The following is a 104,443-nucleotide window of genomic DNA, read 5'->3' as shown; positions in this document are numbered from 1 at the left end:
TATATCCCAACCCTGACTCTGTCCAATCTCTAAATCCACTTCCAATCCACAGTGGGTTGTCATCAGCCAAAATTAGGGTGAGTGGGATATAAATGTATATTCTGAGTTTTAGGTTTTTTTAAGATTTTTTTTTTTTTTTTTTTTTTTTAATTTTTCACCCACAGACAGGAGAGAGGGAAAAAGGAGGGTGGGTGGGAAATATGAGGGAAAGTGTTTACAGGGCTAACTGTATTTTACTAAAAAATGTGGAAATTATTTGACTTTGTTGGGGGGTGAGGCGGGAGAGGGAAGCCCAAAGCTGATCTTAATGTTTTAAAGGAGTTGTAGCCCTGCACAGGTGTTAGATTTGAGGGCACTGTTCTGTCTGGTGTTACAGCCATCTCAAGAACAAATCAACAGCAACAAAACAAACAAAAAAAAAAAAAAAAGAAAAGAAATAAATTTTTAAAATTTAATCAGTGTTTGTTTTTCCTTCCTTTTACTGCCTCAGAGCTCTGAAATGACACAGCTAGACGACACGAGTGAGCAGTCTTAGCCACTACCTGGTAGACGGCTGCCTATGGAGTTTAAACAGCAGGCCCCTGCTCTTGGTGCCACGGACCCTTCATATTTCAGGGGAGTGGCTCATTCTGCATCTTTTATTCTTCTAGTTCACCCTAAAGCTCATGCTACATTTGTGGTACGTATATTCTTTCTCCTGTGGCCACCCAAGTAGATGGATTAATTCCTAACCTACTGAGTACAATATTTGGTCTTTGAAAAAAAGAAACCTGTATTGCAGTATGCTTGACATAGAATAAGCTGCACATATTGAAGTTATACAGCTGATAAGCTTTGACATAGGATACACCCATGAAACCATTAACACAAGATAGTGAACATACCTTTACTCCCAAAAGTTTCCTCATGCCTCTTACCATCCACCCCATGCTCAAGTAGGCACTGATCTGCTTTCTGTCACTGTAGATTAGTTTGCATTTTCTTTAGTTTTATATCAATAGGATCATTCAGTATGTTAAAGTAATTGGGTTTTAAGCTAATAAGCTTGACTGCAGAGCTCTATCTAATATTGAAACCAACGAAACAAACCTTCCTGCATAACATCGGTTGTACTCAGAGTTTGACTTGGACAGGATCTTAGGCTGCATACATTTAAAAATCCACACCCTTACTTCAGCTAGCTTCCTCCTGGAAAGCAAAGCCAGCCAGTTCAGTGCTCCTGGCGCCCTACTGACTCATCAGCCTAGAAGGCAGACCCGCCCTGTGTCATGGCCCCAGAGATGGAGGGCAGGTGCTAGGGGAAATAGAGCCAGCTGATATCAGAAATCGGGTCTGGTAGAACAGCATGGAAGCGACTGGATCTTTTCAATATTTATTAACTGAAAAATACATAAAATTCCACTTCTATTCCATGTTCTTTCAAGGAGGTAGCTGCCAGCCTTAAGCATCTGGTATAATACCTATGTGCATATCTGTCTCAGATATGAGGGTGTGAGGCTCAAACTAGGGAACCCCCAAATCAGATCAGGCCCATGCCCTGTTGAGAGAGCATGGCCCACAGCACTTGACTGTTTTTGCCTGAGGACTTGGGGGGCAACCACAAGGGTGGGCCACTCTGGGACAGATCCCTCTCAGCTAGGCCCCTAGGATTGGGGGAGTTCTCTGCTCACCGGGGCTGATGGCGGAGTTCCTCCAGAGTGAGCAGAGGCGAGGCACATCCAGGAAGACTGAGCCCTGAAAGCAAAAGTGGCTTCTAGCTTCCCTCAGATGCTGCGAGGAGAGCCTGGAACACAGAGCTCTCTTGCCTCTCCTTAGCACAAATCCACTTCCAGAAGACCCAGAAAGAGGACCTGCAAGCCAGTCAGGTGCCAACTGGGGCCATTGCACCTCCACATGAATCCACACAGACACCTGGGAAGCCCATGCCAGTCACTATCCGCAGTCTCATTGTTGCATGCCGACTGGGTGCATGGGCCAGGCCCCCTGGCCAGCACCAAGACCTGCCACAGGAGGGGCCTGGGCCACAGGCTGCAACTGCTGCTGGGACTGCCAGATGTGATGGAGCTCCTTGAACTGTTCCACCATGTGGTCTTTGAGGTCTGGGTTTGAGATCTGTAGCCGGATACTATCAGCTGACCAAGAAAGCTCCCCTGAGAACATTTCCAGCAACAGCCGAGCTGCTACAGGCACCACCTGGGAGGCAAAGAGGGACAGGAGAACCTTGGCGGGACTGTCAAATCTAGTTGTGCCTGAGGCATCCATCAGGAAGAAGGGCTACCAATTTCTCCTTCATACAAAGGCTAGTTACGTGTGGACAGCCCTGGGCGGGCCTTGATTATCTTTGGCCGCCAAGTTCACACTGCTCAGAGAGCCCTGAGCCTCCACCCTGGGGCAAGAGCTGAGCCCCAGGATTTCCCAATATTCAAGCCAAAGCAGAGTGGGGGCTTGAGAGAGGAGATGGTGGTATACCTGTACAGTGATGAGCTTCTTCTCTCGGGGTTTGAGGTCAGGCCACTCCTCCCCAAAGCAGAAGAAGATCTCAAATGGTGGCGGGGTGTTGGTCTGGCCCTTCTGGAACAGGATGAGCTCTGCAGCAAGATCAAGACCCTTAGAGGCTAGAACCATGCTCCCGGGCGACAGGAAGCCAGGAGGAACATAATGTGGGTCCCTCACCATTGAGAAAATGCTCCAGGCTGAAGAGCTTGGTTTTGACCTCCCGCTGGATGGGGTTGGGCTGTGAGCCGTGGGCTGAGGCACAGGGCCCGCTCCAGAACACCTTGCACTGGCACAGGCGGATGGCATACAGATCTTGGCCTTGCAGCTGGAGTATAAGCCCGCGGTCCAGGACATCCAGCAACTGGTTTGTGTAGAAGCGTTGCTTGTCGCTGGGGATGTCCTCAGGGCTGGGGAAGCGCACTTGCTCCAGGCTCACGGGGCCAAAGAGCTCTACCTGCTCTTGGGTGGCCTCCAGCTGGCTGTAGAAGAGCCGGCAGCCCTGTGGGTTGCTGATGGTGAGGGCACGGGGTGGCCGCCCCCGGTACTGGAACTTGATCTCCAGGTCAGTCACTGTGGGGCAGAGGGCAGGCCCACCCAGTCTGTGAGCCCTGTGCCGCCTCATTCTGCAGCCCACTGACTTGCTCTCTGCCCAGCAGCCAGGCCATCTCGTCAGCTCTCCCACTTAGATCTACCCCCCACCCAAGGAGGGACTGGCTTGAGCATCTTTGCTCTTCATCCTCCACCCTTCTTGCAAACCAACCCCCCCCCCCCAGCACTGTTTTTGGACACAGCAACCACCACCCCCCCCCCCCCCCCCCCCCCGCTCTCCTGTGGGTCCTTACAAGGCAGCATGTGGGGGCTGATCAGCAGGTCGGGCAGGAGTTGTTCGCCTGTGGGGGGCAGGCTGGCAGCCAGGGACCCAGGCTGCAGGCTCGGCAGGACCGCAGGGAGAAGCTCCCCAAAGCCAGCAGGGTTGCCAGGGGTGGGGCCCAGGAGGCTGGGGTCTGGTGCAGGAGGGCCCAGCACCACAGGTGGCTGGAGAGTGGGTGGCCACTTGACATCCTCTTTGGGTAAGGAATAGGGTGCCATGGGGGGGCCAGGTTGCACTGCTTCTACAGAGGGTGGGGGCAAACAGAGCTTTAATGCCACTTCTGGTAACTGCCCCCTAGGCCCACCTACTCTTGGCCCTGGGCCTCCCTTCAGCCCCCTCCCAGGTGCCTGTGGTACCTGCAGCTTCTCCTTACTCTAGGCCCCCAACCACACCACCTCCCAGCCCCACCTGTGAGGCTCAGGCTTGGTAACATCCTCTGGAGCTGAAGAGAAGACAGGCAAAGGAGAAGGGAAGAGGCCAGAGAGAGAGAGAAGGGAGGCCAGGTTAATGAATTGATCTGATGCTAAAGAAATAACACATGAGCACCACAAAAGGCAATTCCCCAGTGTTCAGCTTAGCAAGGCCAGACCCTGCCTCCAGTCCCAGCTCTGCCCTCCCAGGCAGGTCAGTGAGCTCTCAGGGCCTCCGTTTCCTCATCTGCCTTCTACAGGTAGTAATACCTACTCAGCCCCAACTCCTGAGGGTGTGTCAGATGACATCTGGTCATGTTTTGTACCAACAAAACCCTAAGGAGATTCAGGGTGCTGACTGTGTTCCTATCAGAACTCCCAAGAAGAAGCTCCAGAGAAGAGCTACAGAAAGGGCAGTAGGGCCCCGGAGGAAAGGGGCCGCTTAATCCTAAAGCAGAGCAGGACAGCAGAAAGGCCATAACAAGGCCCAGCATGTCAGTGCAGGCAGACACTGCCAAGAGTGGCCCGGAGCTCACCTCTTCCTCTTCCTCCTCCTCCTCCTCTCCTGCACCAAAAGCGTAATCCTCACTGGGCTGTGACTCTGCAGAGCAGGGAGAGAAAACAAAAACAGAAACGCAGTCAGTGGAGGAGGAGGAGGAGATGGGAGAAGGCCATCAGGGCTCCATGGGGCAGCTCCTGCTGTGGCTTCTTCCCTGCCGAGAGCTGCCCAAACAGGAAGGTGGAAGGCCACACAGCCACCAGGAATCACTAAGGACCTCTCCGACCCCATGGCACTAAGCTCCTTAGGCCACTAGACCTACACTCACTGGAGCCAAGAACAAGGGCAAGGTGAGCAAGATAGACACAAAGCCTGGTCTGTGCCAAGCCATCCCGGGCCTCACAAATGGTCCGTCGCAGGCCACTCCTGGAAGCCCGGGGTGTAATGACCTCGCAGGCCCAGGGCCCTGGGCCTTCCCGCACAGTTTCCTTAGGTGGCCCATGGGGTCAGGGGTGATACCTGCAGGAGCGTGGCCATTAGAGCAGACCTCGTAGATCTTGTAGGGCTGAGGTGGCATGTCCCGGGGTCCATCATAGATGAGGCGGAAGTCACGGCTCTTGTTAAGGGCACAGCGCAGGTTGGCCTTCCACTTGGCCGGGTCTGCCTCATCCACCCCTTCGGTGTACTTTCCTGTCTCCTTGGCCCAGGCCTGGGCAGGAAGAAAAGATAAGGCAACCACAGAGAACCTCGACCCTCACCAAAGCCCCAGCTCCTCCTGGCCTCTGGGAGTCACTGCTGAGCCAGTGAGACCTTCAGGGACACACAGCCTGACCTGAGTGTCCCTCTGCAAGGTAGGGATACGACTCTAGGCCTTCCCAGCCCTTAGGGCTCCAAGAAACTAAAGGAAACCTAAGTGCTTTGAAAGGCATCTTATCCACTGCTCCTGCAAGGGTAAATAAGGTAAAATCTCTAAGGAGAATGGTGGATGAGAACATAGGATCTGGAGTGGGACCGGGTTTGAATCTGGAAACTGCCACCCACCAGCTTTGTGCCAGGGGCATGTCACTTTGCCTCTTTTTGCTGTGATGTCCTCATCAGAGTGCCCACCTCACAGGGTGGTAGCAGAGACTCCAAGGCCCATAAAGCACTCAGAACTGTGCCTGCACTTTGGATGGGCTCCATACACTTTAGCCGTTGGTATTATTTTTGAGGGTCAGTTGGCTAATACCAGGATTACAAAGGTTTCTTCCCTTTAACGTAGCAATTCAACTTCCAGGAATTTATCCTAGGGGTACAGAAGCATCCGCACAAAATTCTGCACATAAACAAGGTTTATTCATTGCAGCACTCTTTGTAAAAGCGGAAGACCCCAAATAAATGTCCCTCAATGGGAACTAGTTAAATTATGGCCAATCCTTAGAACGGAATAGTGGGCAGCAAGAAAAAAAAGGAGGGGGGGGCTTTTGATATCCTAACGTCATAATCTTCAAGAAATACGAGGTACCGGAGGGTATGTATACACCTATGATTTTGTGAAAAGCAGGAGAAAAGATAGGTACATATCTGCACACATGCACAAAAATCTCTCAGGAAGGATAAACAAGACACTGACAATACTAACTGCCTCCAGGGAGGGAATGGGTGGCTGAAGACAGGGGTGGGAGGGAGACTTTGCTGCAAACCATTTTACACTTTTTAAATTTTGAATTGTGTTACCTCATCAAAAATAAGAAACAGATTTGAAAAGAACCTTCAAAGGGTAAATATCAACCTGCAAAGACTAAGGAGACCCTATCCAAATGTTTAAAAATAAGGATTCTCTTCGACGCAGCAATGTTGAACTCTAGGAACTAATCCCAAAGAAAATCATTTAAGATGTACAAAGGGTAAGAGTTTAGAGGGTATCCGTGGCAACGGGTCTTCGACACTGAAACACTAAGCACTAAGCAATGTGAAGTGTCCAAAAACTGGGTTTGGATATCTAAACTGCTAAGCCCCGCACTGGTCACGGAAAGTGATGTGGCATTTAGGGCAGAGGAAAGCTGGTTCCAATGTTGGATGGTGAAAAGTGCAGGATATTCCAGGTTGATTCCATTTTTGAATTTTATAGACACACATGCAGAAAACTGAACATACAAGCAAAAAATATCCATAGTTGTTATGTGCACTCCAAACACGCACACTGCACACATACTCGTGTGATGAGAAAGTGACAAGAAAAGGGAGGAGGAGGAGTTACAGGAAGGTCTCCTGGGGGCCTTTCAGTCCCCACCTTGCTCTGGGCACAAGGTTAAAAAAAGGCACACTGCAGGGGTGCCTGGGTGGCTCAGTCAGTTAAGCGTCCGACTTAGGCTCAGGTCACGATTGCACAGTTCATGGGTTTGAGCCCGGTATCGGGCTCTCTGCTGTCAGCATAGAACCCGCTTCAGATACTCTGTCTCCCTCTCTCTCTCTCTTCCTCCCTTGCTCTCTCTCTCACACACACACACTCTCTCTCTCATAAACAAATAAACATAAAAAAAAAAATTTTTTTTAAAGCACACTTTAGGGGCACCTCTTGGCTCCGTTAGAAAAAAAAAAAGGCACACGGTGGTTATGCCTGCATCCCCTTAGTCCAAGCCTGGGGTCGCCTGCAGCAAGGCAGCTGGGACAGCGGTCAGTTTAAGATGTATGGGGAGGTCCTCTTCTAGGGAGGGGGTGCATCAGAAGTCCAGGAGTACCCCCATCCTGGGCTTACCTTGAAGATGGTATTATCTCCGTCCTGGCTGGGGCCGTGCCGTGTGGCATGGCGCCAGGGGATGTAGAAGAATTTCCTCTCCCCATTGACCCACTGAAGCCCTGGGTACTGGCAGCTGTTCACCTGGGCCACCAGCCAGGGCTTGAGTCGCACACGGCGGGGTGGAGGGGGAGGCCTGGGGGCCGGCTGGTTCATGGCAAAGGGATCTGCAGGAGAAAGCCAGAGGGGGACATCAGAAGCTCTGCAGCTGGCCGCTCCCTGCAGCAGGAAGATGTGCAGGGGGCCAAGCCAGGGATTTGCTGGCTTCCTCTTCCTCTCTGGTCTGCCCAGATGCTCACGGCCAATTCTCTTTTCCAGCTGTCAGCTTTCTGGTCACAGGGTCACTGCATCTGCTTTGTGTTTGGGAGGTGGGAGAGGGGGTGGGGTTCAGATAGAGGGGATGCATGCGTGCCCCGGCCAGGCATGCTTTACCAGGTGGGGCATCAATTCCCCAGCTGCCGTGAGGCCGCAGTGGCCCAAAAGGCACAGGGCGGCCCATTGCTGCCTCACTCCACGGCTAGGCAGCCCACAGCCGGTGAGTGACTGATACACGGGGACAAAAAGCCAGTCCCCTTGCTTCAGATGGGGCAAACCGGTGCAACAGGCGCTCCAGAGCTCGGTGTGGGGTCAAACCGAAGGCCATCTGCAGCGGATGCCACTTCCTTGCTTAGCTTTCTTCCTGCCCCACCCTGCTCCCCTCCTCTCCCCACCCCTTCTGCCCTCCCTGTCCTTATCCGGAGAACTCCCTCACTATGCCCCCTTCTAGGAAACTTGGCCAAAGACCAAGTCCCAGCATGTGAATGGAGGAAGGGTTTTCACACCCACTCTTCAGAGCTTCCTTTCTTCCTCAGTTTCCCTCCAAGGATGAAGCTTCCCCACACCTGGACATCTTGAGAGAAATCCCATCAGCCCACTCAGTCTACCTCCTGCCTCACCAGGGCAGCAGCCTTAAGTGGGACTTGAGAAATACCACCCAACTGATATACCTCAGATGTTGGAAGCTTCTGTCCTCCAGCTACTTCTCCCCGACCAGCCCTGCTCTCTCCTCTGAGGGGGGTTAAGACCAGACATAAGAGGAAGGCCGCTGGGGCTGTGACACAGGCGAGGGTCCAAGGGGGGGCAGGCCTGTCAGGGAAGGAATGGCTGAAGGAACTAGGGCGTCTGGATTAGTGGGTAGGGACAAGACCTATCCTTTGTGGCACCACCATGTGACAAAAGGACTAGGGTTTGAGTCAATACCTGGACAGCCTCCACTGAGGCAGACTAGACCCAGGTTGAAAAAAATGTTAACAGCTAAAGCTATGCAATCAATAGGCTCGGCCTGGGAGCCACTGGTTTCTGGGGGGTACCTACGCCCAGGTGGGCTTCCAGGTGGCCTGCCCTAGGTGGCAGATTGACCAAGATGATCTCTCAGGCCTGGACCCTATCATTCCAGGCCTGCTGGGAGCCCTGACCTCGGTTTCCCTGCCCAGTACCTTTTTGGCTGTGGTTGCTAAGCGCCACCTCCACGCTGCTAAGACGTCTCCATCTGCGGGCCTCTCCTCAGGGCAGTGCCCAGCTCTGGGCTAGGACAGGGAGTTTAGGAGAGCCCCCAGCCCTGCCCCCAGGCCTTAAAAGATTGAGGGTTCAGTTCCCCTTTCTACACCAGCCTCCACCCAGCCCCAGGGGAAATGAAAGTGGCCAGAACAGACAACTCGGAAATCTGACTCACTGTGAACTGGGGGAAAGCTACATGGAAAAATTCACGTTTGGGTCCCCAAGACCAAATTCTCAATCCCTCACCCCGTAGCCCATTCCCCAGTCCCCCGCTGACGGTCACTGTACACTTGGTGTGGTTCACAGCTTTGGGGATGGCCTCACCCATCCCCACCCACATTTGTATTTGTAGCTCCCACCCGCATCCTCAGACGAGAGGCCGTGGTCCTAGAATGACCGGTGATAGCCACCAAGAGCTGCCATTCTGGCTATGTGAAGTGGACAGAGGAAAGCTCTGGTGACCCAGAGGGGAAGACAAGCTTCCCTGACGACCAGCCCCCGACACGGTCAGGCCCGCAGCTGCGCCAGGGGTGATGGAGCTGGGACACCAGACAGGCCTACTCCTCTCTCTGCCCAGGGCAAGGAGGAAGTTAGGGTGACTCCCTCCCCGGCCGCCTAGCCTGGCCCAGCAGTGCTGTTCAGTAGAAAGATGTTGAAATTATTCACGGCAGTAATGCACAATCGCTTCGGGTATTCTAAGGAGGGGAGTATGGAGAAAAGGCTCCCATAACAAGCAGCCAGGGCCAAGGGAGGGTATCCGGCAGGCAGGCCAAAGAAAGATCTTCTGCCTCGGGTGCACCAGGCCCAGGCTCAGTGTGTTTCCCAACGAGGCTTCCTCCTGCCTAGAGGTGGGCTTAGATCTGATTCAGACTATCCTAATGCCAAGAGTTCTGAATTTCAATGCGTTTGGGCCCCGTCCCACTTTCCCTCCAGGTAGAAATAGTGGCCCAGACTTCCCGGGCACCTCAGGAGCTATAGCACAGCTCTCAGAAAGTCCATCCACACTGTGCTCTGCCGGTGGGAGGACTTGATTTTTCAGTAGAGGCGGGGCTTGACCAGGGGGTCTGCCCTGACTCATTGACAGCTGAACACGTGTGCCTTCTGGAGACTTGGGGTGACATTTCTGCGGCCCCCACACCTAGGATTTGAGCCCCGGAGAGTGGGGAAAGCCAGAAGAACCTGCATCAGTTTCCATGGAAATAAGGAAAAGGTGTGGGCTGCTGAGGACCTGAGAAAGCCCTTATGGGTGAATTCTGTAACAGTGAAGCATCGAGAAGGGCAGCCCAGGAACCTCTGCTGGGGTAGGAAAGCCCCACAATTCACACCAAGGCCCTGGAATCCCCGGAGCCAACCACCTGAGGAGCCCGGAACCCTGCGGAAACCAGGGACCCCCTAGGGGAGGAGCTCTGCAGCCCGGTAGTGGGAGGAGCAGCAAGCCCCTTGCTACCTGTCTGATTCACACAGCCTCCCGGTAAATCCCACACGAAGTTCAGGGCTAAGGCAAAGGGTTCCCTGCGCCTGGCGTGACCCTAAATCCCACCGCCTCCAGGTGAGTTGACCACATCCCGAGACAAGCTGAGGCCCAGATGCCTCTCTAGGCTTCCTTCAGGGGAAGGCCAGGGCGCAGGGGGAAACCCCAAAGTAAGGCCTTTAGGCAAAAAAGGGTGGTTTCCCAGTGCCTCCCTGCACTTGACAGAGCCTTAGCGCCCCCACCGGCTAGTTCCAGGGAGGGCGGGACGATGCTTGTGGCCTTGCTGCCCCTCTATTCTCCTCCATCGGCCCCGCCTGCGTCCTGGCAGGTCCTGGTCACTTATCCCCGTTTGGGGCGCGCGGGGAGCCCCGGCCAATCCCGCGGATCCACCCCCGGGGCGCGGGCTCAGCTTCTGCCTCTTGGAACGCTCCGCGGGCTGATGGCGCCCCCTGTCTCTTCCCCCACCCTGCCGTGCCCGCCGCCCATCCCCTGCCCCTGCTCAGAGACTGCCCAGAGAGTACTGCGCGCGGTGGCGGGCACCTTCTACCCGCGTCGGCCACAGTCATCTCACTTTCCCTCTACTTTTAGACTCGTTTTGTTTTTAAGTTCGAGGGAAGTATGTAAGGAAACTAGTCCAAGAAGTGCGCCCCGTGATTCTTCTCTGCTACGAGGGTCAGTGCCTCTTGTTCTCGGCCACTAGTCAAAAGACGGCGCCTCCACCCGACACCATCTTCCCACACACTCTGCCCGAATTCCCGTCATTGGCAGGTGCCCGGGGAAGAGATGCGAAGCGTGCAAAAGGGGGGAATAGGGGCTCACCCCTCTACGACCCAAGCTAGACCGCTGTCGGGCGCCCGGGCGCTCCCCATCCTTGCGGCGGCGAGACAGAGGGAGAGCAGAGTTGACTTGGGGCTCCTGACAGCGGTGACCCCTCCGCCGGTCCCCGGGCTCCCCGGGTGCCTGAGGGACGAAGGCTGCGGGTGTGAGGCACCCCAGACTGATCCGGACGTAGGAAGCACCTTGGAGGCCGCCAGACCGGAGGGGCACGCCCTGCCGTGGGCGCCCCCTCTGCCCCCCGCCACCGCGGGAGCTAGAGCGCCCGGAGGAGCCGGACGCGGACCCCTCCCGCGCGCCCGCCGTACCTCCGTTCCCCGCCCGCCGCCGGCCGGTGCCCGCAGGGCGCGGAGAGGAGCGCGGGCGGCCGAGACCTACCTGTCTCCGATGCACCCGCGTGGCTGCGCCCGGGAGCACGGGCCGGGCGGCGGGGCCGAGCTGCGCTCTCCCGGAGCTGCGCCTCCCGCTCGCCTGGCACTTCCGCATCACCCGCCCCCGCCCCTGGATCGCGGCCGCCGAGCCTCTGCGCGCCGGCGGCGCCCCGCCCTGCCCCTCCGGACCACCCTGGGCGCCCCCGGCTCTGACCCGGCGACTGAGGGCTGCAGAGCGGGCCAGGCCGGGCCCCCCAGGGCTGCCCAAGGCCTCTGGGGGAAACGGCAGGCCGAGCGGTGGCCTGGACCGACTACTGGGCTCCTTCGGCAATCTGGAACCGCAAAATAGTCATTTGACAGCCCCAGACCCCCTCCCCACGAAGCCAAAGTGCTCGGCGGGGCCCGGGAACTTCCCCAGCCCGCGCCCTCCGGGAGTTCAAGTTCGGGTCAGACACAGGCCGTCAACAAAGTACGAACGAGGGCGCGGTAGGGCCGACCGATAGGTAGCTTCTCGGTCCTCTCCCTGCCCGCCCGCGCTCCTTGGAGGGTCGCTCCAGGGCCAAGCTGCTGGCACCTGGATCCGGACACCCCCCTCCTCGACGTGCTGGCAGACAAGGATCCTCAAGCCATTCTGTCCCTTTTTCTGAGTCTCAACCTGCCTGCCCCAGCTCTCCCTCCCTGGTTGCCTTTGGGACCTCTCAGGATCAGTGCGTGGTCTCTTGTCCCACACTTAACTGCTACCTTGACCATCCATCTGTCTTCTGAACGTTCTTTGATTTCACAAGTGGGTCTCACTCACTGGCCCCAAACTTCATCCGTCCTGTTCCTTCTCCTGGAGCGATCTTTGCTTGATAATGACTGTTCTCCGAATTTTGTTTCAGCATGGCCTCCTCTGGAAAGCCTACCTTGACTTCCTCTCCTTCCTCGGGTTTCTGAGCTCTAGAGTTCATCCTCACTGGTTTCCCTTATGAAATTCTTATTTTAAAGTCTGATTCCCACTGGAATCAGCTTACTCGGGGATTACTCTTGTTTTTTCATTGTTTTCTATAGTAATTAAAAAAAAAATTTATAAATGAAGATTTCCGAGTTAACTGACCAAATTTTAGATAGCAACTAAAATATATAAGTTCTAGATAGTATTGTTTGCCCTTTATAGTTTAGAGGCTCCTGTGTTTTTCACAAATCCAGTATTAGTTGATGAATCAGAACTTTGGCCTTCCCCTCCCCTCCCCTTTTCCCTCTAGGAATACCTGGGTTTGTCTTTACTACTAATCTGTGTCATTACTTACTATGTGTTGTCTTTTTTCTTCTTTTCTGCATCTCTCTCCCTCTCCCCCAACCCCCAGCCCTAATGTAAAATGGAAATCTAATTATGTACAAGGGTTTTATTAATAGTATCTGCTGCATATTTCACTATTTCATAGTTTTTAAAATTTAAAGTGTGGATGGGGAAAATGTGGGTAGGTAGATTGTTTTATATTTTTTTTTGTAAAAATGAAACTGCCATTTAATTGAAAGTGGCCATCACAAAATGGGAACCTTTTTTTTTTCTTTTTTTTTTTTTTTTTACCAGAGACCAGTTATGCTTGATAAACAATATTCTATGTCCAGAAAAAATTATCTGGAACAATAGCCATCAAGAGAATTCTTTTATTGTCAGATGCCCCACACAGAGTCTGAGGGACCATGAGACTCTAGGATTCTGCACATTGCCCCCTATACACTGTCCCTCTTGCTCAGGTGAGGACCCGACTTTTAGAGACTCTGACTTTGTTAGGAACCATGCGGGGGCTATGTGTACCTGAAGTTCACCACGCTTGAGCTGGCATCTATCTCTGTTGCTAAGTGACCTTGGGCAGGTCCTGTGAATCTCATTCCCTGTCTGTAAAGGGGAGATGATATTACCAAGCTCATAGCATTGGCGCGAGGTTCCAGCAATAGGGGAGCTCCACTAGGGTCCTGCCTTGTCCAGACCGAGGGAACCTGAACGAAGAACCACTCTGGGACAGAGACATGGCATGGCGAGGAAGGGGCAGGGGCAGAGAGCATCATTCAGGCTCTTCCAAAACAGAAGGGTCCCCTTGCCTCCCAACGCTGTCTGTGGTGAAGAAAAAGCAAAGGGGAAGTGAGGGTGCACCTGACCACCTGCCATGCAATCACTCCCCATCCCCCACCCCACCTCCGCACCCCCCCCACCGGGGCCTGGCCACACGGGAGCAGAGAGACTTGGCCTCCACAGCCCCAGGAGCCTTACTCCCAGCAGTAAGCCAGCCCTTGCCCCCACTTCCCCTGACTGGGGTGGCAGACTGAGGGTGTGGTGAGAGGCTTGATTCCGGTAGAAGCCAGGGTGCATGAGTATGTGGGTGGGGGGAGCTGTGTCACCAAAGGGAACTGAAAGAAGCCTAGTGTGAGCGGTAGGGAGAGAAGATAGAGGTGTAAGGGTAAGTGGGACAAGAACTCCCACCCAACTCTGGACCCGCCCCGTCAATGCAGTTCTGTGCAAATTATAGCTGCCCTCCCCTCCCCTCCAGGAGACCCACCCCCTCAGGCCCAGCCCTTGGGATTCCCCAGGCTGGCCTTCTCCTCGGATATCCCCTGTTTTTGGAAACTTGTTGGCTAAACACCGGGCTCTGGAGTCTAACAGGCGCGAGTCACTCCCCAGTCTACCACTGAGGCATTGTGTGACCTCGAGCAAACCACCAACTCTCCTGGAACCCCCATTTCCCACCTGTAAAGCGAGAATAACAGCACTGTAGCAGGTTGGCTGTGGGGCCTAAATTCAACAAATGCTCAGTGAGCACCTTCTTCAGGCCAGGATAAAACAGAGAACAAAAGTCGATTCTGTCTAATACCCTGCCCTATCTATGGTGAGAGATAGTAAATGCTTAAGTAACAAAATCGGGGGTCCTCGTGGGTCACTGTGCAGGATAACAGAGGCACGACATGACCGGACTTAGGTTTTAACTTGGCCACTCTTGACTTTGTAAACACACAAGTGGTAGCTTTATTATTAGTGACGCCCAGGAGGCCATATCGGGGCTTCTTCTCCATTTCTTTTTTTTAAATTTTTTTTTTTTTAACGTTTATTTATTTTTGAGACAGAGACAGAGCATGAACGGGGGAGGGTCAGAGAGAGAGGGAGACACAGAATCTGAAACAGGCTCCAGGCTCTGAGCGGTCAGCACAGAGCCCGACGCGGGGCTCGAACTCACGGACTGTGAGATCGTGACCTGAGCCGAAGTCGGCCGCTCAACCGACTGAGCCACCCAGGCGCCCCTTCTTCTCCATTTCTTACCAACTGCCACCTCCTCAGAGCTTTCTGGGGCATGACCTGGAAGTCCCCCACTTGGCCAGCACAGTCACATGCACGTCTCTAGACCTCATGTCCCCTCGTCTCCCAATTTGCAGCTCTCTTTACCTCTTCACATGGCCTGAGGCCTAAGACGCCCGCGCTGTCTCCTGCATCCATCATCCCAGGCCCCAGCTCTCTGCTCCCTTGGCCCTTTTAAGAACAAATGTTACTTCCCTTTTCCTTCGTGGTCAGCACCTTTCCTCACCCTGACCCCCTGTAGCCTGGCTTCCACGCCTTTCCCATGGATTCTGCTCTGGACCTTGGTTCCACAGCTCAAGCAGGCCCTGGTACTCCTGGGAACGCCTCAGAAACTCCAGTCTCAGCATCTCTCTCACTTAGACTCTCAGATCCTGCCTGGGATTTCATTAGTGCCAGGAGGTCTCATCAGCTCTTTAAAGAAAGATGGTGGAGACTCTCCTAGCTCAGCTCAGAGCCTTCCTGTCGTCCCCCCTCCTTGGTACTGCCCTGCGTCTCAGTGCATTTGTCACTGGTTCTTCTGCTGACCCCTCCCCCACTCGTATCCTTCTAGACGCCAGAATGCCCCACCCAGACATCCTGATACCCCCACCCCCGCCCCCACTGCAGCACGGGTGCTGATTCTAGCACTCTTAAAATCTGCTGAGCTCAGCATTTCACTCAAACCACTTCCGTCCCCACTGCTGGGCTCTGTCACAGAAGAGATCAGGGCTCCCGTCCTTCCTGCCTGTTGGTAGAGCATGAGGCACCTGGACAAGAAGGAAAAGAAAGAGGAGGAAACCTTCTAGGCTTCTGCAGTGCAAATAGTTGCTTTATGGGGACAGAGGCCACTTGGCCTCATAGGATCCAGCTGTGGACCTTGGTGTTCTCTCTTGTCCCCCAAAAGACCTGACTGGAGCCTAGACTCTTTATATGTCCCCACCAGGGAGAGGGGTCCCATCCAGGTCCATGAGGTCCACCCATCATTGGTTGGCAGGTAGGGGACTCTGTGGTCACAGGCTGCAGTGGGTTTATCAGCCAGACCCATCTCGAGTCCCTGCAGCTTAGAACCAGTCAGTGCATGGGACTGCCTGCCCCCTGCCTGGGGCAGGACTGGTGTCAGTCTGAGGTGAGAAGTGAGGGAGGGAGTCAATTCTGTCTAGGATGTCAGGGTCAGCCCAAAGGCATAGGGGTGCTCCCAACTCACATCTAGCCCTCAGGGTGGTAGGCAGATGACAGAGGACTAGGGTTGGCTCTGGGACTCCGGAAGAGGTGCTCTCTGGCCTGGAGCAGCTGAAGCAGGTCATGGGATGGGGCTGTCAACACTTCGTCGCGGAAGGGAGATGTCCGCTGCCCCTCTTTGGCCTTCTACAAGGCAGGCTGGGTGGGGGGGTGTGGGTTGAGCACCTCCCACTAGAGGTGGGGGGAGGAGTTGGAGCTCTTGGGGGCTGGTGGGAGCCAAACAGAACTGTGGGAACAGGTGCTTGATTCCTGCCAAGCAGACACTTCTGGACTATTTCCTGGGGGTCAGGCCTCTGGGGGGGGTGCTGGGTTGGGGTGTCCCCAGATTACTGCTCTGGTAGCTTCGGATGCCAGCAGTGAAAAGTCAAGAAAGCACAAAGTTCTAGGGGCTAAAGGACCCTGAGAGGCTCCTAGGACAGGCCTACCCTGCTCTCTTGGGTCCCAGAGAAGAGGGGGCTGTCAGGCCTCTCTGAAGGGGAGTCCGGCGGTGGTTCTTACCAGGCCAGTGTTCTGGAACCTCATTGTTTCACAGGTCTCCAAGCCAGGAGCCAACTGGAACTCTGATGCCCGCCCAAGTCCCCATGCCAGGCCGACAGCAGCCACATGGATGCTGGTGGGCATGTGGGATTCAGGAGTCTCCACTGATCTGTGCCAGTCTGGAAGGCCACGTATGTCCTGTTTCTCTCAGCCTATCCTCCTTCTTCTTTGCTGGGGCAGTGCTTCCAGATCTGCAGGGGGACTGACATGACTTGACAGTTATCCGGGGCCCATCACGGAGACAGGAAGAATGAGCTACCTGCTCAAGCAGGAAAGAGCTCCCAGGGGCTTCTTTATCATGCCCACCCCCCACCCCCCAACACACTGCAAAGGCTTGGCTTTGCAAGTAGCAGGTCACAGAGCGTCCAGAAGAACTGGGCAGGGGGACAGTGATCCCAGGGCTCCTGGGTCCCACCTGGGACTTGGCCATCCAGAGAGCAAGCGCTCAATCCTGCATCCTCACTGTGGTTCGGGGCCCGGGGTTCAGGGGAGAGACGGTAGGGCGCAGGCCCCTTGCAGAGGAACAGCCTATCCCAGGCCTTGGAGAAGAGCCAGGAGCGGTCACCGCCCGCCCCACTGCAGCACCAGGGAGGGGGGAATGCTGGGTCAAGGCGGTGTTGGAAATGCATGTGGTGTGGAGGGGGCAGGCCCCATGCTGGGCTGACCTGAGGAGCAGCTACAACCAGACGATCCTAATGAGTCCTTAATACATGCTACACGCTACTAAGCACGTTTCATGTTATTACTGCATTTAATTGCCATGAGCAGCCAACATGAAGTGGGCATTATTAGTATCTCCCTTTACAAAGAGGCAAGCTGAGAGACTTGCTAACCCCATGAACTTGGACAAGTTAATCTATGTACTTCTTTGTAGTCTTAGTATCATCCTCGGCTGATAGAAGCACCGGCCCGATCTCTGCCTCAATCTTCACATGGTGCCTTTCCCCATGTCATATCTCTGTGTCCTGTGTCCAAATTTCCCTTTTCATGAGGATGTTAGTCATAATGGATTAGGGCCCACCCTAATGACTTCATCTTAACCTAAATAATTACATCTGCCACGATCCTATGTACAAATAAGGCCACATTCTGAGGATCTGAGTTAGGACTTTAACGTACGGATTTGAGGGGAAATAATGCACCCCCTACCAATATTTAACATGTAACCTACTTTGCACCAAACACTGGGGTCACATTTGATTTTCACGGCAACCGTAGAAGCCAGGAGAATGTATCGCATTCATTTTACAGACGAAGACCCTGAAGTTCAGCAAGGTTAGGTGGTTCACCCAAAGGCACACGGCAACTAGTCTGGGATTTGAACCACACTAAACCATAAGTGACGTCTGATCATGCCGGAGTCAGATACACCGGGGTTCAGGTCCTAACTGGATGGCCTGGAGAGGTATTCACCCTCTCTAGCCTTCAGTGTCCTCATTTGAAAAATAGGGTCAATATTGTCCCGTCAACAACAAAGTGCTGCTGTTCAAGGGTGACGATGAGGTCTAGCCCGGTGACTGACACAGACTAGAAGAAATGATAATGATATAAATGTAGCAGTAGCTGCTGGGTAGGGCATGTCCTGTGTTCTGTTGGTTCTGGGTAGCTGCCTCCCTACGACCACCTGTCCTTGCTGAGTCCCCAGGGCAGTCAGAGCCAGGGAGGCATGCAGATCAGTCCACCCTGGCCACCCAGAGCTCCCTGGGGAGCTGCACCCCCTAGACATGACTCCAACTCTTCCCCTCCACCGGGCCCGACACAAGTGGGGGGGGGGGGTGGAGGGTGTTGGCAGCTGGGGGCCTCCTTCCCGTGCCCAGGCCCCAGGGTGTTGTCTGTGTAGAAAGGTGGCCCGGGTGTTCAGAGAATGACCACAGCCCCTGAGGGAGGCTGCCTACTGCCCAGCTGCCTCACGCTCTCTTCCTCAGGGGCAAGCCCATGAGAAATTGTAGGATCAGAGAACAGACCAGGGGTTGGGGGTGCAGGGATGGGGCTGACCACAAAGGAGCAGCACGAAGCGGTGGGAAGACTAAAATTAGTGGGTACACTAAAAAGAATGAGTTTTATTGTATGGAAATGACAAAACTTTAAAAAGTGATTCAGAAGGGCCAAATTCTATGGGCGCCTGGCTGGCTCAGGAGAAGCGTGTGAAACTTGATCTTGGGGTTGTGAGTTCGAGCCCCACGTTGGCTGTGGGGGCAGATTACGTGAATTAAGTAAGTAATTAAAAAAAAAGAAGAGCCAAATTCTGAATGTCAAGAAGTTTTAGGAATAGCTTAACAAATTTAGTTTGTAGTTTCCTTTTTATGCAAGCAAAAGACCCAAATATGATAAATATGTCTTAGAGAACTCTTTAAATAAACCTAAAATAAAATTTCTAAGTAATTAAACAAAGAGAAGCAAAGAAAAGGAATACATCCTTCACAGAAAGGCAGGAGTGGCACCTTGTCCCTACCCTTTGTGTCTCCCTCCCTCCAGCCTGGCTTGTCAGGGCCCTGCTGTGCCTCCCTGACTTCCTCCCAGCTCTCTGGAGGCTGACTTCTGTCAAGCTCCCTGACTGTCCCAGGGGCTCAGACAAAGGGCCCACCCTCAGTATGGGTGGCTGCAGGTGACAGGCGGACAAGTTGGGGCCCTGGCAGGACACAGGTGGCGTTAAATGGAGGCAAGTTCGCAGAAGTGTTAAACAGGGTTACGAAAGCCAGTGGGGAATGTCCAGGCACCCAGGGCTTCGCATCATCGGGAACCATTACTACCCTCTGAGGGACAACCTCCAGGACCTGCCACAGCAAGGCGACGGCACTGTCTGTTCTGTATCCCTGTCCCCCTATCTCTTGCCAATGCCTCCCCTTAGCCAAAGCCACCTGGAATCCAGAGACCAAGAGAGCCAGGGGCATGCGGACTGAGGAGGCCAGACTCCTTGGGGCGTGGAGTGAGGCAGAAGAAAGCAGAGGATGGATGGGGGGAGGGGTGGCAAGCAGAGAGAAAGGGAGGAATCTGATGGGGGGGGTGTTGGGGGATATGCCCTAGGGCCCAAGGTTACCTCAGGCTTCTCCCCCAGGGGCAACCAAGCCTCCCAGCTGCTCTTCCAGGCTGGGAGTTCCTGAATGAACGAACGAATGAATGAATGAATGACGAATTTGAGGATGGATGAGTGACGGATATAATGGGAAGAGGCTGGCTCGTGCTGGCACTAAGAACAAGGTGGATTATTTCCCCCAGGATTTCCACCCTTCTAGGCCTTTAAGGACTGTTTCCTAAGTACCCACTTCGAGGCCCTGCAAAGGACCCTGAGCTGGAGAAGCAGAGGCCAAGGCAGGGGTGGGGGTGCCATCAGGCACTGGGGAGCCTGTGTGGCCCTGCCCTGCCCTGCCCGAGAGGCCTTGCTTCTCCTCCCTCTCACTGGAAACACACTCAGGGGCTGCCCACCCCCTAGCTCCACCCCCACCCCTCACCAAGGCCCCACCTTCTCCATCTGGGCCACTCAGGGCTGGGTTCAGTTGGGTGTTGATGCTGCAGGGCAGGGGAGGTGAGGGACAGCAGGGTGGAGACTGGAGACCGAGGGACCTGTCACCCCGATTAGTATAGTGTGCACATCTGCAGAGTAGCACCAGCTCCCCAGCGCAAGCCTCCTGGTGGGAGGAGCAGAGCTTGGCCTCGGGACCTCGAATGTTCTCAGAGTGCCCTGGGAGGTAGGGATGGTGGCGATTGATGGGGAGGGGGAGGCTTTCCCTTCCGCGGCTGGCGGTGCCAGGAGGGGCCTGGCATTGTGCTGGGCGCGTGAACACTTGCACATGTGCATTGTCTGACCTAGATACTTTGTCAGGTTGCAAACCACCCCTCCCGCACCCTGTACCTCTTTCAATTAGGCTGGGTGTTTAGCGAAGGCTATTGTGAGTCCGAGGGTGCAGAGGCAGAGAGGTGCGGAGCCCCAAATCTCATGGGGAAAACCTCATGAAGGCTCAGTTTCTGGAGTCCAAGAACCAGCACTGGGGTTGGGGTGCGGGTCAGGATGGGAGGGTGAGAGGCGTAAGGCAGAGACCTCTTCGGAGAGGTCTCTCTTGGGGGTCCTCAGACATCATATCCCCCACTTCTACCTTGGACTGGAGCTTGGAAGGCAGCAAATCATGGGACTGAGCATCACTTGGGATGAGGGTCAGGGGCCTGGGGTGAGGGTTCAAGGGCAGAGTACCCCTCATTATGCTTCAGCCTTGCCCCGACCCAGTCTTCAGTCGCGGCCTTCATAGAAGTCTGAGTGAGTAGTACGGGGCCCTATCCCCAGTGAGTGAACTGATCCCTGGTGTGTGAGTGACCCCGGTCTTCACCTTGTCCTGTGCTCCACCCGTTCCCTGCTCCCAGGTCTGTTCCCAAAGATTCCCAGATGCACTGACCCACTGATCCAGATGCACTGATGCACTGATCCAGATTCCAGACCCACTGTGGGGTTCCAATAGAGACCGTTTGCTTTCTTAGCAGGGCCGCTGGTTGAATGAGATAGGCGGAAGCCTTCTGCGACTGTCCCCCTCCAAGCTTCCTCATGTTCAAATACCCCCACTCCATGTTTTGCCTACCCTCCAGCCCAGCTTAGCTCAGGCTTCGAATTTTAGGATACTCTAGGGAAAGGGCAGAGGGTAGCTACCATTGCCACTGAGCCCTGCCCCCACAGCCTGTTTGTCTCTGGGGGCAGAAGGGAATGTGGACGAGCTCAGGGGTTATACCGAGAAGTACTTAAGGTGTAGGAAGGAGCAGCAGGGGCAGTTGCCAGGGGAGCCTGACCCCAGGGCTACCAATGAGCTGCTCCCAGACCTTAGGACACTTGCTTTCCTGGACCTGAACATCTGACTCAGGAAATCCGAGGTGATGCCTAGGGCCATGCAGCCCCCCAAATGCTCCATCAAAGCTGCATCCTCCGTATCGCTCACTGGGGCCACCATGTGGCCATCTCAATGCCTCAGTCCTTCTCGGTGGCATCCCTTTTCCAAGGCCATTCTTGCTCAGGCAGCTTTCCTGCCCACACACTCGGCCCAGGACCTTCCCTGGGGACATCTTACCTGGATGGGACAGGAAGACAGTATAGTAAGCTGTCCACAGTTAGCCTAGAGCAACCACTAAGAAAACTACTAAATAAATAGGTATAAAAAAAATCATTTAGGAATAATTTAAATCTTATATTAGAAAATACTCACATTGTAAAAGAAGGCAGTCTGGGAGAAATAGAGGAACAAAAAAGACATGAGATATTTAGAAAACTAGCAAGATGGCAAATACAACTATCAATAATGTGAACGGATTAAAGAATCCAATTAAAAGGCAGAGATCATCAGATCCGACACCAATATCCGACAATATGCTATCTATAGGAGACAGATTTTAGATTTAAAGATATGAGTGCCCTCTCTCTCTCCCTCTTTTTCTCTCTCTCTCAAAATGCATAAACATTTTTAAAAATTAAAAAAAAAATCTATCGGGTCTAGTATAGCACAGGGGAATATAGTCAATAATGTTGTAACAACTTTGAATTTTTTTTTTAACATTTATTTATTTTTGAGAGAGAGAGAGAGACAGAGCGTGAACGGGGGAGGGGCAGAGAGAGAGGGGAGACACAGAATGCAAAGCAGGCTCCAGGCTCTGAGCCATCAGCCCAGAGACCAACGCAGGGCTTGAACTCACAGACCGCAAGATAGTGACCTGAGTTGAAGTCGCATGCTTAACTGACTGAGCCACCCAGGCACCCCACAACTTTGTATGTGATAGATGGCAGCTAGACTTGGTGGTGACCATCCTGTAATGTATATAAATATGGAATCACTATGTTGGGCACCTGAAACTAATACAATACTGTGTTTCAATTTAAAAAGTATTATGATGATGGTATATGTTAGAAATCTAATGGTTAATTTAAATTCACATTTACTGTATATATTAAACATAAACTTTCTGCTTTAAACCTTAAAAAAATTGACTGGGTCTGATATTAGTATAGCCTCTCAAGTTTTCTCATGGTTGCTATTTGCATGATATAGCTTTTTCTGTCCTTTTACTTTACATCTATTTGTATCTGGGTTTTTTTTTTTAATTTTTTTATTTTATTTAAAATTTTTTTAACATTTATTCAGTTTTTGAGAGACAGAGAGAGAGCATGAGCGGAAGAGGGGCAGAGAGAGAGCGAAGACACAGAATCCAAAGCAGGCTCCAGGCTCCAAGCTGTCAGCACAGAGCCCGACGCGGGGCTTGAACTCACGAACCGTGAGATCATGACCTGAGCCAAAATTGGTTGCTTAACCGACTGAGCCACCCAGGTGCCCCGTTTTTTGTTTTGTTTTTTTTTTAATTTTTAATGTTTATTTATTTATTTTGAGAGAGAGGGAGGGAGAGAGAGAGAGAGAGCAAGCCGGGGAGAGGCAGGGAGAGAGGGAGAGAAAGAATCCCATGCAGGGTCCATGCTTCCAGCACAGAGCTGGATGCAGGGCATGAACTCATGAACTGTGAGATCATGACCTGAGCCGAACTCAAGAGTTGGATGCTTAACCTGCTGAGCTACCCAGGCACCCCCAGACCCAATAGATTTTAAAACAAAGGAAGTTACTAAAGATAAAGAGGGACATTTTATCGTGATAGAAGTTTAATTATCTAAGTGGTGACAATTGGAAACAGATATGCACCTAACAAAAGAGCTATAGTTCACAGCACATACAAAAATTAACTCAAAATGGATCAAAGACCTATATGTAAGAGCTAATACCATAAGAAAATATAGGAATAAATTTTCCTAACTTTGGATTAGGTGATGGTTCTCTACATATGACACTTGAAGTAAAGCAACAAAAGAAAAAAAAAACAGATAAATTGAACTTCAACTTCATCAAAATTAAAAGCTTTTGTGCTGCAAAGGACACAGTAAAAAAAGTAAAGAATGGAAGAAAACAGGGGTTAGCCATATACCTGGTAAGTGATTTGTAACTTACAAATCTTTGTTCTTTGTAATATACAAAGAACTCTTACACTGAATAAACAAAAAGACAACTCAGTTAAACTTGGGGAAAGGATTTGAATAGACATTCCTCCAGAGAAGTTATATAAATGACTAATCAGCACATGTAAAGATGTCAACATCATGAGTCATTAGGGAAATGCAAATCGAAACCACACTGGGATACCACTTTACAGCCACGAGGATGGATATTAAAAAAAAAAAAAGTCAGACAATAATGAGTGTTGTAGAGAATGTGGAGAAATCGGAACCCTCATATACTGCCGGTGGGAATGTAAAGTGGTACGGCCACTTAGGAAACCAATTTGGCACTTCCTGAAAAGGTTAAAGATAGAGTTACCACACGATGCAGCGATCCCACCTGGCAGACACCCAAGAGACGTTGATGCATAAATCCACAAAAAAACTTGCACGTGAATATTCATAATAGCCCCAAAGTGGAAACAATCCAAATGCTTATCAACTGATGAGTGAATAAATAAAATATGGAATAAAAAAAATAAAAACTGGAATGTTATTCGGCAGTAGAAAGGAACAAGGTACTGATACATGCCACAACACAGAAGATCCTTGAAAATAAGCTAAGTGAAAGAAGTGGGACACAAAGGACCACATGTTGTAAAATTTACTCAGATGAAATGTCCAGAATAGGCACATGAATCCGTACAGAAGTGAAAATGAGTGGTTGGTTGCCTGGGGCTGGGGAATGGGTTGTGGTAGGAAATAGGGGGTGACTGCAAAGGGTACAGGGATTCCTTGGGGGTGACGAAATGTTCTAACAGTTGATTGTGGTGATAGTTTAGTATATTCACAGCCGTGTGACTATACCCAATTACTGAACTGTATACTTCTCCCCGCCCCCCCCCCCCCATAACAACATCCTTTATTGGGCACCAGCAGTGCTCTGGGAAGCCCGCGTGCGCAGACTGGACGAGGTGCAGGGCTGGCTTTAGTGACCGTGCTGTCGCAGCTGCAGTCCACCTCAGCCACACGTCCCAGTTTTTAGTTTCTTTGTTCAGCTTTATATACACTTTCGGGTGCCCCCTTCCCCGCCCCCGCTGCTGCTGTCACATGCGATCACATGACTTTCAACTTCACTCATGGGCTGCTCAGCTATCAAATCAATGGCAAAGTTTTCATTCGCCTCTTTCTGGTGACCTACAAATCGAATTTTCCTAGCCTTTATTATCATAAACATGACGGATGTGTGTAACCTTCTCCCTGGTGGGCCAGGATCGCACCCCGAAACACCTGGAGCCTCCACACAGCTCATGCCCAGCAGCCCCAGAAGGTCACGCTGCCGCCATCTTGTGGGCTCTGAACTGTGCTCTTTTAACAGGTGGATTTATGGTATGTGAATTATATTTCAATAAAGCCGTTACCAAAACAAAAACCATAAAAAGGGAACCTGAGGTTATTTGTGGGTATTAGGACATCTGGTGCCTCGTGGTAGTCCAGCTGTGGTTTTGATCTGCTGGCCTCTCCTCCTTGTCATCTGATCCCTCTCTTCATATTACCTGGAAGGAAGAGCTGCTATTCCTTTCCCTCAGTCCCTATTCTAGCCCTTGTTTTTCTCTAAAACTGTGGGGTGGGGCTATGGTGCTGGGTGAGACCAGTTGCTTGACCAGAAGAACCCCCTTGACCAGTCTTGGCCCAAACTCCAGTGGCCAGCCTATGTGGGAAGGCAAGTGTGGACCCTGACTGCCAAGGGAGTCCAGAGAGGGGTGCTGAGCTAATCCAAAGCAGAGGGCCTTGGGCAAGTGTAGGCAATGTCCCTTACTGACCAGCCTCCATCTGGCTCCTCAGAGCCACAAATTGAGTTGGGTCAGTTCTGATGCAGGCTGTCAATGATAGCCTTTGCCTCTGTTTGGGATCTGAAGTCTGGGGCCCTGACCCAGGATCGCAGGAATAGGGGCCAAAGGAACTTCTGAGACTCAGTAACCCCAACCCAATCTTTGGATTTTATAATGGGGTTGAGGCAGTGGGAAGAGAGACCCCTGTGTGTGCCCATCCACCGGTACCTGCCAAGCAACCCCCATGGCCATACCCTGGGATTAAAGCAGAAAGGGGCGGAGCTGGCAAAGCGGACCTGCTGGAGGGCCGCTCCCAGCCCATTGTGCAAGGGAGCATAAATCTTGTAAATTTTGCACGCATAAATCTTGTAACTGCATGCATTCCCAGTGCTGTGGGAGAACCGAGGAGAAGCGGAAGTTCCCCGTGTGCAGGAGTCATGGGTGGTGGGTGAAGATCAACAACATCTCCATAGCGGTTAGGCGTCAGAGCTCTGGTGGAGCGCCAGTCCCCCGCTCTCCAGCTGAGTGAGCTTGCCTAGGCTGCTTAAACTCTCCAAGCCCCCGTTTCCTTGCCTGTTGGAGCCATTAAGGATAGCAGGAAGAGAAATGGGTGGGAAGAAGAGGGAACTGCCAGCAGGAAGCTACATGTATGTATCTTGTCTCCTCTTCCCCCAACTTCTTAGCTTGAGAAATGAAAGTCACAAAAGAGATTGAAGACACCCTAGGTTGGAATAAGCACAAGAATGACTGGCAAGCTCCCCTCCAGGCTGGAGAACCTCCAGGCTTGGAGGTCCCTGTATGGGCTCCTGGAAACCTCCCCGCCCCCACTTCCCCCCAGGTCCTTGCTCTGCTGCAGGATTCAGATACGCGATCTGATTGCATCAGTCTCTCTATGCCAAAATCAAATCAAAAAATGTACACACACTCCTAAAATCCCAGCAGGTTCAATCCAACAAGGAAGTATTCGGTTCCAGCTGTGAATATTAATCTGTGCAGTGTCGGTCAAGTGTGGGGACTGGTATTTCGTACTGAGCAGTTGTGCCGCAGCTTGGCACAGAGCCTGGAACATCGTGAGGTGGACCTTGGCGGGCATTTTAAGGACAGGCAAAGGATGACCTTCCCGGAGGGGGACCGGTGGGCTACCTACTCTGAATTTGGGGGAGGGGTAGCCAGGCTGTGGGATACAGTTGTGAAATTCAAATCTCAGATCTCTGATCAACAACACAGCCCCCACCTGCTGTAGCAGCTCAGCTGGTCAGCCAGGGGTAGCCTTCGCCTGGGGTGGACATGATGTTGTGAGTGGGGAGGGAGGGTCCTGGGGGAATCGGGAGGCTGAGAGAGGAGCTGCTGAGATTGTGGACTCAGGGGCAAGTTGACAAGGGTTGTGGGGGTGGGGGGATGGGGGCTGGGATCCTGCACAGTCTGTTGCAAAATGCCATCTCTAAACGAAACCGCATGGTCCACACATGCTTGCATATGGTCGTGTGAGCCAGGTGAAGGGTGTGGAAGAGCATACCCGTGTCACCCTTGGTCACCTGGGGGTGGCAGTACATAGGCAAGGGAAGGGCCTGGGGCAGATGTAAACGATAAGCTTTGTTTTTATACCTTTGTAGTATCTCATTTCGTTTGTCACAACCGGTACGGTCTGAAAGATAACAAGTGAAGTACAAGAAATTAATCATTTACTAATCCTTTCTGTCTCTCCCTCCTCACAACTGCCTTTTGCTCCCAGCCAGCAAATCCAGAGAGAAAACCAACCTGCTGCTATTGGCAGTGCAACCTGAAGCAGGTAAGGAGCGGGAGGCAACTTATGTTGGGGTCTTCTGTGGGCCGGGCACCGTGCATACGTCAGGCGCACACACACATCGACCTGCAGACTCGGCGGTAAGAGAATCAACAAGGGATGTTGAAGACCAGGGACTAGCAAGGGTGGGAAGCCATCACCACTCCTGGGCTGAGAGGACAAGGGGAAGGAATAGCGTCATCACGGGAGCCAAGTGAGCAGGAGGAGGGAAGAAATACCCCTAGCCACTCTCCTCTCCTGCCTTCTAGGCCTCGCCTGTGCCTCTCATTGGCTGCCCCCAGAGGCGGCCAGGGGGATGCGTCTGTAGGGGCAGAGAGGGAGGAGAATGAATGGGAGGAGGGAGAAATGGAGAACCACCAGCACAGACAGCGGGTGCGGAGCAGAAGTTGACCTCAGAACTTCAGCTGCCCTACGTAGCAAAATGTGCTCCTGTGCCCGCCCGTCCCCCCCGGCTCCCACACACCACTCTGTCTGTGGGGCCATCTTGCCAAGTAAAGGCTCAAGCCCGAGTCTTTCCTTCTTTCTCTGGCCAGAATGTCCTCTTCTAAGGGAAGGGCTGGGTTTGGGATCGGGACAGCTGCGTCTGGCAGAGAAACGTGAGTCCTGTATTCCAAGCCCGACACCTATGATCCCGTGCTCACACTCCTCCTCTGCCAGGAACCCCATTTCCCCTTCTCTTGACCTGCATGGGGCATTCCACCAAGGACCATGTTTTGTTTACTGCCACATCCCTGTATCTGGCTTGATGCCCGGCACAAAAGAGGCTCACAGTAATCACTCGTGGTGGAACTCAAACGACTCTCCGGATGCCCTTTCCTCGGGGCCCTGGGCTTTTATGTCATGGATTGGGTTTTCCAGAAGCTTCTTTACCTTCTGTTGCAGATAAAGAATGTACCGAGCCCTCTTTCCAGCCATTAATTTACATAACCTTCACAAAACAGTCAATTGGAGGGGGGGGGGGTTGTTAGAGCTACTGGTCACAGCTAAGAAAAATTCACCACTGAAAGTTAAATGACTTGCCTGGAGTCACCGGTAGAAAGTCCCATCAGACCCAGGGTTTGGTCTAGCAGCTCTCACCACGGTCTGCGCTTAGCCCCTGCTCCACCCAGTCTCCCAGGGGACCTGCACCGCTTTCTTTAACCTTGATGGGACCAGAGCTGCTACTTCCTTGTTTCTCTTCTGGCCTGCTGGCCCTAGCTTTCCTCTGCTCCTGTGAGCCTAGCTCCAGGCCCGCTGAGGCCGGCTCTCAGCATTGGCTCACGGCCTCCCCTCCCCCTACTGCCAATGTCTTAGGCCTCTTTAGGGGTCCACATTCCTGGGGAGAGATGCTGTCCTCTCTTAAGGCGCATGGGGAGTGGGCTGGGAGGACCTGTAGTCCCGGCCTGGGCTAGGGGGAAGGGTGGCTTCTGACTTGCTGGCCTTTACAGCAGGGAGGGAGACTGCTTTGGCAGGATTCATGGCTCCACCCTCAGTGTCCCTTTGCCTGTGAGCTAGGGGCCCATCCCCACCTCCCCCTGCTTCCCAGCTGCACTGAGGAGTTTGTGGCCAGCTTTCTTCACTTCCTCCCTTTGGCCCCCTCTGCCTGCTGAGCCCAGGGCCCAGCCCTGCCCCCAGTCCAGGCTCACCCCCGCCCCTAGGACTGACTTTAGGAACTGGAAAATGGGCAGGGACCAGCCAGCAAAGGGAAGGGAGGGCTTGGCATTTGGGGCCAAGCCTGGGCTTACTGGAGGTGGCTAGGGGTGGGGAGTAGAGCCCAGGAAGGAAATGTATAGGTGGACAAAGGAGGACGCAAGCGGGAGCCCTTGATTCCAGAGGTCTGGAGCAGCACCTATGGCTGTTATTTGTTATTTACGGAGCACTTAGCGTGTGCCAACCACTACCCTAAATTAGTTTTATATTCTCACTGCCAGTCTATAAAGTAGATAGTATAATCCTCAGTTTACAAACAGGGAAAGTGAGGTACAGTTAGGGGTCTGTTCAAGGGCACACGGATTTGGCTAAATAGGGTTTTGAACCCAGCCCAATCCTCTTCCCCTGCAAGCAAGAAAAAAGCTGAACTGGGAACCCAAGGGCAAATGGAATAACCCTAAGGGGGCAGGAAAACCAGCTGTCCCAGGGCCCCAGAGTGACAAATCCGTGTTTATTGTCCGGTCTCCTCCAGGGATCACGTGCAGGAGACGGTCCCAGCTTCCCGCAGGGCTGGGGCTGCTCTCCCGCCGCCTTACCTCTGAGACAGGGCTGGGGTCAGGATGGAGCTGGGGTCCAGGGCGCGAGGTGCCCATCAGGGAGGCAGGCGCCACCGGGCGGGATGACAGACTCCAGAAGCCCTCCCTGAACAAAGACTGGGTGGGAGGCGGCCTGGTGTGTCCCCACCCCGCCTCCCCCAGCGCCTGCTGAGCCGAGACCACAGACAGCAAGGCGGAGCGAGCATGGCGGGGCCCCCGGCCGCTCTGCTGCCCCTCGTCCTCCAGCTCACGAGCGTGGCCGTGGCCTCCGCGACGGACGGAGGTAAGTCGGGGCGCTGAGGGCCTGGGGGTGGCCGGGAAGGACCCCACTTCTTACTCAGCCCAGCCTGAGGGAAGGAGCTGGCGCCAGGCTGCCTCTCCCGACCCCCACCCTCGGGGTGGGGTGCGGGCGCCTCTCGGGAGGCCTCGGTCCTCCCCGTCGGTGGAGGAGCCAGCAAGGGGGCGCGGCCCTGAGGTTGAGGCCCCGGGCCCAGAGGAGAGAGAGGGGGCTCCCTGCAATGGCTGGAGAGGAATTCCTGCAGGCAGCGGTGGGGGAGAGGCTGCCCTGGAATCTGGGAGTCTGAAGTTAATTATTTGTCTTGAGAAAGGGGGAAAAAAGGAGGCCCGCTATGGGAGCCAACTTTGAGGCTGTGTCTGGCCTTCTCCTAGGAGGGCAGGCAGGAAAAGAGGGGTCAGTGCAAGCACTTGGCAGCCGGCTGGGGAGAGGGGAGCCGAGGACAATTCCATGGGGAGCAGTCAGGCTCCGTGAAACAATCAGGAGCTCTTTCTGCTGGTCTCTCCAGGCAAGGGACTGGGCCTGTCTTCCCTGCCGGAGACCCCCCAGCCTCTCCCTGCCTCCCTTAGTGTGACTGCTTAAATAGGTCTGGAGGAGGGGTCATGGGGTGGGGGTGTCAAGCCGGGACGGGAAGGGGGGCGGTTGACGATACTGATCATCTGCAACTGCCCTTCAGGGCGCCAAGAAGAATGCTAGATACTGGAGCCATACCAAGGGAGCATAGTTCCAGGTGACAGGATACCCGGCAAGGGAGGGGGGTGGGAATGTGCACAAGAGGTTTGGGTGCCGGCGTTTGTTGGGGCGTTAGACCCTGGAGGTGGGGAAGAGCAGGGCACGGGGGCATTTGCAAAAGGTCACCTTTGGACTTGCTGCGGGGAACCTTCAGATCTGTGACTTAGAGAGGTGGGTGCCAGAGAGGAGGAGCAGGTGGAGGCAGGAGGTGGGCTTTGGCTTCAGCCTCCTGAGTGGAAAGAGGGGAGAGGAGAAGAGGGAGGAGTGGGTTGGGGACACCTGGGTGAGACCAGAGGCTGGTGGGTTGGGGGGGTACAAAACGGGGAATCTGAGCCCAGATCTCTTAGTAGGCGGGGATAGCATTTCTCAAGCCAAGAAACTCAGGCCAAAGCAGGTTTGGAAGAAAGAAGACAACTTGGGTTTCAGATTAGACTCTCCAACCCCCGCTTAGGGGTGTGGGGACAAGGGAGTGGGTGACACAGTCCCTTACCTCACAGGACTAGTGTCTTCTTCGAGAAACCCAGGCCTGGCCTCATTAATGAGCTGCCTCTGAGGGAAAGACCCTCCTCTCTCCATCCTCCTCTTCCTCCTCCAGCCCCTCCACTGCCCACCCCCCACCCGGAAGAGCGATCTGGTCTGTGGGATGTCAGTGGAGTCAGCCTATCCCCGCCCCACGGTTTTTACTTTCCTGACTGAAGGGGAGGGGTTAAAGTGAGGTGGAAATGGCTGTCCAACCTCAGGCCTGAACTCAGAGAAACCCCCTTCTCTGACACAGTGTCATCAAAAAACCAGGGACAGGCTGTCTTTATTCAGCCTGGTGCCTTGGGAGCTAGTGGGGCCCTCCCAACTCCTTCCCCCAACCCTTCAAGAAATGCAGCCCACGCTGCCCAGTGTGGGGTCCTGTCTTCCAAACCATGCAGGGGAGGAGGGTCACCCTGTGCCCCACCCCTGTCTACCTGCCCACTCACCTGCCAGGGAAGGAGAAATGGTCTGTGAGGGTGCTGGCCTGAAAGCGTGGAAGGAGGAGAAGGCAGCCCTGGGTGGACCAAAGTGACCCAGACCAGCTTTCCCGAGTAGCAAGAACCTCTGTCGGGTACAGAATACAGGGTCCCAATGTGGGGGTCCCCAGGCCCCTCTACCACAGGCCTGGAAATAGTGGCAAGGCTGGACGCGGGGTGGGGGTGGAGCAGAGGGAGCAGTTGCCCCTCCCTGTGCACATTCTCTGGAAGCAGTGCCCTTGCTGACAGGTGAGGACAGGCAGTTGGGGGGCCAGGGCTGCCCACACCAGACCCTGGGCCCCATAAAGCAGCCCCGCCTTTCATATGTCCGTCTCCCTCTCCTGCCCTGCAGCCTGCACTGGCTTCTGGGCCCTCCCAGTCTGACTTGTCAGCTCCCGGGGCTAACCCTGGCCAAGACCCTGACCCATGTCAAGATGGATGACCCTGACACGCTCCCCGTGGCTGGGGACCCCTGCAGCATCAGGGAGGCTACAGGGAGGCCCCGGTCTAGACACTCCCCCTCATATCCCCAGCAGGTCAGGGGCCCTGGGGCTGATACCTGACCGAGGTTCTTGCTACTTGGGAAAGCTGGTCTGGGTCACTTTTATTCACCTTCTCCCTTCTCCTTCCACGCTTCCATGCCAGCACCCTCAGAGACCATATCTCCTTCTCTGGAAGGTAGGTGGGCAGATGGACAGGGGTGGGCCACGGGGCGACCCCTCCTTCCCTGCATGGTTTGTAAGACAGGACCCAGGAAACCTTGCTAGGAAACCTTTCACCCACAGGCCCACCTTGGATTCTTGTGCTCTTCAGGTGGGGTCATCCTCCCGGAGCCCCCTGGGCTTGCTGACATCCAGGACTACCAGCAGCAGGCACCAGCCCGCTCCTCATCCCATGCTGGGGCCCCACAGGAGCAGTGGCGCCCCCTGGAGGAGCGACTGGAAAGGCTGGAGGCCCAGATGATGGAACTCGGAGAACAGGTAGTGCTGGAGGCCGGAGGGCTTGTGTGGGGGGGAAGGGCAGGTCTTGTGTAGTGAGAGGAAAGAAGGATTGGACTTGGGGGAGGGGGCCCGGGAACTCTGAAACAGAGTTTTATTTTATTAGTTTTTTAATGCCAGTTTTTTGCTTTTATTATTTATTTATTTATTTATTTATTTATTTATTTTTTTTTTTTTAAATTTTAGAGGAAGAACAAGAGCAGGGGACAGGGGCAGAGGGAGTGAGAGAGAATCTTAAGCAGGCTCCATGCTCGGTGTGGAGTCTGACTCGAGGCTTGATCCCACGACCCTGGGATCCTGACCTAAGCCCAAATCAAGAGTCTAACGCTTAACCGACTGAGCCATCCAGGCACCCCGAGTTTTATTTTAAACGTACATGGAGAAATTCTTATATGAACAGCTCTTCACATCAATTCTTTCATATAAATGAAGAGCCTCCAGAGTATTTGTTTTTTCCATCTAGACTTTCGTATTCTTTCATGTGTTTGACAAATATTATGGAGGACCTACGATACATAAGGCATCATCAGGAAAGAGTTTGGATGGGTAAAGGACTTAAACTGTTAGAGAGAGGGGATCGGGTCCCCTTCTGCCCAAATGAGAGATCTGGGCGCGCCATGTCCCTCTGGGAGCCTGTCCAGACTCTAGGTCCTGAGAACTGTGTCTAAACTGGACGCTGTGTGGAGGGCACCCACCTCTCCCCTGGAACTGTCAGATTTCCTTCTCGTCCTGCTCGGTCTTCACACCCTACAAATCTGCGGGATGTGTTGGGTAGCGGGGAGCTGAGCCAGTGCCCCCCACTTTCCCCTCTCCCTCTTTCCCCAGAACAAAGAGCTGCAGGCGAGGGTGAGGCAGCTGGAGTCCTGTGAATGCCGCCCAGCGTCTCCCCAGTGCTGGGGGCTGGGGCGGGCCTGGCCCGAGGGTGCTCGTTGGGAGCCTGACACCTGCACCGCCTGTGTCTGCCAGGATGGGGCCGTGCACTGTGATCCCAAGCCCGACCTGCCCCACTGCCACGGTGAGTGCCACCCTGTCTGCCTGCCAGGACCACCTCGGCACCTAGAGATGGCCGCGAGTGCCTGAGTGACAGCTCAGAACTATCTTCTCCCCAGGCTGCAGCCACAATGGTCAGACCTATGGCAACGGGGAGACCTTCTCCCCGGATGCTTGCACCACCTGTCACTGCTTGGTGAGTTCCCGCGACCCACCTGGATATCCCATACTTGGCCCCCTCACCTGCTTCACTTAAGCTACCAGCCACTGCGACCCGGTGTGCTCAATGTCATGTAATGGGGTCTGCCTGCCCCTCCCCCAAAGTTTTGGCCGCCAGTGGCTCCGGCTGATTCCAAGTGGCTATGTTTTCTGGGGCTTAACCCCCCCCCCCCCACCACACGCACATGGTGGGGGCCCCCAAACCTCTCTGATTTGGGCCTGGCAAACAGTGGCATGGAGGGCAGAGAGGATGGAGTTGCTTGTCTTCCTACATGCCCCCTCTCCTGTGGACCCTCAGTGTCCCTGCCCATCCACCTGTCCCTGTCATCTACCTGCCTATTCCCCCTCACTCGGCTCCACATCCACATTCTTCCAGCCTTTCCCTCCTCGCTCCTCCGTTGAGGAAGTTCTCAGTTCCCTTCCTAGGATCTCTCCACTCTGGGAACTTGCTGGCACCTGGAAGAGATGCTTTCTGGGGGCCAAGAGCAGTAGGAGATGATGGGAGTGGGGGTAGGGTGTCTCTTTCCTGCCCTCAGACCGAAGGTAGCCCATGTACCCTGAGCTGCCTCAACTTCGTGCTCCTCTGGTGTGTCACAGCCTGGGGTGAGGTTTCAGTTCTGGAGGCCAGGCCCTCGGGGTTCTGATGGCTGGGCAGCCACTAGTCTGCTTCCCCACAGGAAGGAACCATAACGTGTACCCAGAAGCCATGCCCAAGAGGACCCTGCCCGGAGCCAGGAACATGCTGTCCTCACTGTGAGCCAGGTCAGCCTCCTGCCAGCCTCGCCTCCTGCACTCATTCTGGGGCCCCCAGAGCCATCGTCTGCCCCCTGCCCCCTGCCACATGCCCAGAGAGTGCCTGCCCACCCACTCTGGCAGTAGTTAGGGAATTCAGAACGGAAGCATAGCCAGCAAATACTCACTCCGGCCTGGGACCGATCCAAAAGCTCTGTATGATCTTTTTCCTGCCCCCAGGGAGCTTCTAATCTAGTTGAGAAAATAAACAGCCAACATAACACAAGATTTAAGATCCAATGAATAGAGTAAGAGAACGTAAAGAAGGGCAGTATGTGGTTAGCTGCCAGAGGCTCAGTGGTAACAGACTGCTGTAAGCCTTGCATTTTGGACTTTCTTCTGTGGGCAATGGGGAGCCATTGAAGGCTGCAGAGCCCGAGTGTGGCTTGTTCAAAGGAGTGTTTTAGGACTAACCATCTGGTATGGACTGGATGCAGACAGAACCCGTTAGCGGGCTAGTACAGTGGTTGTCTAGGCATGGAGCCAGGGATGGCAGTGTCTGCAGAGGGCGGGGTGTTTCTAAAACAATGGGCAGGAGCTGGTGGGTTAGACCCCATGCAATAGTGGGGAACTAGGAAGGCAGTGGTGCCAGTGACATGAAGGGAACTGGGAGGAAGTGGAGGCAGGAGGCAGTGGCTCTGCTGGGGGATGTTACTAGCTCCGAGTCAGGGAGATGGGGTTGCCTGCTTTACCCCAAAAAATACAGGATGCCTTGTTAGATTTGAGTTTCACATAAACAACACATACTTTTTTGGTGTAAGTCGGTCTCATGCAATATTTGGGACATACTTATACTAAAAAAAATATGGGTCGTCTACGTGGAATTCAAATTCGACCCGGCATCCTGTACTTTACGTGGCAGAATATCAGCTGATGGGGCACAGGGTGGGTCAGAGGCTCAGGAGACCAACGAGGTCTGGAAATGTAGACTGGGAGTCTTGGCCAGAGATGAGGAATGGAGTCTTGGGAGTTGATGGATCCCAAAGAAAAGGGACACACACATTCTCTCTCTCTCTCTCTCTCTCACACACACACACACACACACACACACACACACGCACACACAGATTTCAGGACACGTGGTGCCTCAAGGCCACTGCTAGCTCATATGATATCTTCCGTGAAATTTTTTAAAAAGCACCCTTTCCTCAACACTTGCATCTATTGTAAAATAGTGGAAATCTGATTATGCTTGAGTCAGACGCTTTACTGCCATCTGCTGGAAAGTTGTAGTAAATACAAAAATCTGTCTCTTGAATGGGGCCCTTTTTTTTTTTTTTCATTTATTTCTGAGACAGAGAGAGACAGAGCATGAACGGGGGAGGGGCAGAGAGAGAGGGAGACACAGAATCGGAAGCAGGTTCCAGGCTCTGAGCCATCAGCCCAGAGACCAACGCGGGGCTCGAACTCACGGACCGCGAGATGGTGACCTGAGCTGAAGTCGGACACTTAACCGACTAAGCCACCCAGGCGCCCCCTGAACGGTGCCCTTTGATGTGGTTCCCTGGTGGGTGCTTTGGTTCCAGTACCCTGGGTCTCTTACTCGGGGGCCTGGCCCTGGTTTTTCAGGCTGCCCTGGAGGCCACAGGGATGGGGAAACATGGCAACCAGAGCCCTGTGTCATCTGCACCTGCCAGGTAAGGGAATCAGAGCCTAGTCCCGGCCACCACGCACATCCCTGATGCTCGGCATGCCGAGCCCAATCTGGGGGCCAGACAGAGCTGCTGCTGCCACCCAGGCCTCGAGGCCTGCAGCCTGCTAGGCCCACCAGGCCTGCGGAGTAACTCAGCTCGGGCAGTGGAGAGGGAGGGAGGGCTCAGTGTCTGCCCTGCAGGCAGGGACCGTGCGCTGCCAGGGGCCCTCATGTGCAGAGCTCAACTGCCTGGAGAGCTACACCCCACCTGGGGAGTGCTGCCCTGTCTGCCGGCCAGGTGACCTCTCGCCCCACCCTGCCCCTCCATCCCCTCAGCCCCGGAGGGTCCGGTACCTACTTGGGGTCATGCCTTCCCTTGGGTGATGTCCACTCACCCTGCTCTCTGCTGACCGGCCTGTCATCCTGACAACCCTCCCCAGGCTGTGAGTATGAGGGGCGGCCTTATGAAGAGGGGGCCAACTTCCTGTCCAGCGCCGACCCTTGTCTCCAATGCTCCTGCCTGGTGAGTCTGCACCCGCCTCGTTCAGGCCTTGCTCCTCCATATACTCTCCCTGCTCCCCCTTGGGTCACACCTGCTGCTCTTTCATATACCTCCCAAGACCTCCTGCCGGTGAGGCTCACCCTCCATCGAGGTCCTGTGCCCCACCCCTCCAAGGATGTCTGACGCTTGTCCACCCTGCCCTGTCTGGGAGCCAGACCGGGTGGCTTTACGGCGACTGGTGTATTACAGAGGAGCCTGGTTCGCTGTGCGCCCATCAAGTGTCCACCCAGCCCCTGCCCTGAGCCAGTCCTGAGGCCTGGCCACTGCTGCCCGACCTGCCAAGGTGAGAGCCCTGACCCTTCCCTGGTAGAGCTCCAGGTGGGGACGTCACAGCATTTCTTCAACTCCAGAGCCCATTCTGCTGGCCCTGACCTGAGGGGTTTGGTCAGTGGGGAAGCGATGCCTGGCCAACGCTGCTCTGGAGCTGAGGTGCCTGGGCTCAAATCCCGCCCTTGCCATTTCGTGGCCGGGTACTCCTGAGGGAGTTACTCTGGGTCTCGATTCCCCATTTGTGAGGTGTGGATAATGCCATTCTATACCTTGATAAATGCTGAGCATTTTCATTTGCTATGTGCACGGAAGACACAAGGGGACCCCCCCTCCAAGAAGACCAGTAGAGGGTGACACTGAATCACACACCAGTACTGTCGCAAAGGCAGTATTAGAAGCAGGTGCCGGGCACTGTGGACACTCAGAGGAAGGAGACCTAATCCAGCCTGGACACAGGAAGGAAAGCGTCCTGGAGGCAGCGCGTCCTGAGTGAACCTTCAGGATAAAGAGCAGTTAGCCAGGGGAAGGGTGGAATAAGGCAGAGGGCATTCCAGGAAGAGAGGAGAGCTTGCACAAAGGCTCGGGACTGACAGTCATGTGAGGTGGGTGTGTGGTAGGCGGGAAGGTGCAAATGTATGCGAATGGCCAACGCTTACAGCGAGAGGTGAGGAGGGGCCAAGAGCTGGGGGGAGGTGGGCGTGGCCACACTGGGTCCCGGGAGGCCTTGCACTGGAAGCCCTCAGGAGTCTAGGCAGAGGCATGGCCTGGTCTGGTCTGGGCTCAGGGCATGTGAAAGAGGGTAGGGGCCGGCTGAAGCTGCTATCCAGGCCGGCTCCTACCAGGCTTCCTCTGTGCCCATCTTTACCTCAACCCCAGGCTGCACGGAAGGTGGCTCTCGCTGGGATCATGGCCAAGAGTGGACTGCCCCTGGGGACCCCTGCCGGATCTGCCGGTGCCTGGTGAGTCCCTCCGCTGCTCCCACACCCCTCACCCCTCCCCATCCCCAGGCCAACCATATTCATCCCTTCATTTCACTGAGCACATCCCCTATGCACTGGGAGGGGACAGAGGTGGAGAAGACCTGATCCTGGGCGCTATGAGGGTGAGGATGGGGCTGTGCCCACCTGTATGCCCAGTTCTGAGCATCGTAGATGTGCAGCGTGGGTTTGCAAATGAACCCAAAGAGCTTGCAAGCTCCGGAAGTGAGGCAGGTCAGGATATGACAGGCAGCAACAGCTCGGGGGAGAGAGAAATGCAGATTACATGGAGACATCTAGAACTGCGCTGTCCCGTCTGTGGCCACCACCGCATGTGGCCACTGAGCCCTTGAAAGTAGCTGTCCAGTTGGAGATGGGCTGAAGTGCAAAATGTGGGATTTTAAAGACTTAGGACAAAAGAAAGGAATATAAAACATCTCATTGCTAGTTTATGTTGAAATCACTTTTGGGGCGTGCCTGAGTGACTCCGTCGGGTAAGCAACCGACGTCAGCTCAGGTCATGATTCCATGGTTGGAGGTTCGTGAGTTCGAGCCCTGAGTTGGGCTCTGCATTGACAATGTGGAGCCTACTTTGGATTCTCTGTCTCCCTTTCTCTCTGTCCCTCCCCTGCTGGTACTCTCTCTTTCAAAAATAAATAGGGGCACCTGGGTGGCTCAGTCGGTTAAGCATCTGACTTTGGGTCTGGTCATGATCTCGTGGTCCGTGAGCTCGAGCGCCGCATCGGGCTCTGTGCTGACAGCTTAGAGGCTGGAGCCTGCTTCGGATTCTGTGTTTCCCTCTCTCCCTGCCCCTCCCCAAATCATGCTCTGTCTCTGTCTCTCCCTCTCTCTCTCTCAAGAATAAACATTAAAAATTTTTTTAAATAAATAAACATATTTTGAAGTTTTTTAAAAAAGAAATAACTTTTAGATATAGTCAGTTGAATGGAATATATATTAATATTCAGTTTCATCTGTTCCTTTTTGAAATTTGACTGCTAGAGTAATTTAACTTATTTTATTTTTTTGAGTGAGAGAGAGCATGTGTGTGCAAGCAGGGGAGAAGCAGAGAGAGGGAGAGAGAGAATCCCAAGCAGGCTCCGTACCCAGCACAGAGCCTGACACAGGGCTCGATCTCACAACCATGAGATCATGACCTGACCCAAAATCAAGAGTTGGACGCTTAACCCACTGAGCCACCCAAGCACCCCTACTAGAGAATTTAAAATGACTTACGACTTGTGTTATGTTTCTACTGGGCAACACAGATCTAGAAAATCTTCATGGAAGGGATGGTGTTTACCTAGGTCTTAAAGGGTGAGTAGCATTTAAGCAGGAAAAAATGGGGGAAGACATTCCAGGTGCTATGAACTGAATGTTTGTGTCTCCCCCAAGTTCATATGTTGAAATCCTAACCCCAAGGTGATCATATTTAGAGGTAAGGCCTTTGGGAGGTGCTTAGGTCATGAGGGTGGAGCCCTCATGAATGGGATTAGTGTCTTTGTAGAAGGGACCCCAAAGAGCTAGCTCCTCTCATCAGCCACGTGAAAACAGTGAAAAAGCAGGTGTCTAGGAACCTGGAAGCCGGCCCTTTTCAGACACTGAATCTCCTGGCACCTTGATCTTGGACTTCCCAACTTCCAGAACTGGGAGAAGTAAATTTCTGTTGTCTATAAGCCCCCCAGCCTATGGGATTTCATTACAGCAACCCAAGTGGACTAAGACACCAGGTGTAGGGAACAGTCAGGGCGAAGACTGGGGGGAAGAAGGTGGGGACGTGGAAACCTCATGTCCAGGCAGGGAGCGTCCTGAGAAGGGTTGTGTTTCAAGCCAGAGCCATACAGCTTCCTGACAGCCTACCAAGGTCTGAAGACTCCACTGCCAAGGCCATGGGGCATCCATCCCCTTTGCAACCACGTGCCTCCCTTCTCTGTTCACATGGACCACCCTCCCGACACCTGTGAGAAGAGTCACTGGCTGCCCACTTACGGGACTGGACATAGTGAGCCCTGATGAAGGTGGGAACTCAAAGGGCAGGGGTCTGTCTGGGAACAGCCGTGGCGAGTAGCAGCAGCTACTGTTGACTCGCCAGCTTCCAGAGGTGGCTGTCACACCGGACGCCATATCTCATTTCATTCCCATAACAAGGCTGTGAGGACAGGACTATTTACTGTCTTTGCCGATGGGTAAACTGAGTCACAGAGAGCTTCAGTAACGTGCTGGGTTATACATCTGTATTACTTTCCTAGGGCCACCATAACAAAGTACCGCAAAGGGGTTTGGCTTAAACAACAGAAATGCATCATCTCGTGGTTCAGGAGATCAGAAGTCCAAGGTCAAGGTGTCCTTCCGAGGGCTGTAAGAGGGAATCTGTTCCAGGCCTCTCTCCTGGCTTTTGGTGGTTTGCTGGCAGTCCTTGGTATCCCTTGGCTTCTGCCTTGATCTTCCTGTGTGTGTGTCTGTGTTCAAATTTCCCCTTTTTTAAGGACGCAGTTTTTGGAGGGGCCACCCCACTCCAGTATGACCTCAGCTTAACTAATTATATATGCAGTGACCCTATTTCCAAATACGTCGTGTTCTGGGGTGCGAGGGGTTAGGACTTCAACATATGAATTTGGAGGGGGGCACAGCTCAACTCATAACAACATCTAGTAAGCGCATCATGGGAACTCGACTGCCATTTCTGCCACTTGACGGAGCTCTAACGGCCCCTTCCCCTGCCCGCTGTGCCCCCTCCCAGGAGGGCCACATTCAGTGCCGCCAGCGAGAATGCTCCAGCCTGTGCCCGTACCCTGCCCGGCCTCGTCCAGGCACCTGCTGCCCGCTGTGCGATGGTGAGTCTGGAGTGGGGGTCCAGAAAGCTCACCTGTGGCCCAGCTCAGTCTCCCATGAAGGCCAGGACTTTAAGGCACCCTATTCCCCAACAGGCTGTTTCCTAAATGGGCGGGAGTACCGCAGCGGAGAGCCCGTGAGCTCTGGGGACCCCTGCTCGCGCTGCCACTGTGCCGTGAGTGTGGCTGGCCTGGCAGGGAGGGCCTGGCTTCTGGGCCTGCCTCTTGAATGCTGATCAGGCCCTGTTGGCAGAACGGGAGTGTCCAGTGTGAGCCTCTGCCCTGCCCGCCCGTGCCCTGCAGACACCCAGGCAGGATGCCTGGCCAGTGCTGCCCAGTCTGTGATGGTGAGCTGGGGACTCAAGTCACCGGGAGAGGGGCAAGCACTGGCCCAAGAGAGGCTCGGGACGGGGGCGGGGGCGGGCGTTTAGACCTACAGGAAGCTCCCTTGAACTAAAAGTACAGGACAAATCCTTGATCGGCCTAGGCTCCCGTCACCACGGGTGAGGGTCACGTTCTCACCTTCTCATGGCACACTGGGCACCATGGCGGGGCCCTTGATCCTGGAGGTAGGGGAGGCTGGCTCATCAGGGTTGGGGAGGGGGGTGGATGCTTTGAGGTGACGTGAGGCTTCCCCATCAGCCTCCAGCCCTGCCCCCGGTCCCCCTGTCCTCCTGACCAGGCTGTGAGTACCAGGGACACCAGTACCAGAGTGAGGAGACCTTCCGACTCCAAGAGAGGGGGCGCTGCATCCGCTGCTCCTGCCAGGTAGCCAGTCGCGCCCTCTCACACCCCAGATCTGTCTCACCCCTTGAGGACCTCTCACCCGGCATCCCTCCTAGGCTGGCGAGGTGTCCTGTGAGGAGCAGGCGTGCCCGGTTGCCCCCTGCACCCTGCCTGACTCTGGCCCCCAGCTCTGCCCAGGTATGTGTGGGGAGGGAGAGAAAGAGGAACAGCTTCAAAGGAGTGCTGCTCGCAGGCGCTGAAGACGGAGGGGTTCCTTCACAATAAGGGGGGCACTGTCCGGTCCACCAGCCACTCCCAGCGTGGGGTTAGAGGCCACCGTAGGCCTGGCAGAGCCAGGGCCCTGTGGTCTGGGAAGGTCAGGGGTGGCAGCAGGTGTCTCGGTTGCCATGGTGACAGCCCCCCTTGCGGCAGCCTGCGTGCTGGATGGAGAGGAGTTTGCTGAGGGGGTCCAGTGGGAGCCTGATGGTCAGCCCTGCACGGCCTGCTCCTGTCATGATGGCGTGCCCATGTGTGGGGCTGTGCTCTGCTCCCCACCCCCCTGCCAGCACCCTACCCAGCTCCCCGGTGAGTGCCCCACCCTGATCTGGCCTTTTCCCCCTGCTTTGTCCAGCCCACCCGGATCAGCTGGGCTCTGAGCAGTCTGCCTCCCCCAGGTGCCTGCTGCCCCAGCTGTGAGAGCTGCACCTACCACGGCCAAGTGTATGCCAATGGGCGGAACTTCACGGACGCGGATAGCCCTTGCCGCGCCTGCCGCTGCGAGGTACCACCCCAGGCTTGCTACTGCCCTGCTGAGCCCCTCCTGGAGCCCACCCCCATTGCCCTCTCCCCTGCTCCCAGGCTGGGACTGTGAGGTGCTCCTTGGTTGACTGCCCTCCCACAACTTGTGCCAGGCCTCAGAGTGGACCCGACCAGTGCTGCCCCAGGTGCCCAGGTATGTGCTTATTACACCTGTCTGGCTTGGGGGCCCCAGAGCCAGCTCTCCCATGGCCCCACGGGCTCAACAGATACCCTAGCAAGCAACAGCCTTCTGAGTTGTTTTCAGACACAGCTTGGACTTTCTGCAACTCACAGGGTATGGGTAGGGGGGAGAGTAGAGAGATGTTTATCCCTTCGTGTTCCTGTATGTCCCTTCCCTCCTGTTCTGTATTTCCTCCTCCAGTACCCTTACCGGTCAGATATATCCCTGTGTCTATATAAAGCAGCTCCATGCCACAAACGTTTGGGTCTGATGCGCAGGAGACTGGGTGCTAGGATGCAGTGTAACCTGGTCCCCGCCCCGCCCTCCCGGAGAGTCTGTACCAGAGCGTGTATCACAAACACAGGCACGTTCATGCACGAGCTCCTTGGCTGTTCACCCTCAGAGGCATACACACATGCATCAGGTAAATGGGCTCAAATATGCCTCCACATGCGAGCGTGTGCTCGGAGAGATACCCATGCCAGCATACACAGACCCTTCTTCCACTCTCTCCGTGGTGCTTCCTGCTGGCATTTCCTCAGTGGCCCTGGACTCCAAGGATAGATGGGCTGCCAGCCCATGCCTAGAACTGTCAGTCCTCGCCCCCACTCCTGCCCCTCTCCCTGCCCCAATGCTCAGACTGCATTCTGGAGGAACAAGTATTTGTGGATGGCGAGAGCTTCTCCCACCCCCGAGACCCCTGCCAGGAGTGCCGGTGTCAGGAAGGCCATGCCCATTGCCGGCCTCGGGCCTGCCCCAGGGCCCCTTGTGCCCATCCACTGCCTGGCACCTGCTGCCAGAACAACTGCAATGGTGAGGTGGATGCCATGGGGAAGGGGGGGGGCCGGTCTCCTGGGATGGCTTGGCCCCATCTGCGGGCTTTTAGGGTCGGAAGGGCAGTCTACCCGGGGAGGAATGGGCCCCTCCCAGGCCTATAGCTGCCCCCCTCCCCCAGGCTGTGCCTTTGGCGGGAAAGAGTACCCTAACGGAGCAGACTTCCCCCACCCGTCTGATCCCTGCCGTCAGTGTCGCTGTCTGGTGAGTCTGCCACCTGGGTGAGAGGAGGAGGCTAGGGGAGTAGGGGTGGGACTTGGGAGACCAGGAGAGGGCCCCCAAGGTGGCAGTCAGAGGGGTGGGGGTCTCCTCAGCCTCCCACCACTAACCGGCCTGGCGTGGGCCCTCTGTTGCAGAGCGGAAGCGTGCAGTGCCTCACCCGCCGCTGCCCGCCGCTGCCGTGTCCAGAGCCGGTCCTGCTGCCCGGAGAGTGCTGCCCGCAGTGCCCCGGTAGGATGCGCACACCCCTCGGGCAGATCCGCATGGGAGGGAGGGGGGAGCCTCCGCGGCCTCTCCTTGGAGCCCTGACGCGCCGCGCGCTCTCTGCAGCCTCCTCCTCCGGCTGCCCGCGGCCAGGGGGCGGGGCCCCGGCCCGCCACCTAGAGCATTTCTCCCAGCCCGACGACCCCTGCCGCCGCTGCCTCTGCCTCGATGGCTCTGTGTCCTGCCAGCGGCTGCCCTGCCCGCCTGCGCCCTGCTCCCACCCGCGCCAAGGGCCCTGCTGCCCGTCCTGCGACGGTAACTGGCGCCCCCTCCCGGCCTAGGCAGCACCCCACCCCCACCTGCTCCCTCCAGCTCTGCCCCCAGCCTCACCCGACTCCGTCCCCTCTTATGACATGTCCCCCTTCCTCCATCCCCTAACACTGTGCGACCCTAGTACCCCCCCCCCCCCCCGCCTCCTCCGGGCCCACCACTCCCACATCGGGGTTCTCACTAAGAATGTGGGGGATACCGCCCGGTTGGCAGGGCCAGCGGAGCCGTGGTCCTGGCAGACGGCCACCACGACCGCCACTGCTCCCACCTTGCTTGCCTGCCCGCCTAGGCTGCCTGTACCAGGGGAAGGACTTTGCCAGCGGGGAGCGTTTCCCTTCGCCCACTGCCTCGTGCCACGTCTGCCTCTGCTGGGAGGGCAACGTCAGCTGCGAGCCCAGGGCCTGCGCACCTGCTCAGTGCCCCTTCCCCGCCAGGGGTGACTGCTGCCCTGCCTGTGATGGTGAGGGGCAGGGGACCGTGGGGATGAGGGGCTGGGAAGGCCGGGTCAGCGTCATCTTTACTGCCCTAGAGTGAGTCCCCAACATCTGTCACTGTAACAGAAAACACTGGACTAAAACCTGGAGTTTCTCCTGCTGCTGATGCTATTTGGCTCTGTGACCCTGGGCAAGTTACATAACCTCTCTGGGCCTAATTTTTCTTAATTGAAAAAATACATTTTAAACTGTGTATTTTTGTAAAACACATATAAAATTTACTGCTTTAACCATTAAAAAAAATTTTTTTTTAACGTTTATTCACCCTTGAGAGACAGAGCACGAACGGGGGAGGGGCAGAGAGCGAGGGAGACACAGAATCTGAAGCAGGCTCCAGGCTTTGAGCTGTCAGCACAGAGTCGACGTTGGGCTCGAACCCACGGACCGTGAGATCATGACCTGAGCTGAAGTCGGACACTCAACCAACTGAGCCACCCAGGCCCCCCTACTTTAACCAGTTTTAAGTGTAACTCTAATTTTAGCTCCTGAAAAAAAGAGAGGGTTGAACAAGGCCCACTCAGTTCCCCAGGCTTCGGTCACTCTTGTACTCTCTTAGCAACATTTGCTACATACCCTCTCGCATCTGTAAGTTTATTTAGTTAACTATTTTTCTTCAAATTAACCTTTTATTCTCTTAAAAAAATTTTTTTTAATGTTTATTTAGGTTTTTTTGAGAGAGAGAGAGAGACAGAGTGTGTCTCTGTGTGCCAGGGAGGGGCACGCAGAGAGAGGGAGACACAGAATCCCAAGCAGGCTCCAGGCTCCGAGCTGTCAGCACGGAGCCTGACGCAGGGCTCGAACTCGTGAACAGCGAGATCACTGCCTGAGCCGAAGCGGGACACTCAACTGATTGAGCCACCCGGGCGCCCCATCCTTTTGTTTTTAAACCTATTTAGAAAGGAGTCTTTATATCATACTGTAAATGAGTTAGATTTTCCAGGAATGAAGATTACCATAATTATTAATACAGTTAAAAATAGAACATTAAATTTGAGTCAGAAAATTTTGCCTGCCAAGGCTTTGAGACGGAGACTTGCCTCTCTCTCTCTCTCTCTCTCTCTCTCTCTCTCTCTCTCTCTCTTTTTTCTGTTAAGACTTTGTTTCTTTACAGCAGTTTTAGGTTCACAGCAAAAGCGAGAGGAAGGTACAGAGATTTCCCAAGTGCCCCCTGCCCCCAACACATGCACAGCTTCCCTCCTTATCAATATCCCCCACCAGGGATCTGTGGTTACTATTGATACCTCATTATCACCCAAAGCGCCCTCTCTTTTTAAAAAAAGAAGGTCAGGGGCGCCTGGGTGGCTCAGTCGGTTAAGCATCCGACTTCGGCTCAGGTCATGATCTCACGGTCCGTGAGTTCGAGCCCCGCGTCAGGCTCTGTGCTGACAGCTCAGAGCCTGGAGCCTGTTTCAGATTCTGTGTCTCCCTCTCTCTCTGCCCCTCCCCTGTTCACGCTCTGTCTCTCTCTGTCTCAAAAATAAATAAACGTTAAAAAAAAAATTAAAAAAAAAAAAGAAGGTCAGCAAGTGTCAGAGAGCTGCTTGCTACAACCCTGGGATCCCGTCCCGGTCCCTGATTAATCAGGGGGCTCGGAAGAATATTGGAAAGACGATACCTTGATCAGTGTCTCCTAAGCCATCTCGGGCTATCTCCAGCTGTCCCCAGGTTAGAGAAATTGGTACCTTCTGGCTGGGTGTGGCCTGTTGAGCATCCAACTCTAGGGACAGATTCCTTGTGGGTCTTTCCAGAGAGATTACAGGCTGAAAGGGGAAAGTGTGCCCTTTGGCCGGTGCCCCATCCCAGACTCCTTTGCTCACCCCCCCACCCCCCCGTCTCCTGCCAGGATTGAGCCTTCTCCTTGCCCCCAGTTGCTGGGTCTTTGAGGCCTCAACTGGGGCCCAAGGTCAGAACTGGATGACTGCTCACCTCTCACCATTTCTGCCCCCTGCCCTGCCCCTCCCTGTCCTCTCTTGAAGGTTGTGAGTATCTAGGGGAGTCCTACCTGAGCGGCCAGGAGTTCCCGGATCCTCGAGAGCCCTGCAATCTGTGTACCTGCCTTGGAGGCTTTGTGACCTGTGGCCGCCAGCCCTGTGAGCCTCTGGGCTGCAGCCACCCGCTCACCCCGGCTGGACACTGCTGCCCAACCTGCCAGGGTAGGACAGCACCTGCCCTTCCTGCCCCTCCTGGAGCCCCCAGGGGCCCAGCTGGTCTTACCACCGTCACCACACAGCAAACCCACGCCCTGTGCTCTCCTCAGACCCCTGAGGATCCACACCCTCCTGGCTGTCCCTGCTGTCTCCTCAAACTGCCTTGCACTTCCAGAACTCCCTGCTCTTAAATTGTCTCGTCGCCTTCCTGAGATGTCACATCGCCAGATTCAAACCCATTCGATGGCTCCCATGCCCCCTGAGTGACCAGTCACAAGGGGGAGCGTCCCTCCCGCCTGGCTTCCCTTTGCCCACGCTCCTGAGCCCAGCCCATCTCTTGCCTTCAATTCCGGGTGTGTGTGCCCACTCGTCACGTGGGCCCCACAGACAGAAACTTCCCAGCGGCCTTTGACCCCACCTCCAGACCTGACTCCCTTCGCGCACTCAGGTCCCGCCGCTCACAGCCTGGCCAAAGCCTCACCTTCCCGGCCACCGTGGGCCACACTTATCTCTCCCTCTCTGACTCCCTAAGCGTTGGTAGGGGTCGTCAGGACCAGCTGCGTGTGTGGCCATGGGGGGGCTGCCCTGATGGCTGCTCTTTCAATGCATTTCCTGCTCTGCCAGGATGCCTCTATCATGGGGTCACCGCAGCCCATGGAGAGACCCTTCCTGACCCACTCGACCCCAGCTGCTCCCTCTGCACCTGCCAGGTGAGGTGGCCTTTGGGGAACGTGGTGACCCTTCATCCCTCGATCCTCCTCTCTGGCCCGGAAGAGCCCGTCTCCTCACCCAGGTCTCACGGGGGACCATCTAGCGGAAGAGGATTGGATTCTGGTCTCCTGGGCCGAGGGAGGGAGGTGGGAGCCCGGCAGGCTCAGTGGGGGCATCCTGCCAGGGGGCAGTGTGTAGCCTGGTTTCAGGTTGTGATGACACGGAGTCGGGAAGTAGCAATTGACCTCTCTCCCCCCAGGAAGGTTCCGTGCGCTGCCAGAAGAAGCCATGTCCTCCAGCTCTCTGCCCCCACCCCTCTCCAGGACCCTGCTTCTGCCCTGTTTGCCACAGTGAGCTGCCTTCCGCGTGCCCCAGCCCCCCATGCTCGTCCCCACCCCTCCCCCCTCTTTCTGTCAGGCCTGAGCGAGGTCGGACAGGGCGAGGTGGCACAGCCCCCCACCCAAGAAAGGTCTTTCCCACAGGCTGCCTCACCCAGGGCCAGGAGCACCAGGATGGGGCAGAGTTTGAGGGGCCCCCAGGCAGCTGCGAGTGGTGTCGTTGTCAGGTATGGTAGGGAGGGCGGGGGGAGGGCGTTGGCGTCAGGGCTGGGTCCCCATGCCTCTGGGGCGCCTGGCCTAGAGGGCAAGTCCCTGAACCTGCATCTCCTGCAGGCCGGCCAGGTCAGCTGTGTCCGGCTGCAGTGCCCCCCTCTGTCCTGCCCACTCCAGGTCATGGAGCAGGGGGGCTGCTGCCCTCGCTGCAGAGGTATGCCCAGCCCTACGTGGCTGCCCCCTGGCCTCTGCCCCCGGGCCCGATGCCCCGTACCGGCCCCCCCCTCCCTCTCCTTAGCTCTCCTCCGGCCTTTCCCCCTCCCTGGCCACCCACCTGGCCCTCCCACACCTTGGCCCTGAAGCTCTCATCCCTGCAGGCCTTTGGTTCCTCCTACCCCTCCGTGCCCCTGGCCTGCCCAGACCACACCCCCTCAAGACTGACACCTTCCTGACCACACTAGTCATCATCAGAATCGTACCGTGTGCCACATTCTGAGCTCAGCACTTGACACACAGCTCACTTAATCCGCACACGGTCAAATAGGTACTATTATCACTCCCATTTTGCAGATGAGAAAACTGAGGCACAAAGAGATAACATCGCTTGCCTATGGGCACGCAGCTGGTAGGTGGCAGTCAGGATGTGCATCTAAGCCATCTGGTTCTAGAATATGAGCCTGTTTTAGGCTGCCTCCTGGCCCTCACCCTCATACGCTGCTCAGCAGGGTGTAGCTTCCACAGAACTGTCACAGCGTCTCACGCGCCCTTGAGGTAGGCAGGACAGATGAAATCCCCATTTAACAGGTGAGGAGACTGAGGCTCGGAGAGATTGTTACCTGGGGCACATGGTTAGTGATAGAGCCTTTCATTCATGTCACATGCATTTATTACATGCCTGTTGCATGCCAGGTGCTGGGCTACCACCAACAGTGGCTGCTGCCTGGCACAAGGTCTAGCAAGCAAGCAGGCACGGAAGGGGATAAGAACCGGGTGTTCCGACCCTAGCCCAGGGTCTTTCCCGTCCGCCACAGGCAGGAGCACTGCCCCAGGCCATCTTTCCACCATATCCCTATAGATCCCCCTCCTGGCACCCGCATGCCCTGCTGGCCACCCAGGGTGGGGGGGACAGGGGCACGCGTGCAGAACCAAGACTCAGAGCTCGTCCCTGCCCACCTGGGACACAGGCTGCCTGGCTCACGGGGAGGAGCACCCGGAAGGCAGTAGCTGGGTGCACCCCCAAAGCCCCTGCTCCTCCTGCATGTGTCATGAGGGCGTCGTCACCTGTGCCCGCGTCCAGTGTGTCAGCTCCTGTGCCCAGCCCCACCGAGGGCTCAGTGACTGCTGCCCTCGATGCTCTGGTACTGGGAGCCTGGGGCCGGGTGAGGGAGGGCGGGGAGGCAGCACTTCTCTCCGGGCTGGGCCGCAGAGACAGGCTGCTCCGGGAGAAGTGACCCCCACTGTTGCACACACCCCAAAATCTGGAGCCGGGGGCATCCCCTAGCATTCTTGCCAGCCTGAAGCCTCCCTGGTCCTGTTCTGCCCCAGACTGTGAACATGAAGGTCGGAAGTACGCGCCAGGGGAAAGCTTCCAGCCTGGGGCAGACCCGTGTGAAGTGTGCATCTGTGAGGTGGGTGAGAGCAACGCCGAGGGGCTGGGCACCACAAAGGGGGCAGCCTGGACACCATGGGGAGCGAGCAGTATGCGGGTCAGAGATAGGAATGTGCCCCCTGGGGCCAGGAAGTGTGGGGCAGGACAGGCGCTGAGCGGGGTGGGGGCAGTGGGCAGCCCTCCTGGCTGGAGTTTAGGGTGGGTGTGTTTGGGAGGTAGGGGGACCCCTTTGGAAGTGGTTGGGGGGCCTGTTAGGGAATAACATTTGAAAGTAATGGTGAGCCGATGGATGATGTCCTATGCCCAGGGATTTGGCAGGGGAGGGGAGGAAATGGCATGAGAGTGCAGGGGCTCAACACTCATAAGAAGGTTCAGGCCCGGGTAACTGGAAAGAGAAGGGGACGTCATCTCCTGGGACTAGGGCATGGGGTGAGGAGCGATCTGGGGAGACATTGAGTCTCTGCAGACTGGAGTTTAACCTGCCCAGGGTGCACCCAGCAGGAGGTGCAGCAGGCAGGTGGAAGGGCTTGGGGTCCAGGGAAAGAGGGTGGCTCTCGGCTTTCAGGGCCCGGGACCCACCCCCTTTGCTCACTCATTTTTGTAGCTGCAGCCTGAGGGGCCCCCGAGCCTTCAGTGTCATCGGCGGCAGTGTCCCAGCCTGGTGGGCTGTCCCGCCAGCCAGCTCCTGCCCCCTGGGCCACAGCACTGCTGCCCCACCTGTGCCCGTGAGTCCCTGGATGTGGGGGTAGACAAGAGGGTAGGACTGCCATCCCCAGAGTGATACTGGAAGTCAGTCGCTCTCCTCTACAGTCCTGGCTCTCACTGGTTTTTTGAGTCCAGTGGACTATTCAGGAAGCCCTGGCTGGTGCGGCCTGCACCTCTCCCCCACCCCCAGAGGGGGACTGGGGAAGCTGGCAGGGAGGGATCCCTGGACTCTGAAGCCAGGCGCAGTGTGGGGAGCATCTTGCCCAGCAGGTGGCGCTGTGGGATGGGGTTTTGCAGGTTGCGGGCTTCTTGAGGGCCGTAATGTGAGGCCAGAGGGGCTACAGAGGTGGGGAGGTATTCTTACCAACACTTGTTAGCATGTGCCTCAGGGAAAGAGAAAAGGACTAACATTTAGTAAGCACCTACTGTATGCCGTACCCTGTACTTGGTGTTTTTAATAAACACTATCTCATTTAATTCTCATTTACCCAGTGAGCAGTGTTATTATTCCTTTTTACAGATGAAAAAACTGAGGTTCAGAGAGATTGATTAGTCTGCCCAAAATGGCCCAGGCACTGAATGCTGGAGCCAGGATTAGAACCTGGAGTATCTACCTGGCTCTCTGTGCTTCCTTGTGCTGTTTTAGCCAGGTAATATAAAAGGAAATAGGAGAGGGAGCAGGCGAGGCCGGCAATCTGAGGGTCCTTAGTGACCTTAGGCTAAGGAAGCCACAACTTGTCCACTCCCAGGCCCTCCACCCTAGTAGTCTGCAAAGTTCTTTTTAAAAAGCCCCAACATGGGGCGCCTGGGTGGCGCAGTCGGTTGAGCGTCCGACCTCAGCCAGGTCACGATCTCGCGGTCCGTGAGTTCGAGCCCCGCGTCAGGCTCTGGGCTGATGGCTCGGAGCCTGGAGCCTGTTTCCGATTCTGTGTCTCCCTCTCTCTCTGCCCCTCCCCCGTTCATGCTCTGTCTCTCTCTGTCCTAAAAAAAAAAAAAAAAAAAAAAAAAAAAACGTTGAAAAAAAATAAATAAATAAAAAGCCCCAACTTTTCTTTGCGGACCCAAGAGGAAGGAGGACTCATCCTCTTGGAATCAAGGTGCTGGGGATATGGGTATGTCCCAGGCCCAAGAAGTCTGGGGACACAGCGGGTAAGTGGGCTTTTGCCCCCTGCTTCCCCTCTCCGTCCCCGACGCTGAACTCTTGTCTTCACAGAGGCGCTGAGCAACTGCACAGAGGGCCTGCTGGGGTCTGAGGTGGCCCCGCCGGACCCTTGCTACACCTGCCAGTGCCAGGTGAGCCCCCCCGCCCTGGGGATTCCCAGAGCTCTCTCTTCTTCCTCCTCTGTGCACTGTGGCAACAACTCCTCTCCTGCCGCTCCAGGCGCCCCGCCCACTCCGCACACCTTGAATATCCTATCCTGCCTCCACCCTGCTCCCTCCCTGTTCTTCTCTGCTGATGGCGTTCACATGCCCTTCCACAGGACCTGACATGGCTCTGCATTCACCAGGCCTGTCCTGAGCTCAGCTGTCCCCCATCGGAGCGCCACACCCCCCCTGGGAGCTGCTGCCCCGAGTGCCGAGGTAAGTGCCGGCCTTGACCTGCATCCTGTGAGCACGAGCCCAGGGGGGAGACAGGAAGGGTGGCATCCAAAGGCCAAGGGGGCAACCTGAGGTCTGTACTTCAAATGTGGGCTTCGTTCTCTTGTCGAAATGAAGGGTCATTCAGTGGGGTGCAGGAGGTAGAGGAAAGCAGAGGATGAAGTCTGGATACTCAAGGCCTGGCCTGAGGCTTGTCACTGGGCTCGGAGGCCCCAGGCCCGTTGGACAGGCATTGCACTGAGCTGGCAGCTGGCTCATGGGAAGCTTCCAGCCTGTGACTCTTTGGGCTTCCAGGACCGTTTCCACTTCCCTCGCACTGGTTGCAGGGCCTGCCATCTGGTAGGTCGTCTGGATACCGGCTGCGGAAATCAGCACCAACGCGGTGCTAGCGGAATGGCGCAGGCCTTCAGGGTGCGCTCCAGGGAGGAGGACGCAGTTGGGAGGACCATGCTCCCCCCTCCTCACTTCTTCCTCCTCAGAATGCGTGGTGGAGGCCGAGGGCCGGAGAGCGGCGGATGGAGAGAGCTGGCGGGACCCTAGCAACGCTTGCATTACTTGCTCCTGCCATGTGAGCTGGGGGTGGTGGGCAGGTATAGGGTGGGGCGGAGGACCTTACAGATGGATAAAGGGAGGAGTCTCAGGACACTGGACCAGTGAATATGGGGTCTTTGAGGTAATTAGTAAAAGGCGCCCCCTCTGGGTGAGAGCGGGCAGTGGCATCCCTGTGCCGGGGCAAGGAACTAAGGGCTGGATTTCATCCCCCACTAGAACAGGAAATGGGTGTTCTTGTAGGGCGGGGGCAGAGAGAAGGGGCTGCTGCCTCAGACTGTGACCCAGAGGCTCCCAGAAGTGTGAGGCCAGGCACCCCAGGCCCTGCAGGAAGTCCCTAGAGCAATGACATCTGTCCTCAGCGGGGCCGCGTGGAGTGCCACCTGGAGGAGTGCCCCGCCCTCTCCTGCCCCCAGGGCTGGGCGAAGGTGCGAGAGGCTGGCAGCTGCTGTGAGCGATGCCAAGGTGCCAGCCAGAACGATGGGAGTTGGGGACGAGCGAGACCCAGTGTGAGGGACGGGCAGCTGACCCTACCCCGCTCCTGTCCCCTCAGCCCCCGCCCAGTCGTGCGCGCACGAGGGCCGGGCGGTGGCCTCCGGGGAGCGCTGGGCCGTGGACGTTTGCACCACTTGCTCCTGCGTGGCAGGCACCGTGCGCTGCCAGAGCCAGCGCTGCCCGCCGCTCTCCTGTGGCCCCGTGAGTGCCGCGTCTAGGGCGGTGGGGTGAGTGGGCATGTGGCAACGCCTTCCTGGTAAGACCCGGCGGGAGGAAGGAGGCAGCGCTTAGGTAGCGGCCGCGGCGCGGTTGGGAGGAGGGCGGGGAGAGAGAGAGAGAGACCCTGCGGCCGTGCAGTTCCAGGCGCGGCCACAAGGCGGTGCCCTGAGCCCGCTTGCGGTGAGCCGGGGAGATTCCCGGGAGACGTCGGTCCCAGGGGAGGCTCTGCGAGGGGCACCGCAGGGAGGGCGAAGTGTCTGATGGGATCCGGGGCTGAGGCCAGGACGAGGCCCCCGCCCTGAGTCCCGGCAGCTGCTGCCCCCGCTGCCTGCCCCGACCCGCCTCCTGCATGGCCTTCGGAGACCCTCATTACCGAACATTCGACGGCCGCCTGCTGCACTTCCAGGGCAGCTGCAGCTATGTGCTGGCCAAGGACTGCCGCGGAGGGGACTTCAGGTGCGCAACCCCCTCTGCCTTCTCCCTAACTCCCCACACCTGTCCCTGCTGACTACTGCACCTGGGCCTCTCACGCCACAGCGTGCACGTGACCAACGATAACCGGGGCCGGAGGGGTGTGGCCTGGACCCAGGAAGTGGCGGTGCTGCTCGGAGACGTGGCCGTGCGGCTGCTGCAAGGCAAAGAGGTCACGGTGAGCAAAGCTGAGGACCCAGGGATGGTCAGTCCCGTGCTTACCGCTGTCCCGACGTCGGCCCTCCTCCTGCCTCCCTCCTCCAGGTGGACGGGCGCCCTGTGGCCTTGCCCTTTCTGCAGGAGCCGCTGCTGTACGTGGAGCTACGGAGACGCACCGTGATCCTGCATGCCCAGCCCGGGCTCCAGGTGCGGCGCAAGGGCCAGTGGGGGTGTGGGAGCCTTGGACCTGTTCAGGCCTCTATCTGTAGAGGGAGTGGGAATACCAGCTGGGTCCCGTGCCAAATCAGGCCAGTGAGGTCAGAAAGTTCTGATGGATTCTGAGAGGAGGAAAGGAATCATGGTCGGAGACCTTGGGTGCAGGGAAAGGGGGGGGGGGTCTGAGCCTGGTTTCTAATCTTGATTCAGTCACCAACGCAGTGGGACTCTTAGGCCAGTACCAACCCTCTCTGGGCCTGTTTTCTTATTGGTAAAAAGGGGGAACAATTCAGGGGATGCCAACTAAGGTCTACGTGGTTTCTGAAATTCCTCCCAAATCCCGTGTCGAAGAGTAAATTTCTCCCTGCCTTCGGCAAGAAGTACAATTTGTAAATTCCTAAAACAAGTCTCGTCGATACTTCTGATCTGGACTCTAATGGTGCTTCATCCTCTCTAAGGCCCTAATGCCCATGAGAAAGTGAATCTCTGAAGCATTTCACCAGGGGGCCCAGTTCAGGGGTGCCGATGGGAGAAGGTGCCCTCCTGCCAGAGCTGTGGGCAGCTCTTCATGTCTTCTGTGTGTGCCCAGGACTCACAGAGCACGTGCCAACTTGGCTTTGGCCAGGGCAGCCTCCTTTCCACGGGGAACCTCTACCCGCCCATTCTCCTCCCCCACAGCATGGAGTGTGCTGACAGTGCATGGGGCCAGGGTGGACCCTGGGCTTCTGGGGGTCCCTACCTTTCCCCATTCCCCGATTCCAACCTCTCTGCCCAGGTGCTGTGGGATGGGCAGTCTCAGGTGGAGGTGAGCGTGCCCAGCTCCTACCGGGGCCAGATGTGTGGGCTCTGTGGGAACTTCAATGGCTTTGCCCAGGATGATCTGCAGGGCCCTGAGGGGTTGCTCCTGCCCACAGAGGCTGCATTCGGGAATAGCTGGCAGGTGAGTGGCACAGGAGCCGGGTGGCTGAGTGTGATCATAGAGCAGCCCTCTTATATGGAAAGGGGGGTGGGCACGAGATGGGCTTTGCAGCTTCAGGGTGATTTGGGGGCTTCTTGCTTCTGTCGTGGTGCTGGGGGAGGCAGCGTGGCCTGTTGAATGAGGCCTCATCATCCGAATCCGCAAGCCCTGCCTTGCCACTCACTGGCTGTGTGACCTTGGGTGAGTCACTTAACCTGCTCTGGGCCTTAGCTTGTCCAGCTGTAAAATGGGGACAAGGAGAAAGTAGCTGGTGCTTCCTTTGCTATTCTTGTAGGGAGATTTTTGGAGCTAAACCAAAATATTTAGTGGAAAGTGTTTTTGAAGCACGTAGCACACAGAGATCAGCCGCCAGTGGATGCTGTCACATCAGGGTCACTCTTGCCACCTAGGTCCCAGAAGGGCCGGGACCCAGTCGGACATGTTCCAAGGGCCGCGAGGTGGATCCGTGCAGGGCAGCGGGTTACCGTGCCAGGCGTGAGGCCAACGCCCGGTGTGGTGTGCTTAAGTCCTCCCCGTTCAGTCGCTGCCACTCTGTGGTGCCACCAGAGCCCTTCTTTGCCGCCTGCGTGTATGACCTATGTGCTTGTGGCCCCGGCTCTTTGGCTGACGCCTGCCTCTGTGATGCCCTGGAAGCCTATGCCAGTCACTGTCGCCAGGCAGGGGTGACACCTGCCTGGCGGGGCCCCACACTCTGCGGTGAGGGGGAAATGCCCAGCGCGAGTTGGGGAAGAGGGTGGCACAGGGCTCAGGTGTGGATGTGGTAGGAACAGGGTGGACCGCAGGGGTGAGCAGGGCACCTGGAGCGCTGCCGGGGTGCCCCTGTGACCCTGCCTTCCACTCCACCTGCAGTGGTGGGCTGTCCCCTGGACCGCGGCTTCGTGTTCGATGAGTGTGGCCCGCCCTGTCCCCGCACCTGCTTCAACCAGCACATCCCCCTGGGGGAACTGGCCGCCCACTGTGTGAGGCCCTGCGTTCCTGGCTGCCAGTGCCCCGCGGGCCTGGTGGAGCACGAGGCCCACTGTATCTCACCCGAGGCCTGCCCCCCAGTCCAGCTCACTGGGGACCAGCCACCCAGACCTCCGCCCAGCCCTGGCCAGTAGCCAGGACACCAGGGCTCATCAGGTCGGAAGCCTCTCCTTCGAGAAGAGCTCCCACCCTGGCCAGAGCCATGGAAAGAGTGCCCCACCCAGGCACTGGGGTCCTGTGTCCCACAAAGACCTCACCGTGTTCAATCAGAAGCAGTAAAATTGGGGCCTCTCCTACAGCTTACTTGTGTGTATGTGTCTTTTCTCCTGGTGCTGGGATGGTGGGGCTTGGAATATGGGGTACAGCAGCGGTTAGTGTCCCCAGGATCAGAGAGGTGGCAGCTGTGGGAGCTGAGCCTTCACTTCTTGCACCTACCGTACCCTGGTGTTGCCTGGGAAACCCTGCAATGGAAGGAGGACCTAGGTATCCTGGTCCCAGCTCCGTGCTCACACTATGTCACAAGCGTAGCCCATGGTCCCCACATTGGTACCTCTGTGGATCCGTGTGGAATCCTGTCAGGAGGCTGAGGGGCACGGAGAAGGGGCTCAGTTTCCCCACATGGCATTCCCTTTCCTCTTGATTTGGGGAATACCAAAGGCTAGGCACCTCCTGGGCTATTCTAACAGCTGGTGACATAGGGACCCTATGCCTGGGGTGGGGAACAGAAGACACAACAGACTGTTGATGAAATATGGACACACGTGCACGCGCGCACACACACACACACACACACACACACACACCTCAGAAACCCAGATAAACATGTGCGGCACATGCATGGGCCCATGTGTGCATTCACAGCCACACCCACCCTGGACGGACATGTGAGCAGGAGACATCCTTGTAGGGAAAGGAGCATGGGTTTTGAAATAGACAAAAAGTCTATTTCCTTGAAAAGTCTGTCTTCAGAAAGAACTCTAGTTTTTTTTGGCTGTGATCTTGGTGTTTTAGGAACCTTGGCTAAAAGACCAGGGTGGGGGGGGGGGTCCTCCATTCTCATTGCCAGGTCCCTAATCTTTCAACAGGAGTGAAGAGAGAGTGTTGGGCTAAACTGAGATGGCCTGCCCTGCGAGCTTAGCCCGCTTCTGCTGAGGCCCACGGGAGAGAGGTGGCCTCTTTCTCTCGCGGAGCCGTTTCAAAGCAGCAGGCACGCAAGGCTGCTCATTGACAGCACAGCGTGTGAACGTCACAGACCAGCTCGTGTGTTTGCACCTCCCCTCGCTGTGACCTGTACAAACCGTGTCCTCGCCTGATGCATCTCGCATGTTGTGAGGAGTAAACAGAGTGACCTGTGGCCAGCACTTTGCACGTGGACAGCTTGGAACAAGCCCTTGGGAAGTGCTCGCCGTCGTCCGGCCTGTGGCTGCTTGCGCCTGGGACCGTGTTTCCCCCAAGCCTGTTTATCACGGCCATTTGCCTCCAGATGAGGGGGACGTTGCCACGTGTTAGCTAGGGCAGTTTACTGTCTAGGCTGTTTTCTAATCTGTAAAATTGGGATAATGATAGCACCTACTTCTCGGAGTTGCTTCAAGGACGGATTACTTGTATGTAGCCTTTGGTTTCCTGCAGATAGTAAGCTGTTGGTAGCCGCTGTTCGTATTGGGCATATTACGTGTGGATATAATGCAGTTGCAAGCTTCACATGTATACGTAAAACACGTACCCGGTCAGGATTGCCAACAAGCATATGCAGACACCTCTCCCTCACACTGCCATCCCCCATGCCAGGAAACCCATATCGGAGGCGGGCCAGAGTCTCTGTGAGACTTGGCTGGGTCCGGGCCCTGGCTCAGATGTCAGGTCCCTGCATTATTGAGCTCAGGAGCCTTTGTCTCCTCCTCATTCCTGGTCCTCCCTTCTCCAGGCTCCAGCAGCAGAGGAGAGGAGGGAGGGGACATCTGCCCTGGCTCCCGAACCCCATGGAACAGGCAGCCGCCCCTGGCGGCCGAGGGCTCCCTTGTAGCCAAAAGCAGGCCTTAGCTCTGTACCAGCACCTCTTTAGATGCCCTGCGGGCCTGGGCCCACTCCAGGCTGCGCTGCAGCAGGTGAGGGAGGTGGGGCATTGTCTCCAAAGGGCACGGTGGAGGCCTGATGCCATCCTGTCCCCCCAGGTGCAAGAGAGTCGGGCCTGTCCCTCGGGACTGGAGCTGCCCACTGTGCTGCTGGAGATGGAGCGGAGCCGGCGGGCCCAGGAACAGGTAGGGGCTGGCCGAGGGGCATGGCAGAGGGCAGTGCGGGCACCCCTTCATGCTCTGGCAATGCGTCTTTTTGTAGCTCCTGTGGGACTTGGCGCTGCTGACTGGGGCGGGTCTGGGCCTCTTCTGGCCCCCCCGGGCCCAGCTCTGCGGTCTGAGGGACCGGGCCCAGTGTGCATGGAGCCAGCGCAGCAAGCCCCGTGGTAGGATGGGTAGGGGCCCCGAGCAGCCGAACAGCTGGGTGAGCAGGGGCATGGCTGAAGGCAAGGGGGTCAGTGTGACATCAGGGTGATTGTGGTGGGGAGGAAGGTGAATGGGGTGTGGGCTTTGGGCACATATGGACCTGGGTTGGGTCTCTGTTTTGATGCTCCCCGTGGACTGTAAGCCTCTGTTTTCTTAGCTGCAAAATGGGGACGATAGTAGATCTTACTCAGAGGGAGCACCAGTGAACTCATCCATGGAAAGGGTCTAGTGGCACCCAGGACCTGTTAACTACATACAGGCTATTACCATGTTGCAATTAACAACTATCTGCGTCAAATCAACTGCATGGTGACATCTAGAAGCTTTTTTTTTTTAATTTTTTTTAATGTTTATTTATTTTTGAGAGAGAGAGAGAGAGAGTGAGTAGGGGAGAGGCAGAGAGAGAGAGAGGGAGACACAGATTCTGAAGCAGGCTCCAGGCTCCGAGCTGTCAGCACAGAGCCTGGCGCGGGACTTGAACTCACAAACTGTGAGATCATGACCTGAGTCGAAGTAGGACACTTAACTGACTGAGCCACCCAGGCACCCCTAGAAGCCTTTAGACACGGCTGCAGCATGGGAGGAACGTGAGCCTGGCATGGCTCCTGAGGGCAGAGGCACTGATGCCTAGCCTGGGGTGCACGGACCTTTCCCTTCAGGGCTGGTGGCTGGGCTGACCCGTCTAGGAGGGAGGGTGCTATTGTGACTGGGAACTAGGACCGTGCCTCCTAGTCTGATTCCCAGTCACCAGTTGTCCAAGGCACTCTGGGCAAGTTGACGGCCATCTCTGAGAGCCAAGGCATCCTCAGCTGTAGCAAGAGGGGGTGTTCATGGTGACTGCTAAGGAAGTGTCCAGCTGACATTGTTGGTCACGACTGCGGTCTCATCTGAAGGCTCGAGTGGGCAGGAGAGCTCCATTTCCTCACAAGGAGGGGAAGAGGACAGGGTCATACATGGGCTTGGATACCAGGAGGAGGGATCATTGGGGGCCACCTTAAAGGCTGCCTACCACACTGGGGAATGATGCCCTGTGGACTAGGGCACCCTCCAAACTTTCCAGAGTTCCAGGCCATGCCCATTGCCTCAGGCTGGGGACTCCCTGAGCCAGAACCATCAGCTTCCTGAGGGGTGAGTCTTTCTCTTGGGAAATCCTGTTTGTTTCGTGTTGCCACACAAAAGGGCCAAGCACTGGACCCTTTTTCCTATCTCCTTCCACGGCCCTGCCTAGCATCTCTTTCTTGTGCCCAAGGCTCATCCTGGGGCCCCCACAGCCCCTGGAAAGGGTGACCCCGAGTTCCAGCTGCTGGGATCCAGTGGTGGGTGCAGGGGCTGGGAGAGGCTGCCCTGCACTGGGGTGGGGAGACTGGCAGACAGGCTGCCTCCCCTTCCAGAGCCCGTGAGCTGTGAGAGGTGTATCTGAAACAGCCTCTGTACTCCCGCAGGGGGCTGGCGGTAGTCCCATCATCAGCCCTGGATCTGGGTGAAGCTGTGAGTCACAGAGACCCAAGGTGGGCGAGCCCTGCTCTGCCTGCAGAGTCCATACCTGGTACGTGGACACCTTGGCCGGGTGGCCAGACTAGAGCTGAAGGAGGTGGGAAGTCCTCATCCCAAGTGCCAGGATCCCAGTCCCCTCCTCACTCATTCTTTGTCTCATACTTTACATTGGGTGCCAGGAGCACCCAGGGACAACAAGCAGGTTTTATTTTATGTCCTAGTTCCACCTGGTTGGTAGCAGCTGTCCCAGGCACAGGGTCCAGGAGGATTCTGAAGCTAAACTGGGGGGGGGGGGGGGGGGGCGGGCAGAGCGCGCTGGGAAGGACTGTTCACGGCGGCCTAGGGAGGGGGGAACGGAACAGCAGCTCCTGCCCCTGCGTCCTACCCTCGCATCAGACACCCAGAACATACAGAGCACAAGAGAGACTCGGCCCCATTGCTTGGTCCCTGTCACTGAGGAGATCACAGCCTAGCGAGAGCGTGACCGTAAACAGGCAGTTCGAATTCTGTGGGATGGACGCTGTGAACCCTGGGCCTATTAATTTAAAGGGAACAGACCCTCCAGTTATTTGTTAAATTAGCCTAGTGTAGCCATAAGCCTTTAATTGTTCCGTCGTGCGCGTGAGAGAAGAGCGAAGCGCCAATGCTCGTTTTTCTGACTGACGGAAAGTTTTACAGATAGAGGATCTCTTGGGGAAACAGAGATACCAATGACAACACTATAACCAGAGAAATAAACTATCAAGTAAGACAACAAATCAAACTGTGAGGGGACAGGTTTTGGGGGTTATGTTCCCTGTTCATGGCAATGATTTCTACAGGCTTGGGAGCCTGGTCACAGACTCCTTTGCTCAAAAATTCTTCAAAAGACATTTCTTTTCACAGAGAACATGCCCATTTGGTTACTGTTATGCAATGTGGATGTGTGAATATTCATAAAGATGGAATAGACTTGTGAAAGTTCTCCATTTAGGACCTTACGAAATCAAGTTCTTTTAACTACTTTTATGGAGGCAGGATGACTCTCCTTCCTCCACAGCTGCAAGGGAGCAGTGACATTTCATTTCTTTTTTTAGATGTCTTTTGTTAATTATGAAACTTGCAGTTTTTAGGCCAGGCTCCAGCCGAAAATTTCATTTCTTGAGTTTCATTTGATTTCACTGTCAGCAACCCAGAAAGAGCTACAGAGGGTTTTTCTTAATAACAGTCAAATAAGGCGTATACAGTAGGTTTCTTTATGGGCCTACGTGGGCCCACCAGGATGAAGGGGGGTGTTCTTATGAGGGCCTGACAAGCTGGCCAACAGACCCTTCCTGCCCCGAAGCATCCTCTGGTGGTTTTGAGGACAGGGGTGTGCAGATTCTTCTAAGGTGTCCTGCCTCAGCTGGGAGGATGAGGAAGATGTGGTCGGCTGCTGGCAGGCAAATCCGACAAGCAGGCACATGACAGGCAACGTGAAGACTAGTGGACCCATGAAATGTCATAGCCTTGGAGTCCAAACATCAGTCCTCAGGGCATCCCCTTCTCTCATGTGCTGGCGACTCCCTAGGCTTCGTGGTTCCAGCTCAGGTGGAATGTCTGTGAGGGGCTGGGGCATGAGCAGAGGGTTCCCGACATTGGTCTTTCTCCCCCAGGCTGCCTACAAGAGCTGAACCCCACCACCAGCTTTGGGGACCCAGGAAGTTCTGAGTTCAAGGTGAAAGAGTCAAAGTGCCCTGGGCAAGGGCCCTCTCGGATTGGGAAGAGCAGGGGTGGGGTCTGCCTGGGAGGAGCCTACTGGGGGGAGGTGGTCCTACCTCCTATAGCCAGGGGGAAGAAGGGACCGCCACTGAAGTACCTTTTACACAACATAAAATAAGTTTAATGAATTCAGGAATCAGGCGAGGGCTGTAATGGAAGTGAGGCCCACTAGGACAGCCACTGAGGTCTCCAGGGTCCCTTGGGGGAAGTGGGCCTGGCACGGGGATTCCCTCACAAGCCTGGGCCCAAATGCTCTTGCTTCCCAGAACCTGGCCCAGAGGGCAGAGAGGAGACAAGCAGGACCCACAACCCGGAGGCCCTGTCAACAGCCATCCGTGAATGTAGGCGGTCGAAAGCTCACTCAGGGAGCCCCAAGGCTCTCGGACCTGCCCTCCCGGGGCCTGCCAGAACCCCAGGTTCCCCTGGAGGGGCTGGGCTGGAGCCTGGGCCAGGAGAGAGCGGAACTTCAGAAACTGCTGAGGATTGAGATTCCTCAGAGGCAGAGAGAGGGGGACCCTCAGGAGCAGAAAGAAGAGAGCCCCCAGGGTCAGAGAGGGGAAGCCCCCCGGGGGGAGAGCAAAGAAGTTCCTTCCAGACACAGAGAGAAGACACACCAGGGTCAGAGTGCAGAGGCCACTCAGGCTCTGAGGGAGGAGGTCTCGGAGTATCCCAGGTGTGAGGCTCCCCAGAGTGAGAGGAGAGAGGCTCCTCAAGGTCAAAGAGGAAATAGCCCTAAGTGTCAGAGAACGGAGGTTCTCCAGGAGCCACAAGACCCGGAAATGAAGACCCTTCAGACTTCCCCAGGCCCTAACTGGGAGGTGGCTGAGGGAGAGGTGCCTACACAACCCCCGGAGGAAGGCGGCTCCCTGGGAATTTCTAGGGATCTCTGTAGGTCCCTGGGAGAACAGATGCCACAGCAAAGGGGTAGGGAGAGCCCTGGCTCCGGGGAAAGGGCCGCGCAGCGGCGAGAGTCAGCACCGGGCGCGGGAGAGCAGAGGGCCGCCGGGGAGCGGGTACCGACTCCCCTTCCACCCCCGAGGCCCCCGACCCGGCCGCGGCTGCTCCCAAGGCCAGGGGCCGAGACGCTAGAGGCCCCAAGCACTGGGAGCTCGGGGCAGCAGGAGCGCCCCCCAGCTTCCCGGGGGCACCCAGGGCTGGTGCCCGACCCGCACGGGCTTCAGGACCGGGGAGAAAGCCCAGGCCCGGCGGAGCAGGTGCCGGGCGCCGGCGGGGAGCCGAGGGGCAACGCGGAGGCCCCCAAGGCCTCAAAGGCCGCGTGGCCCCGGCCCCCGGGCAGGGAGAAGGCGTCGGCGGGCGTGAGCGCGGTGCAGCAGGAGACCGCTCTGCAGCGGCTGCTGGAGCTACACCGCGCGGCCAGGCGCCGGCGGCGGCAGGATCGCGAGCAGCAGCGGCTCCGGGTGCGTATCCGCACCTGCCGGCCGGCTTGAGGCAGGCGGGGCCCGCCGAGGACCGGCCGGTCGGCCGGCCGCTGACAGCCGTCTCCCCGCCGCCCCCCCCCCCCCCCCCCCCCCCAGGTCTTGGAATGCCTCCGCATCGCCAGGAACCGCCACTGCCGGGTGCACCCTCTGGGGCCCCCACCCAGCCCAGCTCAGCTCCCGCCACAGGCAAGGCTCCCAGAAGGCGGTGGCGTCACCACTATCAGGGCCAGGGCGGGGGGAACGCGGGGATGGGGGAGGGGAGGGCTGGGTCCGAGCTGGGCGCGCCTCCTGGATGCCTTTGGAGTGCACACTTGCACTGACCCCGACAGAGGGCGGGAGGGGGGCGTCAGTCCGGGTGCTGCCCCCTGCTGGCTCCATCAAGCCCGCGGGGTCCAAGGCCGGGGCGCTCAGCGCTCTGCACCGCCCCAGGAGGACGCGGCGGGGCAGCGGCGAGCCCTGCGGCAGCAGCTGCAACAAGTGCATCGGGAGAGGACCCGGCGGCTGCGGGCCCTCGGGGCCAGGTGAGGGGAGGATGGGGAGGCTTATGGGTCGATCTTCCTCGAGAGGAAGAAAGAGGGAGAGCGAGAGGGAGAGCGAGCGAGATGGTTCTCTTTCTCAGGCATCTGGAATAACCGGCCACTCTCTTTCAGGAACACCCAGAACTTCCAGCAGCTACTGTGGCCTCGCACTGAGGACCCTTTGCCAGGAGAGGAGCCCTCGCCCTTCGCAGCCCCATCTAGTCATTGCTGAATCCTCAAAGGGATGATTAAAGAGATGGGGATTAAAGAAAAAGCAAGTGCAGGTTAGAGGGAGTTCCAAGAAAGGCCCCCAACGCTGCCTCGGGGCCTGGGAGGGCCAGAAACACACACAGCAGCTCAGTCCCACTAGAAGGCGTGTTATTTCGTCTTCTCTCCCCTAACTCCACTGCCCGGCCAAGGTCAGAGAGCCAGGTCCCGGGGGTCAAGCAGTGCGAAGGCCCCATTCTTTCGGAAGAATGATTCGATGCGGCACATCTTACAGGAGACCAGTTCTTGCTTCACCGGGGGGCCTGGGAAAAAATGTCAGAGGCCAGGAATGATGGGTCCTGGGAAAGGGAACTTGGCCAGAGCATGGGAGCCCTGCCTTCCTAGCCCTAGGAATCTGCCTGTATTGTATCCACTTTGTATCCTTTGTGAAGGAATAAAAAGTGCTTCTGAGGAATGGGAGCCCTGGGCAAACTAAGGAGCTGGCTGGGTGCCCAGATCAGCAGTGAGGGCAGAACCAGTCAGTCAGCCATGTGCCATTATTTCCCCCACCTCAGGGTCCTCTGCAGAGTGGGTGGTGGGACACCCAGCACTGCTTATCGTAGGGACAGAGCTAAACGTCTCTGGGAGAGACAGGGCTTCCTTCTACCTCCTGTTCCCCTGGGACTTGCTTCCTGCTTTTGTTGGAAAACTCTTTCCTCTCCCTTTAGCACCCTTGGGAAAGTGGGGGGAATTTTTCAGGCAAAATGTCAACTGTGTTTATCCCAACCGTCTACCTGTGGATGGCATTCAAGCCTGTGGAGAAAAACCCATGACTGCGTAGTCTCACTTGAAATTCATGACCACAAATAGCAAAGGGACGGACGCGGCATCACCCAGCAATCCCGCAACACTCCCTGGTGTAGTCCCTTTCCCATGCCATAACTTCATCTCCCACTACACCGCTGTCTCCCCACTCTCTTCCCTGATGAGGACCACTGACCCAGCCTCCCAGAAAAAGCGGACTCAGTCCAGATGGATAGCCTTCCCACCAAAACCGCCTCCCCTACCCTTCTCTGTGCCCCTGGCCTCTCCTGTCAGATTCCAGCACCTGGAGATCCCTGGATGAGCTTGTCCCACCTCAGGCTTTAAATAGCACCTATATTCTGCTGCCCCCCAATGTGCACCTTCAGCTCTGACCTCACTCCGGAGGGGGGACTTCGTACACAGCCACTGCACTGGCACCTCCAGCCTGGCTGGGGCTCATCTGTCTTCACACCCCCTCCAGCCCTGCTCCTCTCTCTTCCCTGTCCAGCTGCTTGAGCCAAATACCTGCGCTTCGCCGTGGCTTTCTGTCTCCTTCTGTCATTCAATCCATCAGTAGGCTTCAGGGATTTTTCCTCCAAAACATAGCCTGAATCTACCTCAGCTCTACTGCTAATCACCCTAGCCCAAGCCATTATCCTCCCTGCCAGCATAACTCAAAATAGATGCAGACCTCATCTGCCAGAGCGGATTCTTTCTCTGAAAAAGCCATTACTTACAGAACAGTTAGTATCCTATCAGTACCATTCACCTGCTTAAAACTCTCCACGGCTTCCTCTCCCACTTGGGTTCCTCCATTGTGTCACTTAGCTTCCAGCCCTTAGGTCGGTCCTCCGAGACCCATCTAAAACATCCTGACATCCCATCTAAAACGTCTCATGCCCCCTGCCCCTCTCCCCCATCACTCCCTAGTCTCCTCATGGAACCTGTCCTTCTCAGATGTTTCCTTTGTCTTATGTTTACGGCCTGGACCCCCCGCGAGAATGGACACCCCCATCCGTGTGTCTTGTGTGCCTAGGGCCGACAGCATGGCCTGGCTCATGGCAGGAGCTCCGTGTTTGTGAAGTGAATAATCTCTGGGAGGTTGGGGCTCACCCAGCTGCCAGCCGTATATGAAGTTGGTGGTGATGGGGAAGAGGTAGCGCATCTCTGGCACGTCCAGTTTTCGGGTGTTGAGGTAGCGGTAGCGCCCCTGGAAGTCGTGGGAGATGCCTTCGTACAGCAGGGCCCGGGTGGCAGGCAGTACCGGATACATTTCGGACTGAATGGGCGTCTCCAGGGGAGGGCCGGGGGTCGTGGAAGGCACCGCTTTGGGGGCAGGTGGGGGTGAGGGAGGGGCTTTGGGGTGCAGGGTGGGCAGCGCGAGGGGTAGGCGGGCTGCAGCCTTAGCCTTCTGCTTGGCCTTCACCGTCGACCCGTACTTGCGGTGCCATTCACAGCGAAACATCTTCTCCCTCAGATATTCCTCCTTCCAGAAGTTCTGCCGCAGCGTATCCATGTTGAGTTGCCGTGACATGGTAGCAAGGGCAGGAGAGGTAGCAGGGTGGCTGCAGCTGAGGGGTGAACACAGGAGGCAGAGTCCTTCGGACAGCAGGTGGCTGCCACGGACAGTCACCCGGCAACCAGGCCTCACCTCACATAGGGCCAGGGTTCTATTTGCCATGCCCTTAGCAGACCTCACGTGCCTTGATCCACAGGCAGCCTCAGGCCAGGGCCCGCCAGAGAAAGGCCTCGATCTCCAAACCTCTTGCGGGATCCGGGCTCAGTCTCGTATCACAGGCCTTTAGGTTTCCTGTGTTTCTGCTTCCAGCCCCTTGGGGTCAGGTCCCCTCCCAGCCCAAGAGACTGAAGTGGGGGAGCCAGAGGCCTGGACACAAGCCTCCTCCCGCTCCTCCCCACCAGAGCTGGTCACTTGATTCAGAGGACCCATCCCTGAGTTATGACCTCCTGGGACAATCTTCCTGGTGCAACTCTTCTATGCCTATGTCTTTGGCAGAAGCTTTTCCAGCCCTGCCAGTCGAATCTCCCCAAGAGCCTCATCCCACGCGTGTCCTTTCTAGCACCCAGCCTCAGTTTGGAGAGAAACAATAACGGTACTTTAATTTAACATCAACAATGACACCGTGTAACAGCACAGGGAAGAGGTGGTGGAGAGAAGACACTCAGGCTTCCTGTTCCCTAACCAGCCTTGACTTTAATGGCAGAGCCCCAGCAACCTGGAAGCCCCTCACCTAGCCTCTTAATGGAGTGGGCAGGGGCACGGGAATTGGAAATCAGAGGCTCAAAACTCACAGAAGGACTGAGGGCAAGCCTGGGGAGGAGCTGCCTGGCTGTAGGGAGGGCCCTAGCGCAGGTCTTCGGCTGTGAACATGCCCCGGGCCCGGCGCAGGATGGAGTCCTTGGCGGCATCATAGGGGTGCTCCTTGGACGGGATCTCCAGGACGGCTGGGATGGAGCGCTGGTGGGCGTCGAGCGCGTGCCGCACCATCTCTGCGATGTACTGGTTGATGAGGATAATGCCGATGTCATCCCGGTTTAGAAACTGCCTGTTGGGAGAAATGAGAAGGGAGCCCACTCCGAGGTGGTGAGGCCGGGCGGCGGAGGCAAACGTGCTTGACCCAGCGAGTGCAGAGGCCAAGGGCAAAGGTTGCTAGACCAAACTCTCTCCATTCTAACCAGAACCAACTTCACTCAAAATCTAGGGGCCCTGGCTGTCAGGGGTAACTTCCACCTCCCCTGCTTGGAAGGCTCCCAAGTGAGCTGGTGCTGAAGATTAGGGCACAGGCTGATGTGACCTGTACACTGCGTTTGTGTGAAAAAGAGAGAGGATAAGAATATGTATGTCTGTCCCTAGTATGTACATTTAAAAAAGCAGGAAGATAAGGAATGAAGCGCTTCCAGGGGCGGAGAAGGGAGGTAAAGAAGTGGAAATAGATGGGGGTAGGAGTGAGACTTCTCAATATGTACACCTTTGAAATATTAATTTGCAAACCACACGAATACCTTAACTTTTCAAAGGAAAACAATTTCTTTAAAGGGGCTGATGAGACCACTAAAGGCCTTAAGGTCTATGCTGAAGTTTGGCATGAGCTAAGAATACAACATAGGAAGAGGAAAATCATCCTTTCCCCACAGAGAGGACCTAGCACTGGGATCTTCCTTTCTTGTAATCACCCAGGCATTAATATATTAAAAACTACTGGGGCGCCTGGATAGCTTAGTCAGTTAAGCAACCGATTCTCGGTTTCAGTTCAGGTCATGATCTCACAGTTTGTGGGATGGAGCCCTGTGTTGTGCTCTGTGCTGACACTGCAGGGCCTGCTTGGGATTCTCTCTCTCTCTCTCTCTCTCTCTCTCTCTCTGTCTCCCTCCCTCCCTCCCCTGCTCACACACTGGCATGAGCTCCCTCTCTCTCAAAATAAATAAACATTAAAAAAATATATATCTATAAATAAACTATTTTTGCTGAGCACTTGCTCTGTGCCAGGCACGAGGGCCAGTTAGATTTGATGACTGATCTCTGGGTCCCTTTGGATGGAAACACGGAATGGTCTTGGAGTAAAATCTGTCCTTCTCCTATGACAACTTGGGTCACTTTACCAGAATGCTTAGAGATCAGGCCAGTTCAGGGCCTATCATCCCCAGGCAGCAGGATCCAGTCTCAGCCAGCAGCTCAAGGCTGGACTGTTTAGGGGAAAACAGGGGAGAGTGGTTTGTTCCTAAGACTTGGCAACAGGGGCCTTAGAGAAGGGGTGAGAAAGCACAGGGGGCTGGCATCCTCGTTTCAAGTCACCAGGACACCTCCTGAGTTAAGGGACATGCCCACATCCACACTATGAAGCTATCACTCTTGACCCAGAGCAGGAAATGAGGACTTCAAATGCAAGGTCTTTTTGCTAAATTCACTTATTCTGGTGGCTTTTTAAAAAGATTCTTTAAAAAAAGTTTTTTTTTTAATTTTATTTTTGACAGGGAGGGAGGGGGGGAGAGGGAGAGAGAGAGAGAGAGAGAGAGAGAGAGAGAGAGGGAACGAACAAGTCGGGGAAGGGCAGAGAGCGAAGGAAACAAAATCTGAAGCAGGCTTCAGACTCTGAACTGTCAGCACAGAGCTCCATGTGGGGCTCGAACACACGAACCGGGAGATCATAACCTGAGCCGAAGTCGGACACTCAATTGACTAAGCCACCCAGGCACAAACCCCCCCTTTTTAAAAAAATTTCATTTGTTTTTGAGAGAGAGAGAGAGACAGAGTGCAAGTCGGGGAGGGGAAAAGATTCTTATATTCTCTGTACTGATCATGCCATACGCACATGAAGTTTTTCTTCTTTTGATTAAAAAAAAAAAAAGGCAAGGTCTTAGCACAAAGTAGGATACAGTCCTAATATTCTGCAGGCTATGCTCAGGACAATGGGAAATTCCAAGACTGAAGAGTGTGGACCTGGCTTAAGAGAGTTTGGCCTAGGGTTCAAATCTCCACTCCCTCTCTTCCAAATGGTGTGACTTTGGAATGTGCCTTAACCTCTCTGAGCTTTAGTTTTCCCACTTGTACGTGGGAATAATAACCCCTACCTTACAGGATGATTGTGAGCCTCTGAAGGGCATGAAAATACAAGAAAGCCCGACCCCACTGCCTAGGTGTTCGCCCAGTGTGTGGTTCCTTTAGGGGTCAACTCCCAAAAGAGCTGAGGCAGGTCCCAGGGGCCGGTTGGGCCGAGGGGCGGCGCCTGTCACGAGCTCTGTTCCCCTTCTTTCCTGACACACAGTCATATGAGGGATGAGCTCGTGGACCTGACATAACCCGGGTCCCCCGGAGTGCAGAAAGAGAACTTGGGGCACAGAGGCCTCCCCCGGAAGGGCGGCCGGACCGACTTCCTTGACCCTCGAGGGCAGGGTCTGGAAGCCCCTCTCAGGCCCCTACTGCCGGGGCTCCGAGCTGCCCCCACCTATTCCCCTCGCTCCGACCCGAAGCAGAGGGACCCATTCAGGCCTCACGGGCTACCGTACCGGAAAGTGTCTTCGATCTCATTGATGGTTGTATCCTTCTCCACCACCAGGAAATTAGGGTGGCGGTTCTTGTTAAGCTCCCCTATGCCGCCCAAGAGGAAGCCAGTAACTGTGTCCTCGTCTCCGATCACCGCAATTAGCTTCCCCCTACCCGCCATTCTCGCAGACAGATAGAGCTCAGTAGAGACGGCCTGAAGTCCCCGAAGCCCCACCCCCGCAGTGCGCCGCCTTTTCAATCGCACCTCCACCCTTTAGACCTGCGCAGTTCACCACTCCGCCTCCGGGACATGCGTATTAATAGAAACACGGCCTCAATCTGAATACGCCTGCGCCGTAAAGAGAGGCCCTAACCTGGGGACTACGAGTCCCAGAAGGACGTGCGGCACCACGGACTCACGCAGGCGCGTTCCATCGCTCGTTCAGTAAACCTGTTGAACCTAGCGCTGTTAGACCCTGAGACCTCAGAAGAAAAGACGTAGTTTCTGTTCTCGAGGGTAAGGTCCGAGCCTGAACCGTGTACGTAAGTCTTTAACTATGGCACACAGTTAACGACCAGTACATATTTGTTTAGTAGATAAAAGATTGAACAAGTTAATGGTGACACTGACTAGGGAGGTGGGGTTTCAAGTGAACAGGCAGTTACAAAGCGGTTTGTTAATGCTAAAATATGAGAAGTACGTGGAAGCATCCACTGAAGGCGTAACTAACCCACAGAGGGGTAGGGGAAGGGTGCTCAAAGAAGGTCGCCAGAAGGATGCAGGGGATAGAAATAAGGACAAGAGAGTGTTCTAGGTAAGAGGAACAGCATATGCAAAGGCTTAGTGACTAGAGAGCACGAGTGCCCTCAAGAAGAGTTAAAGAATCTGGAAGTTATCCTGAGGACAAATTATCCTGAAGCCACTGGAAAATGGTGTCCTGAGGCAGGTGTTCTAGAGCTAGTGCTGTCCCGGTGCTGTGTGCAGAGGCAAGACTGCAGGAGGATACCACTGTGGTTAGAGATAATGGTGGCCAGAACTCGGGCTGTGATAATGGGAATGTGGAGATGGAGTCAAGAGATATTTATTTAGAGACAGAATGGGCAAAACTGGTTTTCAGATTGGATGTGTTTGGGGAGTGAGAGACCCAGGTGACCCCTGGCTTTCTGGCCATTGCAACCGGGTGGATGGCAGTAACATTCCTGAGAGAGTGAGCTCTGTGAAATACAGACTGAAAGAGAAAGGTCCAGCTTTCCTCCTCCATTTTAACAAACAGGCATCCTGGTGTTCAGCATGTGGTTTGTGAGTTTACAGTGCTTGAAACCTCCAGATGGTCTCATCTAGTGGTTATTTGTATGATTGGCTTGGGATTTGGGCACACCTGGTTTGAATCTTGGCCCCACTATTTAGAGGCATGATTTTTGGGTTTATCAGCAAAATTTTCAAGGCCTTGAGTTCTTCAGATAATAGTATGCCCACCTGATAGGGCTGTTGGGATTAAGTGAGATAGAGCCCTTAAATGTTCAGCACCCAGGGCCATATCGTGGTTGGGGAAGAGCAGCTGGATGTCTGTAGACACACAGGTGGAAGGCAGCTGATGCTCAGGAGGCCAGCAGGCCATCTGGGAAAGTGCTCACATCTGGAGTTAGTGGGGAGGGAGGGCAGAGAATGAGGAAGGGTGGGTGTAGAACCACCCGATTTAGTGCCTGGCACAGAACTGGCCCACAATGGTCACAGATGGCAGGATACTTAAGAGAATGGATCCTGCCTTTAGTGGTTATAACAGGTGAAGTGAGGAGCTGGGTACATTTATCATTCAATCAGCGTTTATCACATGTGGCCCTGAAGAGGCTGAGGACGCAAGATAAAGTATGATTTCTGTTCTCAAGGAGCTCCCTGCAGGATGGAGGGGAGGGTGAAAAAAATATCACGGGGAGGAGGTCAGACATACAATAAAGAGAGGCCCTGGTGCGGCACCTGGGTGGCTCAGCCAGTTAAGTGTCTCACTCAAGTCATGGTCTAGCGGTTCGTGGGTTACAGCCCCATGTCAGGCTCTGCACTGGTGGGGCGGAGCCTGCTTAGGATTCCCTCTCTCTCTCCCCCTTTCTCTCTGCCCCTCCTGCATGCTCGTTCACTTGCTCTCTCGAAAGAAAGAAATTTTTAAAAAATTTTAAAAATTTTAAAAAATAGTTAGCCAGGGGAGCTAACTAAGGCCCTGGAGGGGCCTTAAGGGGGCAGGATTCAGAGCAAGGAGGAGGAAAGGAAAGAAGAAACTTGAAAAGGAGCAAGGAGGTGCATAGGCTACCGAGTAAAGAGGCGAGGAGGGTAGTTCAGAGCTGGGCCACCACTGTGTGCTGAAATGTCCAGGACAGGTCTAGAGGTGAGGGGTCAATTGAGTGAAATACTTCTTTGCCCTGCTCTAGCTACTGAGTTACTCATTTGTCACACCTGTCTGTATTAGACCTTCCAGGGTCAGGGAGCCCAGGCTCGTGGGGAGGAGGGTCTGTAGACACAAGGTCACAGATCAGTGTGGTAACACAGGCACAGATGTCCCCCTGGGGTGGTTTGGGAGCTGGGGGGCAGATCCAGGAGGGGCAGAGAGGGGGCCAGGAAGATGAGGAGAGTGGAGAGGCAAGGGTGTTGCCAGGCACTGGCCCAGACTGCCTCATGGGTACCCAGGAAGCTAGAAGCTGTGAGAGTTTGGAGCGGAGGGTGTGGTGGAGAGAGGGCACACTGACTCAGGACTTCTTGCGTGAACAGGTTGGGGAAGCTGGTGTGTGAATCTGGAGGCCTTAAAGGCCTTGGTAGAAGAGTAGATGTTACCCTGGAACAGGAGGGAGCTGTGAACTGGCCTCAAGCCAGAGAGGGGCAGATTCCTATAATGTGAGCCTCTCAGGCTGCAGTGTGCAGGGTGGGCCGGGATGGCTAAGGGGAGGGGCTGGCAGGCCAGTGAGACTAGTTAAGAGGCTAGTGGGCCAGGGAGATTAGTGGGCCAGGAAGGCTAAGTGACAAGGCTGTAGGGCCAGGAAGACTAGTTCAGAGGTTGGTGACCAGAGAGGCCAAGTGAAGTGACTTTTAGGCCAGGGAAGCTAGTAAAAGGCTGATGGGCCAGGGAAACTAGTTAAGCACCGGTGGAACAGGGAGACTAGTTAAGGGGCTGGTGGGCCAGGGAGGGTAAATGAACAGATTGCTTGGCCATGGAGACAAGTGAAGAATCTGGTGGACCTGGGGGGCCAGTTAAGAGGCCAGTGAATCAGGGAAGTTAAGTTTAGAGGCTGGCAGAGCAGAGAGTCTAAGGGAAGAGGCTGTCGAGCCCAGAAGGCTAGTTCAGAGGTGGTAGCCAGGGAGGCCAAGAGAAGAGCCTGGTGGGTAAGTGAAGAGGCTGGTGGGATAGAGAGACTAGTTTAGATGCTGATGGGCCAAAAAGTCTAGTCTAAGAGCTGGTAGGACAGATACTAGTGAAAAGGCCAGTGGGCCATGGAGACTGGTTAAGAGGCTGATGGGTCAGGGAGACTAGTTCAGAGGTTTGCAGGCCAGGGAGGCTAGTGAAGATGCTGGTAGGCCAGGGAGAATAGTGACTATGCTGATGGGCCAAGAAGGCTAGTTACAAATAAGGCACTTGTGAGGGGGCTGGCAGTTAGGGAGACTAAGAGGCTGGTGGGCCAGGGAGGCTAAGGGAGGAGGCTTCTGAACTAGGGAGGCTAAGGGAGGAGGCTGTGGGCCTGGGAGACCAGGTAAGAAGCTGGTGGCCGGGGAGGCTATGAGAAGACGCTGGTGGGTCAGAGAGGAGGCTAAGGGAAGAGGCAGGGGCCCTCAAGACTTGTCAGTGGCCCGAGGGCCAGGGAGACTAGTTCAGAGGTTTGCAGGTGGGGGAGAACAGATAAGCTGGTGGACCAGAGAGACTAGTTAAGAGGCCAGGGGAGCTAACTGGAGAGGTGGTGGGCCTAGGAGATGAGTTCAGAGGTTTGTGGGCCAGGAAGGTAAGGAAAGAGATCAGGCTAGGGTGACTAGTTAGGGGCTGGTTTAGGTTGGGGTCCTGAGCAAGGTCCGAACTGCTGGTGGGGCCAGAGCAGGTCCAGATCTGACCCTGGACTTAGCTGGATTAAACGTTCCAGGGTTTGCATGGGATTCTGCCTGCCTGCTGGGTGAGGAACATTCCTGTTGGAGTCTGTGCTGTTTTAAGGACCTAATTTGTTGAGAGTCTTTGAGGTCAGGCTAAAGGGAAGCCTGCCAGTAGTCACAGGGCAGTCTTCCAGAACACAGTGTTCACCTCCCTCTCCCACCCCCCAGCTCTCTAGGAGTCTGAGAACCAGTCCTTGGTTCTTTCAAGTATTTCACCAAGATCCCAGGCCTTACCAAATACACGGTGGCCACCCATAGAAAGCACATGCACAAGAACAGCCAAGCCTCTGCGACAGGCCAAACTTTATTTGGAGTTTTCCACTTACGCGACTCCCAGCAGAGCCGCATGACATGTGCAAAAGTCTCCCCAGAAAGCTGGGCCTCGCAGTGTGTAAAAAAGGCCCCCCATGGGGCAGAGCTGTGCAACCGTAAAAAAAAAAAAAAAAAGAGAGAGGGAGAAAGAAAGCAGTCCTCCAGGAAGCCTGGCTGGGGCAGATATAAATCGCTGTGGGCCAGGCCACGTGCCAGCGCTGCTGCTGGTTCTGGGTCTGTTTTCTCCTCCGATTGTGCTTTCTTTTCCAAGTCCTTAACACTCTGGGGTCGTGGCCACCAGAGGGGCCAGACACAGTCCTTAGCAGCAAGGTGGTCTGGCCGGCAGTGCGGTTTGAGGGTGCCCTCTCTCACACACGCAGACACCCCCAAACACATGCTTCCCCACTGGCCTCAGCCCTCCCCCACCCCACCTTCGTGTCACATTCACGGGAGGAACACTGCCCTGAGACAGACAAAGCCCTCCAACCCCTGGGGCATGGAAGGGTGGGGAGGCTAGGCCGTTCACTTCACACCCCAGGGCAGGTATTTGTGGTATCTGATTCTGTGCGTGTGCATCTAGGTGTGGTACGTGTGTTTGTGTATGTGTGTGTGTGTGTGTGAGTGCATTGGCCGGAGGTGGGGGCTGAGGCTGGGGGAGGCACTTCAGGGATTCAGGGCACGTTGACTTTGAAGGGGCTTCCGGGAACACTTTCGTCGCCCCACTTGACAATGAGGATGTAGTCTCCTTTCTCCTTGACGGTGTAGGTGACATTGTAGACCCGGTTCCCCATGTGCTTCACGTACACCTCCTCACAGGGGGTCTTGGGCCCATGCACGCCCACCATCATCATGTTGGTGCCTGGAGGGGGAGATGGAAGGGGCTGGCTCACACCAGGGGCCCACAGCCCCATGGTGCCCCCCACCTGCCATGTTCTTGTGCACTTGCCCACTCTAGGAAACCACCCTCTCCTCCCTTGGCGTGCCTGCTTTGCTGCAGTCCACGGTGAAGGAGTTCTTCTGGCCCACAAAGGCCTGGGACAGCCCAGGGCCCCGTGTCACCACCTTGCTGGCATCCGAGGAGAACTTGGGGATGGAGCTGTAGCTGGAGCCACGGCTTGAGGAGGATTTGGTCACAGTCTCCACCAGAACTGTGGATGTTTCATGAAGGCTGTGGCCTCCAGACAGCCGGGGACCTGAGGGACAGCGTGGGGTGAACACAAGCTGGGTCAGAGGCCTGCCTTCCTGAGGCAGCAGGCCCTCAGCCAGCACCAACAGCCCCGTGGGCCACATCCCTTCCCCGCTGCGGCACCCAGAATTCCTAGTGAGCCCGGCTGTGCGCACAGCTAAGGCTCATCCTGAGACCCTGGGCCTCTGATGGCTCCAGCCCTGGCACGGTCTGGGAACTCAAGTCCCAGGGTTAAGAGTCTTGCTTTAAAAAGGAACATATATCCAACTGATCCTTCACACTGCTTCCAAAAGGAAAGCTTGCTAAATGTTTACTGAGCTTTGTGTTTTAGGAAACCAGAAACATATGAAGAAAGTTAAGCTAAAGCTTGGGAGCCACTGCAGGGAAAAATTAATCAAGTGACAGACAACAGTAAAGAAGAAGGACTTGATTTTCAAAAATGATTCTCTGTGGTTCCACAGAATGGTGTGCCGTGCAAGGTCAGGCCCACTTTATTCCTGGTAAGTTGTCCGTGGATTTTAGGTCAGACTATGACTGAATATGAATGGCTGCTGGAGTCATCCAAGCTGGGTTGGGCTGCAGGCTGGGCTGGAGGGATGTCCCCCACCCCGGGCACTCACCTGTGACTTTGGCCTTGAAGGGGCTGCCCACGATGTGCTGGGGGCCACCGTACTTGATGGCAATGAGGTAGTTGCCAGGAGCCATGGGAGTGTAAGTGACAACATGGCCCTCAGGACACTCCCGACAGTCCAGCTGCACCTTGGAGGGGCCATCGATGGTGACAGACAAGGCCCCTGAGCCCGCATTCAGGGTGTTGACAATGAACTCTGATGACACGCCTAGGGACCAGAGGTAGCAAGGCGGTAGGTTGGGCCCTAGGCTCCGAGAACAGATCTCTGCAAGGACTCAGCCCTCTGGGACAGGGCAGTACAGGACCAGAAGCTGAGTGCCCCAATATTGGACCCTCCTCCCTAGCCCCAGGCACTCACCAGTAGTGCCTCCCTCAAGTCCAGGACCATAAGCTGACACCAAGCCTGGGTCCCCAGCCTGGCTCTGTTCCCCAACGCGGATCTTGAAGGGACTGCCAGGGATGTGGGCACCGTTGAACTTGACATCAATAGAGTGGACGCCGTTCTCGTGGGGGATGAAGCGGATGGTGTGCTTGTCTGTGGGGCGGAGGGTTGGTGAGTGAGCCTTTGTTCTTCCCCTCCCCGTCCCAGAAGGGCCTGGCATGGGTGGGCAAGGCCAGGGTCAGCTCACCGCTGTCCAGCTCAGAGACGTAGCACTCCTCCACCGCACCCGAGGGCGTGTGCACCCTCGCATCAATCACACCCCGAGCACCATTCAGCTGTACCGCAAAGGACGCCGGCTGGTTCACCTTGAGCCCTGTTTCCTGCAGAGGCCACAGCCAGTGCTCAGAATCCTGGGAGCGTCTGGAGCACTGCTGTCTGCAGCCTGACACTGATCCCAACCCCAGCCTGGCCCGGCTCAGGGAGGCTCTCACCAAGGCTCCCTTGGGAGGGGAGGGGGAGGCAGGGGCTGGGCCTATGGCCTTGGCATCTGCTAGGAGGTGGGGCCCACTTGGCTGTGTTGGGCACAGTGGAGGATGACATGACGTATCCTGTCCTGACTAAAGAGATAAGATTCAAACACTATAAAGCAGGTCAGTGCCCACAGGCCCAGAGGAGGAAGGGTGTGGCCTAGACTGCCCTGGGGAGGCTCCCTGGAGGAGGTGAGTCACTGGGGAGGACTTGAAGAAGCACAAGGAGGCCAATTGGGGGTGGGAGTGTGAGAAGATGATCCTGGGGTGAGGCATGGTGCCCCCTGCTATACGGATACTGGGAAAGAGGGAGAGACATCTGCCTGACTGTCTCTTCCAAGGTCACTGCTAAGCCCTGGACACATGGACCTGCCTCCACCTCCTGCCTATCTCTCAGGATGGCAGAGGGGCCCCACCCCATGGCACATACCTGGAGGCTGGTGACAGTGAGGCGGCGAGCATCATCTGAGAGGGAGGCCACAGGTACCACAAAAGGGCTGTCTGGTATGTGTTCATCATTGAACTTGATGGAGACCTCATAGTCACCTGGGGAGAGAAGGCTGGTCAGGACAGGCTCCTTGGGCCAGGGCTCAGGTCTGGAGACAGACTCGCACTCCCAGGGGTGTGGGGTGGAGGGAGATGGGGTAGAGAAAGAGCAAGGGCCCAGGTGAAGCGGGAGTTCTGTAGCCCATCTCTCTGCTCTGGTCAGCGAGCAGAAACCCAGTCTGGAAGGTCAGGCAGGCCCAGCTCCCACCTCCATCATGGACACCCACCTGGTTCCTGGACAACATAGGAGACCCCACAGGAGCCATCTTTTCGGTCCTCAAATGAAATCTCCGCCTTGCTGGGACCCTCCACGGCAATAGACAGGCCTCCAGCACCAGCTTCTCGGGTCCAAATGCTGAATTCGGCTGGGGACAGGGAAGCAGGGCAGAGGCAGTTCTTTAGCACGATTGCCCATCCTGCCAGCTGCCCTGCCCGCACCCCCTCTCCTGGACACCTGCCCCTCACCTGGCACACCGGCCACACCTCGCTCCAGTCCTGTGCCTCCAGCCCGCACTTTGTGGGCACCACCTTCACCCAGCGGCCCCACAGTGAACTGAAAGGGACTGCCAGGTACGTGCTGGCCGCGGTACTTGACGGTGACTGTATGGGGCCCCATTTCCTGGGGCACAAAACGCACACTGTACGCGCTGTCTTCTCCCTCGACAATCTCTGCGGCTTCCATCTTGCCCGATGGGCTGGTCACCTGTGCAGTCATGTCCTGGGAACTGGCCTCCCCTGCAGGAGGTGGGATGGTTAGGCTGACGCTGGAGCTGCCCCCAGCCTTGGACCTTCCCTCCCTCCCTCAGTAAGACCCCTCCCCTTCCCAGAACACCCTGGCCAGTTGCCTGTGCCCTCCCCATCCTGTCCCAGGGGACAGAAGGCCCAGCCTCCCCGTGAGGACCCTGGCCCAGCACGGCCCTGCTTACCCTCCTGCTGCCGGGTGATGCTGCCAAAGGAGCCCAGGCGCTCCCGGCCCAAGAAGTCCCCGAAGACCGCGGGGAAGGGGTCTCCACCAACCTGGGTGGACTCCTCTACCCGCACCTCACGCTTGGTCTCTCCGCCGCGCGTCTTGCTGATCTCCGTGCGCTCTGTGCGGGTGTACGTGTGGCTGCTGCGTGTGAAGGTGCGCGTCAGGCGCTCCTGGGCAGACACCATCTGGAACCAGTTCCCTGTGGGGCACGGAGCAGTGGAGGTGAGTGTGCCGGAAGGACGGGGCCCCGTGGGGTAGGCTCTGGGCCCGCTGCCCTCCCCAGGGCCCTGCCAGGCTCTTCCCGGCTCCTACCTGGGATCTTGAGATTGAGGTCACAGGTGCTGCCAATGGTGGCAATGGAAGGTGCCTGTCTCCGCCGCGTGATGCTTTCCTTCATGCGACCCTCACCGGTAACCTTCACAGTGAACGGGCTTCCTGGAGGGGGAGAGGCGGGGGGAGCGGATGGCTCAGACACCGGCCTCCTGGCCCCTCCCTGCCCAGCTGTGGCCCAAAGCTTACCAGGCACGTGCTTGTCAGCAAATTTGATGTTAATGATGTAGGTGCCAGGCTCAGTGGGGCAGTAGGTGACTTTGCATGTGCCATCTTCCATGTCTTCACAGTTGATGTCCACCTTGCTGGGGCCTTCAATACTCAACCCCAGGCCCCCGTAACCTGGCAGGAAGCAAAGGACATGTGTCCCTCAGGCCCTGCCACCCTGCTCCTCCCGCCCCCCCACTACAGGCTCTGTCTGGACCAGGCACCCAGCATGTATAACCACCAATGAAAGCTGGCTCTGTGGGAGGAGGGGTAAGCCAGACACTGAGCCAGACAGTCCGGGATGGGCAGTATGGAAAATTCCCCCAGGTGGGCCTCTTGGGTTCCAGTGAGTGAGGGACAGTCAGAAACTTAAGAGAGCTGAACTTTCTCTTAACATTTAAGAGGAATGACCCGGAACATGTACTTTCCCTCAAATGGACCCCAGAACGGGAAGTCCAGGGAGGAGGCGATGACTAAGGGCTGCTGGGCAGGAAAGTTCAAGTCCTTGTTGGAAGCACCAGCCAAAACAAGGGGTTTCTGGGGCGAGAAGCACCTGCGTTGCGAGTGTCCACGATGAACTCCGCCACCTGGAAGGTGTGTCCCTCGGACAGGCCCTTGCCCCAGACCCGCACCTTGCTGGCATCTCCGATCTCAGATGGCCCCACCAGGATCTTGAAGGGGCTGTTGGTGACATGCTTGCCACTTTTGCGCACGCTTACCACGTGCTCCCCAACCTCCTTCGGGGTGAAGGAGATGCCTGTGGAAAGGAGGGTGGTCAGGCATGGTGCCCAAGGCCTGGCAGAGCACCCCTTCCCAGCTCCTTTCAGGTCTTCCTCTTCCTGAGGCCCCTCCCCACGGCCCCACACTCACCAATGTGCCTGTTGGGCAGGCGCTTCAATAGGCAGGGCTCCTCGTTGCCTGAGGGGGCGCGGATGCTGGCAGTCAGCAGGCTCAGGTCACTCTCCGTGATCTTCAGTGACACGTCCGTGGAGGTGCCCACATTGAGCTGTGACGTCCTCATCGAGTCATCGCCTGGTGGGGGAGTTTGACATGTCAGGCGGTTAGGACTCCAGGTAGCGTGTTCTCATGGGGCTCAGGAGACCTCCTGGCAGACCCCGCTGGACTCCACAGACCTGCCCACCCAAGGGGCAGAGAGGCCGAAGGCCCAAGAGAGCCTGGTCTTCATTCACGTGTTAGCTGCCAAAGCTTCCAGACAGGCCCCCTACCCCAGCTGCCTTGTGGATGCCTCCGGCCCAAATGGGATAAATCCCTAATCTGTGTATTTTAATCGCAAGTCACACAGTTTCATGGAACCAAAACACTAGACCAGTCGGCACGGATCCCTTACTTGCTATGTGGCTCTGGTCAAGTTGCTTAGCCTCTCTGGGCCTACCAATCTATCAAAGAGGTTTATCAGTATCCTAACTTCATAAGAGTTACTCCAAACACTGAGATGATGTATTTCAAAGCCTGAGGGGTGGTTGGATATTTCTCACCTGCTACAGGGAATGGAATGTTCCTGATATTTGTACAAAAATGCCCTCTTCCACCCAAAAGGGGCCCCTACGCTAACAACCCTTGATTACTTGAACACACTGGTCTTGCACATCCATCGTGTGCTGGGGGCGTGTACTAGAGGCCTGTGTGCCTACTTCCACCTCACCTGTGATCTTGGCCGTGAAAGGGCTTCCTGGGATGTGCTTGTCATCAAAGCGCACGATGATGCTGTAGTCTCCAGGCGCTGTGGGTAAGTAGGATACGGTGCAGGTGCCATCCTTGTTGTCCTTGCAGGTGATCTCTGCCTTGGATGGGCCCTCCACAGCCAGGGACAGGCCCCCTGTAGGGGGAGGTGGGGCTGAGATCAGAGGTCCTGCCCTCATCCCTGCATCTGGCCTCCTGCTCCAGCCCTCTGCCTACAGCTCCTCTCACCTTCCCCAGCATCCTTGGTGACAATGGTGAAGGTGGCCGGCTTGTTGACCATGCCATGGCTCAGGCCTGGCCCATAAGCACTCACATGGCGGCTATTGATGGCATCCACGTAAAACTGCAGGGGGCTTCCTGAAGGAAACAGAGAAAGGGGACTGGGTCAGTAGTGAGGACGGGAGCTGCTTGAGCCCAGCACGGTCCCAAGTGCCTTCCTGTGGCTTCCCTGTCTGCTGTGGGGGTCTGTCTGATGGAAGCCTGCCTCCCACTGAGACACCAGCCTCCCCAGGGCCTGGGGGTGTGTGCTGTGTCTGCACACAGCAGGTGCACAGTGAATATTTGTCGAAAGAAGGCAGGCAAGAATGAAGTCACTGTGGGTTCCTCTCAGCCTGGCCCCAACTTACCAGGGATGTGGTTGCCGTCATACTTGATCCCCATCTGGTGCAGGCCTTTCTCGGTGGGTGCATACCTCACCGTGATGGTTCCATCCTTATTGTCGGTGATGTTGGGCCGGGCTGTTTTCCCAGAGGGCATCCGTACCTCCCCTGCCAGGGAACACAATTATGTAGGGGACCCTGTTTATCCTACCACAGCCCACCCTTTCCCTGCTGTCCCAGGCACCATGAGGTAGCCTGGAGCTGTGAGATGAAGCCCGAACTGGGACACAGAAGGCTCAAGTCTGAATTGCAGCCCTGCCCAACTTGCTGTGTGACCCTGGGTAGCTCACTTCCCCCCTCTGGCCTGGAAGAAGTCCCCACTCTGAGCTCTCCTGCCTTGGGGCCCCCGGACAGTACCTGTAAGTTCCCCTTTCTGCACGGTGAAGGGGATGACCAGGTTGAAGGGCCTAAGCATGGACTCCATTGGCTCTACAGGCACCACTGGCTCCTCTGTGGCCTGGGGCAGGGGAGAGGAACAGTCATTGGCTGGGGAAGGCCTGGGGAGCTTGGCCTGAGTCACAATTGAAGTCAGAGATAGGAAAGAACAAGATGGTTAATGGTGAAACCAGAGCAGCAGGAGAGGTGTGTCAGCTGCAAGAGAAGAGGTGCCGTGCTCAGCTCAGGGATGTGTCTGCCCAGCCTGATTCCCGCCTGCTCCCCAAGATGGCCCCCAGACCATGCCCCAACCCTGGCCGCTGAGGATCAGAAGGAAGAAATGAAGGAGCAGGAGGAGGGTGACGTGTGGGAGGCGGCAGTACCCAGTGTGTGGGGTAGGGGCCGGGCCGGTGCGGCTGCAGCACATCGGGAGGCTCCTCCACGTGGGGCATGGGGTCACACGCCTGGGAGACAAGGCACGGGAGAGCATGGCTTATTACCCAGGAGGCCAGTTCACGCCAGCTCAAGTGAGTGAGAGCGGACTCAGAGAATGGCCCAGAGATCTGAAATCTCAGGCTGCCCGTGAGGCAGCATGGATAATTTGAGTGCTTTACCCTCTAGAGGGCTTCATCGTCCTGCAGGGCCACCTTGCGGGTATGTATAGGGACAGTGGGCCTGAGGATCAGAGACGAACATGGCAAGTTCCTCCAGAGAGAGCCGACCAACCACTGGAAGGGCCAGAAAACGGGCTGTGCTCAACTCCCAAGTTGGGAGGCTGTGGGAAATCAATGGCTTGACTCTGGAACACTCTGGGCCCAGAATCTATCAGGTGTGCGGACAGGTTCGTGATTCCTTGCTGCTGCCAAGAGGGCCCATCTCCCCAGCCAGTGTCCAGGGCCTTGGAACTTACCAGCACGTGGAAGGGGCTGTTGGGGATGTGCTCGCCTCCAAAGCGGATGGTGATGACGTACTTGCCCGGCTCGGGCGCTGTATAGTAGATGTCAAAGGTACCATCGTGGTTCTCAACCACATCCACGTCGAGCTCCGCCCCATCCGGAGTGGATACCGTGCACGTCACCTTCCCCTTGCCTGCCGCCTTGGCGTCCACCGTGATCACTGTCTCCTCCCCGATCTGGATGCGGGGTCCCAAGCAGGCACCTGCCACCCAGAAGAGCCAAGCCAGGTTGAAGGTCTGTGGGGGCTGTGCTCAGTCCCTCTCCATTCCCAGCTGCCCCTGCCACCTCAGCCCACAGTGAGAAGAGAAGAAAAAGGGCACTCACCCAGGCCATGGCCTCCAATGGACACTGGAAACAGAGAAGAGTGTGAGGCCACGTAGCTGGTGAGAGGGGGTGGGGGGTGGGGGCAGGGGAGGTGGGAGAGGTGGGCTCTCTGACCAGCAGTCCCCTGGGGACTGGGCTAGGGACCTGGAAGAGCAATGAGGGGTGCTCGATGGTGAGCAGGGGCAGAGGACATGGGGTGGGTGCCTACCTGTGACAAGACACTTGCTGGCATCCCCAGTGGGCAGGGCGTGGATGCGGAAGGGCGAGTAGGGAATCTCGTCGCCGCCATACTTGATGGTGATGGTGTACCGGCCACTCATGTCTGGCAGGTAGGACACGGTGTACGTGCCATCCCCGTTGTCTCGGATGTTGGCTTTCTTGGGCTTTCCCTCCGGGTCCTGGGGGAGAAGCAGAGGTCAGGGCCTGCCTGTACCCAAACCCTGACCGGGGAAGTGTACTACACATGGACTCACCAGGATCTGGACGGTGAGCAAACCCTCACCGGCGTCCCGGGCATCGATGGTGAACTCCACGGGCAGGCTGGCAGGGATGCCAGAGGCGTTGAGGCCGGGGCCGCTGGCCCGCACCTTGCTGGCATCATGGGCAGGAAGCACCTTGATCTTGAAAGGGCTTGAGGGGCAGAAAGGATGGACAGTTGGCTGGGGGTCTGGGGGGAGGACTCTGGGGCGGGGAGGAGGGGGCAGACCACATTCTGAGTTTTGTGAGAGGATTACTCGAGGGTACCCGTGACAGACCCTAAGAATTTCTGCATTCCCAGGGAAGATGCTGTGGTTGGTTTAAAGAAGAGGGTGCAGGAGGCTGCCTTCTCCCAAGACACTCATTTTGTAGCTACGTGGTGGGAAAGCCCGGCCCAAGGAGAGCCCCTGGGGCTGTGCTGCCTGTGTGGTGACAGGCAGGGAGCCCCAAGGAAGAGCGGGGGGGTGGCTGAGCCCGAGACCGGATGGGGCCAGAGTGGTGGGGGGAGGGCACCCCCAGGGCCCTGCCAGTGGCTGGCAGGTGTGGCCCCGGTGGGAGCACCCCAGTGCTCAGCCACAGCATGGGAGCCCAAGAGTGCTTCTCACCTGCGTGGTACCTCCTGGTCGGCATACTTGACGGCTACCGTGTAGGGCCCATCGGTGGCTGGGGTGTAGTGGACGGTGTGGGTGCCATCTCCCTTGTCACGCACCTCTACAGGCTCGGCTACACCTGAGCAAGGGGGGAGGGTCAGCAAAGCCTCCTGGTGCCCCGCCCCACCTCCTTCCACCCTGCCCCAGACATTCGGTACCTGTGGGGCCCAGCACGGCCACTTGCAGTGGGGCCCGGCCGGCTTGGCTGCAGTCCACCGTGAAGGTCTGGGGTACCCGGGCCCTGACACCGGCCCCCAGCCCCGGCCCTGAGCACTTCACCTTCCCAGGGTCCACCACATCCTTCACCGGCACCCGGAACGGGCTCCCTGCAAGAAGAAGGACGTCAGCCCCTACCCACCTACCCAGAAAGGTCTCTGACGCCGAGGAGGCAGGGGAGAGGTTCTCCCTGCCTTCCCTGCCTCTGAAATATCCTCAGAGAGGCCAGACCAACATGTACAAATGCTTAGGAACTTGCTCATAAACGGGGACAAATAAACTTGGCTGCAGACTAAGGTGGGGCAAACCTTATGTGCTGGGCCACAGGCCTGGAAGAAGACCTTAAATTAATAAAATGCTAAAAATGGATTATTTTAAAAATAAAATGCACTTTTGACCATGAAGTTAGAAAAGTTAAGGTGGAAAAAAAAAATGACCAATTTCAGCATGCCTAAGCTCTGCAATAACAGAAGACATGACCTGCCCAAACAGCTCAGCCCTGTTCTTTGCGCGAGGAGGCATGAGAGAGAGGCTCTCCTCTAATGGCGAGAGTGGCCTGGACTGTGCCTGAGTGACAACCCGTGAGGTCTGGCGCTCCAGGCAAAGGGCCGGGACGCCAGCCCTGGGCCTGTGGGAATGAACTGAAGGGTTGTCCCGTCAGCAACAATCACTGCCCTGCCTCTTGGCCACAGCCTCAGCAGCCACGCGTTGTCACTGATGCCTTCCCTGCACAACCCTCCCCCGCCACCCACTCTCTCTGCACACCTGGGATGGGCCGCCCCCCAAAGGTGATGTTGACGTCGTAGTCTCCAGCGGTGAAAGGGATGTACTCCACGGTACAGCTGCCATCTTTGTTGTCCTTGCAGGACATCTTGGCTTCTGAGGGGCCCTCGATGGCTAGGCCAAGGCCTCCGGTGCCAGCTCCCCTGCAAGGCAACACCCTTCTCAGCTCTGCTAGGAACGGTGAGTAGGGAGAGGGAAGAGCCACTGAAGGGGGTGGGTGGAGGACAGAGGGCAGGCTGCTAGGTGCCCAGCTGAGGAGGGACAAAGGAGCTGATCTTGAAACACCAGGGGAGGTAGGCTCCTGGGTCACCCTGGAGAGGGGGTGGGATGAGGCGCACACAGGAAGGACAAGGGAGAAGGGTGAGTAGCTGGGATCAGGGTGGCTACAGCATCGGTGTCCAGATTAGGAAAGGGGGAGGATACCTGGTCTCCACAGTGAAGTGGTTGGCCTTGTTGACCAAGCCGCTCTCCAGGCCGGGCCCAAAGGCCCTCACGCGGGTGGGGTCACAGCCCTCGGTCACGCCCACTCGGAAGGGGCTCTTGGGCACAGCTACGTCATCATACAGGACCTCCACCAGATGCACGCCTGGAAGCCAGCCACACAGGGCGATCAGGGCGTGCGCAGCCCCTAGCACCCCATCCGCACTGAGAGTCATCGGTTCCCCACCGTCCCCGCTCGGCCCAGGTCCTCACCCTCTTCATAGGCTGTGTACTGCACTCGGTAGGTGCCGTCCCCGTTGTCTGTCACATAGGTGTCCGTCTTAGCACCCGAGGGGTTGAGCACACGAGCTGTCACGTGGTTCCCACCTGTCGCTGTTAGGGATCTTGCGTCCACAGTGAACTCAGTGGTCACCTCACGCAGGACACCTGGGTCCCAGGAAAAGAGTACTCCATGTGAGTCAAGGGCAGCCTCACATAGTCGCTCATGCCTCCACCCTCCCCAGCTTTCAGGCTCTTGCTCTTATCCGCTACTTCCCAGCCTGAGCCCAGCCACCCTCTGCCCACCACCACCCCCCCACCCCCGTGTGCTCCAGGCCCCTGCTTCGCTCCCGTCACCACCGTGTGATATTCTGTTCGTGTCAGGCACCCCACCAGGCTGTGGGCCCTTCAAGGGCGGGTCTGGGTCTTCTGTCTCCCTTGACCTTCCACTCTCATGCCTCGCCAGGGGCTGGCCTCCCAACAGGTGGCCACTCACACTCACTGAACTGGGTTGAACTATCTCCTGACCTTCTACCCAAAGCTTTCCCACTCTATTCTCTACACTGGGGTCCTTAGCTTTCTCAGATCAGGCACCTGATCTGAAAGCTGGGATCTCCCCGGAAAGACGCACATAGGCAGACACAGTTTTGCCACGTGAGCAGAGGCAAAGCTCCACGCCCAGCCTCTGGCCCTTGGCTCCTTCTCTGGGGTACCTGAGCCCTAAGGACTCCAAGCGTGCCCAAACCCTCCTTTTACCTCTGCCTTGGCCCTCCCTGAGCCCTCAGCTCTGCTCCCTCCCTCCTGCTGATGTCCAGGGCTCCCTGACCAGCTCCGCCTCTCTCACTCACCGTGAGGCTCCACCCCGGGCCCTGAGACCTTGACTCCACTGGTGTCGACAGCAGGCTGCACGTGGACGCGGGTAGGGAATTTGGGGACAGGGTGCCCGCCATACTTGATGGTAATTGTGTAGGTGCCAGGAAAGGCGGGGCTGTAGGTGATGTGGTAGGTGCCGTCGGCATTGTTGTGGATCAGCACCTCGGCCTTGACACCGGCGTCCGACAGGATCTCGATGGTCAGCTCAGCCTCACCAGCCTCCGAGCAGTCCACTGTGAAGGTGGCCGCCTCGCCAGCCTTGCCACGCTCCAGGCCCGGCCCGCTGGCCCGCACCTTGCTCGGGTCGAACACGGGCCGGATGGTGGCCTTGAAGGGTGAGCCAGGGATGTGGGCTTCGGCAAACAAGATGTTGATGGTGTACTCGCCGGGCTCCGTGGGCAGGTAGCTGACAGCACATGAGCCATCACCGTTGTCCTGGCACTCAATCTTGGCCTCACAGGGGCCCTCCACAGTCAGCCCCAGGCCGCCCGTGCCAGCCCCCTTGGTGTCAATGGAGAACGGTGCCGGGGTGCCTACCAGGCCGCCCTTGAGACCAGGCCCATAAGCACAAACCTAGGGAGAGGAGCAGGCATATAGTTTCCTTACATCCGGCCTCTCCCGTGCCTGGTCTTCGTGGCTCCCCACCCAGCTAAGCACCTTTAACTGTAGCAGCTATGACAGGCTGAGTCCTTACAACAATTCTAGATGAGGGAACGGAGGCTGACAGATTAAATAGTTTGTCTCGGTTAGTGAAGCTGGAGCCCAAGCCTGGGTGTGATCAAAGGCCACACTCTTCATAACTAGGCTGTTTCAAAGGCAGGTCCTGAGATGGAAGGATCACCGTGGCCTTGGACCCAGGGCTGTAGTCATTCCAGGTACACGGGCCCTCTTGCCTCCGTGACTCATCCATTTTCCCTATAAACCCTCAAATCCCAGCTCCCTTCAACTCCTATCTCCTTACCTTGGAGGGATCGGGGGGCAGGACACCCTCCACAGCAAAGGGGCTACCGGGCACTGGGTGACCGTCGTAGGTGATGTCCACCTTGTAGGGTCCCTCCTCAGGGGGCATGTAGCGCACGGCCTGGGTTTCAGCTCCGCCCCCAGGCTCCAGCTTGCAAGGGATGGGGCGACGGGAGGGCGAAGTCATCCGCACATCCAGCTGCCCTTGACCGCCAGCCCCACGTGTGTTCACAGAGAAGGCCTGTTCTTGCCCCACAGCCACCTCTGCGGAGAGGTCAAGGGGCACAGTGAGCAGAGACTCCGGCCCACCCCACAGCACTTCTCCCTTCCAGGGTGGCTCCTGCCCCACTTACTGCTGTTCAGGCCTTGAACTTTGACTTTGCTGAGATCCAATGGGGGTGCCACATTCACCACAAAGGGGCTCTTGGGGACAGGGTCCCCACCGTAGGTCACCGTCACTGCCATGTTGCCCTATCAGGTACAAGAAGAGGTTAGAACTGGGTGGCTTAGACACGGCCTGGCAACATGCCCTTGGCCGATGTGGACCTCGGGCTCAGAGTAGCACAGCCAGAGAGGACAGGTGCCAGGAAAGGGCCAAGACGACCCAGAAGTGGTCCTAGGAGACCAGCGGAAGGAGATGCAGGACCCTCGTCAACCAGGATGGGTGGGGTGGGGAGGAAGTGGGACACACCTGCTGGACGGCCGTGTACTTGACGGTGTAGGAGTAGTCATGGTTGTCGATGATTTCAAAGTCCCGCACGGCCTCACCCTTGGCAGCCCCGGCAAAGTGCACATCCAGCTTGGCCTTGCCGGCTCCCTTGGTCAGCACCGTGAAGTGAGTGGGCTTCCCGACTTCCACACCTGGGGAGCCCACCCCAAGACAGCGGTGAGGGCCTGGTGGACACCTAGCATCGATCCCGGCCCAGCCCAGCCCCCGCCCAAACGCCTACCCGTGCGGTTCAGCCCAGGGCCCTCGGCCTTGACTTTGCTGGCATCGTGGGATGGGTCCACCTTAATGTGGAAGGGGCTGGCAGGGATCTCCTGGGTGGAAAAAAAAGATCTGGTCAGGGTAGGCAACGGTAGCTTCTGAAACAGCCCCTTTGTTCCTTCTGAGGCCCGCCGCCCGCACACAGAAAGTGCTCTGTCGATGGCCGCGCAACTGTCCCCAAAGGACAGGATATGAAGCTGCGGCTTAGGCTTGGAGGCTGCAGGCCACCAGTGACGGCCAGAAGCCAAGGGTAGGGTACCTGGTTGGCAAACAGCACCATAATGGTGTAGCGGCCGGCCCCTGGGGGGGTGTACTTGACTGTGAAGGTGTCATTGTCGTTCTTGATGATGTCAAAGTCGATGTCAGCTTCTGCAGGGCCCACCACTCCGGGAGCGCACTTGATGCCGATACTCACGTCACCTGAGGGGAGGCAGGCACAGGGCCATGAGTGGGTTCTCAACGGCTGCCCCCACTTAGCTAGAAGCAGGATCTGGCCAGAGTGCAAGCCCCACCTACCCAGGCCCCGCCCACTCCCCTGACCACAGCCAGGCACACCTTGCCCAGCCTCGCTGCAGTCCACGGTGAAATAGGTAGGCTCGTTGGCCTTGAGGCCCGTCTTCTCCACGCCTGGGCCATACACCTTCACCCGCTCGGGGTGACTGCCTTCTCCCACGTTCACCTGTCGGGAGGAGGTTGATGCTCAGCCCAGGGCCCCTCCCACAGGCCCCATACCCCATCACTACCCACCCCGGCCTCAGTGGGACCAGCCTCAGCCTCTTTGTGGGTTTTGAGGTGGGGAGTGGAGACAAGGTCCCAGGGACAACCAACATCTCCTGTATGGGGCTCCACCCTCCCTCTGGGACCCCAGGCGGCAGGGGGGCAGGACAGGAGGACACACCCGGAAGGGGCTCTTGGGCACATTGACGCCTCCCCAGGAGATGATGATGGTGTGTTTAATGGGCTTGGTGGGCACGTAGGAGCAGCGGAAGGTGCCGTCGCCATTGGGGATGACCATGATGTTGACAGGGCAGCCATCAGCATCCTGGGTGGGGGGGGGTAACCAAACGAGAGTCTTAAGAACACTCCGGCCTCCTCAGAGCACTGACGCCCTCTACTGGCCTCAGGCAGCTCTCCTCACCTACTGCCTCAGACCTCAGGCCAGAAGAGCCCAGCGCCACGTGCTATGGTGGCGGGGAGCACGCCCTGGGAGCCATTTGTGTGGCCCAGCCTCCCAGCCCAGGCATCTGCAATGTGTTAGCTGGGAAAAGGCTGGTTTAAATCAATGTTTCTAAAATTGAATAGTGAACATGTTAAAGGAAAATCATCCTCTTGAACCCAAGAGTACATTCGTTAACTTCTTGGGATTAGCGGACAGCAGCATGAGAAATGGACTTGGGAAGTCAATGTCATATTCAAATCGTCTTTCAACTGCAAAATTATTAGTACAAAAAAATACACTTTTGGTAAAATATGTTCATAAGGTTATCATCAGAAAACACATTTTTAAGTTTCCCATAGTTCTTTTGGATCCGTGAGAGTCAAGCCGGGCCAGTGACGCTACAATTTCCTCTGCCTCTCACCTGCCTCTGCCCTCCCAGGGTTCCTGCCCAGGGCAATGGGGGTAGCAGGACCGGGCAGTGACTTACCTGGGCATACAGGTTCAGGTCTCCCTTGCCAGCAGCACGGGCATCGATGGTGAACTCTGCAGGCTTGTCCACGATGCAGCCAGTGGGCTCCAGGCCAGGCCCAAAGGCCTTCACCTGTGCAGGGGGAGGAGCGGAGGGCTAGGTTGGGGACTGGAGGAGGGCCTGCTCACCCCATCCTGGGCTAGTATGCAGGCCCAAGGACCCCACCTTATCCGGGAAGCAGTCAGGTGCGGCTGGCTGGATGTGGGCAATGAAGGGTGAGTCTCGGATGTCCTCGTCATCGCAGATGACGTGCACGGCATACTCCCCAGGTTCCGTGGGCCAGTACCGCACATCGCAGGAGCCATCCCCCTTGTCATCACACTCGATCTTGGCCTGTGAGGGCCCCTCGATGGAGAATCCTGGGCGCGACGGAGGGAAGATCAGGGGGTCCAAGAGGCAACTTGGACACTCGGGCAGGTCTCCTATCGCTCCCTCAGTCACCCCTCCATCCCACTCCGTCTCATCCTGATACTATCCAGCGTTCCCGCCTCCCGTCCCCAGTCACCCCCCGTGTCCCTCCATCGCACCACTCCCCAGCATTCCCGCTTGCTGCCACCCAGCCACTTACCCAGTGTCCCCACCTCCGTGCCAATGGCCTCCACCACAAAGTCGGCCGACTTCCCCACCTGGCCAGTTTTCAGGCCGGGACCCCAGGCCCGTACCTTCTGTGCTCCTGCCTCTGGGCTCACCTGTACCTCAAAAGGACTGGGCGAAGAGGGATCTGGGGTCAATGCCGGGAAGCACCTCTGCCAGAGGTACCAGTCCTCTCTTCCCTCAGGCAGCCCGTCCTCCTCTCCCCAGCCTGTGAGGCCCCAGACAGGCAGGCCTGGCGGGTGCGTGGTGCTTACCTGCGGGGGATGGCATAGCCGCCCCACGTGATGGTCACCACATACTTCCCAGGCACCACAGGGTGGTACTCACACTCGAACACACCATCTCCAGCCTCTCGCACTTTCACTGGCTCTTCTGTGCCCTCTGAGGAGACGGGGAGCACACAGGGAGGTGATCACCAGTCTGAGAGCCACAGGTCCTCAATCCCCTCAGGGACCCCGGCACCCGGGCCCAGCCTGAGGGCAGTGCGACTAGTGGGCAGAGCTGAAACTCGGGCAGGGACCACATGCCATCCCTGTGCATGACACCCAGAGTAGCATGTAGGGTGAAAAGGATCATTTCCAGTTTGCAGGTGAGAAACTGAGGCAAGAGAGGAGACAACATGCCTAAGGTCCCATGGTACCTCTGGGCAGAGTCTCTTCTTGGAGTCTCTCCGGGGCGGGGCATGGTGCTCGCTGTCACTGCCCTCAGGAAGCCAGAACCACGGGCCATATTTCCTCCCTGCTCTCCCACCCCCCAGTCCTGGGCCCCGGCACTCACTTGGCCCTTTGACTGTGACCTTGAGCTCTCCGCTGCCGGCACCCTTAGTGAACACCTTGAAATCAGCCACCTCTTTCACACGCACACCCTTGGGCTGCAGGCCCCGCCCAGAGGCACGGCAGGCATTAGGGTTACAGGCTGGGGGTTGGAAGGAAAAGATTAGGGGTGCTGAGGGGCTGGAGACAGAGCCTCAGCCCCTCACCACTCATTTCCCACCTCACTGGACATAGTCTTCCTGACCCTCACAGGCACAGGCTATGGCCTCATGCAGTCCTCCCCCGTGCTCCCCAGGGCCCCCGACACAACTGGGGCCCTTGGGAGCCATGCTGGACGAGGAGCCGGCTACAAGAAACCCTCCCTGCTGGGCTTCTCAGAGTCAGTGTCACTTGGGACACAGACATGGCAGAGCCTGGGCAGAGAGTGGGGCAAAGAGAGAGAGGGGAAGGCCCCAAACCACCCAAAGCCACCCACCCAGAGCCATCTGAGCCTTCTCAGGCAGAGCCACCATAGCAGCTTTAGGACTAGGTCATGCCATAAAACACTAAGCGAGTCCACAGAACGAGATATTCAACATAACATGAAGCCTTCTGCAGGTCACAGGCAATGCATGGAAATCAGCCTGCCACAGAACACTACCAGTGGCAATGAACCCAGACCTTGCTACTGAACGCAGGCCAAAGAAGAGTGAGCTCAGACTGCCACGGAACACATAAAATGGCATAGGACCCAATGGGATGCCACAAAACAGGCAAGGACGTATAATCCAGGCCTACCACAGGACACAGGCAATGGCACAGAACCTGGGGCCCGTCACAGAATGCCACAGAAGGGGGGCAATTCCACACTGCCTGGGCCATTCCACACAGCACAGGTGAGGCCAGTCAGCTGTGGCCATGCTGGCCCCACCTCCCCTGGACAGTACTAACGTGGCACCACTTTCTTGGCCTGGTGGAAGATGGGCACGGAGGGGACGTGTGACGGCAAGGGCTCTGAGCAGCAGGGAGAGAACCAAGTGGCGGGAGTCACCACCCGAGGGCCGGGGGTATGGGTGCCCATCACATATGCCCCCACAACCCTTGCAAGGTGGCACCTGTCTGTATACTTTGCTGTGGTCTCCGGACCCTCCCTGGGATAGTAGGTGGAGAGATGACCAGGATGAGATCTCTCCAGAGCTACCCCCTGCCCCCGCCCCATGGATATTCTACCTATTTTAACACCGGCTCCCCTCCCACCCCTGGATTTAGTGGTTCGTTTCCCATAAACCCTCAGCCCCGGAATTTGGTGGCAATTCTCTCTGTGTCCTGGCCTCAGGGAGGGTGGCTGTGGGGCTGGGTGAAGGGCCTTTTACCTTCAGCTACATGGACGGGGAAAGGACTGCGGGTGATGGGGGCACCAGCGAAGGCCACATGCACCGTGTGGGGCCCCTCCATCACAGGCCTGTAAGTGCATCGGAATGTGCTGTCGCCCTTGTCCTCCAGGGCCACCTCCACTGTGTCCCGCCGGCCCTGCGGGTCCACGATCACCACGGCAACATCACCAGTGCCGGCCCCTGCCGTGCACAAAAAGTCATCAGCAACCCCCTCTCTGGACACAAACAGCTGCTCGGGGCTCCCTCACTCTGGGACCACCCACCCTCTGGCTGAGACCCTGCCCCTGTCCCCCATCCACATCGCCCCATGTAGTCATGTGCTGCCCGCCTGACATCCCCCTAGGGCCCATCCTTACCCGCAGTATAGATGTCAAAGTACGTGGGTTTGTTGGCCACATTGCCCACAGGCTCTAGGCCAGGGCCACGGGCTGACACCTTGTTGGCATCTCCCAGAGCCATGCCCACGTTCACCTCAAAGGGACTGCGTTCGATATTCTGGCCAGCAAAGAGCACAGTCACCTGCAGGTCAGGGGCCAAATGTTAGCCTCTCGGGGAAAGCAGTTCTTTTGAGAGGGGGTGGATGGGCAGGGCGCAACCGAGGCTGGGGAGAGGTGGGCTGCTGGGCATGCTGGGGTGGGCTGCGAGCTGAGAGAGGGCTCCACGACGACAGAGCCAAGGACGTGAGCGGGATGGGGAGGGTCGGCAGGGAGATACCTTGTGCAACCCAGCAACCTTGGGCACATAGGAGACAGCATAGGTGCGGTTCTTGTCATTGTTGGGAACCACTTTGGCCTATCGGGAAGGGAAAAGACCGGAAGTCACAGAGGCTGCAGCCCCTCCTGACCCCACAGTGCCTGGCAGCACCCACGGTGATGCTTCCCCCAGAACCCGGCCTAGTAGTTAATTCTGGCAGCCATCTCCAGGCCAGTCCCGCTAGCAGCCCGTGGTCTCTGGTTCGAAGCCCATGCCATTCCCTCTCGTCCTCAGCAGCTCTCCATACCTCCTCGGTGTGGCCCTCAGGGTCCTCAATGTAGACCAGCACCTCGCCCACGCCAGCATCCACCGTCTGCACGGTGAAGTGGGCAGGCTGTAGCACAGTGTTGCCGTGGGGCTCGATGCCTGAGGGACAGACGGCAGAGCCAGGTTACTTAGGAAGACCCATCCTAGGATGGACCCGACTGCCCAGGGAAGACCGGCAGGGACTCGACACGTACCAGGCCCGTAGGCGATGGCCTTCTTGGGGTTCAGCTGTTTAGAGCGAACAGGGGCACCAGGTTTGAGTTTGGCCTTGGGGAACTGGGACAGGTAGGTCATGACAGAATGCTCATCCACGTTGGGGTCCACAATCTCCTCGGGGGCAATCACCTGCCACAGGGAAGAAGGGAGTTACAGGGTGCCCTCTACCCAGTGACCTCGGTGCTCTCCCCCCTCTTGACCGGGCATCCTCATAGACCCAACCTCCGTCCTGGCCCTCCTGGCCCCCTACTCTCCCCCACCCTCTTTGTTCGTGTACCTGGGGCACCCCGAGCCAGTCGTCCGCCTGCTGCATGGCCTCCCGGGCGTTCTCCACAGGCTGGTTGGGGTCCCAGGCTTCCCAGTCAGGGCACAGGCCTAGAGGGATGGTAGAGGGAGACGATGAGTAGGGGAAGGCAGCCAGTCAGAATGCAGAGCATCTGCTCACCCGACACCCTCACAGGCTGCGGGGTCACGCCCGCTGCCGCGCAGCTCTGGGCCCCTGACCAGCCAGGTTCTTGCTGCCCCCCTATGTTACGGACCATCGCTGGGATGCCCATCGCCATTGGGAGGCGCGGCAGCCCTCCCTAGCACCAACAATGAGGCCTTTCTGCCCTGGCTGACGCAGCCTGGCACCAGCCCTGCCAGTCAGCCTTCTGCCGGCCCAGGCCCCAGCGCAGACCCTGTCAGGACAGCCCCCCCCCAATCCTTCCCGCCTCACTCCTGCTGCCTCGGGGCAGCAGGTTCCATCCTGCACATGCCTCTGACGCCATCCTCTACAAGGTCTCCTCACAGCCTCCCTCAAGTCCTAGAGCTCCAAACACTTCCCACGTCAGCCTTAGAGCCGAAGACACCCTCATTAGCCACTTGGGGAAACTGAGGCACATAAGGGCATGTTATGAGAGGATAGGTTCTCCTCTGTGGCCACCCAAAACACAGCCCTCCTAATGGGAAGAATGCTGAGGCAGCTCCAGATCACTCCTGTCAAGGGGTGCAAAGGTCAGGGGGTGCCTGGTCCAGGCCAGAGCTGGAGGAGGGGTGATGCTCACTGGCTGGGAGGGGGCCGGCGCAAAGGCTGGAATCCATGACCGGCCGGAACAGCTGAGCTCACTTCTGGCGGCCTCACCAGCTGTGGGCAATGGCTCAGCAGCTGGGAATGCTTCCCAGGCGGCTGGTGCCCCCGCCTCCCACCCCCTGCTCCCCAGCTGACCCCAGACTGGGGAGGATTCTCCCAAGGGGCCATGGCTCCCCAGAAGCAGAGCTGACCGACTCAGATTAGAAGGCGATCTATCTTCTTGGGAGGTGATGGTCAGAAAGGGAGATGCCTATAGGGCAGGGCTCTAGCCAGTCATGGCCTCAGTCTTCTCATGGGCCCTGACTGCCCCCCCCCACCTGACCGGGCCAGGGCCTACGTTTGAGAGGACAGTGTTGGGCCACCTGTCACTGGGCAGCAGCACACCAGCCTCAGTCCCTCCTCAAACCTCTCCCAGAGCCTCACAAAGAAGAACCCTCTCAGGGTCTGACTTCTGGGCTTCTTGCTACAAGTCCTACCACATTTCCTTTCTCTCAGCTCAGCAGAAATGGTACCCGTATGGCAAAGTAGGACACTCATGGAGCAGGAAGTTGAGACCTTGGGCTCAAGTTCAGTTCTGCCACAGATAAACTGTGTGATCTTGGACAAATCACTGGCCCTCTCCGGACCTCATTGCCCTGACTGTAAAATGAGGAACTCTGAACCTTTTGCTGCAAGCTGCAGTATCTGTCACACCCGCAGGAAGGGCCTGTCACCAGCAATGACTGTCGGAGCAGAGGGCAAGCCCCACAGGCCGTCCTGATCCCCCAGCCCGGAGATATGCATTCTGACAGCCACAGCCCTCAGCACCACCAGCGAAGGGCTCCATGATGGGCCCACTGGTCCACTTACCAGGGGCACAGTTGTCCACCAGGGCGCCCAGAGCTTTGCCATCCTGCCAGTCACGGTTGAAGTTAGTGATGGGCAGCTGGGGCACCTTGTTCTGGATCCAGCCGAGCAGACGCTGCTTGGGCGTCTGCTTGCGGGCGTCCTCATCCTCCTCATCCTCCCACATGGGCATGGAGATAGAGTAGTGTAGGATCAGCGTCCAGATCAGACCCAGGATCAGCTTCAGGTTCCCATCCACAATGGCCTTGCTGTCTGCAGAGTGGAGGGGACACGCTGGGCTCAGCGAGGGGGCTGCTCTCCACAGCTCAGCTCACGAGGCAGCTGCTAGAGCAGAGGGGGTCAGGCCTCCCGCTTTCGGAACCTGCCCCCTTCTCTGCCTACCGAATTCTCACCCTCCAGCAAGGCCAAGGCCGCGCCCAGAGGCCTAACGTTTGGGGTCTGCCTACAGCGTGCCCCACAGCAGGTACTTTCACCTGTGGAACAGCGCGTGCGTGGGCCTCCATCCGGCTACAGGCCCCCTGGCGATCATCCGGGATTATAAGCCTCTGCGGGGGGGCTGCGCTGTTTTCATTTTTTAAGTTTTATTGAGGTGTGCCTGACACACAAGCTGCACGTATTAAACTGGACAAGCTTTGACAACATGTATGTGCCTATAACGCCATCACCACAAGTCATAAACCTATCCACCTCTCCCCAGATTTCCTTGCACGTACCCCTTTGTGGTCCCTCTGCCTGCCCTTCCTTGTCCCCCTTTCCAGGCAACAACTGGTTTGCCCTTGGTTACTCTGGATTAGTTTGCATTTTCTAGAGATTTATACAAATGGAATCATATAGTAAGTACTCTTTGGTTTCTTTCACAGTAGACACTATTTCTCTACACTCAGAGCCTAGGACTTAGTAGGATCTCAGTAAATACTAGTTGAATGAATATTTAAAAAACTGAAATTAGAGAGGAATTAGAACTAACCTGGTTCCAGCCGAATTCTCCTCTTGAACACCATAAAAGGCTTTTGGAACAAAGTTCGGGGATGGGGAGGGAGAGGGGGGTACAGTGCATGCTTGGGTAAGGCTTGAAAATCATGTTTTCAAATGCTGGGGCCAGTGGGATTTCACATGAGCCAGGGGGAATGTCACCCGTGTGGACTCAAGTCTCAGGAGCTGAGACTCTTCACCCATCCCCACCTTGGAGGAATACTAGGGACCAGAATCGCTTCTTCAAGATTCGGGAGACCTCGTTCTCCTCCAACAGCCAGAGTGAAATATCCAGGAGGCTGGATGGCCTACAGTATGAGTCTTTGGAAGCCAGCTTATTTGTAAAGGGCAATGCAGGCCTGAAATCCATCAGCTTCCCTAAACACTACTTTTAGGAGGTTGGGAGGGGGGGACAGAAGATTCAGCCTTGTTTACTGGCGTTGCCTGAGAGATGGGAGAGGGTGGGGCTGGAGGCGCACCCCCCTCTCCCCCCCCACACCCACACCCCTTACACAACTTTTCCTCCTCCCCTAGATCTTGGGAGAAAACAGTCCGGAGACCAAAGGCCTGGGGAACCCCAGCATCCCCCACCCCATCCCCACCAGCCCCCAGGAGGGGGAATCACAGCCTCTCTATCCCTCTGGCCTCCAGCTCTGGCCCCCTTGGCTCCCCCACCCTTTCACTGATTCATCCTTCCTTCCCCGGCAGCTCCCCAGCCCGCCCCCTCTCCCCCTGGCTCTGCTGCAGCACAAAGGTTTGGCAGCTTTCAGATTCCATGACACAACTCACTCCCGGCCTCCCGGTGCTTCAGGGCGCTCTCTCAAACACACAGGCCGCCATACTCTCACACAGTCTTGACACCCAGTGCCCCAAGGCCTCTCACCACCCCGACAGTCTCCAAAGCCAGTGCTCACACACCCAGAAGAGCTTCTTGCAAACCGGGGCGGGGGTGGGAGGGGGGGGCCAGATTCGTGGGAGGGAGGCCTTGAGGCTGCTGGGGTTGGAGGGGGTGTCATTCATATTTGCCGCAAGAAGTCTCTCCCCAGTGACTGGCCCTGGGCCAGACAGCAAGTGGTCCACTGCGGCTTGGGGCAGGAGAGGGACCTAGAGTCCTGCTCCGGAGCAATGACCTTCCTCTCCAGACCCATTCCTGCCCCAGGCCAGGCAGAAAAGGGGAGCTCAGGCTTCCTCCCTCCTACCCTGAGCCACCACTTCTTCTCCAGCCTGGGGACACCCCCCAAAGGGGTGGGAAGAGCCCTACAGCCAGACCCTGAGGCCACCCCAGGCCTCAAGGGTGGGGAAGGAGAGAGGGCCCTGGCGAGGGAGGTGCCGGCACAGCTGCTGCCCCCCTCTGGCCCCTCCCTCAGCTGTTGGCTCTAGAAGGAGTAGCAACTGGGGAACAGCTGCGGCACAGAGCTGCCTCATTAGGCCTCTTTGTTTGGAGGGGCTGAGGGGCTGGTGGGGGCCGGGTTGGGGTGCTGGGGTAAGGGCACACAGCTCCTTCAACCCGGGCTGAGCACCCCGTTCTTTAGCTGGGCTTCCCAGCCCCCAGCCCCCACCCCACTCCTGGAAAGGGAAGTGGGGAGTCTTTCTGACCCCCTCCCAGGTGCCCAGATGCTCCATCGAAGTCCTGAGATAAGGCCCAGAGCAGGCCGGCCCCCCCCACCCCCCAACCACAGCCCCTTCCCACCACTGATCGGGCCAGAGGGAACCAGAGGAAGCAGAAAGCCGCCCCTGGTGGGGAATCCCTTGACATCTCCTCAGGGTCGAGCAGCCCCGCCCCCTGTGCCCCCTCCCTCCACCCTCAGCCTCAGGCCCGGCCCCAAATTGCTGACAGCTTATCTCATCAGCACGAGTGAGCCACTTGGCCCAAATGGGGAACAGTTCCCCTTCCTCTCAGCGGGAACCCAGGAGCGTCCCTCCCGCCCCCAAACCATCTTTTCCTTCTTCCCCCTCTACTCTGAGCCGGCCCCTCCGCTGTTGAGCCAAGGGGCCGGAGCCAGGCACCGCCATGGGGGAGGGGAGAGGTGCGCTCAGGAAGGATGAGGCCTGGAGAGGGGCCGGCGGCCCCCGCAGCGGGGAGGGGAGAGGAAGGCTGAGCAGTTTCCTATAAAGTCCTGGTGAGGCCGCGGGCCCTCCTCTTGAGACCCCACCTGGGACCGTCAGTCTGTCGGTCAAACCTCAGCATGCAGGGGGATGACAGCCCCAGGACTGACTTGTGTCTGATTCCCCCACACAAATCCTCCGACCAACCCCCCACCAACACACACTCTGTAGCCCTCACCCCACTACACACACCAGGGTCCCCTCCCCCACCCCTGTCCTCAGGCTTGTCCTTCTGGAAAGCTCAGAGACATCTGCTGTGTCACGGAGGCAGGGCTATTTCCAGGCCAGAGCGGGTGGGGTGGGGGGGGGCAGTATTGGGGCAGGAGGGGTAAGGCCTAGAGAGGGGACTGGACAGGGCAAAGGGCCCCAGACTGACTTCAGCTGCTAATTCAGGAGGCCTAGAGATGCCCTGAGGGAGAGTGGGGGTGGACAGATATTCAATTATCTCTGGGGTAGCCTGGTGGGGGAAGGCATCGGACCCCATGTGAAACTCTTCTCCTGGGGCTTTGGGGTGCACCCCAAGGGGCCCTTTCCTGTAAATCACAGCAAGACTCTTAAGAGCTCACCACTGGGGTAGGGGGGTCTTCTCTAGGCCCCCAGCCAGCAGGGAGGACTGCAGGGCTGTGAGGGGAGGAGCAGCCTCTGACCACTCAGAGCCCACCCTCAGCTCCCCAAGCTCCCAAGCCTGGAGCGCTTCCCCACCCCCACCAGCACTGATACACCTTCCAAATCTGGTTACACTCAATGACTTCCTCCCTTCTACAGGCCTTCCCCTCCCTCCTCTCAACCCAGACAGTTAGCTGCAGCCAATCCAGTCCTAGGGAGTGGGCTGGGGCCTGGCATGGACTTAGGGGAGCACCCTCCTGCGCAGGCTAAAGCAGGAGGTGGATAGGCAGGGGTTAAGGTTTTCTGCCCTCTCTTAGTGCCTTTTTAGGTTTCTGAGGCTGGGCCCTGCCTGCCCTGGCCCAGGGGCCTGAACCCAGCTGCTAAGCACAGGCCTGTGGAGTCCGCCTGCCACCCCACCCCCCCACCCCCCAATGCCTGCCTAGCCACCAGCTTCCCTGACCTGCCTTCAGCCTGCTTCTCCCCCATGGACGTGCTGGGAGGCAAAGAAGCTCTTTGCTTTGTTTAGGGAGTAAATGCCCCCCAGGAATCAGTAATGGGCACCCTGTCTTCTCAAGCATGGGCTGGGATGGCCCCATGGCAAGAAAGGGGACAATGAGTAGAGGCGGGTTGATGGGAGTGTGTGCCGGGAGGCTGAGCTGGACGACTTAGAAACGGTAAGGTGTGGACTCCCCTGGGGAACCCCAATATTCCGCTGAAGGGACAGAGGGGTGTGAAGGCACTGCCCATATGGCCTGCATTGATGGCAGGAGAGCAGGGGCCAGGGCCCTCTCCCTGGGCCAGGGGGCCACCCTCTGTCCTATCTCAGCTCCCGGCACCCACCCAGCACCTGTGTCCGCCGCCCCCAGGGGCCAGCCCTTTCTTGGGGGCACTTCCCCCTCCCCGCTGTGTCCGTGCACTGCTCGCCCGCACTGACCGATGGACACGAGCTTGATGTGCTCGCGCTCCAGGAACTCGAGGGCCACGGACACGTTCTCCAGCTTCATCTGGCGGAAGTTGGGGCGCGGGTGGAACTTGCGATACATGCGCTTCTGGCTGAGCACCTCGAGCAGCGCGATGAGGCGCAGCCCGTCGCTGAGGTCTCGCTGCAGGTCGGTCAGGCGCTTGCCCACACACTTCAGGTGCTCGTTGCACCAGCGCGTGAACGTGTTCTGCTGGATCTTCTTCCACGGCGCGTCCTCCGCCAGGTCCTTCTCCGTGGACGGCATGTCGTCCACCTCGTCGCCCAGGCCGAGGCCGGCGGCCTCTGAGTAGCTGCTGTTGTTCATCATGCTGGCGCGGGCTGGGGCGGGGGCTGCTCTGCCTGCTGGGCTCGGGCTGGGCTCGGGCTGGGGCTGGGGCGCTGTCGGGGCGCTGTCGGGGCGCTGTCGGGGTGCTGTCGGGGCGCGACCGCGGGACTCGCAGCTCTGCGCTGCGCTGCTCTCAACTTGTCTCGCGCCCTGGCTGGTGGGACTCGGCTGGCCTCCTCGGCTCCTCGGCCGCGCTCGCTCTCTCGCTCTCTGTCTCTCTCTCTCTCCCTCCGGGGGCGGAGCAGTGCTCGGGAAGTGCGGGCCGGGCCGGGGCGGGGGGTTTAAGAAGCCCCTGGGGCCGCGCCCCCCCCCCCCCACGCCGCGCTTGCGGCCCCCGAGTCCACGTCAGAGCGCCGGCCTCCCAGGAATGCCGCCCGGCCCGCGGGTGGGGGGCTGAGCCGAGCGTGCGGCCCCGCCTCCTTCCTCCCCTCCCCCCACAGGGCCCGGGTGGCGGGAGGGCTTCCCCCCCCCCCAACACACGCCCCCCAGCCTCGGCCTGGGTCTGCGGCCCAGGCGGGCTCGGTCCTGCGCAGCCGCTCTGGGGAGGTGGATCGCAGAGCTGAAAGGCGAGGGGTGAGCGCACCCTATACCCCCAAACTGAGCGTCGCCAGACGGAGATGAAATACACCCCCTTCATACGCTGTGGGCCTAAAGACATAATGGGGAAACTGAGGCTAGTGGTTGGGGCAAAACACACTGAAGTCGTGCTGACAGAATTTTCTGGATGAATTGGTGGCAGGGCCGTTGACAGGGCCTGGGAGTCCTGGCTCCTGGCCCAGGGTATTGTCCACCTGCAGGGGAAAGGAAGTGTGTGTGCTTGTGTACAGATGGGCTGAGAGGAAGCAGGGACACTGCCCAGGCGGATTAGGAAGAAGGCTTGGGGGTGCTCCACGTTACAGGTAGAAAAGCCTCATTTGAAGCCCAAACCCAGGGTCCCAGGGGAAAGACTGAGGCTGCCCCTGACTCAGTGTCCCTGTCACCAGCCTGCTTGGCCTCATCCCCTCAGAATGAAGCTGAGCTCAGGAAGATAGTACCCAATGAGTCACACCGTGTCCCCCCTCCATGTCTGACTCAACCAAGGTGATGAGAGGGCAAGGAGAGACTGCCCGTTGTGCCAGGGAGCCCCCTGGGCAATGTGCCCATTTGGGCCGCAAGGCAGATCCTTCCAGCAAAAGGGCGGGTTAGCCAGACAGAAACAGGGAGAGCCTTGCCCAGAACAGCCAAGGGGAAATGTGACGGGGCTGGTGGGCAGGGAGAGCCCAAGGGAGCCAGCCAGAAAGCCTAAGCGGGACTGGGCTCAGGGTAAGCCAAGGGCAGCTGGAGGCCTAGGGTATGGTGACAGCAAGGAAACTGAGGCACTCAGAGGAGCTGCTTGGAGTGAGGGGAAAGAGCTATCAAATGTACTTATATAGAGAATATATAGCCTGCAATTCTGTGTAGCGTACATGTATTCCATATCTCCTGGTACCCCTTTTAGGCCAAACTTCCTCAGCTGCCCCATCCCTCTTGACACAGTAAGGTAGGGCCAGACATTCCCCAACTCAAGCTGTTTGATGATTGACATTTGAGAAGGTTCTGGGACCTTCTAGGTGAATCATTCTATCTTATTCCTCTTCTACCCCCAGGCAGTGTGGAAAGGAAGAAGACAGTGGGCATCTTTGAGGGCTGTCTCTTCAAGGGCAGAATGAAGGCAGTCCCTGTTATGGAGTTCAGAAAAAGGGGGGTTTGGGGGGGGGCAGTGCTTATGGCAAAAGGAGTCCATGAATGATTTCTTTCCCTTCTCATTAGGTGGGGGGGGGGGGGGGAGTAGAGAAGGGACCAGAAACAGAAGAGGGACCTGCTGTGCGTGGCTTGGGAGGGGGGAGCTCTGGGGGCCCTGATAATGACAGGCGAGGTATAAATAGCTTGGGCCCTGCGGCTCATGTTCTGTCGGCTGCCTGTGACGAGGTGCTCAGGAATCCCACTCTCCTATTGGCACGCCCCCATCTCCAGAACTCTCATTCCCCCCCATGCCACCTTTGTCCCATGTCCAAAACCAACCATCAGGCATCAGTACTGACCATCTACTTGAGAGGCTGAGCTCTCCTGTGGAGAGATGCCCAGCTGGGGACACATGACACATAGCTCGGTCTCACAGGGAGGGAGGGGTGTGCGTGTGTGTGTGTGTGTGTGTGTAAAAACGTAGACATTTGACACCCAGCCTGAGGTGCCAGCTCAGGGTTCAGCGAGGTTGTCATTGAAGCCCGGATGAGGAAACTGAGGTACAGATCTGAGACATCTCTCCTGGGGAGGAGAGAGAGGAGTAGGGTGGGTTTGCTTGGAGCTGACAGCCTCTTTACAAACTCTAATGGCTCACAGTCCTGTTTTGTGGGCATTACCTGAGGTACCCCCGTAAGTTGAGGGCATCCGTTAAGGAGGGGGGATTTCAGAGGGAAGCCGGTGAGTGAAGAAAGAACTCCCAAGTGTAGCCTACCCTCTCTTTGTCCCCTCTCTCCCTCTTCTCCTACCCTCCCTGCAAGAGAGGTTTGTGTGCAGCCCCAGAGGAGTAAGTGAATGGTTGGCAGACAAGGGTGCCCAGTGCCAGGGATGGTTCCCGGCATCCTTCTCACCCCCTCCCACAGAAACCTGAACCTGTTGCTCTCCAGGATAAATCGGGGCCTGACTCAGGCCCCAGCCAGCCAGTCATAGTCAGCCTGACCCAGGAGCAGGCTGGTGACTCAGCCCTGAATATAGCCCATGAGCCCAGGCACAGCCATCAGTGCTGGAACAAACCGTGCACAATGCTAGTCCTGGGGCCTGCCAAGTGGGCCCCCCCCCTCCCTGAGGAGGGCTGATGTGCTCCTCCTCCCTGAGTCAGGCAGGGGCGCAGAGAGGGGTTTGCAGGGGGTTTCATCAGCTGAGTATTTGGGGCAGAGCTGGCTGGGGCCATACGCCTTTTATAACCCCCTGACTCACCACCCACTGACCTGTCTCAAGAGACCAGGTTGCCTGGCTATTCACCTGGCCCTGCCTTTCCCACCAAGGGGCACTGCTTGTCAGCCACTGACTTTGGCCATGGTTTGGGGTGAGCAGAATCTAAGTGACCAGGTCCAACGGGCTGTGTTTGAAAATCTTGTTTTTCTGGAGTTAGGGACATTTCCAGAGTCACCTATGAGGATACCAGGTTGGCCAAGTTCATAGTTGGCACTTTGATCAGTCAGTGATACTGACTGTGGCCCTGACTTATGTGCCGGGGACACTCTGGTAGGATAGAAAGATCTATAGCCCTCTTCAATTCTGGCTCTGCCACCTCCGGCAGGTAATATAATGATTTGGGGCTTCAGTTTCGAATCTGTAAAATGGAGTTAATAGTACCCTTGTAGGAGATTAGGAGATTTTTTATGTGTGAAGATGAGAAGAGAGAGCATGCGAGGTGATTAGCTCGGTGCTTAGCAGCTAATAGGTGACCAGAAAAAGTAAGTTTGTTTCCTGTGCTGGTGCCTTATGGACCACGAAGGTTCTTTTTTTTTTTTTTTTTTTTTATTACATTTCTTTATTTTTGAGAGGTAGAGAGAGATAGAGCATGAGTGGGGGAGGGGCAGAGAGAGAGGGAGACACAGAATCGGAAGCAGGCTCCAGGCTCCAAGCTGTCAGCCCAGAACCCAACACGGGGCTCCAACCCACAAACCGTGAGATCATGACCT

General features: G+C 56.8%; 6 protein-coding genes and 3 long non-coding RNA genes across 30 annotated transcripts; 5 read left to right on the top strand and 4 right to left on the bottom strand.

Annotated features, from left to right (window-relative positions):
- Positions 1–1,356: 1,356 nt before the first annotated feature.
- Positions 1,357–11,577, bottom strand: IRF5 (interferon regulatory factor 5). 2 transcript variants are annotated; one of them, XM_019452701.2, is made up of 9 exons: positions 11,272–11,577; positions 7,014–7,219; positions 4,796–4,985; positions 4,314–4,378; positions 3,776–3,809; positions 3,339–3,608; positions 2,674–3,066; positions 2,470–2,588; positions 1,357–2,193 (listed from the first exon to the last, which is right to left on the bottom strand). In XM_019452701.2, the coding sequence occupies exons 2-9, from the start codon at positions 7,206–7,208 to the stop codon at positions 1,945–1,947; spliced, it is 1,515 nt and encodes a 504-aa protein (XP_019308246.2). In that variant the 5' UTR covers positions 7,209–7,219; positions 11,272–11,577; the 3' UTR covers positions 1,357–1,944. The 2 variants fall into 2 exon arrangements, with proteins under 2 accessions (XP_019308246.2, XP_019308245.2); XM_019452700.2 differs by lacking the exon at positions 11,272–11,577 and adding an exon at positions 8,528–10,044.
- A 4,772-nt stretch (positions 11,578–16,349) lies between these two features.
- Positions 16,350–55,914, top strand: KCP (kielin cysteine rich BMP regulator). Of its 6 annotated transcripts, XM_053897946.1 has the most exons (46): positions 16,355–16,481; positions 24,569–24,685; positions 26,861–27,012; positions 29,094–29,440; positions 31,996–32,162; positions 33,006–33,195; positions 33,290–33,366; positions 34,067–34,151; positions 35,751–35,818; positions 36,016–36,112; positions 36,255–36,337; positions 36,566–36,659; positions 37,523–37,605; positions 40,364–40,457; positions 40,551–40,630; positions 40,708–40,801; positions 41,137–41,222; positions 41,297–41,378; positions 41,613–41,765; positions 41,855–41,961; positions 42,039–42,132; positions 42,799–42,972; positions 43,115–43,197; positions 43,350–43,443; positions 43,543–43,731; positions 44,036–44,206; positions 46,217–46,393; positions 47,012–47,097; positions 47,358–47,448; positions 47,581–47,663; positions 47,770–47,863; positions 48,834–49,007; positions 49,195–49,277; positions 49,863–49,983; positions 51,177–51,256; positions 51,445–51,544; positions 51,857–51,901; positions 52,042–52,130; positions 52,474–52,576; positions 52,665–52,807; positions 53,109–53,281; positions 53,363–53,474; positions 53,561–53,662; positions 54,447–54,611; positions 55,040–55,346; positions 55,500–55,914. In XM_053897946.1, the coding sequence occupies exons 4-46, from the start codon at positions 29,362–29,364 to the stop codon at positions 55,748–55,750; spliced, it is 5,103 nt and encodes a 1,700-aa protein (XP_053753921.1). In that variant the 5' UTR covers positions 16,355–16,481; positions 24,569–24,685; positions 26,861–27,012; positions 29,094–29,361; the 3' UTR covers positions 55,751–55,914. The 6 variants fall into 6 exon arrangements, with proteins under 6 accessions (XP_053753926.1, XP_053753924.1, XP_053753925.1 ...); XM_053897949.1 differs by lacking the exon at positions 55,040–55,346 and having other exon boundaries at positions 16,351–16,481; positions 55,500–55,726; XM_053897948.1 differs by lacking the exon at positions 54,447–54,611 and having other exon boundaries at positions 16,354–16,481.
- Positions 55,915–56,700: 786 nt separating this feature from the next.
- Positions 56,701–63,107, top strand: LOC109268863 (tropomyosin-1, isoforms 33/34-like). The gene is made up of 9 exons (XM_053896745.1): positions 56,701–57,220; positions 57,788–57,874; positions 57,951–58,112; positions 59,175–59,242; positions 59,557–59,660; positions 61,243–61,304; positions 61,615–62,766; positions 62,884–63,029; positions 63,092–63,107. Exons 1-9 carry the CDS (start codon positions 57,176–57,178, stop codon positions 63,105–63,107), a joined length of 1,842 nt encoding a protein of 613 aa, XP_053752720.1. The 5' UTR covers positions 56,701–57,175.
- Positions 63,108–63,138: 31 nt separating this feature from the next.
- LOC109268967 (uncharacterized) lies at positions 63,139–63,987 on the top strand. Its single transcript, XR_002080861.2, has 2 exons — positions 63,139–63,308; positions 63,438–63,987. It is a non-coding gene; the product is annotated as an uncharacterized LOC109268967 (long non-coding RNA).
- ATP6V1FNB (ATP6V1F neighbor) lies at positions 63,663–66,283 on the bottom strand. Its single transcript, XM_019452691.2, has 2 exons — positions 65,430–66,283; positions 63,663–63,835 (listed from the first exon to the last, which is right to left on the bottom strand). Exons 1-2 carry the CDS (start codon positions 65,995–65,997, stop codon positions 63,726–63,728), a joined length of 678 nt encoding a protein of 225 aa, XP_019308236.1. The 5' UTR covers positions 65,998–66,283; the 3' UTR covers positions 63,663–63,725.
- A 124-nt stretch (positions 66,284–66,407) lies between these two features.
- On the bottom strand, positions 66,408–69,587 carry ATP6V1F (ATPase H+ transporting V1 subunit F). Its single transcript, XM_019452693.2, has 2 exons — positions 69,339–69,587; positions 66,408–66,880 (listed from the first exon to the last, which is right to left on the bottom strand). Exons 1-2 carry the CDS (start codon positions 69,494–69,496, stop codon positions 66,679–66,681), a joined length of 360 nt encoding a protein of 119 aa, XP_019308238.1. The 5' UTR covers positions 69,497–69,587; the 3' UTR covers positions 66,408–66,678.
- Positions 69,588–69,728: 141 nt separating this feature from the next.
- LOC109268964 (uncharacterized) lies at positions 69,729–84,370 on the top strand. Of its 11 annotated transcripts, none has more exons than XR_008420525.1 (5): positions 69,729–69,858; positions 75,265–75,433; positions 76,597–76,665; positions 76,815–82,600; positions 83,956–84,288. It is a non-coding gene; the product is annotated as an uncharacterized LOC109268964 (long non-coding RNA). The 11 variants fall into 11 exon arrangements; XR_008420521.1 differs by having other exon boundaries at positions 69,730–69,858; positions 75,265–76,117; XR_008420522.1 differs by having other exon boundaries at positions 69,730–69,858; positions 75,265–76,117; positions 76,597–78,211; positions 78,731–82,600.
- FLNC (filamin C) lies at positions 73,721–101,104 on the bottom strand. Of its 6 annotated transcripts, XM_053897939.1 has the most exons (49): positions 100,388–101,104; positions 95,773–96,021; positions 94,129–94,226; positions 93,830–93,980; positions 93,616–93,734; positions 93,330–93,407; positions 92,972–93,134; positions 92,595–92,795; positions 92,173–92,235; positions 91,247–91,384; positions 90,724–90,850; positions 90,444–90,580; positions 90,041–90,234; positions 89,834–89,947; positions 89,086–89,229; positions 88,743–88,866; positions 88,447–88,607; positions 88,150–88,240; positions 87,891–88,060; positions 87,553–87,670; positions 87,201–87,463; positions 86,215–86,812; positions 85,361–85,534; positions 85,091–85,253; positions 84,650–84,810; positions 83,827–83,994; positions 83,624–83,747; positions 83,015–83,171; positions 82,750–82,939; positions 82,542–82,565; positions 82,172–82,419; positions 81,645–81,725; positions 81,244–81,343; positions 80,854–80,994; positions 80,456–80,584; positions 80,190–80,363; positions 79,397–79,558; positions 79,080–79,283; positions 78,509–78,661; positions 78,302–78,424; positions 77,946–78,188; positions 77,485–77,754; positions 77,247–77,384; positions 76,904–77,019; positions 76,194–76,326; positions 75,923–76,099; positions 75,554–75,772; positions 74,731–74,940; positions 73,721–74,606 (listed from the first exon to the last, which is right to left on the bottom strand). In XM_053897939.1, the coding sequence occupies exons 1-49, from the start codon at positions 100,740–100,742 to the stop codon at positions 74,419–74,421; spliced, it is 8,226 nt and encodes a 2,741-aa protein (XP_053753914.1). In that variant the 5' UTR covers positions 100,743–101,104; the 3' UTR covers positions 73,721–74,418. The 6 variants fall into 6 exon arrangements, with proteins under 6 accessions (XP_053753914.1, XP_053753916.1, XP_053753915.1 ...); XM_053897941.1 differs by lacking the exon at positions 81,645–81,725 and having other exon boundaries at positions 100,388–101,103; XM_053897940.1 differs by lacking the exon at positions 92,173–92,235 and having other exon boundaries at positions 100,388–101,103.
- LOC128775643 (uncharacterized) lies at positions 84,745–92,523 on the top strand. The gene is made up of 2 exons (XR_008420528.1): positions 84,745–84,847; positions 91,840–92,523. It is a non-coding gene; the product is annotated as an uncharacterized LOC128775643 (long non-coding RNA).
- Positions 101,105–104,443: the final 3,339 nt, after the last annotated feature.

Source organism: Panthera pardus, unplaced genomic scaffold (genome assembly GCF_024362965.1).
Source record: "Panthera pardus isolate Hobbes unplaced genomic scaffold, ASM2436296v1 HiC_scaffold_8, whole genome shotgun sequence".
In the NCBI taxonomy this organism is placed as follows: Eukaryota; Metazoa; Chordata; class Mammalia; order Carnivora; family Felidae; genus Panthera; species Panthera pardus.
This window is presented reverse-complemented; position numbering and strand designations above follow the sequence as displayed.

Bases quoted from the DNA above. Each gene is read 5' to 3' on its own strand.
- IRF5 (XM_019452701.2), bottom strand. From the start codon at position 7,208: ATGAACCAGCCGGCCCCCAGGCCTCCCCCTCCACCCCGCCGTGTGCGA. The intron at 3,810-4,313 runs GTGAGCTCCGGG...TCTTCTCTTCAG, and splicing joins AGGAGGAGGAAGAGGAAGAG to CTCCAGAGGATGTTACCAAG. The intron at 2,589-2,673 runs GTGAGGGACCCA...ATCTTGCTGCAG, and splicing joins CCTGGAGCATTTTCTCAATG to AGCTCATCCTGTTCCAGAAG.
- KCP (XM_053897946.1), top strand. From the start codon at position 29,362: ATGGCGGGGCCCCCGGCCGCTCTGCTGCCCCTCGTCCTCCAGCTCACG. The intron at 35,819-36,015 runs GTAAGGGAATCA...TCTGCCCTGCAG, and splicing joins GTGTCATCTGCACCTGCCAG to GCAGGGACCGTGCGCTGCCA. The intron at 47,664-47,769 runs GTATGGTAGGGA...CATCTCCTGCAG, and splicing joins GCGAGTGGTGTCGTTGTCAG to GCCGGCCAGGTCAGCTGTGT.
- LOC109268863 (XM_053896745.1), top strand. From the start codon at position 57,176: ATGATAGCACCTACTTCTCGGAGTTGCTTCAAGGACGGATTACTT. The intron at 57,221-57,787 runs GTATGTAGCCTT...CTGTCCCCCCAG, and splicing joins GCTTCAAGGACGGATTACTT to GTGCAAGAGAGTCGGGCCTG. The intron at 58,113-59,174 runs GTGAGCAGGGGC...CAAACTTTCCAG, and splicing joins CCGAGCAGCCGAACAGCTGG to AGTTCCAGGCCATGCCCATT.
- ATP6V1FNB (XM_019452691.2), bottom strand. From the start codon at position 65,997: ATGGCAAATAGAACCCTGGCCCTATGTGAGGTGAGGCCTGGTTGCCGG. The intron at 63,836-65,429 runs GTGAGCCCCAAC...ATTTTTTCCCAG, and splicing joins CATATACGGCTGGCAGCTGG to GCCCCCCGGTGAAGCAAGAA.
- ATP6V1F (XM_019452693.2), bottom strand. From the start codon at position 69,496: ATGGCGGGTAGGGGGAAGCTAATTGCGGTGATCGGAGACGAGGACACA. The intron at 66,881-69,338 runs GTACGGTAGCCC...TTCTCCCAACAG, and splicing joins GAGATCGAAGACACTTTCCG to GCAGTTTCTAAACCGGGATG.
- FLNC (XM_053897939.1), bottom strand. From the start codon at position 100,742: ATGATGAACAACAGCAGCTACTCAGAGGCCGCCGGCCTCGGCCTGGGC. The intron at 83,172-83,623 runs GTGAGAAGCACT...CTGCCCCTCAAG, and splicing joins GACCAGGAGGTACCACGCAG to CCCTTTCAAGATCAAGGTGC. The intron at 74,941-75,553 runs GTGAGTGCCCGG...GCTGTCCCTCAG, and splicing joins CTTCAAGGCCAAAGTCACAG to GTCCCCGGCTGTCTGGAGGC.